This window comes from Sebastes umbrosus, chromosome 19 (genome assembly GCF_015220745.1).
Source record: "Sebastes umbrosus isolate fSebUmb1 chromosome 19, fSebUmb1.pri, whole genome shotgun sequence".
Classification (NCBI taxonomy): Eukaryota; Metazoa; Chordata; class Actinopteri; order Perciformes; family Sebastidae; genus Sebastes; species Sebastes umbrosus.
The window spans coordinates 265,645-395,000 of record NC_051287.1 but is presented as its reverse complement, the minus strand read 5'-3'; the positions used below and the strand labels follow the sequence as shown (position 1 = coordinate 395,000).

The following is a 129,356-nucleotide window of genomic DNA, read 5'->3' as shown; positions in this document are numbered from 1 at the left end:
GACGATGTCGCAGTTTAGTGGCGAGGAAGCGAAACGCTGACAACACACGCAATACACACACAATACACACACAATACACACACAATATACACACAATACAACACACAATCCATCAACTGCAGAGAGACACAGCTGCTGTTATCTTTAACCTCCTCTAACCCCAAACCCTCTAAACCGAAACTCTCTAACCTAAAACCCTCTTACCCCAAACCCGAAAACCCCAAACCCGAAAACCCCAAACCCGAAAACCCGAAAACCCGAAAACCCCAAACCCTTTAGAGGGTTAGAGGGTTTCAGGTTAGAGGGTCAGTCCAGATGTTGAAAACATGTGTAATCTTTCCTCCTCCCACAGTGTGACTATGTCAGTCAGAAGCCTGATGATGTTAGTTCTCCCATCTCTAACACCATTCAGCTGTAGTTACAGGGAGGACAGTAGTACAGAGTGTCACTATCCAGAGGATCACCTGCTGTTACTTTAATCAGTAAATATCTCATATAACCGTCAGCTCAGTCGCCAGGAAACATCTCTGTAAACCATCGATACGTTGAATGTCAGCGGTTAGCATTCGGTCACAGAAAGTGACGAAGTGACTGGATCATTCTGTATTTTGTATTTTTTTGACTGTCACCAGGAGACCACTATGGTGCCCCGTGTGAGGCCAAACAGTCAACACTGACTTATTATGATTTACTTATTTTAAGTGACTGGATCATTCTGTATTTTGTTGCAGATTACGTTTGTTTTGACGTATTGCAAATCCTGTTCATTTGTAATGATGGATGTGTGCGTACTGAGGAGGTCGGGGAGGATGGGTGGGTCTAAAAACAGCAGACTGTCACCAGGAGACCACTATGGTGCTCCGTGTGAGGCCAGACACTGACTTATTTTAATTTACATCTGCAGCTTTAAACCAGAGGTTCTTAAACGTTTTGGGGTCAGGCACCCTCAAAGGGGAGAACATTTTCCAAGGACTTCCTCATAATCATAACACAGATCAAACATAATTTCATACTATATTTTATATAGATTTCATTGGAACTGTTTGTATTCTAAAACATTCAACTTGAATACTTCAGACCTGTTAGATAGTGATACACAGAAACACATTTTAATCTGAATCATGTTAACATCACTTTGTTTTGTCCTGATATTCTGGGTGCTTTGTAATCAGATTACTTAGTTTTGCTAGCTTCATGACTGTCTGCTAGCACCTGAAGACACACGATGCATTTTGTCTCCCGTCGCTGTCGCTGTCGTCATATTTTCTCAGTTTAGCTAGTTTTGGTCTTAGCGCCACATAAACTAAGCTAAGCTAAGCAGGAACGGTTCGTTGCTTCCTGAGTGAAGCGACGGATTCAGTACAGATTGACGTGATGTCACCATCATATCAGAGTTTCTATTGGTCCAAAGCTAACAGTCATTGTTGTTTTAATCTAAACTACGATGTTTTTACTAAACTAAGAAGTTTTGTTACATTTTGTTTCGTTTACAACGTTAACCACGTGTTTAATAAAACTGTTCTAAACTGTGACTGTAATATGTAAGAAAATATGTTTTCCTCAAAACATTATTCAGACTGCAGACATGTTTTCACTAAAACTATAAATACTTAGTACTGAGATAAAGTACTTTAGATTGTAATGAAGTACTTCAGAGAATAAACACTCTTGTCTATAATTAGAGATAATAATATAAAGATAATAATATAAAGATAATTATATGAAGATAATAATATAAAGATAATAATTAGATATAATAATATAAAGATAATAATGTAAAGATAATAAAATAAATATTATAATATAAAGATAATAGTTGTTGATATAATAATATAAAGATAATAATATAAAGATAATAATATAAAGATGATAATATAAAGATGATAATATAAAGATAATAATATAAAGATAATAGTTGTTGATATAATAATATAAAGATAATAATATAAAGATAATAATATAAAGATAATGATGTAAAGATAATAATATAAAGATAATGATGTAAAGATAATAATTAGAGATAATAATGTAAAGATAATAATAAAGATGATAATATAAAGATAATAATATAAAGATAATAATATAAAGATAATAATATAAAGATAATGATGTAAAGATAATAATTAGAGATAATAATGTAAAGATAATAATAAAGATGATAATATAAAGATAATAATATAAAGATAATAATATAAAGATAATAATATAAAGATAATGATGTAAAGATAATAATATAAAGATAATAATGTAAAGATAATAATTAGAGATAATAATGTAAAGATAATAATAAAGATAATAATATAAAGATAATAATATAAAGATAATAATATAAAGATAATGATGTAAAGATAATAATTAGAGATAATAATATAAAGATGATAATATAAAGATAATAATTAGAGATAATAATGTAAAGATAATAATAAAGATGATAATATAAAGATAATAATATAAAGATAATAATATAAAGATAATGATGTAAAGATAATAATTAGAGATAATAATATAAAGATGATAATATAAAGATAATAATAAAGATAATATTGTTGATATAGAGTGAGACGATGAAGAGTTTTCCTGCAGGACTTCCCGTCGTTGAGACGGCGCTACCTGACGGCCCACAATCCCTCAGTGTGGATGTTTAAACCTCAACATGTATTGTTCAACGTGTACACGCTCAATTTATCATCAGTTGTGAGGAGAGAACGGATGAGTACACTTTCAATTTAGTTCCGCTGGTTTCTCCATTCATCACGTTGCTCTCCTCCTCATCCATCACTTCCTCCTCCTCACATCCACAAACACTCTCTACTTTAATGACATTAATCTCCACGCTGAGATAATTTCATATTAATGAACCAAGACGTTTATTTGATTATTCATTTGATGAAGTTGCATGAGGGGGGGGGGTGGCGTTGACAGGATCCGCCGAGCGTGAAAGAGAACATTTAGATGTTTCTTTATGTACGTTTCCCGACGACGGCGAGGCCTCCTGTCTTCATAGATAGATAGACAGATAGATAGATAGATAGATAGATAGATAGATAGATAGATGGATGGGTGGATGGATGGGTGGATGGATCAGCTCTCCACCTGAACAACTTCAGACTCTCTGACCTATCACAGCCGTTGGATTAAAGGATGTAAATGAGGTGCATGCTGGGTAAAGGCTCGCTCCTGGTCAGAGGTGGTGAACTGGTTGCTATGGTTACCACCATGTTGTTGTTGTTGTGACTGGTCTGAGGTCAGTTTCATTTTGTCCTGGTCGGACTGTGACGAGTTCAGCATCACGTATGTTCAACCCGTGACTGCAGCGTGACCATGGACAGACAACAATCAGCATTTATCATCATTTAGATCTTTTCATGTGATCCAGTTCTAATATGTATTATGATCTATTTTTGTTCTTTATTTCATTTTCTGTTCCAGTCGTACTGCTGCAATGTTTTAACAAAGTTTATTTCTGAAATGTGTTATATAACTCTGATCATCCACCGCACAAACATGTTGGACTGATAGATAAATACATATACAAATAAAATAAACAAATGAATACACACAAATATACAAATAAAATAAATAAATACAAACAAATATACAAATAAAATAAATAAATACAAACAAATATACTAATAAAATAATCAAATACACACAAATATACAGAAAAAAAAATACACATATACACATATACACATATACAAAAATAAATAAATAAATACACAAATATACAAATTAAATAATAAATAAATACACACAAATATTCTAATAAAATAAATAAATACACACAAATATACTAATAAAATAAATAAATACACACAAATATACAAACTAATTAAATAAATAAATATACACAAATATACTAATAAAATAAATAAATACACACAAATATACAAACTAATTAAATAAATAAATACACACAAATATACAAATAAAATAAATAAATACACACAAATATACAAAACAATTAATAGATTAATACACAAAAATATACAAAGAAATAATAGATAAATACATAAAAATACACATATAAAATAAATAAATAACTACACACAAATAAACAAATAAAATAATAGATAAATACACACAAATAAACAAATTAAATAAATAAATACACACAATTATAAAAACATTTAATAGATAAATACACACACATATACAAATAAAAATAAATAAATACACACAAATATACAAATACAACATAAGATCATCAGCAAATAACATAATATCTAGCGCAAACAAGATAATGTCTTAAGTGAACAACATAATATCATCTGCAAACAAGAGAATATTATCGGTAAACAAGAGAATATCTACCGTGAAAACCATAATATCTTGCGCATTATTTTTCATCTTGTACTCACAAAATAATCATTTCAGGAAACAAGATAAACACCAGACAGTCATTTGTTCCCTAAAAAAGCAAGTAAGTGGCCCTTGAGCTTCATTGTTATGATTAATTATAAGTTGTGTGTCTCATATGTCACCTGTTGGATGGTTAACAGTCTTTAGTCAAACACTAAACTTTAACCAGAGCTGATGCTCAGGAAGAGATGTATTATACATTATTATACATTTAGACCTTTATTAATGTTACTGCTGCAGCTGCTTCATTTCAGTTTGAGTTTTTAGCTCTAATATTTCACCACTGACAAAAGGAGGTTAAATAACGCTCCAAACTTACTCTAAATGTTGGAGAGGAAAAACTGTCATGTCCATTGTCAAAGGGGTCCCTTGACCTCTGACCTCCAGATCAGTGAATGTGTGAGGGGTTTTTGTCCGAAAAAAAGTCTGAAAAATGTCACAAACTTTTTTGAAGAAAGTCTGAAAAAAAAAAAAAAGGTCCGAAAAGGTCCCCAAAATGTTCGAAAAAAAACAGTCGGAAAAATGTCCAAAAAAAAGTCTGTAATAAATGAACGAAAAATGTCAGAAAATGTCCAAAAGAAAGGCAGAAGAAAAGTCTGATACTGGTATCATAGTAAACTGTAGAACCTGATGAATCCATCGGTACCAACCAGGTCAGACTAGCTGGTCATGAAGGAGGTTAAATAACGCTCCAAACTGACACTAAATGTTGGAGAGGACAAACTGTCATGTCCATGTTCAAAGGGGTCCCTTGACCTCTGACCTCCAGATCAGTGAATGTAAATGGGTTCTATGGGTACCCACGAGTCTCCCCTTTACAGACATGCCCACTTTATGATCATCACATGCAGTTTGGGGCAAGTCATAGTCAAGTCAGCACACTGACACACTGACAGCTGTTGTTGCCTGTTGGGCTGCAGTTTGCCATGTTATGATTGGAGCATATTGTTTTATGCTAAATGCAGTACATTTAGAACAGATCAAACATGTGTGATTAATCCCGATTAGATATATAAGATTGATTGACAGCCCAGTTTAATATATAAAATGAACAGTATTTTGTAAACCTTGTAAAAGTACCTCTAGAAGCTTGTAGTTGTAGTAAAAGTACCTCTAGAAGCTTGTAGTTGTGGTAAAAGTACCTCTAGAAGCTTGTAGTTGTGGTAAAAGTACGTCTAGAAGCTTGTAGTTGTGGTAAAAGTACCTCTAGAAGCTTGTAGTTGTGGTAAAAGTACGTCTAGAAGCTTGTAGTTGTGGTAAAAGTACCTTGAGGAGCTTGTAGTTGTAGTAAAAGTACCTCTAGAAGCTTGTAGTTGTGGTAAAAGTACCTCTAGAAGCTTGTAGTTGTGGTAAAAGTACGTCTAGAAGCTTGTAGTTGTGGTAAAAGTACCTCTAGAAGCTTGTAGTTGTAGTAAAAGTACCTCTAGAAGCTTGTAGTTGTGGTAAAAGTACCTCTAGAAGCTTGTAGTTGTGGTAAAAGTACGTCTAGAAGCTTGTAGTTGTGGTAAAAGTACCTCTAGAAGCTTGTAGTTGTGGTAAAAGTACCTCTAGAAGCTTGTAGTTGTGGTAAAAGTACCTTGAGGAGCTTGTAGTTGTGGTACATTCCCTGAGTAGATCTGGGTCTGATGTATAGATCGGAGGAGTCCCTCTGGTATTGATCTCCTCTCTGAGCTGTATCGGACCTCCTCAGCATCACATACATTACAGCAGCAGCACACAATAGATGGCAGAACAATGTATTTAAAGGCATTATGCTCCAACTAATGGCGAGTCTGAGAGAGCTGCGCGGTCATTTAGCCCCGCGAGGCGAGCGGTCAGTTCCCAGCACGGCGGGATCTCAGATGATGTTCTCTGGATTCACTTAGTGAATGTATTCATATCTACTCCGTGTACCTGCATCGTGTTTGTATAGATCAGGAGAAGTAAAATAGATAATACATCAGCATACGGGGAGGTACGGGGCAGCGGGATGGAGTCCACCGGCGGGGTCACCGCGATGCCTTTTATGATGTCCCTCTGAAATCTATCTGAATCACATTAAACGTGATATAAAGATGTGCAGACACATACATCACAGTGAATGGAGGCGGTGCAGCGGCGCTCGCCAACAATCCCACCTCAACAATCGGGTTAGAGCGGCGGCTTTAGATCCTATTAATAATTCACAATCTTGTTAGAGGAGAACAAACATTTTGTGTTCAAGCAATCTGAGTTGTGTGATTGTTGTGAGAGGCGGGGGAGAGCTGGGAGAGAGTGTGTGGAACAATAACTCCAACGCTATTTCACACTCGCTGCTTTCTTTATTAAAGCGCCGTCACAGTAAACACGTCTCGCCTCCACTCGGCTGCAATCCTTCTCCTCTTCCTCACCGGCTGCCTCCGTCACACCAACCACCACGCTTTACTGTCATTATGATTATTAATACATCATAATCACTTTTCATTATTCACTCATCTGACCACTGGTTCCTCCAGTAAGGAACGAGAACACGCTGCTGCTTTCACTACTCATCTGAATTACAAATATAATAATACAAATGATATCCTTTAAGAAAAACTAAACTCTGTATTACATATATATATATATATATATATATATATATTATAAAAACTAAACTCTGTATTACACATATATATATATATACATATATATTATAAAAACTAAACTCTGTCTTACATATATATATATATATATATATATATATATTATAAAAACTAAACTAAAACTAGCAGCAGGATGACATGTTCTTCTGTCTCTCGCCATCTTTCCTGTTTTCTATATGAATAATGTTTTAATGATTATTCTTTATTTCATGGGTTGTTTGTGGATTTATACATTATTATTATTATTATTATTACATACTTATATATAAAACCATCACCATGGTGACGTGGTTCTGTCGTAGTGGAGGAGGAATCTTTAATAAACACATTTTACTGTCAGTTCTTCTGACGTTATTTAGTCTGACGGTTGAGTTCCTGTTGTGCAGATGATGTAACACACATGTAGTGTGTGTGTGTGTGTGTGTGTGCGTGTGTGTGTGTGTGTGTGTGTGATTATTTACATTTTTTTACCATTATATTAATATGTTTAATGTTAATTGTCTCTGTGTGGTAGAACCTCCTTTAAAAACGATCTGCTGCATCTCGAGGGGTTAATGAATCATCCTGCGGCCCCCGGAGGGGTCCCGACCCACAGGTTGGGAACCACTACTTTACATCTGATCAAATAAACCTTATTATTATTTATAGACAAATATCTTTTCTATTCTTATTACATTTTTTTATTTATTTCACCCCTCTTTTCCATTTCTTTTCTTTTTAACATTAACTTTTCTATTTAAATTAGTTTTAAATTATTTTTCACTTTATTGATTTTATTTATTTATTTTACTCTTTATTCTATTTTCACTTTTTTTTTGGCATTTTGAGTCTGTTCCACTTCCTGTCAACCCTTTCTATATTATTATTAAATATGATTATGAATATGAATGTGATGTTAGTTAAACAGCAGCAGTTCAGTGGACACTAGAACATTTAATGTAACACCTGATGAGATCAATAATAGTGATTGTCTCCAGTTATTACCTCCATCATAATTATTTATATTTATTACATCATTGTTCTTCATGATTTTCCTCTTATTTACTTTCATACAACCGATTAATATCTTATTATTACATACGAACATAACCTCCCTATATAAACCCTTTGTCTTAATGTCTTCTGTCATATCGCATCAACTCAAATATAATAATGTAATAATATAATATATAATATCAGAGTGTATGTAGATTTTATTTCTTTATTTGCAGAAACAGCAGAAGAAGAGAACAAAAGCCGGTTGTTCAGGAGAGATGATCTCACCTCAAGAAAGAAATAGAAACAAACAATAAAATACATTTATACAATCAATAACAGGTTTTCAGCTCCCAGATAGAAACATGTGATCTCACTAATGATAATACTAATACTAATAATAATAATAATAGAGAGAGCTGGTCTCAGCATCACTGTGTTGAAGTGATGAACTGTTGTCATGTAGCGCCTCCTGCTGGTGGAAACACTGTCCTACACTCAGACACAGAGAGCTGACCTGAGATCTGAGATCTGAGATCTGAGACCTGAGACCTGAGACCTGAGACCTGAGATCTGAGATCTGAGACCTGAGATCTGAGATCTGAGATCTGAGACCTGAGACCTGAGACCTGAGACCTGAGACCTGAGATCTGAGATCTGAGACCTGAGATCTGAGATCTGAGACCTGAGACCTGAGACCTGAGATCTGAGATCTGAGACCTGAGACCTGAGACCTGAGACCTGAGACCTGAGGCTCCAGCTCTTCTGCTCATTATAAATGATGTTCTGTTCTTTCTAACCCTTCAGCTGAAGGTGGACTTCATGTTTTGATCTTCACAGTATTTAATCAAATTTAAAAAATCAACTGGATTAAAAGATTTCTGAAGAATCCAGATAGTATATGGAATATTTCTACCAATCCCTTCTTCAGTAGATTGGATGTTCTTAATGTTCTATAACTGTAAAACTCACTAACTTCAGTCAACAACTCTTATTATGTTGGGCTCTTCTTTTGAAACACAATCATCTCCTCACATATAACTAGGTTATATTTAACCTGGTTATAATAATAACCAAGCTATAATAACCAGGTTTATAATAACCATGTTATAATTATAACCAGGTTATATTTAACCAGGTTATAATAAGCAGGTTATAATTAGGGCTGATTAGACTTGAATGCTTCAAAGCTTCCCCCGTTGCCATGTGATGTCATGAGAATGTGATGTCATGAGAATGTGATGTCATGTGATGTCATGAGAATGTGATGTCACGAGAATGTGATGTCATGAGAATGTGATTACATCACAATGTGATGTCAGGAGAATGTGATGTCACGAGAATGTGATGTCATGTGATGTCATGAGAATGTGATGTCATGAGAATGTGATGTCATGAGAATTTTGATGTCACGAGAATGTGATGTCATGAGAATGTGATGTCACGAGAATGTGATGTCATGAGAATGTGATGTCATGAGAATGTGATGTCACGAGAATGTGATGACATGAGAATGTGATGTCATGAGAATGTGATGTCATGAGAATGTGATGTCACGAGAATGTGATGTCATGAGAATGTGATGTCATGAGAATGTGATGTCATGAGAATGTGATTACATCACAATGTGATGTCATGAGAATGTGACGTCACGAGAATGTGATGTCACGAGAATGTGATGTCACGAGAATGTGATGTCATGAGAATGTGATGTCATGTGATGTCATGAGAATGTGATGTCATGTGATGTCATGAGAATGTGATGTCACGAGAATGTCACGAGAATGTGATGTCACGAGAATGTGATGTCATGAGAATGTCATATTCTTGAATTGGCTTTGATGTCTGTAATGTTGGCTGTGATCTTGAGTTTGCCTTTAATCGGCCAGTTTTTCTATAGAACTCAAATATTAGAAAACTCATTGCTGACCGTATATTGTTGGCAAACTGGTGGTGTTAGGGTTAATTTAACATTTGGGTTAAAGAGTTTAACGTTAACACCAGACTAGGCGACCACATTGGTGACTACGAGATGGATCAAGCATCATCGTTACCAAGCTCTTTGGAGTGGTTGACCAAAGAACTCGTACAGACTGTGAGAGCCTTCCAGGAAGAGACCACCAAGCTGCTGACAGAGAAGGTCCAGAGCTGGGAGAGAAAAGTTCAACAACTGTTGGTTGAGGGTAGCGATGAGGGCACTGCAATCCGTGGTATCGGCCAGGAGCAGCGCGATGAAGGCGCTGCAATCCGTGGTCTCAGCCAGGAGCAGCGCGATGAGGGCGCTGCAATCCGTGGTATCGGCCAGGAGCAGCGCGATGAAGGCGCTGCAATCCGTGGTCTCAGCCAGGAGCAGCGCGATGAGGGCGCTGCAATCCGTGGTATTGGCCAGGAGCAGCGCGATGAAGGCGCTGCAATCCGTGGTCTCAACCAGGAGCAGCGCGATGAGGGCGCTGCAATCCGTGGTATTGGCCAGGAGCAGCGCGATGAAGGCGCTGCAATCCGTGGTCTCAACCAGGAGCAGCGTGATGAGGGCGCTGCAATCCGTGGTCTCAACCAGGAGCAGCGCGATGAGGGCGCTGCAATCCTTGGTCTCAGCCAGGAGCAGCGCAATACAGACGCTGAAATCCTTTGTCTCTACCGGGAGCAGCGTGTTAAGGACGCTGTAATCCACGGTCTCCGTCAGCAGAAGCACGATAAGAACCGTGTAATCCATGGTCTCCATCAGGAGCAGCGCGATAAGGACCGTGTAATCCATGGTTTCCGTCAGGAGCAGCGCGATAAAGACCGTGTAATCCACAGTCTCCGCCACGAGCAGCGCGATAAGGACCGTGTAATCCACGGTTTCCATCAGGAGCAGCGCGATAAGGACCGTGTAATCCATGGTCTCCGCCTGGAGCAGCGCGATAAGGACCGTGTAATCCATGGTCTCCGCCATGAACAGCGCAATACGGACGCTGTAATCCACGGTCTCCATCAGGAGCAGCGTGATAAGGACGCTGCAATCCACAGTCTCCATCTGGAGCACCGCGATAAAGACCGTGTAATCCACGGTCTCCATCAGGAGCAGCACGATAAGGGCCTTGTAATCCTTGGTCTCCGCCTGGAGCAGCGCGATAAGGACGCTGTAATCCATGGTCTCCATCTGGAGAAGAAGAGTCTCAATGAAAAGCTCACAGAGACCAGAACCGAGCTGTTGAGCACGGTAGACAAACTCCGACAGAGTGAAGACGCCTGGCGGGTCAAATACAAGGCTCTAGGGGACAATTTCACAGAGAACCTGACTAGAAGACATAAGATCTGGGCGACCAAAGTCAATCAGTTGGAGGGTGTCAACAAAGACCTGGCAGACAGAGAACAGAGCCTGAAGACCACAGTCCAACAGTTGGAGGTTGAGAAGAAGCTCCTGGAGGACATCTGCCTGAAAATGAAGAAGAAGATGAGAGGAGTCTTTTCTCGCAGGAGGACCGAAGATCAAGGGACAACATTGCAGAAGATGAAGAGCAAAATGTTGAAGGAGACGAAAAAGGAAGATACGGAGCAGGACGCTGTGGTGATACAGGAAGAGACGGAGCAGGACGCTGTGGTGATGCAGGAAGAGACGGACGCTGTGGTGATGCAGGAAGAGACAGACGCTGTGGTGATGCAGGAAGAGACGGACGCTGTGGTGATGCAGGAAGAGACGGAGCAGGACGCTGTGGTGAAACAGGAAGAGACGGAGCAGGACGCTGTGGTGAAACAGGAAGAGACGGAGCAGGACGCTGTGGTGAAACAGAAAGAGACGGAGCAGGACGCTGTGGTGATACAGGAAGAGACGGAGCAGGACGCTGTGGTGATACAGGAAGAGACGGAGCAGGACGCTGTGGTGAAACAGGAAGAGACGGAGCAGGACGCTGTGGTGATACAGGAAGAGACGGAGCAGGACGCTGTGGTGATACAGGAAGAGACGGAGCAGGACGCTGTGGTGATACAGGAAGAGACGGAGCAGGACGCTGTGGTGAAACAGGAAGAGACGGAGCAGGACGCTGTGGTGATACAGGAAGAGACGGAGCAGGACGCTGTGGTGATACAGGAAGAGACGGAGCAGGACGCTGTGGTGATACAGGAAGAGACGGAGCAGGACGCTGTGGTGAAACAGGAAGAGACGGAGCAGGACGCTGTGGTGAAACAGGAAGAGACGGAGCAGGACGCTGTGGTGATACAGGAAGAGACGGAGCAGGACGCTGTGGTGATACAGGAAGAGACGGAGCAGGACGCTGTGGTGATACAGGAAGAGACGGAGCAGGACGCTGTGGTGAAACAGGAAGAGACGGAGCAGGACGCTGTGGTGATACAGGAAGAGACGGAGCAGGACGCTGTGGTGATACAGGAAGAGACGGAGCAGGACGCTGTGGTGATACAGGAAGAGACGGAGCAGGACGCTGTGGGGGGGTATGTCGTTTACTTTAAGTGATTAGTGATTAGCACTGCAGCCTCACAGAGACACCTCCACCTGTCTGGCTGTGAGGAGTTTGTATATTCTCCCTGCGTCTGCGTGGGTTTTCTTCTGGTGCTCAGGTTTCTCCCACAATTCCAAGTTATGCATGAGTCTAATTGGACACTCTAAATTACCCGCAAATATTTTTAAATATATTTGGGAATAATTTAGAGCATTAAAAAAAGCTTACATTGATTATATGTCAGTAAGCGTTTTCTCCTGGTGCTCAGGTTTCTCCCACAAATGGCTCACGGCCAAAAACCAAGATGGTGAGGTGTTAACTCTTTGTCTTAATGTCTTCTGTCATATCGCATCAACTAAAAAATATATAATAAGCAACAGTGAGGTGAATATCAGAGTGTATGTAGATTTTATTTCTTTATTTGCAGAATAAAAGGAGTCGGCAGAAACACCAGAAGAAGAGAACAGAAGCCGGTTGTTCAGGAGAGATGATCTCACCTCAAGAAAGAAACATCAGAAGCAAATAGAAACAAACAATAAAATACATTTTTACAATAACATTTGTTTTCAGCTCCCAGATAGAAACATGTGACCTCACTAATGATAATAATAATAATAATAATAATAGAGAGAGCTGGTCTCATCATCACTGTGTTGAAGTGATGAACTGTTGTCATGTAGCGCCTCCTGCTGGTGGAAACACTCTCCTACACTCAGACACAGAGAGCTGACCTGAGATCTGAGATCTGAGATCTGAGATCTGAGATCTGAGATCTGAGACCTGAGATCTGAGATCTGAGGCTCCAACTCTTCTGCTTATTATAAGACTGAAGAGAACAACCAGCTTCCTGGATACAGAACAACCAGCGTCCTGGATACAGAACAACCAGCATCCTGTACCCGTGATGTTGGCGGTTCAGTCACTCTGCTCCTTGACGCCGTTCTGACCAGCGATGATGCTGCTGTACTTCTTCTGCTGCTCCTCTTTAAAGGACTCCTTGACCTTCCCTCTCTTCAGTCCTCCGTCCCTGAAACACACCAACAACTCTACATTTCTATTTCTTTATATTTCTAAACATATAATATATATATGTCAATATTTGCGTTAACTTTGACAGCGTTGATAGAAACGTAGCGACCAGGAGCCGGATCGTTAACACGCGTCCAAGACCAAGCTACCAAAACGTCCGACACAGCGCCGAGACAAAATGTAAATAGAGCCGCAAAACGCCAAGAGAGGAAGGGGGGGGGGGCAACCAGTGCTCCAAGGATGTAGTACTAGTTAGTAGTATTTAGTAGTATTTAGTAGTATTTAGTACTCACCAGTCCAGATCCAGCAGTCCTCCCTGATGAGCGATGGCAGATTTCACTCTGTTGGCAAACTGAGCTGCATCCTCACCGTCCTGCACATTATACGCAGAGTACACACATTATACACAGAGTACACACATTATACACAGAGTATACACATTATACACAGAGTATACACATTATACACAGAGTACACACATTATACACAGAGTACACACATTATACACAGAGTACACACATTATACACAGAGTACACACATATATATATATATATTAGAGTGTGGTGTCAGGTGATAGAAGGTATGCAGGTTATTCAGTCTGCAGAGAAACTCTTAAACCACAACATGATTATTATATATATATATATAAATATATCATTGTAATACTGTGTCTTGTTGTTGTGTTTCGTTGTGTTGCTGTGTCTCGTTGTTGTGTTGCCGTGTCTCGTTGTTGTTTCGCTGTGTCTCGTTGTTGTGTTGCTGTGTCTCGTTGTGTTGCTGTGTCTCGTTGTTGTTTCGCTGTGTCTCGTTGTTGTGTTGCCGTGTCTCGTTGTTGTTTCGCTGTGTCTCGTTGTTGTGTTGCTGTGTCTCGTTGTGTTGCTGTGTCTCGTTGTTGTGTTGCTGTGTCTCGTTTTTGTGTTGATGTTTCTTGTTGTGTTGCTGTGTCTTGATGTTGTGTCTCTTTGTGTTGCTGTTTCTTGTTGTGTTGTTGTGTCTTGTGTTGCTGTGTCTTGTTGTTGTGTCTCGTTGTTGTGTTACTGTGTCTCGTTGTGTGTATTAATACTAGTGTGTACTAATACTAGTGTGTATTAATACTAATGTGTACTAATACTAGTGTGTACTAATACTAGTGTGTACTAATACTAGCGTGTACTAATACAAGCGTGTACTAATACAAGCTTGTACTAATACAAGCGTGTACTAATACAAGCTTGTACTAATACTAGCGTGTACTAATACTAGCGTGTACTAATACTAGCGTGTATTAATACTAGCATGTACTAATACTAGTGTGTATTAATACTAGTGTGTATTAATACTAGTGTGTATTAATACCAGTGTGTATTAATACTAGTGTGTACTAATACTAGTGTGTATTAATACTAGTGTGATGTGTGTTGACAGGTGAGGCGGTGCTTCAGGTGAGGAGGAGGAGGCGTACCTGGATGGTCATGGGAGGGAGGTACCACACGTTGACCACGATGGCCCAGCTGGTCATCATCCTCAGCAGGTAACTCACCATGTTGTATTTACCGCTGTTCCAGAAGGCGTCGCCGAAGCGAGCATCGTACTGACGCACGCCAAGAGAGAGAGAGAGAGAGAGATGATGTCACCTCTCACCTGTCTTTAGATCACCAGTGAAGAACATTCTTACAACAATAAATACAAACAACATAAACAAACCAGAGTTTACACCAAGAAGTTCCTGGAACTACTTTCAGTCCCTGAAACTAACTACTTTTAGTCCCTGGAACTACTTTTAGGTCCTGGAGCTACTTTCAGTACTTTGAACTACTTTTAGTCCCTGAAACTAACTACTTTTAGTCCCTGGAACTACTGTCAGTACTTGGAACTACTTTTAGTCCCTGGAACTACTTTTAGTCGCTGGAACTACTTCTAGTCCCTGGAACTAACTACTTTTAGTCCCTGGAACTACTTTCAGTCCCTGGAACTAACTACTTTTAGTCCCTGGAACTAACTACTTTTAGTCCCTGGAACCACTTTCAGTCCCTGGAACTAACTACTTTTAGTCCCTGGAACTACTTTCAGTCCCTGGAACTAACTACTTTTAGTTCCTGGAACTAACTTATTTTAGTCCCTGGAACTACTTTCAGTCCCTGGAACTACTTTCAGTCCCTGGAACTAACTACTTTTAGTCCCTGGAACTACTTTCAGTCCTTGGAACTAACTACTTTTAGTCCCTTGAACTAACTACTTTTAGTCCCTGGAACTACTTTTAGGTCCTGGAACTACTTTCAGTACTTTTAACTACTTTTAGTCCCTGGAACTACTTTCAGTCCCTGGAACTAACTACTTTTAGTCCCTGGAACTACTTTTAGGTCCTGGAGCTACTTTCAGTACTTGGAACTACTTTTAGTCCTTGGAACTGCTTTTAGTCCCTGGAACTAACTAATTTTAGTTCCTGGAACTAACTTCTTTTAGTCCCTGGAACTACTTTCAGTCCCTGGAACTACTTTCAGTCCTTGGAACTAACTACTTTTAGTCCCTTGAACTAACTACTTTTAGTCCCTGGAACTACTTTTAGGTCATGGAACTACTTTCAGTACTTTTAACTACTTTTAGTCCCTGGAACTACTTTTAGTCCCTGGAACTACTTTCAGTCCCTGGAACTAACTACTTTTAGTCCCTGGAACTACTTTTAGGTCCTGGAGCTACCTTCAGTACTTTGAACTACTTTTAGTCCCTGGAACTACTTTCAGTACTTGGAACTACTTTTAGTCCTTGGAACTACTTTTAGTCCCTGGAACTAACTACTTTTAGTCCCTGGAACTACTTTCAGTCCCTGGAACTAACTACTTTTAGTCCCTGGAACTACTTTTAGGTCCTGGAACAACTTTTTCTCACAAGGTTCCTAGTTCCTAGTCTGCGTTGGAAACGGGGCTTCAGTATGGTGGTCGTGTCAAGAAGGTAACCCACAAATTGCAAAATCTGATCTGTGAACTCTTGCTGGTTCCCTTCTAGACACGACCCAGTCTGGTTCATTAGTCCTTCAAAGCTCCTTTAAAGGATCTATCATAGTATTAGTAGTAGTAGTAGTAGCAGTAGTAGTAGTAGTAGTATTAGTAGTAGCAGTAGTATTAGTAGTAGTAACAGAGCATTAAATACTTGACAGATCTGCCTTGAAGGTAGGTTTTGAACAGATTAATGTTGATGAACTGTTTGAACGGATGGAGTAATGATAATAATGAGTTCTTGTACCTTTATTGTGACGGGGTAGATGGTCCCTCCGATCTCAAAGCTTCCCTTCTTAAACATCATGACTGACGTGTTGTTGACGCAGGTTCCTGTTAAGACCACAAACACAAGTTATAAAACCACAAAACCACCGTCATCATCATCATCTTCATCATCATCTTCATCTTCATCACGAGGTCGGACTCTGACCTTCAGGGAATATGAGGATGGGGAGTTTGGTCCTGGCGGCGACGTGAGCTCTCAGCCTGCAGACGGAGGAGCAGATGTTAATCTCTGACCATCACTACTTCCTGTATTCAGAGGAAGAAGGTGTCATTGTGAGGTCGTCTGGTTCTGGTTCTGGATCTGGTTCTGGATCCTCCACCGAGACCTCCAGTCTCATTCATCACATCTCCCAGCTAGTTCCCTCAGTTCAAGATCTCCTGTAGTTCCTCTGGAATACGGTCAGAAAGCTTCAGTCCGACCCGCTCGGAGCCGTTCGGAGCCGTTCGGAGCCGTTCGGAGCCGTTCGGAGCCGCCCACTTGGACCTTCATTTCTGCTCTTCAGAGACCTCTGGGGGACGTCACGGAGACTACGTCCATATTTTATACAGTCGATGGTCTGGTCTGGTCTGGTCTGGTCTGGTCTGGTCTGGTCTGGTCTGGTCTGGTCTGGACTGGACTGGTCTGGACTGGTCTGGTCTGGTCTGGACTGGTCTGGTCTGGACTGGTCTGGACTGGTCTTGTCTGGTCTGGTCTGGTCTGGACTGGTCTGGTCTGGTCTGGTCTGGACTGTTATGGTCTGGTCTGGTCTGGTCTGGACTGCTCTGGTCTGGTCTGGTCTGGTCTGGTCTGGTCTAACGGTCTCACCTGTTGGTCACAGCGTTGCGGTCTTTCATCTCTGACCTCTCGAACCAGACGTGAGGACAGGACCTCACCATGGACCTCTGCATGACCCCCATCAGACCGCCGTGGATCTGACCCACCTAAAGGACGGGACAGTGAGGACAGGACAGTGACATCACTGCGTGGAAGAACGTGTGACGTAAGAGACACGATGACACTCACCATGGCGTAGCAGCCGTCGTTGGCCAGAATCACCACATCGATGGGCGTGGTGTGGTTGGCGACGCAGATTCCTCCTTTCTGAGGTCGGTTCTCTCTGCAGAGACGAGACGAGTCATGATGTTTATTAGAGACGTGATAACGCTGATGAATCAGAGCTGAAGCTGACCAGAGGTCTGGACTATGGAGCAGGATGTGGTGTTAGCGAGGTAACTTCAGGGTTAACCCTTCAGGGTTCTCCGTCCTACGAAGCTGGATCACTTCTTACCTGGTAGATCACCATGGTTACCATGGTAACTGATCTGGAACATAACCTGCTCCGGAGCAGGTTATGTTCCAGATCAGAGATCAACTCGTATAAAAGCACCTCCTACTGACCAATCAGAGCCAGGGTATCTTCATCATACTCGGGGTATCTTCATCATCATACCCAGGGTGTCTCCATCATACCCAGGGTGTCTCCATCATACCCAGGGTATCTTCATCATACCCGGGGTGTCTCCATCATACCCGGGGTATCTTCATCATACCCGGGGTATCTTCATCATACTCGGGGTATCTTCATCATACCCGGGGTATGATGGAGACACCCTGGGTATGATGAACTGGCCTCAGTTGTGGTGATGTTTATTAGAAAGGTGTTAACGGTGATGAATCCGAGCTGAAGCTGACCTGTTGTGGTAGAGGACGGTAGCCGACAGTCCTCTGGCACAGATCCTGTAGCAGGTCAGATGGACCAGCTCACTCAGCCAGTTCTTCACACTGAAACACAAACGGGAAATATTATTATTACTATTATTATACTGAGCCAAAACCCTGAATTTATATATAATTATTATTATTATTACACATATTATACTGTGTTGCTGTGTCCCATTGTTTCATTGATGTGTTTTGTTGATGTGTTGCTGTGTCTCGTTCTTATGTCTCGTTGTTCTGTTGTGTCTCGTTGTTCTGTTGTGTCTCGTTGTTCTGTTGTGTCTCGTTGTTTCGTTGTTGTGTTGCTGTGTCTCCTTGTCTCGTTGTTGTGTCTTGTTGCTGTGTTGCTGTGTCTCCTTGTTTCGTTGTTGTGTCTCGTTGTTGTGTTGCTGTGTCTCGTTTCGTTGTGGTATTGCTGTGTCTCGTTGTTGTGTTGCTGTGTCTCATTTCGTTGTGGTATTGCTGTGTCTCGTTGCTGTGTCTCGTTGTTGTGTTGCTGTGTCTCGTTGTGTTACTGTCTCTTGCTGTTGTATTGCTGTGTCTCGTTGTTGTGTTGCTGTGTCTCGTTGTGGTGTTGCTGTGTCTCGTTGTGTTACTGTCTCTCGCTGTTGTATTGCTGTATCTCGTTGTTCCGTTGTTGTGTCTTGTTGTTGTGTTGCTGTGTCTCGTTGTGGTGTTGCTGTGTCTCGTTGTGTTACTGTCTCTCGCTGTTGTATTGCTGTATCTCGTTGTTCCGTTGTTGTGTCTTGTTGTTGTGTTGCTGTGTCTCGTTGTGGTGTTGCTGTGTCTCGTTGTGTTACTGTCTCTCGCTGTTGTATTGCTGTATCTCATTGTTTCGTTGTTGTGTCTTGTTGTTGTGTTGCTGTGTCTCGTTGTGGTATTGCTGTGTCTCGTTGTTGTGTTGCTGTGTCTCGTTGTGGTGTTGCTGTGTCTCGTTGTGTTACTGTCTCTCGCTGTTGTATTGCTGTGTCTCGTTGTGGTGTTGCTGTGTCTCGTTGTTGTATTGCTGTGTCTCGTTGTTGTATTGCTGTGTAGTTGTGTTGCTGTGTAGCTGTGTAGCTGTGTTGCTGTGTAGCTGAGTTGCTGAGTTGCTGTGTTGCTCAGTTGCTGTGTTGCTGTACCTGCTCTCAGGCATAAATCCAACCAGACTGGTTCCGATCACCAGCCAGGAGAGTCCGATGATGGCCAGAGTGATTCTGCCGGAGAACCAGAGAGACGACGTGTTGAGGGATTATTTATTATAGTTTATTATAGTTTATTATAGTTTATTATAATTTATTATAGTTTATTATAGTTTATTATAATTTATTATAATTTATTATAGTTTATTATAATTTATTATAGTTTATTATAATTTATTATAGTTTATTATAGTTTATTATAGTTTATTATAATTTATTATAGTTTATTATAATTTATTATAGTTTATTATAGTTTATTATAGTTTATTATAATTTATTATAGTTTATTATAGTTTATTATAGTTTATTATAGTTTATTATAGTTTATTATAATTTATTATAGTTTATTATAGTTTATTATAATTTATTATAGTTTATTATAATTTATTATAGTTTATTATAGTTTATTATAGTTTATTATAATTTATTATAGTTTATTATAATTTGTTATAGTTTATTATAATTTATTATAGTTTATTATAATTTATTATAGTTTATTATAGTTTATTATAGTTTATTATAATTTATTATAGTTTATTATAGTTTATTAGTTTATTATAATTTATTATAGTTTATTATAGTTTATTATAATTTATTATAGTTTATTATAATTTATTATAGTTTATTATAGTTTATTATAGTTTATTACAGATCATTTTATAACCTGATGGTCCGTAAAGAGACACTCTGGACGGACGTCTCTAAGAACAGCACGGCTCACTGAGAGGCTGCTCTGTGTTGGACTGACCTGAGAGGGAAGAGGACGCCGTAGCGTACGAAGACGCCGACCCCCCCAGAAGACGGTGAGGCGGAGGCTGATGTAACGGAAGTTCTGGTTGGTTCTGGTGAGGAGGTTCCAGGAGGCCAGCTCCTCGGAGGAGAAGCGCTGGGTCACCTGGTCGTCCACGATGCTCTCCAGACCCTTCTTGTAGAAATAGAAGACGTCGCTCAGAGAAAACTCGCCCTCCGCCAGCGAGCCACAACTCCTCATCTCCTCCTCCATGGAGCCGCCCGCTCGCTCAATGATCCCTGGGACGCCATCACAGCACCGGAGGTCACCACCGGATCAGAACACATTATTACTTATTACTATTAGCCCATATTACTGCATATTAGCCACAGCTAACTGTTCTATTCATTATCTCCATTTAATCACTATAATACGGAAGCTCTGAGAGGACAGAGAGAAACCCACAAAAACCTCCCGTCACGTCCTCCAGCACAACGTGTTGTGTAACGTGTATTAATGATGTGATGGTACACGGTGTTGTGTAACGTGTATTAATGATGTGACGGTACACTGTGTTGTGTAACGTGTATTAATGATGTGACGGTACACTGTGTTGTGTAACGTGTATTAATGATGTGATGTACACTGTGTTGTGTAACGTGTATTAATGATGTGACGGTACACGGTGTTGTGTAACGTGTATTAATGATGTGACGGTACACTGTGTTGTGTAACGAGGTCGTATTAATGATGTGATGGTACACTGTGTTGTGTAACGTGTATTAATGATGTGATGGTACACGGTGTTGTGTAACGTGTATTAATGATGTGATGGTACACTGTGTTGTGTAACGTGTATTAATGATGTGATGGTACACGGTGTTGTGTAACGTGTATTAATGATGTGATGGTACACGGTGTTGTGTAACGTGTATTAATGATGTGATGGTACACTGTGTTGTGTAACGTGTATTAATGATGTGATGGTACACGGTGTTGTGTAACGTGTATTAATGATGTGACGGTACACTGTGTTGTGTAACGTGTATTAATGATGTGATGGTACACTGTGTTTGTGTAACGTGTATTAATGATGTGATGGTACACTGTGTTGTGTAACGTGTATTAATGATGTGATGGTACACCGGTGTGTGTAACGTGTATTAATGATGTGACGGTACACTGTGTTGTGTAACGTGTATTAATGAATGTGATGGTACACTGTGTTGTGTAACGTGTATTAATGATTGTGACGGTACACGGTGTTGTGTAACGTGTATTAATGATGTGACTGGTACACTGTGTTGTGTAACGAGGTCGTATTAATGATGTGATGGTACACTGTGTTGTGTAAACGTGTATTAATGATGTGATGGTACACGGTGTTTGTGTAACGTGTATTAATGATGTGATGGTACACGGTGTGTGTAACGTGTATTAATGATTGTGATGGTACACGGTGTTGTGTAACGTGTATTAATGATGTGATGGTACACTGTGTTGTTGTACCGTGTATTAATTGATGTGATGGTACACGGTGTGTGTAACGTGTATTAATGATGTGACGGTACACTGTGTTGTGTAACGTGTATTAATGATGTGATGGTACACTGTGTTGTGTAACGTGTATTAATGATGTGATGGTACACGGTGGTTGTGTAACGTGTATTAATGATGTGACGGTACACTGTGTTGTGTAACGTGTATTAATGATGTTACGGTACACTGTGTTGTGTAACGTGTATTAATGATGTGATGGTACACGGTGTTGTGTAACGTGTATTAATGATGTGGACGGTACACTGTGTTGTGTAACGTGTATTAATGATGTGACGGTACACTGTGTTGTGTAACGTGTATTAATGATGTGACGGTACACTGTGTTGTGTAACGTGTATTAATGATGTGATGGTACACTGTGTTGTGTAACGTGTATTAATGATGTGATGGTACACGGTGTTGTGTAACGTGTATTAATGATGTGACGGTACACTGTGTTGTGTAACGAGGTCGTATTAATGATGTGATGGTACACTGTGTTGTGTAACGTGTATTAATGATGTGATGGTACACTGTGTTGTGTAACGTGTATTAATGATGTGACGGTACACTGTGTTGTGTAACGCAGTCGTATTAATGATGTGATGGTACACTGTGTTGTGTAACGTGTATTAATGATGTGACGGTACACAGTGTTGTGTAACGTGTATTAATGATGTGATTGTACACTGTGTTGTGTAACGTGTATTAATGATGTGATGGTACACGGTGTTGTGTAACGTGTATTAATGATGTGACGGTACACTGTGTTGTGTAACGTGTATTAATGATGTGATGGTACACTGTGTTGTGTAACGTGTATTAATGATGTGACGGTACACTGTGTTGTGTAACGTGTATTAATGATGTGATGGTACACTGTGTTGTGTAACGTGTATTAATGATGTGATGTACACGGTGTTGTGTAACGTGTATTAATGATGTGATGGTACACGGTATTGTGTAACGTGTATTAATGATGTGACGGTACACTGTGTTGTGTAACGTGTATTAATGATGTGATGGTACACTGTGTTGTGTAACGTGTATTAATGATGTGACGGTACACTGTGTTGTGTAACGTGTATTAATGATGTGATGGTACACTGTGTTGTGTAACGTGTATTAATGATGTGACGGTACACTGTGTGGTGTAACGGGTATTAATGATGTAATGGTACACTGTGTTGTGTAACGTGTATTAATGATGTGATTGTACACGGTGTTGTGTAACGTGTATTAATGATGTGACGGTACACTGTGTTGTGTAACGAGGTCGTATTAATAATGTGATGGTACACTGTGTTGTGTAACGTGTATTAATGATGTGACGGTACACTGTGTTGTGTAACGCAGTCGTATTAATGATGTGATGGTACACTGTGTTGTGTAACGTGTATTAACGATGTGATGGTACACTGTGTTGTGTAACGTGTATTAATGATGTGATGGTACACGGTGTTGTGTAACGTGTATTAATGATGTGACGGTACACTGTGTTGTGTAACGTGTATTAATGATGTGACGGTACACTGTGTTGTGTAACGTGTATTAATGATGTGATGGTACACTGTGTTGTGTAACTGTGTATTAATGATGTGACGGTACACTGTGTTGTGTAACGTGTATTAATGATGTGACGGTACACTGTGTTGTGTAACGTGTATTAATGATGTGACGGTACACTGTGTTGTGTAACGTGTATTAATGATGTGATGGTACACTGTGTTGTGTAACGTGTATTAATGATGTGATGGTACACGGTGTTGTGTAACGTGTATTAATGATTGTGACGGTACACTGTGTTGTGTAACGTGTATTAATGATGTGACGGTACACTGTGTTGTGTAACGTGTATTAATGATGTGATGGTACACTGTGTTGTGTAACGTGTATTAATGATGTGATGGTACACGGTGTTGTGTAACGTGTATTAATGATGTGACGGTACACTGTGTTGTGTAACGTGTATTAATGATGTGATGGTACACTGTGTTGTGTAACGTGTATTAATGATGTGATGGTACACTGTGTTGTGTAACGTGTATTAATGATGTGATGGTACACGGTGTTGTGTAACGTGTATTAATGATGTGACGGTACACTGTGTTGTGTAACGTGTATTAATGATGTGACGGTACACTGTGTTGTGTAAGTGTATTAATGATGTGATGGTACACGGTGTTGTGTAACGTGTATTAATGATGTGACGGTACACTGTGTTGTGTAACGTGTATTAATGATGTGACGGTACACTGTGTTGTGTAACGTGTATTAATGATGTGACGGTACACTGTGTTGTGTAACGTGTATTAATGATGTGATGGTACACTGTGTTGTGTAACGTGTATTAATGATGTGATGGTACACGGTGTTGTGTAACGTGTATTAATGATGTGACGGTACACTGTGTTGTGTAACGAGGTCGTATTAATGATGTGATGGTACACTGTGTTGTGTAACGTGTATTAATGATGTGATGGTACACTGTGTTGTGTAACGTGTATTAATGATGTGACGGTACACTGTGTTGTGTAACGCAGTCGTATTAATGATGTGATGGTACACTGTGTTGTGTAACGTGTATTAATGATGTGACGGTTACACAGTGTGTGTAACGTGTATTAAGATGTGATTGTACACTGTGTTGTGTAACGTGTATTAATGATGTGATGGTACACGGTGTTGTGTAACGTGTATTAATGATGTGACGGTACACTGTGTTGTGTAAGTGTATTAATGATGTGATGGTACACTGTGTTGTGTAACGTGTATTAATGATGTGACGGTACACTGTGTTGTGTAACGTGTATTAATGATGTGATGGTACACTGTGTTGTGTAACGTGTATTAATGATGTGATGTACACGGTGTTGTGTAACGTGTATTAATGATGTGATGGTACACGGTATTGTGTAACGTGTATTAATGATGTGACGGTACACTGTGTTGTGTAACGTGTATTAATGATGTGATGGTACCACTGTGTTGTGTAACGTGTATTAATGATGTGACGGTACACTGTTGTTGTGTAACGTGTATTAATGATGTGATGGTACACTGTGTTGTTTAACGGTCGTATTAATGATGTGACGGTACACTGTGTTGTGTAACGTGTATTAATGATGGTAATGGTACACTGTGTTTGTGTAACGTGTATTAATGATGTGATTGTACACGGTGTTGTGTAACGTGTATAATGATGTGACGGTACCACTGTGTTGTTGTAACGAGGTCGTATTAATAATGTGATGGTACACTGTGTTGTGTAACGTGTATTAATGATGGTGACGGTACACTGTGTTGTGTAACGCAGTCGTATTAATGATGTGATGGTACACTGTGTTGTGTAACGTGTATTAACGATGTGATGGTACACTGTGTTGTGTAACGTGTATTAATGATGTGACGGTACACTGTGTTGTGTAACGCAGTCGTATTAATGATGTGACGGTACACTGTGTTGTGTAACGTGTATTAATGATGTGATGGTACACGGTGTTGTGTAACGTGTATTAATGATGTGATTGTACACTGTGTTGTGTAACGTGTATTAATGATGTGATCGGTACACTGTGTTGTGTAACGTGTATTAATGATGTGACGGTACACTGTGTTGTGTAACGTGTATTAATGATGTGATGGTACACTGTGTTGTGTAACGTGTATTAATGATGTGACTGGTACACGGTGTTGTGTAACGTGTATTAATGATGTGACGGTACACTGTGTTGTGTAACGTGTATTAATGATGTGATGGTACACTGTGTTGTGTAACGTGTATTAATGATGTGACGGTACACGGTGTTGTGTAACGTGTATTAATGATGTGACGGTACACTGTGTTGTGTAACGAGGTCGTATTAATGATGTGATGGTACACTGTGTTGTGTAACGTGTATTAATGATGTGATGGTACACGGTGTTGTGTAACGTGTATTAATGATGTGATGGTACACGGTGTTGTGTAACGTGTATTAATGATGTGATGGTACACGGTGTTGTGTAACGTGTATTAATGATGTGATGGTACACTGTGTTGTGTAACGTGTATTAATGATGTGATGGTACACGGTGTTGTGTAACGTGTATTAATGATGTGACGGTACACTGTGTTGTGTAACGTGTATTAATGATGTGATGGTACACTGTGTTGTGTAACGTGTATTAATGATGTGATGGTACACGGTGTTGTGTAACGTGTATTAATGATGTGACGGTACACTGTGTTGTGTAACGTGTATTAATGATGTGACGGTACACTGTGTTGTGTAACGTGTATTAATGATGTGATGGTACACGGTGTTGTGTAACGTGTATTAATGATGTGACGGTACACTGTGTTGTGTAACGTGTATTAATGATGTGACGGTACACTGTGTTGTGTAACGTGTATTAATGATGTGACGGTACACTGTGTTGTGTAACGTGTATTAATGATGTGATGGTACACTGTGTTGTGTAACGTGTATTAATGATGTGATGGTACACGGTGTTGTGTAACGTGTATTAATGATGTGACGGTACACTGTGTTGTGTAACGAGGTCGTATTAATGATGTGATGGTACACTGTGTTGTGTAACGTGTATTAATGATGTGATGGTACACTGTGTTGTGTAACGTGTATTAATGATGTGACGGTACACTGTGTTGTGTAACGCAGTCGTATTAATGATGTGATGGTACACTGTGTTGTGTAACGTGTATTAATGATGTGACGGTACACAGTGTTGTGTAACGTGTATTAATGATGTGATTGTACACTGTGTTGTGTAACGTGTATTAATGATGTGATGGTACACGGTGTTGTGTAACGTGTATTAATGATGTGACGGTACACTGTGTTGTGTAACGTGTATTAATGATGTGATGGTACACTGTGTTGTGTAACGTGTATTAATGATGTGACGGTACACTGTGTTGTGTAACGTGTATTAATGATGTGATGGTACACTGTGTTGTGTAACGTGTATTAATGATGTGATGTACACGGTGTGTGTAACGTGTATAATGATGTGATGGTACACGGTATTGTGTAACGTGTATTAATGATGTGACGGTACACTGTGTTGTGTAACGTGTATTAATGATGTGATGGTACACTGTGTTGTGTAACGTGTATTAATGATGTGACGGTACACTGTGTTGTGTAACGTGTATTAATGATGTGATGGTACACTGTGTTGTGTAACGTGTATTAATGATGTGACGGTACACTGTGTGGTGTAACGGGTATTAATGATGTAATGGTACACTGTGTTGTGTAACGTGTATTAATGATGTGATTGTACACGGTGTTGTGTAACGTGTATTAATGATGTGACGGTACACTGTGTTGTGTAACGAGGTCGTATTAATAATGTGATGGTACACTGTGTTGTGTAACGTGTATTAATGATGTGACGGTACACTGTGTTGTGTAACGCAGTCGTATTAATGATGTGATGGTACACTGTGTTGTGTAACGTGTATTAACGATGTGATGGTACACTGTGTTGTGTAACGTGTATTAATGATGTGACGGTACACTGTGTTGTGTAACGCAGTCGTATTAATGATGTGATGGTACACTGTGTTGTGTAACGTGTATTAATGATGTGACGGTACACGGTGTTGTGTAACGTGTATTAATGATGTGATTGTACACTGTGTTGTGTAACGTGTATTAATGATGTGATGGTACACTGTGTTGTGTAACGTGTATTAATGATGTGACGGTACACTGTGTTGTGTAACGTGTATTAATGATGTGATGGTACACTGTGTTGTGTAACGTGTATTAATGATGTGACGGTACACTGTGTTGTGTAACGTGTATTAATGATGTGATGGTACACTGTGTTGTGTAACGTGTATTAATGATGTGATGTACACGGTGTTGTGTAACGTGTATTAATGATGTGATGGTACACGGTATTGTGTAACGTGTATTAATGATGTGACGGTACACTGTGTTGTGTAACGTGTATTAATGATGTGATGGTACACTGTGTTGTGTAACGTGTATTAATGATGTGACGGTACACTGTGTTGTGTAACGTGTATTAATGATGTGATGGTACACTGTGTTGTGTAACGTGTATTAATGATGTGACGGTACACTGTGTTGTGTAACGCAGTCGTATTAATGATGTGATGGTACACTGTGTTGTGTAACGTGTATTAATGATGTGACGGTACACGGTGTTGTGTAACGTGTATTAATGATGTGATTGTACACTGTGTTGTGTAACGTGTATTAATGATGTGATGGTACACTGTGTTGTGTAACGTGTATTAATGATGTGATGGTACACGGTGTTGTGTAACGTGTATTAATGATGTGATGGTACACTGTGTTGTGTAACGTGTATTAATGATGTGATGGTACACTGTGTTGTGTAACGTGTATTAATGATGTGATGGTACACTGTGTTGTGTAACGTGTATTAATGATGTGATGGTACACTGTGTTGTGTAACGTGTATTAATGATGTGACGGTACACTGTTGTGTAACGCAGTCGTATTAATGATGTGATGGTACACTGTGTTGTGTAACGTGTATTAATGATGTGATGGTACACGGTGTTGTGTAACGTGTATTAATGATGTGACGGTACACTGTGTTGTGTAACGTGTATTAATGATGTGACGGTACACTGTGTTGTGTAACGTGTATTAATGATGTGATGGTACACTGTGTTGTGTAACGTGTATTAATGATGTGATGTACACGGTGTTGTCTAACGTGTATTAATGATGTGACGGTACACTGTGTTGTGTAACGTGTATTAATGATGTGATGGTACACTGTGTTGTGTAACGTGTATTAATGATGTGATGTACACGGTGTTGTGTAACGTGTATTAATGATGTGATGGTACACGGTGTTGTGTAACGTGTATTAATGATGTGACGGTACACTGTGTTGTGTAACGTGTATTAATGATGTGACGGTACACTGTGTTGTGTAACGTGTATTAATGATGTGATGGTACACTGTGTTGTGTAACGTGTATTAATGATGTGATGTACACGGTGTTGTGTAACGTGTATTAATGATGTGATGGTACACGGTGTTGTGTAACGTGTATTAATGATGTGACGGTACACTGTGTTGTGTAACGTGTATTAATGATGTGATGGTACACGGTGTTGTGTAACGTGTATCAATGATGTGATTGTACACTGTGTTGTGTAACGTGTATTAATGATGTGATGGTACACGGTGTTGTGTAACGTGTATTAATGATGTGACGGTACACTGTGTTGTGTAACGTGTATTAATGATGTGATGGTACACGGTGTTGTGTAACGTGTATTAATGATGTGATGTACACGGTGTTGTGTAACGTGTATTAATGATGTGATGGTACACTGTGTTGTGTAACGTGTATTAATGATGTGGTGTACACGGTGTTGTGTAACGTGTATTAATGATGTGATGGTACACTGTGTTGTGTAACGTGTATTAATGATGTGATGTACACGGTGTTGTGTAACGTGTATTAATGATGTGATGTACACGGTGTTGTGTAACGTGTATTAATGATGTGATGGTACACGGTGTTGTGTAACGTGTATTAATGATGTGATGGTACACTGTGTTGTGTAACGTGTATTAATGATGTGATGGTACACTGTGTTGTGTAACGTGTATTAATGATGTGATGGTACACTGTGTTGTGTAACGTGTATTAATGATGTGAAAGGTTGTTGTTTCTATGATGGGAACTCTTTCACAGCAGTGAGATTACAGCGAGCTGCAGCAGAGGAACAGAGATCATTATGTTAAAGCAGGAACAGTCTGAGCGTCACGAGGAAGCTGACCTTTCACTAATCTTTAACCCTTCATGGGCAGCTGCTTCGTGGGACTGGGACAGACGTTTCTCTCTTGCCTCTCAGAGCTTCCGTATTATTGTGATTACATGGAGATAATGAATATAACAGTTAGCTGTAGCTGAACATTAAACTCAACAGGAAGTGGTATCACAGTGGCGTGAAGAATCATCTTTATATGCATTAAAGGGTCACTGATCTGACACTGAATCAAACTCATAAATAATATTATAAACTATGAAAGTTGTGGAGATCATGACGGTGAGGAGATGTGTTGTTAACGTGATCAACTCGTCCACACGGACAGATTATAGTGTGTTTATGTGTTCACTGAGTGAGTGTGTATTTAGTGTGTATTGGGTGTGTATTGTGTGTGTAATGAGTGTGTATTGTGTGTGTAATAAGTGTGTATTGTGTGTATTGTGTGTATTGAGTGTGTATTGTGTGTGTATTAAGTGTGTATTGTGTGTGTATTGAGTGTGTATTGAGTGTGTATTGTGTGTGTATTGTGTGTGTAATGAGTGTGTATTGAGTGTGTATTGTGTGTGTATTGTGTGTGTATTAAGTGTGTATTGAGTGTGTATTGAGTGTGTAATGAGTGTATACAGGGTGTGTATTGTGTGTGTAATGAGTGTGTATTGTGTGTGTAATGTGTGTGTGATGAGTGTGTATTGTGTGTGTATTAAGTGTGTATTGAGTGTGTATTGTGTGTGTATTAAGTGTATATTGTGTGTGTATTGTGTGTGTACAGGGTGTGTACTGTGTGTGTATTGTGTGTGTACAGGGTGTGTATTGTGTGTGTAATGAGTGTGTATTGAGTGTGTATTGTGTGTGTATTGTGTGTGTATTAAGTGTGTATTGAGTGTGTATTGAGTGTGTATTGTGTGTGTAATGAGTGTATACAGGGTGTGTATTGTGTGTGTAATGAGTGTGTATTGTGTGTAATGTGTGTGTGATGAGTGTGTATTGTGTGTGTATTAAGTGTGTATTGAGTGTGTATTGTGTGTGTATTAAGTGTATATTGTGTGTGTATTGTGTGTGTACAGGGTGTGTACTGTGTGTGTATTGTGTGTGTACAGGGTGTGTATTGTGTGTGTAATGCGTGTATTGTGTGTGTATTAAGTGTGTATTGTGTGTGTATTGTGTGTGTAATGAGTGTGTACAGGGTGTGTATTGTGTGTGTAATGTGTGTATTGTGTGTGTAATGAGTGTGTACAGGGTGTGTATTGTGTGTGTAATGTGTGTATTGTGTGTGTAATGTGTGTGTATTGTGTGTGTAATGTGTGTGTGATGAGTGTGTATTGTGTGTGTATTAAGTGTGTATTGAGTGTGTATTGTGTGTGTATTAAGTGTGTATTGTGTGTGTAATGTGTGTATTGTGTGTGTGTACAGGGTGTGTATTGTGTGTGTAATGTGTGTATTGTGTGTGTAATGTGTGTGTATTGTGTGTGTGATGAGTGTGTATTGTGTGTGTATTAAGTGTGTATTGAGTGTGTATTGTGTGTGTATTAAGTGTGTATTGTGTGTGTAAAGTGTGTATTGTGTGTGTAATGTGTGTATTGTGTGTGTATTGTGTGTGTAATGAGTGTCAGCCTGCAGCTCATTGAAGGGTTAATCATGTGGTGATCAGCTGACCTGCAGCTCTCAGTCAACAACAGGAAACTCAGTTTGAGCAGACTTGATTATTAATCCCGTTGATTGTTCATTAGTTAGTTTTAGGTGTGAGCAGCCTGCTGGAGGATGTTAGTGAGGAGAGAGGAGCCTCACCGCTGGGTTAGGGTTAGAGAGAGGAGCTGGGTTAGGGTTAGAGAGAGGAGCTGGGTTAGGGTTAGGGTTAGAGAGGGTTGGGGTTAGGGGGTTAGGGTTAGGGTTAGAGAGGGTTAGGGTTAGAGAGGGTTAGGGGGTTAGGGTTAGGGTTAGAGAGGGTTAGGGGGTTAGGGGGTTAGGGTTAGGGTTAGAGAGGGTTGGGGTTAGGGGGTTAGGGGGTTAGGGTTAGGGTTAGAGAGGGTTAGGGGGTTAGGGGGTTAGGGTTAGGGTTAGAGAGGGTTAGGGGGTTAGGGGGTTAGGGTTAGGGTTAGAGAGGGTTGGGGTTAGGGGGTTAGGGGGTTAGGGTTAGGGTTAGAGAGGGTTAGGGGGTTAGGGGGTTAGGGTTAGGGTTAGAGAGGGTTAGGGGGTTAGGGGGTTAGGGTTAGGGTTAGAGAGGGTTGGGGGGTTAGGGGGTTAGGGTTAGGGTTAGAGAGGGTTAGGGGGTTAGGGGGTTAGGGGGTTAGGGTTAGAGAGGGTTAGGGAGTTAGGGGGTTAGGGGGTTAGGGTTAGGGTTAGGGTTAGAGAGGGTTGGGGGGTTAGGGGGTTAGGGTTAGGGTTAGAGAGGGTTAGGGAGTTAGGGTTAGGGTTAGAGAGAGGAGCCTCACCGCTGGGCAGAGGAACAGGAACACTGGGCTGCTGCTGCCGTCCTCTCTGGATCCGGATCGTGGCCCACTACAGAGACACACTGACTATCAGATGACCTCTGACACCGTTTCATAACTGAACAAACATGTGACGTAATGAGTGAAGAGGCCGACCGGCAGGCCGGCAGACAGACCGCTCTGCTGAGGACAAACTGTGCTCACCTCCAGGATCTGGACCAGGATCTGGATGTAGACCCCGGTGACCCCCAGAGAGAGACCGAACATGGCGGGCAGCATGATGAGGAACAGCACCACAAACATCCACACCTGGAACACGGCCACGGCGGCGCTCCACAGGTCCTCCATCAGCGAGCGCCACCACGTCACGGCATCGTCTGCAAACAGACACAGAACCAGACTCAGAGGAGGTTACAGACACATGAACAGACAGGTCCAGACTGAACCATGAACTATGGGATGTGCTTCATCATTCATGTTCTCCTCAGGATCAACTTCCTCTACAGCGTCATCAGCTCAACATGTGACCAGAGACCTGCAGAACCTCAGACGTCCCTCAGCCTCATCCTGACGCTGTGGTTCATCCTTTCAGTCATTTTTCAATCAAAACAATAATTATTATCTGCTTACCGTTTCTCTAATGTCTCACATGTTCTGCTTATACTGAATATTTATCATTTTTTTCAAACACAACGAGACATTTGAAGACGTTATCTTGAGCTCTGGGACAATTTCCTCTATTTTCTGACATTTTATACATGAAACAAATAATGAAGAAAATAACTCAGATTAATCAATAATGAAAATAATCATTATTTACAGCCATTATTGAGTGAAAAATCTATTTGTGCAATTTAAATAATGTACATTTCTTAACATTCTGTGGAATTAATTAGGCTGTATTATAATAATAATAACAATAATAATATATACACAAAATATTTATATATTATAATGTTATTAATATATATAACAATATTAATTATATTATATATAAACATATAAATTAAATTAATATATATATATAATTAATATTAATATATTATATATAAATTAATATATATAAAAATATTATATAATATAATTGTTGTATTTCAGAATCTGTATACTTCTGTCCTGGTCCTGTAGTATTACTGTAGTAGTGCTGTAGTAGTACTGTAATAGTACTGTAGTAGTGCTGTAGTAGTACTGTAATAGTACTGTAGTAAATCTACTTGTTGTGTTCTCTGAGGGCTGCAGGGAGAGAACCAGCTGAACCGTTAGTCCACAGAGATTATCTAAACTCTAAAGTAACAAACAAACCACACAAACAACAATACTACTACACATATAAACACATATATATACATACTGTTTATATATATATAAATATATATATATATTAGTGTTTTAATAAATACCTGAGAGTTGGTGTCCGCGGTGTTAAAATGTTCTGGAATCTTTGTCCTGAAGCCTCAAAAACACTCTGCAGCCAGCAGCCTCCTTCAAAATAAAAGCACCGTTCTGATGAACGTGATGGGCCTTCAAAATAAAAGCACCGTTCTGATAAACGTGATGGGCCTTCAAAATAAAAGCACTGTTCTTATGAACGTGATGGGCCTTCAAAATAAAAGCACCATTCTGATGAACGTGATAGGCCTTCAAAATAAAAGCACCATTCTGATGAACGTGATAGGCCTTCAAAATAAAAGCACCGTTCTGATGACCGTGATGGGCCTTCAAAATAAAAGCACCATTCTAATGAACGTGATAGGCCTTCAAAATAAAGGCACCATTCTGATGACCGTGATGGGCCTTCAAAATAAAAGCACCATTCTAATGAACGTGATAGGCCTTCAAAATAAAGGCACCATTCTGATGACCGTGATGGGCCTTCAAAATAAAAGCACCATTCTAATGAACGTGATAGGCCTTCAAAATAAAAGCACCGCTCTGATGAACGTGATGGGCCTTCAAAATAAAAGCACCGCTCTGATGAACGTGATGGGCCTTCAAAATAAAAGCACCATTCTGATGAACGTGATGGGTCGTTCAGATTCATTCAAGAGGTTAGTCAGTCTGTCGATAGTAAATGAATGATGTGTTAGGTTACTTTATCTTTTTTATTTTATTTTCTTATCTTATTTACTCATTTTACTAAATGTATCTTACTTAATTGTTATTCTATTAGGCACTGGTGCTAGAAATAGTACTTTCTTATTTTATACACTTGAACTTGTTGTAATTTTGATCAATCTCTGGCACAAGAATTTCTTTCGGGATTAATAAAGTTCTATCTTATTTTATCTTATAAAGCAAATAAAACAGGTAGAGTAGATGTAATAAATAAATATAAACAGAAGTATTACACTAGAGGAATCAAATAGGTCAAATAGATGTAATGTAAACAAAGGTAGTAGCACTTGAGTTGTATATTGCATGAAGGATATATGGCACAGATAAATGTATTTCACTTTCAGTGTATTAATATTGCACAGTATTGTGAGCTTCAGCCTCCTGATGACGGGCTGCGTCAGAGAAGCGCATGTTTTCTCTGCGTGGTGCTGCGCAGCAGTGAGTCTCCTGAATGATATGGCTCCATAGTGAAGCAGCATGGCGGAGCAGCCTCCTCTCTGGTCGGTGCAGACCGTTCAGCTCTCTGGGATCGTTCTCTCTTCTCTGATGTTCCAGCATGTTAACACAGACTCAGACGTGGTGAGAAACACTTTAATACATCATTAAGATACACACGTTTGACTGGTTAGTTGAACCTCCATGAGGAGGAGAGCTGCACCAGTTCACCAACAACATTAACACACTTTACAGTTCATTAGTTCTGGTTTAATAGTTTAATAGTTTAATAGTTTAGTAGTGAAGGTTTCAGCCTGTAGTTTAGAACAATAGAGGAGTGAAGCTAAAACTCCCACCAGGCTATTTCTGTAACTTCTTTTAAACCAGTCCTGTCCCACCAGACTCTGTTCAGAATCCGTCGTATTTAACGTGACACAGACTATAGATCAGTAAACATAACTCCTGAAATAAAACTAGATGTGTTTTTAAAGTCCAGCGGGTCTGCTGGTGAATTCGGCTCATGAATGAGTCCAACCAGCGATTCCTAAATGAGTCAGAAGTGAAGATAAAGACCTGCAGCCCGGTTCCCTCCACCGCTGAGCTGCTGGAGTCTGATGCTATAATCAGTCTATGAGATGAATGGACCTCTGCTTCTACAGACACAGTTATTCACACATCACACTGACTCAACATCATTTATTACTGGACTACAACTGTTTACCCAGCACTATTAGTAAACTGTCTCACACTATAAAACTATATAATCATAATTACTGTATATCCAACATGTAATACCAGTGCTGATTCATCTCTGTGTCTCTGAACAGGAAGGTCTGATCCTCGGAGAGACTCGATCTGACGAGCAGATCACCATCAGTGACTCTCAGGCTGATCACATCCACATCGAGGAGATATACAGTGAGTTGAAGTCGGTCTCAGGCTGGTCACAGTGAGTTGAAGTCGGTCTCAGGTTGGTCACAGTGAGTTGAAGTCGGTCTCAGGCTGGTCACAGTGAGATGAAGTCGGTCTCAGGCTGGTCACAGTGAGTTGAAGTCGGTCTCAGGCTGGTCACAGTGAGTTGAAGTCGGTCTCAGGCTGGTCACAGTGAGTTAAAGTTAGACTCAGGCTGGTCACAGTGAGTTGAAGTCGGTCTCAGGCTGGTCACAGTGAGTTGAAGTCGGTCTCAGGCTGGTCACAGTGAGTTGAAGTCGGTCTCAGGCTGGTCACAGTGAGTTGAAGTCGGTCTCAGGTTGGTCACAGTGAGTTGAAGTCGGTCTCAGGCTGGTCACAGTGAGATGAAGTCGGTCTCAGGCTGGTCACAGTGAGTTGAAGTCGGTCTCAGGCTGGTCACAGTGAGTTGAAGTCGGTCTCAGGCTGGTCACAGTGAGTTGAAGTCGGTCTCAGGCTGGTCACAGTGAGATGAAGTCGGTCTCAGGCTGGTCACAGTGAGTTGAAGTCGGTCTCAGGCTGGTCACAGTGAGATGAAGTCGGTCTCAGGCTGGTCACAGTGAGTTGAAGTCGGTCTCAGGCTGGTCACAGTGAGTTGAAGTCGGTCTCAGGCTGGTCACAGTGAGTTGAAGTCGGTCTCAGGCTGGTCACAGTGAGATGAAGTCGGTCTCAGGCTGGTCACAGTGAGTTGAAGTCGGTCTCAGGCTGGTCACAGTGAGATGAAGTCGGTCTCAGGCTGGTCACAGTGAGATGAAGTCGGTCTCAGGCTGGTCACAGTGAGTTAAAGTCAGTCTCAGGCTGGTCACAGTGAGATGAAGCCGGTCTCAGGCTGGTCACAGTGAGTTAAAGTCGGTCTCAGGCTGGTCACAGTGAGTTAAAGTCGGTCTCAGGCTGGCCGGTCTCAGGCTGGTCACAGTGAGTTGAAGTTAGTCTCAGGCTGGTCACAGTGAGTTAAAGTCGGTCTCAGGCTGGCCGGTCTCAGGCTGGTCAGTCTCAGGCTGGTCACAGTGAGTTAAAGTCAGTCTCAGGTTGGTCACAGTGAGTTAAAGTCGGTCTCAGGCTGGTCGGTCTCAGGCTGGTCACAGTGAGTTGAAGTCAGTCTCAGGTTGGTCACAGTGAGTTAAAGTCAGTCTCAGGCTGGTCACAGTGAGTTAAAGTCGGTCTCAGGCTGGCCGGTCTCAGGCTGGCCACAGTGAGTTAAAGTCGGTCTCAGGCTGGTCACAGTGAGTTTAAAGTCGGTCTCAGGTTGGTCACAGTGAGTTAAAGTTAGACTCAGGCTGGTCACAGTGAGTTGAAGTCGGTCTCAGGCTGGTCACAGTGAGATGAAGTCGGTCTCAGGCTGGTCACAGTGAGTTGAAGTCGGTCTCAGGCTGGTCACAGTGAGATGAAGTCGGTCTCAGGCTGGTCACAGTGAGATGAAGTCGGTCTCAGGCTGGTCACAGTGAGTTGAAGTCGGTCTCAGGCTGGTCACAGTGAGATGAAGTCGGTCTCAGGCTGGTCACAGTGAGTTGAAGTCGGTCTCAGGCTGGTCACAGTGAGATGAAGTCGGTCTCAGGCTGGTCACAGTGAGATGAAGCCGGTCTCAGGCTGGTCACAGTGAGTTAAAGTCGGTCTCAGGCTGGTCACAGTGAGTTAAAGTCGGTCTCAGGCTGGCCGGTCTCAGGCTGGTCACAGTGAGTTAAAGTCGGTCTCAGGCTGGCCGGTCTCAGGCTGGTCACAGTGAGTTGAAGTTAGTCTCAGGCTGGTCACAGTGAGTTAAAGTCGGTCTCAGGCTGGCCGGTCTCAGGCTGGCCGGTCTCAGGCTGGTCAGTCTCAGGCTGGTCACAGTGAGTTAAAGTCAGTCTCAGGTTGGTCACAGTGAGTTAAAGTCGGTCTCAGGCTGGTCACAGTGAGTTAAAGTCGGTCTCAGGCTGGTCGGTCTCAGGCTGGTCACAGTGAGTTAAAGTCGGTCTCAGGCTGGCCGGTCTCAGGCTGGCCACAGTGAGTTAAAGTCGGTCTCAGGCTGGTCACAGTGAGTTAAAGTCGGTCTCAGGTTGGTCACAGTGAGTTAAAGTCGGTCTCAGGCTGGTCACAGTGAGTTAAAGTCGGTCTCAGGCTGGTCACAGTGAGTTGAAGTCGGTCTCAGGTTGGTCACAGTGAGTTGAAGTCGGTCTCAGGCTGGTCACAGTGAGATGAAGTCGGTCTCAGGCTGGTCACAGTGAGTTGAAGTCAGTCTCAGGCTGGTCACAGTGAGTTGAAGTCGGTCTCAGGCTGGTCACAGTGAGTTGAAGTCGGTCTCAGGCTGGTCACAGTGAGTTGAAGTCGGTCTCAGGCTGGTCACAGTGAGATGAAGTCGGTCCTCAGGCTGGTCACAGTGAGTTGAAGTCGGTCTCAGGCTGGTCACAGTGAGATGAAGTCGGTCTCAGGCTGGTCACAGTGAGTTGAAGTCGGTCTCAGGCTGGTCACAGTGAGATGAAGTCGGTCTCAGGCTGGTCACAGTGAGTTAAAGTCAGTCTCAGGCTGGTCACAGTGAGATGAAGCCGGTCTCAGGCTGGTCACAGTGAGTTAAAGTCGGTCTCAGGCTGGTCACAGTGAGTTAAAGTCGGTCTCAGGCTGGCCGGTCTCAGGCTGGTCACAGTGAGTTGAAGTTAGTCTCAGGCTGGTCACAGTGAGTTAAAGTCGGTCTCAGGCTGGCCGGTCTCAGGCTGGCCGGTCTCAGGCTGGTCAGTCTCAGGCTGGTCACAGTGAGTTAAAGTCAGTCTCAGGTTGGTCACAGTGAGTTAAAGTCGGTCTCAGGCTGGTCGGTCTCAGGCTGGTCACAGTGAGTTGAAGTCAGTCTCAGGTTGGTCACAGTGAGTTAAAGTCAGTCTCAGGCTGGTCACAGTGAGTTAAAGTCGGTCTCAGGCTGGCCGGTCTCAGGCTGGCCACAGTGAGTTAAAGTCGGTCTCAGGCTGGTCACAGTGAGTTAAAGTCGGTCTCAGGTTGGTCACAGTGAGTTAAAGTTAGACTCAGGCTGGTCACAGTGAGTTGAAGTCGGTCTCAGGCTGGTCACAGTGAGATGAAGTCGGTCTCAGGCTGGTCACAGTGAGTTGAAGTCGGTCTCAGGCTGGTCACAGTGAGATGAAGTCGGTCTCAGGCTGGTCACAGTGAGTTGAAGTCGGTCTCAGGCTGGTCACAGTGAGTTGAAGTCGGTCTCAGGCTGGTCACAGTGAGTTGAAGTCGGTCTCAGGCTGGTCACAGTGAGATGAAGTCGGTCTCAGGCTGGTCACAGTGAGTTGAAGTCGGTCTCAGGCTGGTCACAGTGAGATGAAGTCGGTCTCAGGCTGGTCACAGTGAGTTGAAGTCGGTCTCAGGCTGGTCACAGTGAGATGAAGTCGGTCTCAGGCTGGTCACAGTGAGTTAAAGTCAGTCTCAGGCTGGTCACAGTGAGATGAAGCCGGTCTCAGGCTGGTCACAGTGAGTTAAAGTCGGTCTCAGGCTGGTCACAGTGAGTTAAAGTCGGTCTCAGGCTGGCCGGTCTCAGGCTGGTCACAGTGAGTTAAAGTCGGTCTCAGGCTGGCCGGTCTCAGGCTGGTCACAGTGAGTTGAAGTTAGTCTCAGGCTGGTCACAGTGAGTTAAAGTCGGTCTCAGGCTGGCCGGTCTCAGGCTGGCCGGTCTCAGGCTGGTCAGTCTCAGGCTGGTCACAGTGAGTTAAAGTCAGTCTCAGGTTGGTCACAGTGAGTTAAAGTCGGTCTCAGGCTGGTCACAGTGAGTTAAAGTCGGTCTCAGGCTGGTCGGTCTCAGGCTGGTCACAGTGAGTTGAAGTCAGTCTCAGGTTGGTCACAGTGAGTTAAAGTCAGTCTCAGGCTGGTCACAGTGAGTTAAAGTCGGTCTCAGGCTGGCCGGTCTCAGGCTGGCCACAGTGAGTTAAAGTCGGTCTCAGGCTGGTCACAGTGAGTTAAAGTCGGTCTCAGGTTGGTCACAGTGAGTTAAAGTTAGACTCAGGCTGGTCACAGTGAGTTAAAGTCGGTCTCAGGTTGGTCACAGTGTATCTCAGGCTGGTCACAGTGAGTTGAAGTCGGTCTCAGGCTGGTCACAGTGAGTTGAAGTCAGTCTCAGGTTGGTCACAGTGAGTTGAAGTCAGTCTCAGGCTGGTCACAGTGAGTTGAAGTCAGTCTCAGGCTGGTCACAGTGAGTTGAAGTCAGTCTCAGGCTGGTCACAGTGAGTTGAAGTCAGTCTCAGGTTGGTCACAGTGAGTTGAAGTCGGTCTCAGGCTGGCCAGTCTCAGGCTGGTCACAGTGAGTTAAAGTCAGTCTCAGGCTGGTCACAGTGAGTTAAAGTCGGTCTCAGGCTGGTCACAGTGAGTTGAAGTCAGTCTCAGGTTGGTCACAGTGAGTTGAAGTCGGTCTCAGGCTGGTCACAGTGAGTTGAAGTTAGTCTCAGGCTGGTCACAGTGAGTTAAAGTCGGTCTCAGGCTGGCCGGTCTCAGGCTGGTCAGTCTCAGGCTGGTCACAGTGAGTTAAAGTCAGTCTCAGGTTGGTCACAGTGAGTTAAAGTCGGTCTCAGGCTGGTCACAGTGAGTTAAAGTCGGTCTCAGGCTGGTCGGTCTCAGGCTGGTCACAGTGAGTTGAAGTCAGTCTCAGGTTGGTCACAGTGAGTTAAAGTCAGTCTCAGGCTGGTCACAGTGAGTTAAAGTCGGTCTCAGGCTGGCCGGTCTCAGGCTGGCCACAGTGAGTTAAAGTCGGTCTCAGGCTGGTCACAGTGAGTTAAAGTCGGTCTCAGGTTGGTCACAGTGAGTTAAAGTTAGACTCAGGCTGGTCACAGTGAGTTGAAGTCGGTCTCAGGTTGGTCACAGTGTATCTCAGGCTGGTCACAGTGAGTTGAAGTCGGTCTCAGGCTGGTCACAGTGAGGTAAAGTCGGTCTCAGGCTGGTCACAGTGAGTTGAAGTCGGTCTCAGGCTGTTCACGGTGAGTTGAAGTCGGTCTCAGGCTGGTCACAGTGAGTTAAAGTCGGTCTCAGGTTGGTCACAGTGAGTTAAAGTTAGACTCAGGCTGGTCACAGTGAGTTGAAGTCGGTCTCAGGTTGGTCACAGTGTATCTCAGGCTGGTCACGGTGAGTTAAAGTCGGTCTCAGGCTGGTCACGGTGAGTTAAAGTCGGTCTCAGGCTGGTCACGGTGAGTTAAAGTTAGACTCAGGCTGGTCACGGTGAGTTGAAGTCGGTCTCAGGCTGGTCACAGTGAGTTAAAGTTAGACTCAGGCTGGTCACAGTGAGTTGAAGTCGGTCTCAGGCTGGTCACAGTGAGATGAAGTCGGTCTCAGGCTGGTCACAGTGAGTTGAAGTCGGTCTCAGGCTGGTCACAGTGAGTTGAAGTCGGTCTCAGGCTGGTCACAGTGAGATGAAGTCGGTCTCAGGCTGGTCACGGTGAGTTGAAGTCGGTCTCAGGCTGGTCACGGTGAGTTGAAGTCGGTCTCAGGCTGGTCACAGTGAGATGAAGTCGGTCTCAGGCTGGTCACGGTGAGTTGAAGTCGGTCTCAGGCTGGTCACGGTGAGATGAAGTCGGTCTCAGGCTGGTCACGGTGAGATGAAGTCGGTCTCAGGCTGGTCTCATCCTATAAATCATCTGTATGTCTTTAACAGATATCCAGAATCACATCAACTGCCAGAAACTGAACAGGTGAGTCCTGGAGAGGAGGTTTAATGTCTTTAATATCTGATCTCAGACCAGATGCATTAACTTAGTTTAAGACTAGTCTCATCCTGACCTCTGACCCTTGACCTCTGACCTCTGACCTCTGACCTCTGTGTCTGCAGCTTCTACAGCAGCGTGGGGGACGTGGACGTGGACGCTGTGAAGACGCTCCTTGCCGACAACAAACTGGTAAAACCTCCGACTGAAGATCTGAACGGAGGATCTGACCTGGTTAATGACGGAGCCCGTTCTGGTTCTGGTTCTGTGTTACAGGAGAAGGTGATCGGCTGGTACCGGCAGCGCAGGAACTCAGAACAGCAGATGACCTTCAGAGAAAAGGTCGTCCACGAGAAGCTGAAGACGTCTCTGTCCAACCCTCACATGATCTTTGTGCTGCTGACGCCCAGCACGCTAACTCCTCCAGGATCCACTCACCGGATGGAGTACGCCGCCTTCATCTCACGCAGCAGGTAGAAACTACACCCAACTACTAACTACGTCTCACGGGTCTTTACTCATCTACAGCTGAACAACGTTTAAAGTATTCGTGTTGTTGAAGGCAGTTCCTGAACGTTCCTGTTCTGGTCACTAACCTGGGTCTACTGGAGCAGCAGGCGTACTGGAAGGCCTCGGCTCCGTGCTCTGCAGCCGGTTACAACCTCACCATGAAGAAGCACAGGTAGATACCACCTTCACTCAGGTTATAACCTCACCATGAAGAAACACAGGTAGATACCACCTTCACTCAGGTTATAACCTCACCATGAAGAAACACAGGTAGATACCACCTTCACTCAGGTTATAACCTCACCATGAAGAAACACAGGTAGATACCACCTTCACTCAGGTTATAACCTCACCATGAAGAAACACAGGTAGATACCACCTTCACTCAGGTTATAACCTCACCATGAAGAAACACAGGTAGATACCACCTTCACTCAGGTTATAACCTCACCATGAAGAAACACAGGTAGATACCACCTTCACTCAGGTTATAACCTCACCATGAAGAAGCACAGGTAGATACCACCTGATCTCAGGTTATAACCTCACCATGAAGAAACACAGGTAGATACCACCTTCACTCAGGTTATAACCTCACCATGAAGAAGCACAGGTAGATACCACCTTCACTCAGGTTATAACCTCACCATGAAGAAACACAGGTAGATACCACCTTCACTCAGGTTATAACCTCACCATGAAGAAACACAGGTAGATACCACCTTCACTCAGGTTATAACCTCACCATGAAGAAACACAGGTAGATACCACCTGATCTCAGTGAAGAACACCTTTATGATCAGGGATGCACCGATGCCACTATATTCAGACTGAGTACAAGTACTTCCATGTGGGTACTCTCCGATACAAGTACCGATACGAGTACCGATACGAGTACTTCTCTGAGCCTAAAGAGCCTCGTTAACAGCCAGCTGGAGGGTGTGAGCGACACACGGCAGGCTGGGGAGTCCCGCATACGAGGCGGTGCGCCGCCACCGGCTCTAGGTCGGCTTGGAAAGGCTTGGGGGGGCGGGGGGGGGGGGGGGGGGGAGGTTGCTTGCGGCTGCAGCTTTATAGCATTTTGCAGCATCATCACTTCATATAACTCATTTCTTCTTCTGTGGTTCCAGCTCTAAATTCTTCTCGTCCAACGGGCTGCTGAGGGAAGTGAACGACGTGAACACCATGAACGACTGCCTGCAGACGCAGCTGCAGGTGAGCAGCAGCGAGGTCAACCAGAGCCCGTTTAACTTCCTGTTTCACTTCCTGTGTGATGGACAGACGGCGTGGAGTGTGTTTAACTTCCTGTGGAGTGTGTTCTAACTTCCTGTTTCACTTCCTGTGTGATGGACAGACGGCGTGCGGCGAGGTGGAGGAGAGTGAACGTCTGGTGGAAACGCTGCAGGCTGATGTTTCAGCTCTCAGGAGGAGACTCAGAGAGGAGAAGAAGAGTGGAACTGGAAAAGGTCTGATTATTAAGAGGTTAAATCAGTGGTTCTCTGAATGGAGTCTGGTGGCGTTGAAGAGAGAGAGAGATAATGTCTTCAGAGGGATGTTCTGACTGCTGTTCTGTGTTCTGTGTTCTGTGTTCTGTGTTCTGACTGCTGTTCTGTGTTCTGTGTTCTGTGTTCTACAGACGATGATCCGGCTGAGCAGAAGAAGAAGCAGCGTCTGCTCCACGAGGCCGTCAGAGTTCTGTTCAGCTCTCCTCTGTTCCACACGTTAACCCTCGACGGGTTTCCTGTCCCCGACGTCTCCACGGCAACTACAACAACACGGACGCAGTCATCGGACACGACCGGCGCTCAGGAAACACTGCTGCATCCCGTCAGGATGGACTGTCGGAAGAGGCCGAGGGAGAGGAAACGCAGGAAGAGCCCGTCCTGATGTGACCCCGCCACAATAAGAGGACTCTTCATAGTAAGTTCTCTGGTTGTAATAAAGGAGCGACAGCAGCTCTGATGATCAACACGATGGACAGATATTAAAGATGATAAAGATGTTTCTGTTAAAACTGGTTTCAGTCGTTAATTTAATAATAGAAATGTAGTTTTATTGTGGAGACGCGCTGAGGAAACATTAGAGAAACATCTGGCTGATCTATTTGACTTCAGGACGTCTCTGAATACAGACATGCTGAACATCAAACACTCTACTGGATTCATTTAGAGATTTATAGAAGTGATGATTCATGTTGTTCCCTTCATGGTCTAGAGGTCAACAAGTTCACAACAATCACTATATTCAATCAACAATACTTCAAAACCTGGACACATGAAACCCAGACTATGAGACTACAGAGACACAACTTTTCTTTTATTAATATCAACTTTACAAACAGTCACACAGCTTTAATAAACACTAATCCAGATGTTTGATACCACAGATGTTGGGATCCTTCATGAACTCTGGATGTTTGTGGGTCACCGACATGAAACCTGGAGAGACGGTGAGAGTTAATCACATCTGACTGTCGTTAATATAGAATCAGTTCTCTAACGAGCAGAGCAGAGACAGGCTTTATTAGTTTATTATTATTTATTAGAGCTAAATCTATATCTCTACCTACAACACTCCAGAACCCTCAAAGAACTATCCAATATCCCTTTTTCATATTCCATATACTATATATGCTACATACTATTAAACCAGACGACGTACCCATGGAGTGAGCTTTCTTTATGGCTTTAGAGACTTCCTTTTGTTTCCTTCCACACAAACCTGGAAAACAAATCAGACATGAGTCCGGCTGTGAACTGACCAGCTCTCGGTTCTGATCCGGTTCTGATCCGGTTTGGTGTCCGGCTGCTCACCTGTGATGTGTCGACCGTAGATCCTGCCTGAGTGAGGGGAGATGAACTGAGACAGCAGCTGGAGAGAAGAAGACGGTAGATTAATAAATAGACTCTGATGTTTCAGCTCGTATCAACGGTTCTAACATCCAATTAGAAACTAACTAAACCGGTTCACTTTAACATCTTCACGTCGTCTGGGAAGCCTTGATTCATTCCTCTTTCACTGAATCCACTCAGACTGATCCTCCACCAGGTGTGTCCTGTCACTCACCTGAGTGTTCTTGAAGTCCACGGTGACGCTGCAGAGCAGACATCCTTTCTGAGGCTGTTTGAACGGGTTCTCCATCTGAACCAGCTGCAACAGCAACATGACAGTTATTATATTAAATCACATTAACAGGTTATTACTGATGATATAATATGATTCTCGTCTCATGGAGCAACGGAGGGATCAATATTTCAGGGTGATCGGTATGAGGAAGGTATTTCTGTTTATAAACCTTTTATTCTTTTAAAGACGCTGATCTGAAAACAGATTTGACTACGATTGAAATTCTAAATTGACAAAAACTGTTTTGGATTATTTACGCATTTAAAATTTGTTCCAATTGTTTTTTATTTTAATTTCCTGACATTTTATTTGTTGTACAATTTATTTTACTTTTATATTATTTTTATACTGTGTAATATATTTACTGAACATGTTTCTGTTTCTACTGTGTTGAACTTTCTAAATAAAGTATAGAAGAAAAAAATTAATGGATTCTGTATATTATTATATTATATATATATATTATATATATAATATATATAATATTATATATATTATATATATATATATATATATATTATTCTAGCATTCATTTTGATAATGTTTTATAACGTAATATGGATAATTTAAACTATTTCTGACATAATTAATATGATCATTCTTATGGAAAAATTTCATTCATTTTGGCAAGTGGAGAAATTATTTCAAATTAAATTATTTTTTCTCACTATTTAAAAAATAAAAATAATAATATTTATATTTATATATATATTGTTTTGATTTATGCAGCTTATTTTTTAAGACATGCTCCTCTTAATTTTTTTTCATTCATATTTATTCTCAGTGATTAAGAAATTACTGTTTATTTATATATGTATATATATATATATATATATATATATATATATAGTTTTATATAAATCCATTATTCTAGCATTAATTTTGATAACGTTTTACTATTATTATTATTATTATTAATAGTAGTAGTTATTATATAGAATGCATTCTCTGAGATCTTTAATGTGTTTAATAACATAATTAATACAATATAATATAAAATATATATAATATATTATAATATAATAATTATGTGTGTTTAGATATAGAATATAGATATAGAATATAGATAAAGAGTGTGAATAAACCCACCAGCTCGTCTCTCTGCTGGACTGCAGGTATATAGATATATAGATATAGAGTATAGGTATAGATATAGATATAGAGTATAGGTATAGATATAGAGTATAGATATAGAGTATATAGACCCACCAGCTCGTCTCTCTGCTGGACTGCAGGTATATAGGTATATAGATATAGAGTATAGATATAGAGTATAGGTATAGATATAGATATAGAGTATGAGTAGAGAGTATAGGTATATAGATATAGAGTATAGGTATAGATATAGATATAGATATAGAGTATAGGTATAGAGTATGAGTAGAGAGTATAGGTATATAGATATAGATATAGATATAGAGTATATAGACCCACCAGCTCGTCTCTCTGCTGGACTGCAGGACCGGATGTTGTGAGACTTCTTAAACCTTCCGGAGAGAAACATTAGCATCATCGTTAGCATCATGGTGTGTAGCTTCCCTCTGAGTGAACGTGCTGATTACATCCAGTGTGTTTAACACAGTGAAGTGAAACACGCAGAGTAAAGTCTTACTTGTGTTTCCATGTTGAGATAAAAGAGCTTTAATCCTCTGAAACCTGAGAACAGCTAACATCGTGACCTACACACCACCGGAAGCTGTCACACACCACCGGAAGCTGTCACCTGTCCGCCAGCAACTCCGGCGCCTCACTGAGATCAGTAACTATTAGTTCCTTCATTATCTTATTCACACCTGAAAAGCTGCTGTATGTGTAAATATAGAATTAATATCTTAGGTGTGATTTTGTTTTGTGTTCGTAGATTTTGTGTTTCTGATATTAATGCAAATAAATTAATGTTGTTGTTGTTTTCGGAAGAGATTAAATGTTACTCTCTTCAAAGATATATCAAGACAAGAGAGAAATCCCCCCGGAGTGAAGTGAAGCGGTCGCGTTGGTACTATTAACCAGAGTCCCTGTGAATCTCCGTCACTTTTAAACCAAAGTAACATGTTCAGCACTTTTATACCACATAACAACGGAGAAATGGCAGAGAGTTAAATACATATGTTATCTGTTAGTCATCGGCTTTACTTTTGGTAACTTATCATCACAGTAAAGTGTGTGATTATTAACAAGAGTCCCTGTGAATTCCCGCCATTTTTGACCCACAGTAACGTGATAAACTCATTAAACTGCGGTTTAAGGAAACTAAACTAAAGCTAGATTGGCAGAAAATGAAGCCGATTGAATAAATGTGTTATCTGATAATCATCGGCTTTATTTGTTATTTTTTATTTATCATCACATAGTACCGTCTGTGACTATTCACCAGAGTCCCTTTACATTTCCACCGTTTTTAACTCTCAGTAACATGTTAAACACTTTTGTACCACATTACAACGGAGAGACGGGCACTGATTAAATAAGTGTGTTATCTGCTATTCATCGGCTTTATTTCAGTAACTTATCGGACGTTTACTGGAGCTAAACTAGTACAAGTAATACGGAAACATCTCGGTTAGCTCTGCTAGCTAGCTAACCGGTAAACCGAAGACGGAAGTGCTGGTGTGATTTCTCTCTCGCTCTGCCTCTGATGTGGACAGATTTAAAATGAGCTGCTGGAGCTCAGATTAACATGAGATTAACATGAGATTAACATGAGATTATATATAGATATTAACAGACTAACTGAGCCCAGCCTGTTACATTACTGTGGCGACAGACTTTAAGAAGGTTGTACAGCAGTTTGAGATGAATCAGTCTGTTTTTAGAGACTCATCTCACAGGGAGCAAATCAAAGAGTCCAACTGCCAGCAGGGAGCTAGGCTAGCTGATGCTACTGCAGCACAGCCTGCTGTCAGGTGTGTGTAACAGGTGTGTCTCAGCTCCTGTCAGGTAGTAGTCTGTTTACCTGCTGTCTCTCTCTGTGAGACATCATGCAGGCTAACAGCAGCATCACCAGACTGTGATGAAAGCTGCTGAGAGGACAGACATCCACATCAAGAGACTTTCCTCCAGGAAGAGATCCAGAGACAGTCTGAAGACTCACCTGGAGACTCACCTGGAGACTCACCTGGAGACTCACCTGGAGACTCACCTGACACCTGGCAGGAGGAGAGGAAGAGGATGCTCCACAGACTGGAGGCTCAGCAGCATCATGGCTCAGACTCAACCTGTTCAGGTATCTATCAATATACCTGTCTATCACTGTCATCTTGTTCTACAGGTATTGATCCAGAGATGATCAGAATCTGCAACTAACAGGACAACAAAGCTGGACACATACACGAATACATACACAGGACTGCTATGTAGACAAGGAATGGAAAAGATAGCTGTGTATATATACTGTAAATATTATATATAAATATTATATATAAATATATATATATATATATTTATATATAATATACAAATTTATAGTATAAATATTGATATATAATATATATCAATATTTATATATATATATATATATATATATATATATATATATATATACGTATATATCATTTATCCTTTCCAAGCCGACCTAGAGCCGGTGGCGGCGCACTGCCTCGTATGCGGGACTCCCCAGCCTGCCGTGTGTCGCTCACACCCTCCAGCTGGCTGCTAACGAGGGTCTTTAGACACAGAGAAGTACTCGTATCAGTACTCGGTATCGGTACTCGGTATCGGAGAGTATCCAGATGTAAGTACTTGTACTCGGTCTGAATAACAGTGGTATCGGTGCGTCCCTACTCTCTGGTCTGTCTGGACACCAGACTGCTCCTGATGCTGAAGGAAAGCTGCATCAACACCTCTGTGATTTCTGGAAGTATCTCTACTGTTGATATGATGTATTGATTATCGGTGTAATGATCTCAGCCCTTCATTGATTAGAGGACGTCAGACTAACGGTACTGTGTTGTGTTGCAGTACTGCAGTGACAGCGAGGACTTGTTTGGGGACTATGACTCCATCCTGGAGGACAGCTCTCTGCTGGCCAAGCTGGACGATGCAGAACAAACTGAGAGGCAGCGAGACGTCCAGCAAGACGTCCAGCGAGACGTCCAGCGAGACGTCCAGCGAGACGTCCAGCGAGACGTCCAGCGAGACGTCCGGCGTCCAGCCGTGGATCAGCCCGACTTCACCACCTTGCGGCCCAAACAGTCGTGTGAAGACGTTCTCACAGACTCCATCTTGGACGGCCTCGGGGACGAACCCTTGGAGGACGTACCGTCCAGCCAGCGTCGGTTTCAGGAGGACGTCCACGAGAACGTGAAGAGGAGCAGACTGCAGGGCGGAGAGAAAGCCTCCACGCCTCTCAGAGACATGGAGGATAAGAGCACGACGGCGGCGAGGAGGACGAAGAGGAGGAGCAGCGTGGCGGAGCAGCTGAAGAGGACGATGCTCTGTAACGCAGCAGCTCCGTCCTCCGTGTCCCGCTCCGTGGTGCTGAAGGAGGCGGTGGTCTCTGAGGAGATCAGCGTGGCCATGCGGGCCATGGAGACGGTGTCCGCCGAGACGCCGGACCTCGGGCCGTTCTTCGGTCTCCCCTCCAGAGTCAAAGAGCTGATGTTCAGACTGAGAGGAATCAACTCGTTATACGGTGATGAGCGTTTAGTGTCTGTACCTGTAGGATTGAGGCATTAGAACTATGAAGTGTCTTTATATGATAGGTCTGTCTTGTCTCTAATCAAAGGAACAGTCCTTTAAAGCAGCTCCACATGGACAACCTGTGATTGTTTGTGCTTCTGGTTCTGGTTCTGGTTCCAGACTGGCAGCAGACGTGTCTGAACCTGGACTGTGTCCAGCAGAGGAGGAACCTGATCTACTCTCTTCCCACCAGCGGAGGGAAGACTCTGGTAGCAGAGATCCTCGTCCTCAGAGAGCTGCTGTGCCGGAGGAAAGACTGTCTCTTCATCTTACCGTACATATCGCTGGTGCAGGAGAAGGTACTACCACAGAGTACTAGTACTAGTAGTACTAGTAGTACTACTAGTAGTATTAGTACTGCTAATACTACTAGTACTACTAGTACTAGTACTAGTAGTACTAATACTACTAGTACTAGTAGTATTAGTACTGCTAGATTGTAGAGGTTTTCTATGAGGAGATAGAACGGTGTCATCTACATCACGTCAGAGATGATGTTCTCTCTGTTTGTAGTGAATATCAGAGGACCCAGAGTAGAGCCCTGTGGGACACCTGAAGCAGCTCTCTGTGGTTCTTCTTCTTCTTCTTCACCTCTGTGTGGTTGTTCTGCAGGTCCGGGGGTTGGCGAGCCTCGGGCTGGAGCTGGACTTCCTGGTGGAGGAGTACGCCGGCAGTAAAGGCCGGTTTCCTCCCGTCAAGAGAAGAAACAACAGATCGGTGTACGTGGCTACGATAGAGAAAGCCCACGGCCTGGTGAACTCTCTCATAGAGACGGATCGCATGGACGACCTCGGCCTGGTGGTGGTGGACGAGGTACGACTCACTGGGATTAAAGGTGGTTAGACAGTAAAGGAGGAGGTGGTGGAGGAGGTGGAGGAGGAGGAGGTGAAGGAGGTGGAGGAGGAGGAGGTGGAGGAGGTGAAGGAGGTGGAGGAGGTGGAGGTGAAGGAGGAGGTGAAGGTGGAGGTGAAGGAGGAGGTGAAGGTGGAGGTGAAGGAGGAGGTGGAGGTGGAGGTGGAGGAGGAGGTGGAGGTTTAACGTCTCTTGTGTCTTCCAGCTTCACATGTTGGGTGACGGCAGCAGAGGAGCTGTGATTGAAATGACGCTGTCTAAAGTTCTCTACACGACCAGTAGGTGACCTCCTTCTCTGTATCCTCAGTAGTTGAACCTTTAATGATCCTTCTCTGTGTCCTCAGTAGTTGAACCTTTAATGATCCTTCTCTGTATCCTCAGTAGTTGAACCTTTAATGATCCTTCTCTGTATCCTCAGTAGTTGAACCTTTAATGATCCTTCTCTGTATCCTCAGTAGTTGAACCTTTAATGATCCTTCTCTGTATCCTCAGTAGTTGAACCTTTAATGATCCTTCTCTGTATCCTCGGTAGTTGAACCTTTAATGATCCTTCTCTGTGTCCTCAGTAGTTGAACCTTTAATGATCCTTCTCTGTATCCTCAGTAGTTGAACCTTTAATGATCCTTCTCTTTGTCCTCAGTAGTTGAACCTTTAATGATCCTTCTCTTTGTCCTCAGTAGTTGAACCTTTAATGATCCTTCTCTGTATCCTCAGTAGTTGAACCTTTAATGATCCTTCTCTTTGTCCTCAGTAGTTGAACCTTTAATGATCCTTCTCTGTATCCTCAGTAGTTGAACCTTTAATGATCCTTCTCTTTGTCCTCAGTAGTTGAACCTTTAATGATCCTTCTCTGTGTCCTCAGTAGTTGAACCTTTAATGATCCTTCTCTGTGTCCTCAGTAGTTGAACCTTTAATGATCCTTCTCTGTATCCTCGGTAGTTGAACCTTTAATGATCCTTCTCTGTGTCCTCAGTAGTTGAACCTTTAATGATCCTTCTCTGTGTCCTCAGTAGTTGAACCTTTAATGATCCTTCTCTGTATCCTCAGTAGTTGAACCTTTAATGATCCTTCTCTTTGTCCTCAGTAGTTGAACCTTTAATGATCCTTCTCTGTATCCTCAGTAGTTGAACCTTTAATGATCCTTCTCTGTGTCCTCAGTAGTTGAACCTTTAATGATCCTTCTCTGTGTCCTCAGTAGTTGAACCTTTAATGATCCTTCTCTGTGTCCTCAGTAGTTGAACCTTTAATGATACTTCTCTGTATCCTCAGTAGTTGAACCTTTAATGATCCTTCTCTGTGTCCTCAGTAGTTGAACCTTTAATGATACTTCTCTGTATCCTCAGTAGTTGAACCTTTAATGATCCTTCTCTTAGTCCTCAGTAGTTGAACCTTTAATGATCCTTCTCTGTGTCCTCAGTAGTTGAACCTTTAATGATCCTTTTCTTAGTCCTCAGTAGTTGAACCTTTAATGATCCTTCTCTTAGTCCTCAGTAGTTGAACCTTTAATGATCCTTCTCTGTGTCCTCAGTAGTTGAACCTTTAATGATCCTTCTCTTAGTCCTCAGTAGTTGAACCTTTAATGATCCTTCTCTGTATCCTCAGTAGTTGAACCTTTAATGATCCTTCTCTTAGTCCTCAGTAGTTGAACCTTTAATGATCCTTCTCTGTGTCCTCAGTAGTTGAACCTTTAATGATCCTTCTCTTAGTCCTCAGTAGTTGAACCTTTAATGATACTTCTCTGTATCCTCAGTAGTTGAACCTTTAATGATCCTTCTCTGTGTCCTCAGTAGTTGAACCTTTAATGATCCTTCTCTGTATCCTCAGTAGTTGAACCTTTTAATGATCCTTCTCTTAGTCCTCAGTAGTTGAACCTTTAATGATCCTTCTCTGTGTCCTCAGTAGTTGAACCTTTAATGATCCTTCTCTTAGTCCTCAGTAGTTGAACCTTTAATGATCCTTCTCTTAGTCCTCAGTAGTTGAACCTTTAATGATCCTTCTCTTAGTCCTCAGTAGTTGAACCTTTAATGATCCTTCTCTTAGTCCTCAGTAGTTGAACCTTTAATGATCCTTCTCTTAGTCCTCAGTAGTTGAACCTTTAATGATCCTTCTCTTAGTCCTCAGTAGTTGAACCTTTAATGATCCTTCTCTTAGTCCTCAGTAGTTGAACCTTTAATGATCCTTCTCTTAGTCCTCAGTAGTTGAACCTTTAATGATACTTCTCTGTATCCTCAGTAGTTGAACCTTTAATGATCCTTCTCTTAGTCCTCAGTAGTTGAACCTTTAATGATCCTTCTCTGTGTCCTCAGTAGTTGAACCTTTAATGATCCTTCTCTGTGTCCTCAGTAGTTGAACCTTTAATGATCCTTCTCTTAGTCCTCAGTAGTTGAACCTTTAATGATCCTTGTCTCCAGAGACCACTCAGATAATCGGGATGAGTGCCACTCTGGGTAACATCTCCGACCTGCAGACGTTTCTGAAGGCTGAGAACTACACTGATGACTTCAGACCTGTGAGTCTTTAGAAACTGTTGAATCATCTGAATGTTAGAGTGTAAGAACAAAGTGTCAGAGCTCCGGACCTTCAGCTGCAGAACATCACCCAGAGAGTCATACCGACTATGAGTACAGCTGTTCTGTGGTGTGTTCAGGTGCAGCTGAAGGAGTACGTGAAACTGAAGGACTCGATCTATGAAGTGGACCCAAAGGAAGAGGAATGCTTCAGATTCTCTCGTCTTCTCAACTTTAAGGTAAATATGATATTACTAATAATACTAATAATAAATACTATAATATCTATAATGAATCCTCTCAGAGAGTGAGGAGAGGAGCGGGAGGTCGGCGTGGAGCATGAAGGCATCATCATCATCTTATTCCAGTGTTTCCACATGGTTTTGATGCGTTTTAGAAACAGCTGTTTATCTGTTTGTTTGTTTTGATCAGATTAGTGTTAATAACCATCCTGATGAAACACAGTTAGAATCATGTTCCTCATCTACTGAACCTTCTGTTACATCATCAGAGATAATCAGAGTCCCAAAACACACAAAGGGGTGATGATATTGTGTGATTGTTTATGTAAATTAGAAACATCACTCTGCAGAAAAGTCTTTTATTTTGAAGCCTGATCTGTTGCCATGGCGATGTGGAGTTGATTATAAGTCATGAATGTGTAACAGCGGTTTGTGTCGTCCTGTTTGTGACGGTCTGTGTGACCCGTCTCCGTCCCTCAGTACTCCAGCTCCATGCAGAAGATGGACCCGGATCACATCATCGCTCTGGTGACTGAAGTCATCCCGTCTCACTCCTGTCTGGTCTTCTGTCCCACCAAGAAGAACTGTGAGAACGTGGCGGCGATGATCTGCAGATATCTGACAGAGTGAGTGGTCCGACCGCCGCCGGGGACGTCTCTGACGTCTGACGTCTCCTCTCATCGACCGACCATCTGTCTTGTCTCCAACAGGGACTTCCTGCGTCTGCGGGAGGCGGAGAAGGCCGTCCTCCTCAGGGAGCTGAAGGACAGCGGGAACGGCTCCATGTGTCCGGTGCTCCGGAGGACGGTGCCGTACGGGTTGGCCTATCACCACAGCGGGCTGACCTCCGAGGAGAGGAAGCTGGTGGAGGAGGCCTACTCCAACGGCGTCCTCTGTCTCCTCACCTGCACCTCCACCCTGGCTGCAGGGATCAACCTCCCGGCCCGCAGGTCAGACGGGTCTCTGATAGTCTCACCAACTGGTCTCATCCCGTCCTGTGTTGACCTATAGGGTGTCCTCCTCTCTTCAGAGTCATCCTGCGCTCGCCGTACGTGGGCGTGGACTTCCTGAAGAGGAGTCAGTACAAGCAGATGGTGGGACGCGCCGGGCGAGCCGGGATCGACGCCGTGGGGGAGAGCGTCCTCATCCTGCAGGACAAGGACAGAAACATGGTGACTGGACTCACAGCCAGGCAGCAGAGACTCACCTGTACTGACCTCTGTTGACCCCTGTTGACCCCTGTTGACCCGTGTTGACCTCTGTTGACCTCTGTTGACCCCTGTTGACCTGTACTGACCCATCTTGTGTGTTTATTCTCAGGCTAAAACTCTGGTTTGTGCTCCGATGGAAACCTGTTACAGCAACCTGTTGCATGATGGGAAGGGCCTCCTGAGTCTCCTCCTGTCTCTCATTGGATTAAATGTAAACTCCTCTCTATATTTATTATTAATTATGTTTATATCCTACCCGGAGACAGCCCAGTGAGAGTGTGTTGTTGTTGTTGCAGCACAGTGAGAGTGTGTTGTTGTTGTTGCAGCACAGTGAGAGTGTGTTGTTGTTGTTGCAGCACAGTGAGAGTGTGTTGTTGTTGTTGCAGCACAGTGAGAGTGTGTTGTTGTTGTTGCAGCACAGTGAGAGTGTGTTGTTGTTGTTGCAGCACAGTGAGAGTGTGTTGCTGTTGCAGCCCAGTGAGAGTGTGTTGTTGTTGTTGCAGCACAGTGAGAGTGTGTTGTTGTTGCAGCACAGTGAGAGTGTGTTGTTGTTGCAGCACAGTGAGAGTGTGTTGTTGTTGCAGCACAGTGAGAGTGTGTTGCTGTTGCAGCCCAGTGAGAGTGTGTTGTTGTTGTTGCAGCACAGTGAGAGTGTGTTGTTGTTGCAGCACAGTGAGAGTGTGTTGTTGTTGTTGCAGCACAGTGAGAGTGTGTTGCTGTTGCAGCACAGTGAGTGTGTTGTTGCTGCTGTTGCAGCACAGTGAGAGTGTGTTGTTGTTGCAGCACAGTGAGAGTGTGTTGTTGCAGCAGCACAGTGAGAGTGTGTTGCTGTTGCAGCCCAGTGAGAGTGTGTTGTTGTTGTTGTTGCAGCACAGTGAGAGTGTGTTGTTGTTGCAGCACAGTGAGAGTGTGTTGTTGTTGTTGTTGCAGCACAGTGAGAGTGTGTTGCTGTTGCAGCACAGTGAGTGTGTTGTTGCTGCTGTTGCAGCACAGTGAGAGTGTGTTGTTGTTGCAGCACAGTGAGTGTGTTGTTGCTGCTGTTGCAGCACAGTGAGAGTGTGTTGTTGTTGCAGCACAGTGAGAGTGTGTTGTTGTTGCAGCACAGTGAGAGTGTGTTGTTGTTGTTGCAGCACAGTGAGAGTGTGTTGCTGTTGCAGCACAGTGAGAGTGTGTTGTTGTTGCAGCACAGTGAGAGTGTGTTGTTGCTGCTGTTGCAGCACAGTGAGAGTGTGTTGCTGTTGCAGCACAGTGAGGGTGTGTTGTTGTTGCAGCACAGTGAGAGTGTGTTGTTGTTGTTGCAGCACAGTGAGAGTGTGTTGTTGTTGCAGCACAGTGAGAGTGTGTTGTTGTTGTTGCAGCACAGTGAGAGTGTGTTGCTGTTGCAGCACAGTGAGGGTGTGTTGTTGTTGCAGCACAGTGAGAGTGTGTTGTTGTTGCAGCACAGTGAGAGTGTGTTGTTGTTGCAGCACAGTGAGAGTGTGTTGTTGTTGCTGCAGATCACCATGTCGGTGGACCAGCTGAAGGACTTCCTGTGTGGGACGCTGCTGTTCGTCCAGCAGAGGACGCTGTGTGTGGACAGGACTCTGATGGAGGAGGTGCAGCAGTGTGTGGACCTCCTGGAGGACAAACGTCTCATCACTGTGACGGGTCAAAGTCTGCAGGTCACCCAGCTGGGACGAGCTACCTATAAAGGTGAGTCTCTCTCTGAGCGTCTCCAACAGGAAGTCCTCTTCAGACTGAAACATCTCAACATCTGCTGGATGGAGATGAGACGTTCTTCATGGTTCAGGAGGAGCTGTGGGAACTCTTTATTTATTTTACTATCTGACTTTCCTGCACAAATAAATGCAAAAATAAAAATAATGCAAAAATGCCATTAAAATAGTAGAAAATAATATTAAAAATAATATTAAAAATAATTGTATTAATTCATTTAATTGATAAAATGTTTAATTTCCACTTTTATTTATTTATGTATTTATCTTTGCATTTATTTAAATTGTATTTTTTTATTTTTTTTTTTATTTATCTGAGCCGTCATGTGTTGTAGAAGTATAATTGCCGCTGTGCCTCCCTTCAGGCTCCGTGTGTATTATTGTATTATATATTATATATTGTGTTTGTCCCTCAGGCTCGGTGGACGTGAGCTACAGTGACGTCCTGTATAAAGACCTGTCTAAAGGTCTGGAGGGTCTGCTGCTCAACAGCTGTCTCCACCTGGTCTACCTGGTGACCCCCTACGACCTGGTCTCCCAGTGTAAGCCTGACTGGATGCTGTTCTTCAGACAGGTACGCCGTCCTCGCTGGACGTCCTCACGTTCTCACGTCTCTCTGTCTGTCTCAGGTGTCTCTCTGATCTAAAGCAGCTGGTGTCCTCGTCCCGTTTCAGTTCACTCTGCTGTCGGCTGCTGAGCAGAAGATGTCTGCAGCCGTCGGCGTGCCGGAGAGCTTCGTCGCTAGAAAAGCTGCCGGACAGACGGTGAGGAAGGTAAGAGACCACAGAGACCACAGAGACCTCAGGTTAACCTTTGACCTCCAGAGACCACAGAGACCTCAGGTTAACCTTTGACCTCCAAAGACCACAGAGACCTCAGGTTAACCTTTTACCTCCAGGACAGACGGTGAGGAAGGTAAGAGACCACAGAGACCACAGAGACCTCAGGTTAACCTTTGACCTCCAGAGACCACAGAGACCTCAGGTTAACCTTTTACCTCCAGGACAGACGGTGAGGAAGGTAAGAGACCACAGAGACCACAGAGACCTCAGGTTAACCTTTGACCTCCAGAGACCACAGAGACCTCAGGTTAACCTTTGACCTCCAAAGACCACAGAGACCTCAGGTTAACCTTTTACCTCCAGGACAGACGGTGAGGAAGGTAAGAGACCACAGAGACAGGGGTTACCCAGATGCTGTAAACTCCTCCCCGTTCACAGCCAGACTGAGAAACTCTGGGTTGGTTTACTGAGTTGATAAGCAGCTTCATAGGACCGCTTAGAGATCTCTGTTGTTAGAGTTAGTGAAGCCAGATAACCAGAAGATACCCTGGAGATGATGAAGATACCCTGGAGATGATGACCCTCACAGTGTGAACGTTGTTTCAGAGTGTGATCATGGAGGTGGTGTTGTTGGTGTTTCAGAGTGTGATCATGGAGGTGGTGTTGTTGTTTCAGAGTGTGATCATGGAGGTGGTGTTGTTGGTGTTTCAGAGTGTGATCATGGAGGTGGTGTTGTTGGTGTTTCAGAGCGTGAACATGGAGGTGGTGTTGTTGGTGTTTCAGAGTGTGATCATGGAGGTGGTGTTGGTGGTGTTTCAGAGTGTGAACATGGAGGTGGTGTTGGTGGTGTTTCAGAGTGTGAACATGGAGGTGGTGTTGTTGTTTCAGAGTGTGATCATGGAGGTGGTGTTGGTGGTGTTTCAGAGTGTGATCATGGAGGTGGTGTTGGTGGTGTTTCAGAGTGTGATCATGGAGGTGGTGTTGTTGGTGTTTCAGAGTGTGATCATGGAGGTGGTGTTGGTGGTGTTTCAGAGTGTGAACATGGAGGTGGTGTTGTTTCAGAGTGTGATCATGGAGGTGGTGTTGTTGTTTCAGAGTGTGATCATGGAGGTGGTGTTGGTGGTGTTTCAGAGTGTGATCATGGAGGTGGTGTTGTTGGTGTTTCAGAGTGTGATCATGGAGGTGGTGTTGGTGGTGTTTCAGAGTGTGAACATGGAGGTGGTGTTGGTGGTGTTTCAGAGTGTGATCATGGAGGTGGTGTTGTTGGTGTTTCAGAGTGTGATCATGGAGGTGGTGTTGTTGTTTCAGAGTGTGATCATGGAGGTGGTGTTGGTGGTGTTTCAGAGTGTGATCATGGAGGTGGTGTTATTGTTTCAGAGTGTGATCATGGAGGTGGTGTTGTTGGTGTTTCAGAGTGTGAACATGGAGGTGGTGTTGGTGGTGTTTCAGAGTGTGAACATGGAGGTGGTGTTGTTGGTGTTTCAGAGTGTGATCATGGAGGTGGTGTTGTTGGTGTTTCAGAGTGTGATCATGGAGGTGGTGTTTTTTGTTTTTCAGAGTGTGATCATGGAGGTGGTGTTGTTGTTTCAGAGTGTGATCATGGAGGTGGTGTTGGTGGTGTTTCAGAGTGTGATCATGGAGGTGGTGTTGTTGGTGTTTCAGAGTGTGATCATGGAGGTGGTGTTGTTGGTGTTTCAGAGTGTGATCATGGAGGTGGTGTTGTTGTTTCAGAGTGTGATCATGGAGGTGGTGTTGTTGGTGTTTCAGAGTGTGATCATGGAGGTGGTGTTGTTGGTGTTTCAGAGTGTGATCATGGAGGTGGTGTTGTTGGTGTTTCAGAGTGTGATCATGGAGGTGGTGTTGTTGTTTCAGAGTGTGATCATGGAGGTGGTGTTGGTGGTGTTTCAGAGTGTGATCATGGAGGTGGTGTTGTTGGTGTTTCAGAGTGTGATCATGGAGGTGGTGTTGGTGGTGTTTCAGAGTGTGAACATGGAGGTGGTGTTGGTGGTGTTTCAGAGTGTGATCATGGAGGTGGTGTTGTTGGTGTTTCAGAGTGTGATCATGGAGGTGGTGTTGTTGTTTCAGAGTGTGATCATGGAGGTGGTGTTTTTTGTGTTTCAGAGTGTGATCATGGAGGTGGTGTTGTTGTTTCAGAGTGTGATCATGGAGGTGGTGTTGTTGGTGTTTCAGAGTGTGAACATGGAGGTGGTGTTGGTGGTGTTTCAGAGTGTGAACATGGAGGTGGTGTTGTTGGTGTTTCAGAGTGTGATCATGGAGGTGGTGTTGTTGGTGTTTCAGAGTGTGATCATGGAGGTGGTGTTGTTGGTGTTTCAGAGTGTGATCATGGAGGTGGTGTTGTTGTTTCAGAGTGTGATCATGGAGGTGGTGTTGGTGGTGTTTCAGAGTGTGATCATGGAGGTGGTGTTGTTGGTGTTTCAGAGTGTGATCATGGAGGTGGTGTTGTTGGTGTTTCAGAGTGTGATCATGGAGGTGGTGTTGTTGTTTCAGAGTGTGATCATGGAGGTGGTGTTGTTGGTGTTTCAGAGTGTGATCATGGAGGTGGTGTTGTTGGTGTTTCAGAGTGTGATCATGGAGGTGGTGTTGTTGGTGTTTCAGAGTGTGATCATGGAGGTGGTGTTGGTGGTGTTTCAGAGTGTGATCATGGAGGTGGTGTTGGTGGTGCATGGAGGTGGTGTTGTTGTTTCAGAGTGTGATCATGGAGGTGGTGTTGTTGTTTCAGAGTGTGATCATGGAGGTGGTGTTGGTGGTGTTTCAGAGTGTGATCATGGAGGTGGTGTTGTTGGTGTTTCAGAGTGTGATCATGGAGGTGGTGTTGGTGGTGTTTCAGAGTGTGAACATGGAGGTGTGTTGGTGGTGTTCAGAGTTGTGATCATGGAGGTGGTGTTGTTGGTGTTTCAGAGTGTGATCATGGAGGTGGTGTTGTTGTTTCAGAGTGTGATCATGGAGGTGGTGTTTGTTGGTGTTTCAGAGTGTGATCATGAGGTGGTGTTGTTGGTGTTTCAGAGTGTGATCATGGAGGTGGTGTTGTTGGTGTTTCAGAGTGTGATCATGGAGGTGGTGTTGGTGGTGTTTCAGAGTGTGATCATGGAGGTGGTGTTATTGTTTTCAGAGTGTGATCCATGGAGGTGGTGTTGTTGGTGTTTCAGAGTGTGATCATGGAGGTGGTGTTGTTGGTGTTTCAGAGTGTGATCATGGAGGTGGTGTTGTTGGTGTTTCAGAGTGTGGAACATGGAGGTGGTGTTGGTGGTGTTTCAGAGTGTGAAACATGGAGGTGTGTTGTTGGTGTTTCAGAGTGTGATCATGGAGGTGGTGTTGTTTGGTGTTTCAGAGTGTAGATCATGGAGGTGGTGTTTGTTGGTGTTCAGATGTGATCATGGAGGTGGTGTTGTTGGTGTTTCAGAGTGTGATCATGGAGGTGGTGTTGGTGGTGTTTCAGAGTGTGATCATGGAGGTGGTGTTGTTGTTTCAGAGTGTGATCATGGAGGTGGTGTTGTTGTTTCAGAGTGTGATCATGGAGGTGGTGTTGGTGGTGTTTCAGAGTGTGATCATGGAGGTGATGTTATTGTTTCAGAGTGTGATCATGGAGGTGGTGTTGGTGGTGTTTCAGAGCGTGATCATGGAGGTGGTGTTGTTGGTGTTTCAGAGTGTGATCATGGAGGTGGTGTTGTTGGTGTTTCAGAGTGTGAACATGGAGGTGGTGTTGTTGTTTCAGAGTGTGATCATGGAGGTGGTGTTGGTGGTGTTTCAGAGTGTGATCATGGAGGTGGTGTTATTGTTTCAGAGTGTGATCATGGAGGTGGTGTTGTTGGTGTTTCAGAGCGTGATCATGGAGGTGGTGTTGGTGGTGTTTCAGAGTGTGAACATGGAGGTGGTGTTGTTGGTGTTTCAGAGTGTGATCATGGAGGTGGTGTTGTTGGTGTTTCAGAGTGTGAACATGGAGGTGGTGTTATTGGTGTTTCAGAGTGTGAACATGGAGGTGGTGTTTGTGGTGTTTCAGAGTGTGAACATGGAGGTGGTGTTGTTGTTTCAGAGTGTGATCATGGAGGTGGGGTTGTTGGTGTTTCAGAGTGTGATCATGGAGGTGGTGTTGTTGTTTCAGAGTGTGATCATGGAGGTGGTGTTGGTGGTGTTTCAGAGTGTGATCATGGAGGTGGTGTTATTGGTGTTTCAGAGTGTGATCATGAGGTGTGTTGGTTGGTGTTTCAGAGTGTGATCATGGAGGTGGTGTTGTTGGTGTTTCAGAGCGTGATCATGGAGGTGGTGTTGTTGGTGTTTCAGAGCGTGAACATGGAGGTGGTGTTGTTGGTGTTTCAGAGTGTGATCATGGAGGTGGTGTTGTTGGTGTTTCAGAGCGTGAACATGGAGGTGGTGTTGTTGGTGTTTCAGAGTGTGATCATGGAGGTGGTGTTGTTGGTGTTTCAGAGTGTGAACATGGAGGTGGTGTTGTTGGTGTTTCAGAGTGTGATCATGGAGGTGGTGTTGTTGGTGTTTCAGAGTGTGAACATGGAGGTGGTGTTGTTGGTGTTTCAGAGTGTGATCATGGAGGTGGTGTTATTGTTTCAGAGTGTGATCATGGAGGTGGTGTTGTTGGTGTTTCAGAGTGTGAACATGGAGGTGGTGGTGTTGTTGGTGTTTTCAGAGTGTGATCATGGAGGTGGTGTTGTTGGTGTTTCAGAGTGTGATCATGGAGGTGGTGTTGTTGGTGTTTCAGAGTGTGATCATGGAGGTGGTGTTGTTGGTGTTTCAGAGTGTGAACATGGAGGTGGTGTTGTTGGTGTTTCAGAGTGTGAACATGGAGGTGGTGTTGTTGGTGTTTCAGAGTGTGAACATGGAGGTGGTGTTGTTGGTGTTTCAGAGTGTGAACATGGAGGTGGTGTTGTTGGTGTTTCAGAGTGTGATCATGGAGGTGGTGTTGTTGGTGTTTCAGAGTGTGAACATGGAGGTGGTGTTGTTGGTGTTTCAGAGTGTGATCATGGAGGTGGTGTTGTTGGTGTTTCAGAGTGTGATCATGGAGGTGGTGTTGTTGGTGTTTCAGAGTGTGATCATGGAGGTGGTGTTGTTGGTGTTTCAGAGTGTGAATCATGAGGTGGTGTTGTTGGTGTTTCAGAGTGTGAACATGGAGGTGGTGTTGTTGGTGTTTCAGAGTGTGAACATGGAGGTGGTGTTGTTGGTGTTTCAGAGTGTGAACATGGAGGTGGTGTGTTGGTGTTTCAGAGTGTGAACATGGAGGTGGTTGTGGTTGTGTTTCAGAGTGTGAACATGGAGGTGGTGTTGTTGGTGTTTCAGAGTGTGATCATGGAGGTGGTGTTGTTGGTGTTTCAGAGTGTGAACATGGAGGTGGTGTTGTTGTTTCAGAGTGTGATCATGGAGGTGGTGTTGTTGGTGTTTCAGAGTGTGAACATGGAGGTGGTGTTGTTGGTGTTTCAGAGTGTGAACATGGAGGTGTTGTTGTTGGTGTTTCAGAGTGTGAACATGGAGGTGGTGTTGTTGGTGTTTCAGAGTGTGAACATGGAGGTGGTGTTGTTGGTGTTTCAGAGTGTGAACATGGAGGTGTTGTTGTTGGTGTTTCAGAGTGTGAACATGGAGGTGGTGTTGTTGGTGTTTCAGAGTGTGATCATGGAGGTGGTTGTGTGGTGTTTCAGAGTGTGAACATGGAGGTGGTGTTGTTGTTTCAGAGTGTGATCATGGAGGTGGTGTTGTTGGTGTTTCAGAGTGTGATCATGGAGGTGGTTGTTGGTGTTTCAGAGTGTGGAACATGGAGGTGGTGTTGTTGGTGTTTTCAGAGTGTGAACATGGAGGTGGTGTTGTTGGTGTTTCAGAGTGTGAACATTGGAGGTGGTGTTGTTGGTGTTTCAGAGTGTGAACATGGAGGTGGTTGTTGTTGGTGTTTCAGAGTGTGAACATGGAGGTGGTGTTGTTGGTGTTTCAGAGTGTGATCATGGAGGTGGTGTTGTTGGTGTTTCAGAGTGTGAACATGGAGGTGGTGTTGTTGGTGTTTCAGAGTGTGAACATGGAGGTGGTGTTGTTGGTGTTTCAGAGTGTGACATGGAGGTGGTGTTGTTGGTGTTTCAGAGTGTGAACATGGAGGTGGTGTTGTTGGTGTTTCAGAGTGTGACAATGGAGGTGGTGTTGTTGGTGTTTCAGATGTGTGAACATGGAGGTGGTGTTGTTGGTGTTTCAGAGTGTGAACATGGAGGTGGTGTTGTTGGTGTTTTCAGAGTGTGAACATGGAGGTGGTGTTGTTGGTGTTTCAGAGTGTGATCATGGAGGTGGTGTTGTTGGTGTTTCAGAGTGTGAACATGGAGGTGGTGTTGTTGGTGTTCAGAGTGTGATCATGGAGGTGGTGGTTGTTGGTGTTCAGAGTGTGAACATGGAGGTGGTGTTGTTGGTTGTTTCAGAGTGTGAACATGGAGGTGGTGTTTGTTGGTGTTTCAGAGTCGTGAACATGGAGGTGGTGTTGTTGGTGTTTCAGAGTGTGATCATGAGGTGGTGTTGTTGTGTTTCAGAGCTGTGACCATGGAGGTGGTGTTGTTGGTGTTTCAGAGCTGTGAACATGGAGGTGTGTTGTTGGTGTTTCAGAGCGTGAACATGGAGGTGGTGTTGGTGGTGTTTCAGAGTGTGATCATGGAGGTGGTGTTGTTGTTTCAGAGTGTGATCATGGAGGTGGTGTTGTTGTTTCAGAGTGTGATCATGGAGGTGGTGTTGGTGGTGGTGTTTCAGAGTGTGATCATGGAGGTGCTGTTATTGTTTCAGAGTGTGATCATGAGGTGGTGTTGGTGGTGTTTCAGAGCGTGATCATGGAGGTGTGTTGTGGTGTTTCAGAGTGTGATACATGGAGGTGTGTGTTGTTGGTGTTTCAGAGTGTGAACATGGAGGTGGTGTTGTTGTTTCAGAGTGTGATCATGGAGGTGGTGTTGGTGGTGTTTCAGAGTGTGATCATGGAGGTGGTGTTATTGTTTCAGAGTGTGATCATGGAGGTGGTGTTGTTGGTGTTTCAGAGCGTGATCATGGAGGTGGTGTTGTTGGTGTTTCAGAGTGTGATCATGGAGGTGGTGTTGTTGGTGTTTCAGAGTGTGATCATGGAGGTGGTGTTGTTGGTGTTTCAGAGTGTGAACATGGAGGTGGTGTTGTTGGTGTTTCAGAGTGTGATCATGGAGGTGGTGTTGTTGGTGTTTCAGAGTGTGAACATGGAGGTGGTGTTATTGGTGTTTCAGAGTGTGAACATGGAGGTGGTGTTGTTGGTGTTTCAGAGTGTGAACATGGAGGTGGTGTTGTTGTTTCAGAGTGTGATCATGGAGGTGGTGTTGTTGGTGTTTCAGAGTGTGATCATGGAGGTGGTGTTGTTGTTTCAGAGTGTGATCATGGAGGTGGTGTTGGTGGTGTTTCAGAGTGTGATCATGGAGGTGGTGTTATTGGTGTTTCAGAGTGTGATCATGGAGGTGGTGTTGGTGGTGTTTCAGAGCGTGATCATGGAGGTGGTGTTGTTGGTGTTTCAGAGCGTGATCATGGAGGTGGTGTTGTTGGTGTTTCAGAGCGTGAACATGGAGGTGGTGTTGTTGGTGTTTCAGAGCGTGATCATGGAGGTGGTGTTGTTGGTGTTTCAGAGCGTGAACATGGAGGTGGTGTTTGTTGGTGTTTCAGAGTGTGATCATGGAGGTGGTGTGTTGTGGTGTTTCAGAGTGTGAACATGGAGGTGGTGTTGTTGGTGTTTCAGAGTGTGATCATGGAGGTGGTGTTGTTGGTGTTTCAGAGTGTGAACATGGAGGTGGTGTTGTTGGTGTTTCAGAGTGTGATCATGGAGGTGGTGTTATTGTTTCAGAGTGTGATCATGGAGGTGGTGTTGTTGGTGTTTCAGAGTGTGAACATGGAGGTGGTGTTGTTGGTGTTTCAGAGTGTGATCATGGAGGTGGTGTTGTTGGTGTTTCAGAGTGTGATCATGGAGGTGGTGTTGTTGGTGTTTCAGAGTGTGATCATGGAGGTGGTGTTGTTGGTGTTTCAGAGTGTGAACATGGAGGTGGTGTTGTTGGTGTTTCAGAGTGTGAACATGAGGTGGTGTTGTTGGTGTTTCAGAGTGTGAACATGGAGGTGGTGTTGTTGGTGTTTCAGAGTGTGAACATGGAGGTGGTGTTGTTGGGTGTTTCAGCAGTGTGATCATGGAGGGTGTGTTGTTGTTGGTGTTTCAGAGTGTGAACATGGAGGTGGTGTTGTTGGTGTTTTCAGAGTGTGAACATGGAGGTGGTGTTGTTGGTGTTTCAGAGTGGTGATCATGGAGGTGGTGTTGTTGGTGTTTCAGAGTGTGATCATGGAGGTGGTGTTGTTGGTGTTTCAGAGTTGTGAACATGAGGTGGTGTTGTTGGTGTTTCAGAGTGTGAACATGGAGGTGGTGGTGTTGGTGTTTCAGAGTGTGATACATGGAGGTGGTGTTGTTGGTGTTTCAGAGTGTGATCATGAGGTGGTGTTGTTGGTGTTTCAGAGTGTGAACATGGAGGTGGTGTTATTGGTGTTTCAGAGTGTGATCATGGAGGTGGTGTTGTTGGTGTTTCAGAGTGTGATCATGGAGGTGGTGTTGTTGGTGTTTCAGAGTGTGAACATGGAGGTGTTGTTGTTGGTGTTTCAGAGTGTGAACATGGAGGTGGTGTTGTTGGTGTTTCAGAGTGTGATCATGGAGGTGGTGTTGTTGGTGTTTCAGAGTGTGAACATGGAGGTGGTGTTGTTGTTTCAGAGTGTGAACATGGAGGTGGTGTTGTTGGTGTTTCAGAGTGTGAACATGGAGGTGGTGTTGTTGGTGTTTCAGAGTGTGAACATGGAGGGTGTTGTTGTTGGTGTTTCAGAGTGTGAACATGGGATGGTGGTGTTGTTGGTGTTTCAGAGTGTGAACATGGAGGTGGTGTTGTGGTGTTTCAGAGTGTGAACATGGAGGTGTTGTTGTTGGTGTTTCAGAGTGTGAACATGGAGGTGGTGTTGTTGGTGTTTCAGAGTGTGATCATGGAGGTGGTGTTGTTGGTGTTTCAGAGTGTGAACATGGAGGTGGTGTTGTTGTTTCAGAGTGTGATCATGGAGGTGGTGTTGTTGGTGTTTCAGAGTGTGATCATGGAGGTGGTGTTGTTGGTGTTTCAGAGTGTGAACATGGAGGTGGTGTTGTTGGTGTTTCAGAGTGTGAACATGGAGGTGGTGTTGTTGTTGTTTCAGAGTGTGAACATGGAGGTGGTGTTGTTGGTGTTTCAGGAGTGTGAACATGGAGGTGTTGTTGTTGGTGTTTCAGAGTGTGAACATGGAGGTGGTGTTGTTGGTGTTTCAGAGTGTGATCATGGAGGTGGTGTTGTTGGTGTTTCAGAGTGTGAACATGGAGGTGGTGTTGTTGGTGTTTCAGAGTGTGAACATGGAGGTGGTGTTGTTGGTGTTTCAGAGTGTGAACATGGAGGTGGTGTTGTTGGTGTTTCAGAGTGTGAACATGGAGGTGGTGTTGTTGGTGTTTCAGAGTGTGAACATGGAGGTGGTGTTGTTGGTGTTTCAGAGTGTGAACATGGAGGTGGTGTTTGTTGGTGTTTCAGAGTGTGAACATGGAGGTGGTGTTGTTGTGGTGTTTCAGAGTGTGAACATGGAGGTGGTGTTGTTGGTGTTTCAGAGTGTGATCATGGAGGTGGTGTTGTTGGTGTTTCAGAGTGTGATCATGGAGGTGGTGTTGTTGGTGTTTCAGAGTGTGATCATGGAGGTGGTGTTGTTGGTGTTTCAGAGTGTGAACATGGAGGTGGTGTTGTTGGTGTTTCAGAGTGTGAACATGGAGGTGGTGTTGTTGGTGTTTCAGAGCGTGAACATGGAGGTGGTGTTGTTGGTGTTTCAGAGTGTGATCATGGAGGTGGTGTTGTTGGTGTTTCAGAGTGTGAACATGGAGGTGGTGTTGTTGGTGTTTCAGAGCGTGAACATGGAGGTGGTGAGGAGGATGTACCTGTCTCTGGTGCTCTTCTCCCTGCTGAAGGAGACCAACCTGTGGAGCGTCGCTGAGCGTTTCCAGCTGAGTCGAGGCTTCATCCAGAGTCTGCTCAGCTCCTCTTCAGCCTTCTGCTGCTGCGTGCTGCACTTCACCCAGGTACCTTACCTCCGTCTCTATATATCTATCAATCTACAGTATCTCTCTAGCAGTGAGACTGACCTCAGGTCTGACTGTCTTCTGTCCGTCTGATCAGGAGCTGGAGGAGTTCTGGCCGTTCAGAGCTCTGCTGACGGAGCTGACCCGGAGGCTGAGCTACTGTGTGACGACTGAACTCATCCCTCTGATGGAGGTGGCTGGAGTCATGGAGGTCAGTGTGGAGCTCATACAGATGTATCCAGATGTAGACAGATGTAGACGTACAGATGAGAGCCTATATTTAACAGGAAAATCAGAACTGGCCACAAACTGTCAGAGTGACGCTTTATGTCCCATTCACACCGAGAGCAAAGGGAAGTGTTCATGTGGAGTGATTACACAGAGAGTGAAAGCAAAGAGGTGAATATGGAGTTAAAATAACTCAACTGAGTGATAAACTGGTGTGTCTCTGTGTGGTGAAAGCCTCTCAGCGTTGAGATCCTCCTCCTGTCCTCACTGACGTCCTGACGTGGTTGAATGCATTTATTTATTTGATTTATTTTCTGCATTTTTGCAAAAATGCAGAAAAAAGATTTTTGTTTTCATTTGTTTTTTTATTTATTTACCTTTGTATTAATTCCCATATTTATTTACTATTCTGTTTAATTTATTTCTACTTTTATTTATGTATTTATTTTTATGAATTTTAATGTATTTATTAATTATTTATTTATTTTATAATTAATTTATTTTTGCATTTATTTATTTATTTTTGCAAAAATGCAGATAATAATAATACAAAATAAATGAAATGGAAATTAAACAGAAGAGTAAATAAATAAGGGAATTAATACAAAGGTAAATAATAAAACAAATAATAATATTTTAATATTATTATTATTTGTTTTGACAGCTTCAGTCCTCCGTAGTGAACAACCCCACTTCAACTCTCCTTCACCATCAGCTGACCTCCTACAGACAGAAACAGTCTGACCCTCAGACACTTACTGTACATATACACAACTCCTAATACGCACTGTTGTGTTTGTGTGTTTATGTCCAGTCCAGAGCCAAACAGCTGTATAACGCTGGCTATAAAACGCTGACTCACCTGGCCAACGCTGACCCGGCGGTTCTCTCCACCACCATCGAAAACCTCTACAAGAACCGAGCCAATCAGATCGTGGCCTCGGCTAAAGTGAGTGTTGTCCTCACTGTTTCTAGGGTACCCTCCTAATGACCTATCAGATGATGTCTCTGTGTGTTCCAGATGTTGTCCTCACTGTTTCTATTTTTTTTTTTTTTTTTTTCAAAGTTATTTTTTTGGAGGCATTTTCCATTTTTATTGACAGGACAGTGGATAGAGTCTTGAAAGGGGGGAGAGAGAGAGTGTATGCGGAAAGGGCCACAGGCCGGATTCGAACCCGGGCCGCCGCGGTCAGGACCAAGCCTTAATACATGGACGCCCGCTCTACCAACTGAGCTAACCCAGGCGCCCACACTGTTTCTAGGGTACCCTCCTAATGACCTATCAGATGATGTCTGTGTGTGTTCCAGATGTTGTCCTCACAGTTTCTAGGGTACCATCATGATGACCTATCAGATGATGTCTGTGTGTTCCAAATGTTGTCCTCACAGTTTTTAGGGTACCATCCTAATGACCTATCAGATGATGTGTGTGTGTGTTCCAGATGTTGACATCACAGTTTCTAGGATACCATCATGATGACCTATCAGATGATGCCTGTGTGTTCCAGATGTTGTCCTCACAGTTTCTAGGGTACCATCCTAATGACCTATCAGATGATGTGTGTGTGTGTGTTCCAGATGTTGACATCACAGTTTCTAGGATACCATCATGATGACCTATCAGATGATGCCTGTGTGTTCCAGATGTTGTCCTCACAGTTTCTAGGGTACCATCCTAATGACCTATCAGATGATGTGTGTGTGTGTTCCAGATGTTGACATCACAGTTTCTAGGATACCATCATGATGACCTATCAGATGATGCCTGTGTGTTCCAGATGTTGTCCTCACAGTTTCTAGAGTACCATCCTAATGACCTATCAGATGATGTGTGTGTGTGTTCCAGATGTTGACATCACAGTTTCTAGGATACCATCATGATGACCTATCAGATGATGTGTGTGTTCCAGATGTTGACATCACAGTTTTTAGGGTACCATCCTAATGACCTATCAGATGATGTGTGTGTGTGTGTTCCAGATGTTGACATCACAGTTTCTAGGATACCATCATGATGACCTATCAGATGATGTGTGTGTGTTCCAGATGTTGTCCTCACAGTTTCTACGATACCATCATGATGACCTATCAGATGCTGTCTGTGTGTGTTCCAGATGTTGTCCTCACAGTTTCTAGGGTACCATCATAATGACCTATCAGATGCTGTCTGTGTGTGTTCCAGATGTTGCTGAATGAACGAGCTGCAGCTCTCCAGGAGGAAGTAGACGAGCTGCTGATGAAGCCTTCAGATCTTCCCTCCTGACTTGCTGATCTCAGAGGAGTTCTATTCTCTGTTTGTTTTTATTGAAATACACTTATTAAAATAAATAATGTCCCAGACTGTAGATCGAGTCTTTATTTAAGAAGACATCTGAACCGTCCTCCAGCAGCGGGGGGTGTCCGTCCATCGTGTTCCATCCGGCTGTAATCTGGAGTCCTGCTTCAACATCTGTTCTCCACCAGATGGAGACATTGTCTCCTTGTTGTCTCTGGGGGGTTAATACCTGCTGTCCTCCTGGTGTCCACTGGGGACATGGACATCACATCAGGGTTCATCACCCTGTTGGGTTTAATCCAGCTGTCCATCGTCTCTACAGATAGTCTTTATATATTTATATAGCCGTCATAGGAAGGGGACATTTTGTCCTCTACGGTAACGAGGGACATGTTGTCCTCTACGGTAACGAGGGACATTTTATTAAAATCTGATAATAAATCTGTACATTAATATTATATAACAGTTGTATGTTTTACTGCACTACATGTCTCTAATGTCTGTAGTTAGATAGTATCAGTTAAACTGCAGAGTAATACTTCATCAGATAAACTGAACGGAGGAGAACAAGTTGCAACTAGAATGTAGAGCAGTAAAAGTACAATAGTACCTCTGAGATGTAGAGGAGTAGTAGAAACATGGAAATACTCAAAGTACAAGTACCTCTAAACTCTTTAAGAACTTGAGTTACCAGCTCTAAAGATGCAGTGATGGAAAGTAACTAAGTACATTTACTCTGTAAAGTACTGAAGTAGTTCCATGTTCTACTTCATCTCAGAGGTACTGATGATCTTTTTACTGCATTAATTTAATAACTTTAGTTACTTTAGTTACTTTAGTTACTTTAGTTTTTTTACAGAATCATATTTAAAGATGAAACCAGATCAGTTTATCAGATATAATACCTGTTACTGATTAAACTATAAAAGAACACAAAGGAGTTGAATTACCTCCAGCTTCACTATTAAACTCATATTATAATATATATATATATATGTATATATATATAAGTATTACAGCAGTACTTTAAATCTGTAAGTACATTTAGTTTCTGATACTTTTGTACTTTTACTACAGTGATATTAAAAGGTTTGTTTTTTCTCATGATGTAGTATTTGTATATAATATAATATATTATATTATATTATATTATATGATATATGAGTTATTAGAGGAGAAGTGAGGGAGGTGAAGGGAAATCTAAGTTTGACTTCTACCTTCTTCTTTTTCAGACTCTATTACTCTGCTTCTGTTTCTTATTACTTTGTTTCTGTTTTTATTTATTTTATGTTCCAAATAAAGTCTTTCATTCATTTATTGATTAGTATCCTGTAGTATTACATCCTTTACTACAGTGAAAGTTGAAGTTCTTTTACTTGTGTTGTAGTATTAGTATCCTGTGTTGTAGTATTAGTATACTCATGTTGTAGTATTAGTATACTCATGTTGTAGTATTAGTATACTCATGTTGTAGTATTGGTATACTCATGTTGTAGTATTGGTATACTCATGTTGTAGTATTGGTATACTCATGTTGTAGTATTAGTATACTCATGTTGTAGTATTAGTATACTCATGTTGTAGTATTGGTATACTCATGTTGTAGTATTAGTATACTCATGTTGTAGTATTAGTATACTCATGTTGTAGTATTAGTATACTCATGTTGTAGTATTAGTATACTCATGTTGTAGTATTAGTATACTCATGTTGTAGTATTAGTATACTCATGTTGTAGTATTGGTATACTCATGTTGTAGTATTAGTATACTCATGTTGTAGTATTAGTATACTCATGTTGTAGTATTAGTATACTCATGTTGTAGTATTAGTATACTCATGTTGTAGTATTAGTATACTCATGTTGTAGTATTAGTATACTCATGTTGTAGTATTAGTATACTCATGTTGTAGTATTAGTATACTCATGTTGTAGTATTAGTATACTCATGTTGTAGTATTGGTATACTCATGTTGTAGTATTAGTATACTCATGTTGTAGTATTAGTATACTCATGTTGTAGTATTAGTATACTCATGTTGTAGTATTGGTATACTCATGTTGTAGTATTAGTATACTCATGTTGTAGTATTGGTATACTCATGTTGTAGTATTAGTATACTCATGTTGTAGTATTAGTATACTCATGTTGTAGTATTGGTATACTCATGTTGTAGTATTAGTATACTCATGTTGTAGTATTGGTATACTCATGTTGTAGTATTAGTATACTCATGTTGTAGTATTAGTATACTCATGTTGTAGTATTAGTATACTCATGTTGTAGTATTGGTATACTCATGTTGTAGTATTAGTATACTCATGTTGTAGTATTAGTATACTCATGTTGTAGTATTAGTATACTCATGTTGTAGTATTGGTATACTCATGTTGTAGTATTGGTATACTCATGTTGTAGTATTAGTATACTCATGTTGTAGTATTGGTATACTCATGTTGTAGTATTGGTATACTCATGTTGTAGTATTAGTATACTCATGTTGTAGTATTGGTATACTCATGTTGTAGTATTAGTATACTCATGTTGTAGTATTGGTATACTCATGTTGTCGTATTGGTATACTCATGTTGTAGTATTAGTATACTCATGTTGTAGTATTGGTATACTCATGTTGTAGTATTAGTATACTCATGTTGTAGTATTAGTATACTACATGTTGTAGTATTGGTATACTCATGTTGTAGTATTAGTATACTCATGTTGTAGTATTGGTATACTCATGTTGTAGTATTAGTATACTCATGTTGTAGTATTGGTATACTCATGTTGTAGTATTGGTATACTCATGTTGTAGTATTAGTATACTCATGTTGTAGTATTAGTATACTCATGTTGTAGTATTGGTATACTCATGTTGTAGTATTGGTATACTCATGTTGTAGTATTAGTATACTCATGTTGTAGTATTAGTATACTCATGTTGTAGTATTGGTATACTCATGTTGTAGTATTAGTATACTCATGTTGTAGTATTAGTATACTCATGTTGTAGTATTGGTATACTCATGTTGTAGTATTGGTATACTCATGTTGTAGTATTAGTATACTCATGTTGTAGTATTAGTATACTCATGTTGTAGTATTGGTATACTCATGTTGTAGTATTGGTATACTCATGTTGTAGTATTAGTATACTCATGTTGTAGTATTAGTATACTCATGTTGTAGTATTGTATAGTTTTACTTTCTGTTTGTGAGGAACCGGAAGTGGTCCCTCCTCTCTGCAGGTCTGTGCAGGTGTGATCAGGTCCCGGTAGTGATCCGGCTCCGGTGTGAAAGAGACCAGAGACAGAGATCAGGGTCCCGGGTTATCCGGGTGAGCTGGCTGTAAACAGGAAGTGTTGGAGACAGGGATTCATCGTGATGGATTCTGTCTGGTTGCTGGTTCTGGTTCTGGCTCCGCTCTGCGACCAGACTGCTGCTGGATCAGGACTCCTCAGAGACCCGGATCCGGACCAGAAGGTAGACCTTAAGGTGGACCTGGACCTGGTCTCGGTCCTCCACCGGGTGGATCAGCGGTTCCTGTCCGTCACCATCGATGCGAGTCTGGCTGAAGAGGAGAAGTTCATGTCTCTGATCCGGTCTGTCCTGGTCTGTCTCACTGAAACATCTGTCTCACTGAAACATCTGTCTCACTGAAACAGATGTTTCATTGAATGAAACAGATGTTGTAATGTGTTCCTGGTTCAGTAATCTGCTCTGTAATTTCCTTTTAAGCCGCTTAAAGTAGTTTATTTCTATGAATATGAGCTCAGATTGATTAATGTTGTTCTGAAGCTTTTAACGGATTAAATCAACATTTAACAAGAAAACACAATGAAACCTCCAGAGATCCGATCCACCACGAGCCTCTAGTGAGGACTCAGAGTAATCTGAGTACTCTGAGTAATCTGAGTACTCTGAGTAGGGGAGACCGGGGCCAGCTGTTACTCTGAGTAGCATCTCTCTGTTAGGGGAGGTATGGAGGACTAAAGCTGCCCAAAATAAATAAATAATGCCATTAAATTAATTAAATAATATTAAACATAAATGTAGGCATTAATTAACTGATCAAATGTGACATAAATTGATATTTATTTCTGTTTTAATTTGCTTCTGTATTTATTTATCTAGAAATAAATAAATTAAATACTTAAATATGTACAATTTAATAATGAATACATAAATGTAATGCTCCTCTGAGTAGGGGAGACCGGGGCCGGTAGCATCTCTCTGTCAGGGTAGTCAGAGAATATATGGAGGACTAAACCTGCCAAAAATAAATAAATATGCCATTAAATTAATTAAATAATATTAAACATAAATGTAGGCATTACTTAACTGATCAAATGTGACTGTTCTGTTTTAATTTGTTTCTGTATTTATTTATCTAGAAAGAAATAAATTAAATACATAAATAAATATGTACAATTTAATAATGAATACATAAATGTAAAAATAACTCTAAAATAAACAAAATGCAAAAATAAATAAATGTGAAAGTGAATTAAATCAATAAGTGATACAAACATAAATAAATAAATAAATAAATAAACATTTAAAAAAATCTGTGAAAAAAAAAAAACTTAAACCACATTCTTTTCCATATTATTTTGTAGTCCGCTTCATTCTCTCAAAATGAGTTCAACAACATATTATTAGTTTTGTAAATCATCACCAGATTAAAATGATTGTCAGGAACAACATCATTCTTCTAATATCTGGTATTCTTCTGAAACGTTCAGCCGGTCAGAGAATCAGAGAATCAGAGACTCTGCTTCTAAACTCATCATTTACTGAAAGTCAGTATTAATATTAATAATAAACCAGTTCATTCAGGTTTCCTCACATCACCACTGAAGCTGTTGTTGTGTCTCCTCCAGCTCTCCGAAGGTCCGGACGCTGGCTAGAGCTTTGACTCCGGCGTTCCTGAGGTTTGGAGGGACGAGACAAGACTTCATGGAGTTCACCCCTCAGAGGTTCCATCAGGACTCTGGTTCCACCGCAGGTAACTCAGACATGGTCCAGACTCCAGGAGGACATGATGATGATGAGGATGATGATGAGGATGATGATGATGATGATGATGATGATGATGATGAGGGTACTTTGACTTCCTGTTCTCCCAGGACATACTTTCTTTGTAGTAGGTCCTAAAACCAGAGACCGTTTATAAGAAGTAGACGTCACTCACTGGTTGGTAGACTGACGTTTTGAAGCCTCCAGTTCGGCATTTTGTCATCATGTTCCTGCATTGATCTTGTAATGAAATATAGAATCTAAATAATGCCAGTCTCGTGTCGTTGTTAGAGCCGACCTGTGATCAGATGGAGCTGCCCTCCTGGCTGGAGGACCGGCTGAAGAAGGACTGGACCCGACAACGAGTGGTCCTGATGAGAGAAGATCTGCAGAGGAAGTACAGAAGAGTCAAGTTCACAGGTACCAGTTTGACTTTCTGTTGTTGGCAGGAATGTGCTTCCATACTTTACATGATCTGTAATTATCAGAGTAATCCATTACTTCCACATTTATCCAAAAAGTATTGTACTTTACTTTGTACCTTAGTTTGTTTCAGACGTTTATAATCTGATCAAACTAAACCTGTATCAGGTGTTCCACAGGGCTCCGTGCTCGGACCACTGTGGTTTCATTTTGACTGACTTCTACTGCAATAAGGTTTAGAAAGCAGGACTTTTACCTGTAGTGGAGTATTTCACAGTGTGGTAGTAGTACTTTTACCTGTAGTGGAGTATTTCACAGTGTGGTAGTAGTACTTTTACCTGTAGTGGAGTATTTCACAGTGTGGTAGTAGTACTTTTACCTGTAGTGGAGTATTTCACAGTGTGGTAGTAGTACTTTTACCTGTAGTGGAGTATTTCACAGTGTGGTAGTAGTACTTTTACCTGTAGTGGAGTATTTCACAGTGTGGTAGTAGTACTTTTACCTGTAGTGGAGTATTTCACAGTGTGGTAGTAGTACTTTTACCTGTAGTGGAGTATTTCACAGTGTGGTAGTAGTACTTTTACCTGTAGTGAAGTATTTCACAGTGTGGTAGTAGTACTTTTACCTGTAGTGGAGTATTCCACAGTGTGGTAGTAGTACTTTTAGCTGTAGTGGAGTATTTCACAGTGTGGTAGTAGTACTTTTACCTGTAGTGGAGTATTTCACAGTGTGGTAGTAGTACTTTTACCTGTAGTGGAGTATTTCACAGTGTGGTAGTAGTACTTTTAGCTGTAGTGAAGTATTTCACAGTGTGGTAGTAGTACTTTTACCTGTAGTGGAGTATTTCACAGTGTGGTAGTAGTACTTTTAGCTGTAGTGAAGTATTTCAGTGTGGTAGTAGTACTTTAACTGCAGTAAAGGATCTGAATACTTGCTCCTGTCACAGAGTACACTGTGGACCTGCTGCACTCCTTCACCAACTGCTCCGGGATGGATCTGATCTTTGGGCTGAACGCTCTGCTCAGAACAGCTGACAACAGCTGGAACAGCAGCAACGCCGCCTCGCTGCTGAGCTACTGTGAGTCCAGACGCTACCGGATGTCCTGGGAGCTCGGCAACGGTACGTTAACACTTCTTTCTTCTACTTCTACTTCATCATAGGAGTGAAGGTCCAGTCGTATTAAACTCTGCAGTTTCTTATCGGAGGTTTGATAGGTCTGGGAGACGGTTTGTTCTGCACACAGGAAGTGACCTCACGCTGCTTCCTGTGTCTGGGAGACGGTTTGTTGTGTGAACTCTGGTTTCCTGTGTCAGCAGACAGGAAGTGTGACCTCAGAAAGCGTTTTATTTTGAAGGGTGACTCACAGTGAGACTGAATGTGTCTTCAGAACCAAACAGCTATGAGAAGAAGGCCGGGATCCGAGTGGACGGACGTCAGCTGGGACGGGACTTCACTCGTCTCAGAGACATGATGTCACAGTCCAAGTTTTACCACGATGCCGCGCTGTACGGGCCGGACGTCGGTCAGCCTCGAGACCGCCGGACGGACATACTGGAGGGGTGAGAGGTCTCTCTGTCTCTGTCTCTGTCTCCGTCTCCGTCTCCGTCTCCGTCTCCGTCTCTGTCTCCGTCTATATACATATATACAATAAAGTGTATATGTTAATAATACTAGTGTTTGATTGACAGGTTCCTGCAGACTGGATCTGAGGCTGTAGACGCTCTCACCTGGCACCAGTGAGTTCACCTTTACTTTAATATTCTACACACTAACTGCTATACTGCTGGCTTTATACTACACACTGTGTACTTTACTACACACACTGTGTACTGTACTACTCATAAAGTACACACTATGTAGTAACAGACTTCAGACAGACCCTCTGCAGATTCACCAACTGGTTCACTGATAAGGATAGGAGACATCCACCCCCTATTTGTTTATTTATTTATTTATTTATTTATTTATTTATTTATTTATTTATTTATTTATTTATTTATTTATTTATTTATTTATTTATTTATTTATTTTTTGTTTTTGTTTTTTGTTAATATTTTTAATATTATAATTTATTTTATTTAATTATTACTTTTCTTCTGTTGTTAAGACACATAAATCAGTAATTTGACTCAGAAATGGTCCAGAGTCCAACATCTGCATCCACATCAACATCTGCATCCACAGCAGCAGTCTGTTATAGTAACAGACCGTAGAATGTCGTGATGGACCAATCAGAATCAAGGATTCAACGAAGACGTGTAATATAAAACATATAAGCACAGAATCAATACGTTAAAACTAAATGATATAGATCTAGTCAGTGTTTAAATATAAATGAAAGAATGATATAAATAAGAATTAAACATATACAGTATTAATGAGTAGTATTATGTGTGTTTGTGTTGATTAATTGTGTTTGTATTGATTAGTTATTGATTAATGTGTCTGAATAATGAAACCTGTTTCTAGTTACTATGTGAACGGCAGAGACACGTCGCTGGAGGACTTCATCGATCCTGAAGTTCTGGACACGCTGGCCTTAAAGACCACAGAAGTCCTCAAGGTAACAACGATGAGATATATATATATACCGTATATATACTGTGTATATACTATGTATATACACAGTATATATATATATATATATACTATGTATAGTAGGGATGCTCATTTTGAGAAATGTTCTTAACCGATAACCAACCCTCGTTAACTGATTATTAACCGTTAACTGACAAGATTTGTGCCTCGCATCCCAGATGTTAAAGTGTTAACGTGAGTCCAGATGTTAAAGTGAGTCCAGATGTTAAAGTGATAACATGAGTCCAGATGTTAAAGCGTTAACGTGGATCCAGATGTTAAAGTGTTAACGTGAGTCCAGATGTTAAAGTGTTAACGTGGATCCAGATGTTAAAGTGATAACATGAGTCCAGATGTTAAAGTGTTAACGTGGATCCAGATGTTAAAGTGTTAACGTGGGTCCAGATGTTAAAGTGAGTCCAGATGTTAAAGTGTTAGCGTGGATCCAGATGTTAAAGTGATAACATGAGTCCAGATGTTAAAGTGTTAACGTGGATTCCAGATGTTAAAGTGATAACATGAGTCCAGATGTTAAAGTGTTAACGTGGGTCCAGATCTTAAAGTGAGTCCAGATGTTAAAGTGTTAACGTGGGTCCAGATGTTAAAGTGAGTCCAGATGTTAAAGTGAGTCCAGATGTTAAAGTGTTAAAGTGAGTCCAGATGTTAAAGTGTTAACGTGGATCCAGATGTTAAAGTGATAACATGAGTCCAGATGTTAAAGTGTTAACGTGGATCCAGATGTTAAAGTGTTAACGTGGGTCCAGATGTTAAAGTGAGTCCAGATGTTAAAGTGTTAACGTGGGTCCAGATGTTAAAGTGAGTCCAGATGTTAAAGTGAGTCCAGATGTTAAAGTGTTAAAGTGAGTCCAGATGTTAAAATGTTAACGTGGATCCAGATGTTGACGCTGGTCTGTGTTTCCGGTTCTGGTCCAGAAAGTGAAGCTGGTGTCTCCTGAGAAGCCCGTCTGGCTCGGAGAGACGAGTTCAGCGTTTGGAGGAGGAGCGGTCGGACTGTCGGACACGTTCGTCGCTGGATTCATGTGAGTTTATACAAGTCGAGACCAACCGGGTCACCAACAAGTCCAAATCAAGTCTAGACCGAGTCCAAATCAAGTCCAGACCACTTGAGTCCGAGTGGATTGAGATGGAGTCAGGAGTCTGGATGAGGCCCAGAGACCAGAACCACTCAGACGGTCGTCCATTCAGTCCATTTATCAGTTAGTCAGAAAATTAATCAGCAACGGTTTTGATAATTAATCATTTAAGTCCCTTTTTAGAATAAAACACCCTGGTTCTGGTTCTGGTTCTGGTTCTGGTTCTGGTTCTGGTTCTGGTTCTGTAAATATGATAAAATAACACAGAACTTTATTTATCCAGATGGAAATGATTTAGCAGCACAGAGCAGGAAGAGAATCGTCATGACTACAGGATGTCCATGAAATGTGAATATTGTCTGTTTTCTGTAGTCTCCAATGGTCCTAAATTAAATACATGATGTCATATGATATAATATAATATAATATAATATTACATAATATAATATAATATAATATAATATGATATGATAATATAAAGGTTAAAGTGAGGATAGAGAGTGTTGTAGAGCTTCCAGAGAGGAGGCCTGAGATGAGAACAGGAGCTGTATTGTGTCTAACAGGAGGGTCGTCGTCTCTCAGGAGTTCTACATGTTACTTTATTGAGTTAAAGGATTACCCAGCAGCCCCGGCGGTCTCATGACCAACCTTAGAGCCGTCCTGCTGCTCGCTCACAGTGACGCTCACACGTCAACACAAACTCAACATCAGACAGTTCAGAGCTTTACAGTCATCATATTTAATAGACGTCAACGTACTGATCCATATTGATGCCATGTTCTCTGTGTTATTAACGTGTGTGACTGTTCTCTGTGTTATTAACATGTGTGTGACTGTTCTCTGTGTTATTAACATGTGTGTGACTGTTCTCTGTGTTATTAACATGTGTGACTGTTCTCTGTGTTATTAACATGTGTGTGACTGTTCTCTGTGTTATTAACATGTGTGACTGTTCTCTGTGTTAATAACATGTGTGACTGTTCTCTGTGTTATTAACATGTGTGTGACTGTTCTCTGTGTTATTAACATGTGTGACTGTTCTCTGTGTTATTAACGTGTGTGACTGTTCTCTGTGTAAATAACATGTGTGTGACTGTTCTCTGTGTTATTAACGTGTGTGTGACTGTTCTCTGTGTTATTAACATGTGTGACTGTTCTCTGTGTTATTAACATGTGTGTGACTGTTCTCTGTGTTATTAACATGTGTGACTGTTCTCTGTGTTATTAACGTGTGTGACTGTTCTCTGTGTAAATAACATGTGTGTGACTGTTCTCTGTGTTATTAACGTGTGTGTGACTGTTCTCTGTGTTATTAACATGTGTGACTGTTCTCTGTGTTATTAACGTGTGTGTGACTGTTCTCTGTGTTATTAACATGTGTGACTGTTCTCTGTGTTATTAACGTGTGTGACTGTTCTCTGTGTTATTAACGTGTGTGTGACTGTTCTCTGTGTTATTAACATGTGTGTGACTGTTCTCTGTGTTATTAACGTGTGTGTGACTGTTCTCTGTGTTATTAACGTGTGTGTGACTGTTCTCTGTGTTATTAACATGTGTGACTGTTCTCTGTGTTATTAACGTGTGTGACTGTTCTCTGTGTTATTAACATGTGTGACTGTTCTCTGTGTTATTAAGATGTGTGACTGTTCTCTGTGTTATTAACGTGTGTGTGTGACTGTTCTCTGTGTTAATAACATGTGTGACTGTTCTCTGTGTTATTAACATGTGTGTGACTGTTCTCTGTGTTATTAACGTGTGTGTGTGACTGTTCTCTGTGTTATTAACGTGTGTGTGACTGTTCTCTGTGTTATTAACATGTGTGACTGTTCTCTGTGTTATTAACGTGTGTGTGACTGTTCTCTGTGTTATTAACATGTGTGACTGTTCTCTGTGTTATTAACGTGTGTGACTGTTCTCTGTGTTATTAACGTGTGTGTGACTGTTCTCTGTGTTATTAACATGTGTGTGACTGTTCTCTGTGTTATTAACGTGTGTGTGACTGTTCTCTGTGTTATTAACGTGTGTGTGACTGTTCTCTGTGTTATTAACATGTGTGACTGTTCTCTGTGTTATTAACGTGTGTGACTGTTCTCTGTGTTATTAACATGTGTGACTGTTCTCTGTGTTATTAAGATGTGTGACTGTTCTCTGTGTTATTAACGTGTGTGTGTGACTGTTCTCTGTGTTAATAACATGTGTGACTGTTCTCTGTGTTATTAACATGTGTGTGACTGTTCTCTGTGTTATTAACGTGTGTGTGTGACTGTTCTCTGTGTTATTAACGTGTGTGTGACTGTTCTCTGTGTTATTAACGTGTGTGTGACTGTTCTCTGTGTTATTAACATGTGTGTGACTGTTCTCTGTGTTATTAACATGTGTGTGACTGTTCTCTGTGTTATTAACATGTGTGACTGTTCTCTGTGTTATTAACATGTGTGTGACTGTTCTCTGTGTTATTAACATGTGTGACTGTTCTCTGTGTTATTAACGTGTGTGTGACTGTTCTCTGTGTTATTAACGTGTGTGTGACTGTTCTCTGTGTTATTAACATGTGTGTGACTGTTCTCTGTGTTATTAACATGTGTGACTGTTCTCTGTGTTATTAACGTGTGTGTGACTGTTCTTTGTGTTAATAACGTGTGTGTGACTGTTCTCTGTGTTATTAACATGTGTGACTGTTCTCTGTGTTATTAACATGTGTGTGACTGTTCTCTGTGTTATTAACGTGTGTGACTGTTCTCTGTGTTATTAACATGTGTGTGACTGTTCTCTGTGTTATTAACATGTGTGACTGTTCTCTGTGTTATTAACGTGTGTGTGACTGTTCTCTGTGTTATTAACGGTGTGTGACTGTTCTCTGTGTTATTAACATGTGTGTGACTGTTCTCTGTGTTATTAACATGTGTGACTGTTCTCTGTGTTATTAACATTGTGTGACTGTTCTCTGTGTTAATTAACATGTGTGTGACTGTTCTCTGTGTTATTAACATGTGTGACTGTTCTCTGTGTTATTAACGTGTGTGTGGACTGTTCTCTGTGTTATTAACATGTGTGTGACTGTTTCTCTGTGTTATTAACAGTGTGTGGACTGTTCTCTGTGTTATTAACATGTGTGTCTGTTCTCTGTGTTATTAACGTGTGTGTGACTGTTCTCTGTGTTAATAACGTGTGTGTGACTGTTCTCTGTGTTATTAACATGTGTGTGACTGTTCTCTGTGTTATTAACGTGTGTGACTGTTCTCTGTGTTATTAACGTGTGTGTGACTGTTCTCTGTGTTATTAACATGTGTGTGACTGTTCTCTGTGTTATTAACATGTGTGACTGTTCTCTGTGTTATTAACATGTGTGTGACTGTTCTCTGTGTTATTAACATTGTGTGACTGTTCTCTGTGTTATTAACATGTGTGTGACTGTTCTCTGTGTTATTAAATGTGTGACTGTTCTCTGTGTTATTAACGTATGTGTGGACTGTTCTCTGTGTTATAACATGTGTGTGACTGTTCTCTGTGTTATTAACATGTGTGACTGTTCTCTGTGTTATAACATGTGTGGACTGTTCTCTGTGTTATTAACATGTGTGTGACTGTTCTCTGTGTTATTAACATGTTGTGACTGTTCTCTAGTGTTATTAACGTGTGTGACTGTTCTCTGTGTTATTAACGTGTGTGTGACTGTTCTCTGTGTTATTAACATGTGTGACTGTTCTCTGTGTTATTAACGTGTGTGTGACTGTTCTCTGTGTTATTAACATGTGTGTGACTGTTCTCTGTGTGTATTAAATGTGTGTGACACTGGTCTCTGTGTTATTAACATGTGTGGACTGTTCTCTGTGTTATTAACAGTGTGTGTGACTGTTCTCTGTGTTATTAACAGTGTGTGTGACTGTTCTCTGTGTTATTAACAGAGGTGTGTGACTGTTCTCTGTGTTATTAACAGTGGTGTGACTGTTCCTCTGTGTTATTAACGTGTGTGTGACTGTTCTCTGTGTTATTAACATGTGTGTGACTGTTCTCTGTGTTATTAACAGTGTGTGTGACTGTTCTCTGTGTTAGTTAACATGTGTGTGACTGTCTCTGTGTTATTAACGTGTGTGACTGTTCTCTGTGTTATTAACAGTGTGGTGACTGTTCTCTGTGTTTATTAACAGTGTGTGACTGTTCTCTGTGTTATTAACATGTTGTGACTGTTCTCTGTGTTATTAACATGTGTGACTGTTCTCTGTGTTATTAACATGTGTGTGACTGTTCTCTGTGTTATTAACGTGTGTGACTGTTCTCTGTGTTATTAACATGTGTGACTGTTCTCTGTGTTATTAACATGTGTGTGACTGTTCTCTGTGTTATTAACGTGTGTGTGTGACTGTTCTCTGTGTTATTAACTGTGTGTGACTGTTCTCTGTGTTATTAACATGTGTGTGACTGTTCTCTGTGTTATTAACAGTGTGTGACTGTTCTCTGTGTTATTAACAGTGTGTGACTGTTCTCTGTGTTATTAACATGTGTGTGACTGTTCTCTGTGTTATTAACGTGTGTGACTGTTCTCTGTGTTATTAAGTGTGTGTGACTGTTCTCTGTGTTATTACAGTGTGTGACTGTTCTCTGTGTTATTAACATGTGTGTGACTGTTCTCTGTGTTATTAACGTGTGTGTGACTGTTCTCTGTGTTATTAACATGTGTGTGACTGTTCTCTGTGTTATTAACGTGTGTGTGACTGTTCTCTGTGTTATTAACATGTGTGACTGTTCTCTGTGTTATTAACGTGTGTGTGTGACTGTTCTCTGTGTTATTAACATGTGTGACTGTTCTCTGTGTTATTAACGTGTGTGTGACTGTTCTCTGTGTTATTAACATGTGTGACTGTTCTCTGTGTTATTAACGTGTGTGTGACTGTTCTCTGTGTTATTAACATGTGTGTGACTGTTCTCTGTGTTATTAACATGTGTGACTGTTCTCTGTGTTATTAACGTGTGTGTGACTGTTCTCTGTGTTATTAACATGTGTGTGACTGTTCTCTGTGTTATTAACGTGTGTGACTGTTCTCTGTGTTATTAACGTGTGTGACTGTTCTCTGTGTTATTAACGTGTGTGTGACTGTTCTCTGTGTTATTAACATGTGTGACTGTTCTCTGTGTTATTAACGTGTGTGACTGTTCTCTGTGTTATTAACATGTGTGACTGTTCTCTGTGTTATTAACATGTGTGTGACTGTTCTCTGTGTTATTAACATGTGTGTGACTGTTCTCTGTGTTAATAACATGTGTGACTGTTCTCTGTGTTATTAACATGTGTGTGACTGTTCTCTGTGTTAATAACATGTGTGACTGTTCTCTGTGTTATTAACATGTGTGTGACTGTTCTCTGTGTTATTAACGTGTGTGTGACTGTTCTCTGTGTTATTAACATGTGTGACTGTTCTCTGTGTTATTAACGTGTGTGACTGTTCTCTGTGTAATTAACGTGTGTGACTGTTCTCTGTGTTATTAACGTGTGTGTGACTGTTCTCTGTGTTATTAACGTGTGTGTGACTGTTCTCTGTGTTATTAACATGTGTGACTGTTCTCTGTGTTAATAACATGTGTGTGACTGTTCTCTGTGTTATTAACATGTGTGTGACTGTTCTCTGTGTTATTAACGTGTGTGTGACTGTTCTCTGTGTTAATAACATGTGTGTGACTGTTCTCTGTGTTATTAACATGTGTGTGACTGTTCTCTGTGTTATTAACATGTGTGTGACTGTTCTCTGTGTTATTAACATGTGTGACTGTTCTCTGTGTTATTAACATGTGTGACTGTTCTCTGTGTTATTAACATGTGTGTGACTGTTCTCTGTGTTATTAACATGTGTGACTGTTCTCTGTGTTATTAACGTGTGTGTGACTGTTCTCTGTGTTATTAACATGTGTGACTGTTCTCTGTGTTATTAACATGTGTGACTGTTCTCTGTGTTATTAACGTGTGTGTGACTGTTCTCTGTGTTAATAACGTGTGTGTGACTGTTCTCTGTGTTAATAACGTGTGTGTGACTGTTCTCTGTGTTATTAACATGTGTGACTGTTCTCTGTGTTATTAACATGTGTGACTGTTCTCTGTGTTATTAACATGTGTGTGACTGTTCTCTGTGTTATTAACATGTGTGACTGTTCTCTGTGTTATTAACGTGTGTGTGACTGTTCTCTGTGTTATTAACATGTGTGTGACTGTTCTCTGTGTTATTAACGTGTGTGTGACTGTTCTCTGTGTTATTAACATGTGTGTGACTGTTCTCTGTGTTATTAACGTGTGTGACTGTTCTCTGTGTTATTAACGTGTGTGACTGTTCTCTGTGTTATTAACGTGTGTGACTGTTCTCTGTGTTATTAACATGTGTGACTGTTCTCTGTGTTATTAACGTGTGTGTGACTGTTCTCTGTGTTATTAACATGTGTGACTGTTCTCTGTGTTATTAACATGTGTGACTGTTCTCTGTGCTATTAACATGTGTGACTGTTCTCTGTGTTATTAACATGTGTGACTGTTCTCTGTGTTATTAACATGTGTGACTGTTCTCTGTGTTATTAACGTGTGTGTGACTGTTCTCTGTGTTATTAACATGTGTGACTGTTCTCTGTGTTATTAACGTGTGTGTGACTGTTCTCTGTGTTATTAACGTGTGTGTGTGTGACTGTTCTCTGTGTTATTAACATGTGTGACTGTTCTCTGTGTTATTAACGTGTGTGACTGTTCTCTGTGTTATTAACGTGTGTGTGACTGTTCTCTGTGTTATTAACGTGTGTGTGACTGTTCTCTGTGTTATTAATATGTGTGACTGTTCTCTGTGTTATTAACATGTGTGTGACTGTTCTCTGTGTTATTAACGTGTGTGTGACTGTTCTCTGTGTTATTAACATGTGTGACTGTTCTCTGTGTTATTAACGTGTGTGTGACTGTTCTCTGTGTTATTAACGTGTGTGTGACTGTTCTCTGTGTTATTAACGTGTGTGACTGTTCTCTGTGTTATTAACGTGTGTGTGACTGTTCTCTGTGTTATTAACGTGTGTGACTGTTCTCTGTGTTATTAACGTGTGTGACTGTTCTCTGTGTTATTAACGTGTGTGTGACTGTTCTCTGTGTTATTAACGTGTGTGACTGTTCTCTGTGTTATTAACGTGTGTGACTGTTCTCTGTGTGCAGGTGGTTGGATAAGCTGGGTCTAGCAGCCAGGCTGGGTCTGGATGTTGTGATGCGTCAGGTGTTCATCGGTTCTGGTAGTTATCACCTGGTGGACGACAACCTGGATCCTCTTCCTGTGAGACCTCTCTCCTCATTTATCACTCTCTTTATGTTTGCATTGAGTCTGTAGCATCACTTCTCTCATCATCTATAACTATAACTAACTCTATAACATCACTTTGACTCCAGATGTGTTTTAATCTGATAACATCTAGTTCTGTGTTGAGTTCAGGTTCATCAGTTCAGAGGAGTTCTGCTGACTCAACTACAGCTTTAGTTCCTAGTTTCTTTACAGATTCAGATTTATGAAATATAAACGTGATGATTTAATTAAATAACCTGAGTTATTGTAGATTAAACTGCTCAACAGTTTATAAAGGAGTTAAATAGAAATACTGCTCACATGTTAATATGTCATCATTAAAACACTCTTCTTCATAAAGAGTCCTTTTACTCTCAGTATCATTCAGCTGTGTTGACCTTTGACCTCCAGCTGTGTTGACCTTTGACCTCCAGCTGTGTGTTCTTCCAGGACTACTGGTTGTCTGTCCTCTACAAGAGACTCGTCGGTCCGGAGGTTTTAAAAGTCGGATTTTCCAGCTTCGCTCGAAGTAAAAGAGTTCGTCTGTATCTGCACTGTTCCACCAGAGAGAGGTAGCTCTTCATCATCACTGCTCTTCATCATCACTCTCTCACTTCATCACTGCTCTTCATCACTGCTCTTCATCATCACTCTCTCACTTCATCATCACTGCTCTTCATCAGTCTCTCTTTGTTCAGTTCCAGCAGCGGAGCGGTGACGTTGATTTCTCTGAACCTGAGTAAGAAGCCGGTCTGGATTGTGGTTCCTGCCTCCGTCTCCTCCAGCACAGTGGAGGCCTTTGTCCTCCAGTCGGACCAGCCGGGGGAGGACGGCCTCTACTCCAGGTGACACTTATTATTCTGTCCTCGAGTCATGTGAAGAGTCACGCTTTAATCTGCTGCTCTTAATGTGAAAGAGTCTCCATCACAGTCAGAGGACCCGCACTGAAAACCACAAATCTCCTCCTCGTCCTCGTCCTCGTCCTCCTCGTCCTCGTTCTCGTCTTCGTCCTCGTCCTCCTGAAGCTAAATAAACTCTTTAACAAGACTCAGTCTAACCCAGTTTATCAGTCTGGACCGGATCTGGTCAGGATGTGAATTTGTGTCTAAATTGTTCCACCAATAGTCAGAGGTCAGAGGTCATGTCTTTCATGTTTAGTGAACCGTTTTATATCTTCATGTTTGATTGAGAGAGAAGTGACATGCGGAAAGGACCACAGGCCGGATTCGAACCCGGGTCCACCGCTGCTAGGACTGAGCCTTGGCATTTACATGGGCGCTCGCTCTACCGACTGAGCTAACCAGCCGCCCGAAAACAAGCATTTTAAAAGTTGTCTGCTTGTCGTCATGGTAACAGACCTGACAAAGCTGGTAACATTAGAGATGCGAGGTTCTCACAGGACACGTGATGATCTGATAGACCATGATGCATTGCTGTAGAAATATAAAGATATAAAGAAAGATGTTGGTTCCTGGTCGTACTAAGTTCCGCTGTTGTTCAGACGTTGGTTCCTGGTGGTCGTACTGAGTTCCGCTGTTGTTCAGACGTTGGTTCCTGGTGGTCGTACTGAGTTCCTCTGTTGTTCAGGCGTTGGTTCCTGGTGGTCGTACTGAGTTCCTCTGTTGTTCAGGCGTTGGTTCCTGGTGGTCGTACTGAGTTCCTCTCCTCTCTGTTGTTCAGGCGTTGGTTCCTGGTGGTCGTACTGAGTTCCTCTCCTCTGTTGTTCAGGCGTTGGTTCCTGGTGGTCGTACTGAGTTCCTCCTCTCTCTGTGTGTGTTTGTACTGCAGGAGTGTGAAGCTGAACGGAGACGTGTTGAAGATGGTTGATGATCAAACTCTCCCCGACCTTAAAGCAGCTCCTCTTCCTCCATCTGAACGCCTGCAGCTTCCTGCCTTCTCTCTGGCCTTCTTCGTCTTCACCGACGCCGCCGCCGCCGCCTGCATCTGACCACACATCACCTGATACCTGCAGCCAGGTGAGGCTCTGAGAGCTGCAGCCAGGTGAGCTGTTCATCACTGGACTAAATCTCAGGTGACTCTCTGAACGGACTGTTGGTGATGGAGAGTCTGTTTATATACAATATTGTCTGTTGGGTTTCTTGGTTCCTGGTCTAATCTTCCTACAATAACTACTGACAGAACTAAAGCTACCTGCTAACTCTCTGTGTTCTAATAATCAACAAGTCAATAAACCAAGTGTTTCTGTTAAGTTTCTTTTATTGATTTGACCCTGAAGAAACATAAGCGTTGGTCTGTGATGAGGATCAGTTTCAGGACTCCTCCTGCTCCTCGCCGTGCGTGATGATGTAACACAGAGACTTATAATCCAGGTTTCCTCCAGCGTCGATGGTAGACGACTGGAACATCTGCTTCACCTGCAACCCACAGATTATCACCATGACATCACCAATAACCAATAACCAGGGAGATGACCACTTCCTGTTAGTGGGGGGAACCAGAGAGATGATCACTTCCTGTTAGTGGAGGGAACCAGAGAGATGATCACTTCCTGTTAGTGGAGGGAACCAGAGAGATGATCACTTCCTGTTAGTGGAGGGAACCAGGGAGATGATCACTTCCTGTTAGTGGGGGGAACCAGGGAGATGATCACTTCCTGTTAGTGGAGGGAACCAGGGAGATGATCACTTGATTGTTTTTACCTCCTCAGGTGTGAACTTGTCAGCTTGTGTCATCAGTAGTGTCTTTAGTCTGAGGGAGAACCAGCAGAAGTGTTTAATTCATGTTAATGTGTATAAATGTGATGAACGTGTAGAACCAGTCGTCTGATGACTCACTGGTCTGAGGCGACGGAGCCTCTGGCGTCGGGGTCGAACAGCTTGAAGGCGTTCAGGATGGTTTCTTCAGGGTCCGTTCCTGAACATCATCAACCAGACACACGGTGCAACCTTTATACTCTATACTAGTCTAGTTAGACGGTAGAACCTTTATACTCTATACTAGTCTAGTTAGACGGTAGAACCTTTTGTCATCTAAATATAAATATATAAATAAATAAATAAATAAATAAATAAATAAATATATAAGTAAATAAATAAATAAATAAGTCATTAAATGCAGCAAAAATTATATTAAAAATAAATATAGCTATTAATTAATTGATAAAATTACAACATTTAGGAAGGAGACGCTAAAAGAGCTCAGAGAGCGTCGCTCTGCTGCTGGACACGCTTCCGCCATTTTGGACTGAAAGCGACGACCAGACGCCGGTAAGACGTCTGCCTACAAAGAGACCTGAGGTAGAACTACATTATTTTATATTCTATTGACAGGTTCTACTGAAGTGACCTGTGATGAACGGAAGCGACTGTTGTCAATAAAACACTGTAGTTTCGTCTCGTTGCTCCTTGATGCCCCGCCTCCCTCTGTAGATATGAAGGACTCATGCTAAGCTAACGGAAACACAACGATTCTTATGATCAGCTGATTAAAGAAAACATCGTTATTAATATAATAATAATAATAAACGATCCCCCGACACTGTTTCTTTAAGGTTCTCACCGTGCAGCTTCTCTCCGAACAGCGTGAGGAACATGGTGAAGTTGATGGGACCGGTAGCCTCTCTCAGCATCTCCTCCAGTTCTTTATCCTTCACGTCCAGTTTACCTGAAACACAAGTCACGACTGCGTCACGGCCACGTCACGACCACGTCACAGCCACGTCACAACCACGTCACCACCACGTCACAGCCACGTCACAGCCACGTCACAACCACGTCACAGCCACGTCACAGCCACGTCACCGCCACGTCACGGCCACGTCACGGCCACGTCACGGCCACGTCACAGCCACGTCACAGCCACGTCACCGCCACGTCACCGCCACGTCACAACCACGTCACAGCCACGTCACAGCCACGTCACCGCCACGTCACCGCCACGTCACAGCCACGTCACAGCCACGTCCCCGCCACGTCACCGCCACGTGACCCGTCTGAGCCAATCAGAGGCTACGAGTAGAGAACGCTACTCACCCAGAGACGCGTACGTGTCCTTCAGATCCTCTTTATCAATGAACCCGTCACGGTTCTGGTCGATCAGCGTGAACGCCTGAAACACATGAAGATGAAACATGAAGCTACCAGATGAAACACGTGAAGCTACCAGATGAAACACGTGAAGCTACCAGATGAAACACATGAAGCTACCAGATGAAACACGTGAAGCTACCAGATGAAACACGTGAAGATGAAACACGTGAAGCTACCAGATGAAACACGTGAAGATGAAACGTGAAGCTACCAGATGAAACACGTGAAGATGAAACACGTGAAGCTACCAGATGAAACACGTGAAGATGAAACACGTGAAGCTACCAGATGAAACACGTGAAGCTACCAGATGAAACACATGAAGCTACCAGATGAAACACGTGAAGCTACCAGATGAAACACGTGAAGATGAAACACGTGAAGCTACCAGATGAAACACGTGAAGATGAAACACGTGAAGCTACCAGATGAAACACGTGAAGCTACCAGATGAAACACATGAAGCTACCAGATGAAACACGTGAAGCTACCAGATGAAACACGTGAAGATGAAACACGTGAAGCTACCAGATGAAACACGTGAAGATGAAACACGTGAAGCTACCAGATGAAACACGTGAAGATGAAACACGTGAAGCTACCAGATGAAACACGTGAAGATGAAACATGTGAAGCTACCAGATGAAACACGTGAAGCTACCAGATGAAACACATGAAGCTACCAGATGAAACACGTGAAGCTACCAGATGAAACACGTGAAGATGAAACACGTGAAGCTACCAGATGAAACACGTGAAGATGAAACACGTGAAGCTACCAGATGAAACACGTGAAGATGAAACACGTGAAGCTACCAGATGAAACACGTGAAGATGAAACACGTGAAGCTACCAGATGAAACACGTGAAGCTACCAGATGAAACACATGAAGCTACCAGATGAAACACGTGAAGCTACCAGATGAAACACGTGAAGATGAAACACGTGAAGATGAAACACGTGAAGCTACCAGATGAAACACGTGAAGATGAAACACCTGAAGCTACCAGATGAAACACGTGAAGATGAAACACGTGAAGCTACCAGATGAAACACATGAAGCTACCAGATGACACACGTGAAGCTACCAGATGAAACACGTGAAGATGAAACACGTGAAGCTACCAGATGAAACACGTGAAGATGAAACACGTGAAGCTACCAGATGAAACACGTGTAGCTACCAGATGAAACACGTAAAGCTACCAGATGAAACACTTGAAGCTATCAGATGAAACACTTGAAGCTACCAGATGAAACACGTGTAGCTACCAGATGAAACACGTAAAGCTACCAGATGAAACACTTGAAGCTATCAGATGAAACACTTGAAGCTACCAGATGAAACACTTGAAGCTACCAGATGAACCAGATGAACCTCTAGATGAACCTCTAGATGAACCTCTAGATGAACCTCTAGATCAGGGGTGCCCAATACGTCGATCGCGATCTACCGGTCGATCGCAAAGGTAGTGTGGGTAGATCACATAGCATTAAAAAAAAAAAAAGAAATTAAAATATAGACGTCAGCTTATCAGAGCAGATTGAGAACTGTCTGTCAGAGTTTGACAGACGCTTTCAAGACTTTGTTTTACTGGAGCCAGTCGCTACATTCACGTGCTACCCTTTTCGGGAAGATGCTGAGGCTGATTCACTCGCATCAAAAATTGCAACACTGTTTCACCTGAACTCATCTGGAGTGGAGGATGAGATTTTGACACTACAAGCTGACATTCAGCTTCAGTCCAGGGCTCATGGACAGTTCTGGAACTTACTCACAGAGGAAAAGTACCTCAACATGAGGAAATGTGCTACCTCCTTGACTGCATTATTCGGCTCCACTTATTTATGCGAGTCAGCCTTTTCCCACATGAAGATTATTAAGTCCAAATACCGTTCCACCTTGACTGATGATCATTTGGAAGTGTGCTTGAGGCTGGCTATCAGCAGCTACTGTCCGGACTATGCATCCCTGGCTGATTCCATTCAGTGCAAGTCATCAGAGTAAGGTAATGACAAAAAATGTACAGAGTTATATTGTACAATATGGGTTCATGCAGTTATGCAAGGTACACCAACATATATTGTACATATAAAGAATACTCAATATATTTATAAATAAATATATGTTTTGCATTTTTATAGTAGGTAGATCATTTTGACTTGGTCATTTTATAAGTAGCTCGCATGCTGAAAAAGTGTGTGCACCCCTGCTCTAGATGAACTGATGAATGAATGAATGAATGAATGAATAATTCTCTGACCTCTTTGAACTCTTGGATCTGAGTCTGTTCGAACATGGAGAAAACATTAGACGAAGCTCTCTGAGCTCGTTTAGCTCCTCCTTCCTTCTTCTTCGTCTTTCTGCTCGCCTAAAAACAGAAATACAAACGTTAAGTTATTATTATTATTATTATTATTATAAACTCAAAGACAGAGAAGAGTTATTGTATATTTATTATATATAAAATACAAATAATATTAAAAATAAATGTAGCCACTAATTAATTGATAAAATGTGACATAAATTGATATTTCTGTTTTAATTTGCTTCTTTATTTATTTATCTTTGTTTTAATTCCCTTCTTTTAAATTTAGTTATCTATATTAAAGATGAATGATATAGGAAAATATATACTCTATTATATTATTTTGATGATATATATGATCATATTGCCCCGCCCTCAGTGTTCCTACTAGACTGCCTCGTCTGAGTTCTGTTCCTATTCTTACATTAATTTTATGTCTCTTTTATTTACACATTTATTTTATCTTTGTCAGATTGTATTTAATTCATTCATTCATTTTAATTAGAAATATTTTCCTTATTTTTGTTACAATCTCCAAATGCAACCCATCTCTCTTTTATATCATCTGTTTTATATCTGTGAATATACATAAATATAATTTAATAATGATTTCATATTAATGAGCTCTGAAACAACAATAATATAAAATAATATATAATTAATAATATGTATAATCTTCTTCTTTCAATATAAATCTGAGAATTAACTACAGCTGATAGTCCCCGTTCAGACGTTTCAAACTATTAATATAATAATAAAATAATAAAATAATATAACAATAATAAAATAATATAATAATAATAAAATAATAAAATAATATAATAATAATAGAAATATATAATAATAAAATAATATAATAATATAACAATAATAAAATAATAGAATAATAGAATAATAGAATAATAATAAAATAATAAAATAATAATATAATAAAATAATAAAACAATAGAAGATGTGAGGACGTACCATGTCTGCTGCTCCTCTCTGATGCTGCTGTCTGCTGGTCTCAGATCAGACCCGTTAAATACAGCAGCTGTCTGAGGCGGGATGATGAAGATGATGATGATGATGATGATACCTCAGACAGCTGATGATGATGAAGATGATGAAGATGATGATGCCTCAGACAGCTGATGATGATGGTCTGGATGAAGGACGGGGTCTTCAGGGACCAGCCGGATCCAAGCGGGACCCCCGGTCCTGCTAAGTTCCCCTTACATGGACAGGAGGTCTGGTAGAACCGTGGTTCTCCTGAGACCCGACAACACACCACCTCCTTTTACAGGCTTTCTATTTACAGCGTCACGATGTTCATGATGTCGCTTCTGTCCGGATGAATGTTTCTGTGATCCACATTTCAACAGATCATCAAAGTTTACTGAGAAAATACACCCAACATTCACCTTTAATACTTCATGTACAATCAGAAACAGAAAGTTTATGCCACAAAAACAAACGAACCAACCTGCTGTAGTTCAGTTCAACAACCTGAACCTTTATGGATTATACATGTACAGATGCAGCTCACAGAATTAGAATATCGTGAAAAAGTTCAATATTCTTCGTCAGTTATTGAAGAAAGTAAAAATTACACATAAACTAAAATGTTTCGAGCATTTTTTCATTTTAATTTGGATAATTACAGCCGACTCAAAATATTACAATATTTCATAAGATCAGTCAAAAAAAAGGTCCAATAAAGAAAGGTCCAACTTCTGAAAAGTATGTGTGTTTATTCACTCAATATACTGGGAATACTAAGAATAATAAGAATACTAGGAATACTAGGAATACGAGGAATAAGAGGAATGTCTTAGATCTTTTTTTTGGGACATTTTCTCAGACTTTTTTTTCAGAAATTTTTTCACACATTTTTTTCAGACTTTTTTTTCGGACATTTTTCAGATCTTTTTTTCGGACATTTTTTCAGACATTTTTTTTCTTACGTTTTTCAGATCTTTTTTTTCAGAAATTTTCTTCAGACATTTTTCAGATCTTTTTTTTCCAGACTTTTTTTGTCCGACAATTTTCAGAACTTTTTTTTCAGACTTTTTTTGTCCGACAATTTTCAAACCTTTTTTTCCAGACATTTTTCAGATCTTTTTTTCCGACTTTTTTTTCCGACTTTTTTTTCCGACATTTTTTCAGATCTTTTTTTTCAGACATTTTTCAGATCTTTTTTTTCAAACTTTTTTTCTGACATTTTTTCAGATCTTCTTTTTCAGACTTTTTTTTCAAACTTTTTTTTGGAACATTTTTTCAGACTTTTTTTTCCGACATTTTTCCGATCTTTTTTTTCAGACTTTTTTTTTGACATTTTTTCAGATCTTTATTCTCAGACTTTTTTTTCAGACATTTTTTTCCGACATTTTTCAGATCTTTTTTTTCAGACTTTTTTTTCAAACTTTTTTTTGGAAATTGTTTTTAGATCTTTTTTTTTCAGACATTTTTCAGATTTTTTTTTTTCACACTGTTTTTGGGACATCTTTTTTTAGAAATTTTTCAGATTGTTTTTTTCAGACTTTTTTTTCAGACATTTTTCAGATCTTTTTTTCAGACTTTTTTTTCAGACATTTTTCAGATCTTTTTTTCAGACTTTTTTTTCAGACATTTTTCAGATCTTTTTTTCAGACTTTTTTTTGGAATTTTTTTCAGATCTTTTTTTTCAGACTTTTTTTTCAGACATTTTTCAGACTTTTTATTCGGACATTTATTCAGATCTTTTTTTTCAGACTGTTTTTGGGACATTTTTTTTTTAGAAATTTTTCAGATCTTTTTTTTCAGACTTTTTTTTGGACATTTTTTCAGATCTTTATTCTCAGACTTTTTTTTCAGACATTTTTCAGATCTTTTTTTTTCAGATCTTTTTTTTCAGACATTTTTCAGATCTTTATTTTCAAACTTTTTTTCTGACATTTTTTCAGATCTTCTTTTTCAGACTTTTTTTGTCCGACATTTTTCCGATCTTTTTTTTCAGACTTTTTTTTCGAACATTTTTCAGATCTTTTTTTTCAGACTTTTTTTGTCTGATATTTATCAGATATTGTTTTCGGACATTTTTTGTCCGACATTTTTCAGATATTTTTCAGATCTTTTATTTCAGGCTTTTTTTGTCTGACAATTTTCAGATCTTTTTTTTCAGACATTTTTCAGATCTTTTATTTCAGGCTTTTATTTCAGAAATTTTTCAGATCTTTTTTTTCAGACTTTTTTTGTCCGACAATTTTCAGATCTTTTTTTGTCCGACATTTTTCAGATCTTTTTTTTCAGACTTTTTTTGTCCGACATTTTTTAGATCTTTTTTTTCAGACATTTTTCAGATTTTTTTTTTTCACACTGTTTTTGGGACATCTTTTTTTAGAAATTTTTCAGATCTTTTTTTCAGACTTTTTTTTCAGACATTTTTCAGATCTTTTTTTCAGACTTTTTTTTGGAATTTTTTTCAGATCGTTATTTTCAGACTGTTTTTTCGGATATTTTTTCAGACTTTTTTTTCGGACATTTATTTAGATCTTTTTTTTCAGACTTTTTTTTTCAGACATTTTTCAGACTTTTTATTCGGACATTTATTCAGATCTTTTTTTTCAGACTGGTTTTGGGACATTTTTTTTTAGAAATTTTTCAGATCTTTATTTTCAGACTTTTTTTTTGGACATTTTTTCAGATCTTTTTTTTTAGAAATTTTTCAGATCTTTTTTTTCGGACATTTTTTTAGATCTTTTTTTTTAGAAATTTTTCAGATCTTTTTTTTCGGACATTTTTTTGGATCCTTTTTTTCAGACTGTTTTTGGACATTTTTTTTTAGAAATTTTTCAGATCTTTTTTTTCAGACTTTTTTTTCAGACATTTTACAGATCTTTTATTTCAGACTTTTTTCAGACATTTTTCAGATCTTTTTTTTCAAACTTTTTTTCTGACATTTTTTCAGATCTTCTTTTTCAGACTTTTTTTCAAACTTTTTTTTGGAACATTTTTTCAGACATTTTTCCGATCTTTTTTTTCAGACTTTTTTTTTGACATTTTTCAGATCTTTTTTTTCAGACTTTTTTTTGGACATTTTTTCAGACATTTTTTTTCGGACATTTTTTTTCAGACATTTATTCAGATCTTTTTTTTCAGACTTTTTTTTCAGACATTTTTCAGATCGTTATTTTCAGACTGTTTTTTCGGACATTTTTTCAGACATTTTTTTAGATCTTTTTTTTAATAAATTTTTCAGATCTTTTTTTTCAGACATTTTTCAGATCTTTTATTTCAGACATTTTTCAGATCTTTTTTTTCAGACACTTTTCAGATTCCTTCCCGGATGACTGTGGTTACGTTTACTGAACTAGACCGAGAGTTTACGAAGCAATTTACTCAAACTTGAAATTAAATAATCTAATATTGTGAGAAACCTTTTTCTTTCTAGTTTGAGCTGTAGGTTTTAATTATCAGAATTAAAATGAAAAAAAAATGCTTGAAACATTTTAGTTTACTTGTAATGAGTCTAAAATATATTACATTTGCACTTTCTTAAATAACTGACGAAGAATATTGAACTTTTTGACGATATTCCAATGTTTTGAGCTGCACCTGTATATGTATATATTTATATTTTTAATATCTTTTAATCATGACTTTTTATAGTGCTTCCTGTATTGTAATGTATTATATGTAATGTATTGTTGTTTTCTTATCTGGACCTTGAGTCTGCTATAGAGTTGCAAATGAATTTTGAATTGAATTAATTGTTCAGAGATTTGAACTTATTGTTTTGAAAAAACAATTCTCATTCAACACTTGAGCCAAAACGAATGAAAGAAACTGATAATGTCCTGATAAATGTCCTGATAATGTCCTGATAATGTCCCGATAATGTCCCGATAATGTCCCGATAATGTCCTGATAATGTCCCGATAATGTCCCGATAATGTCCTGATAATGTCCCGATAATGTCCTGATAATGTCCCGATAATGTCCCGATAATGTCCTGATAATGTCCCGATAATGTCCCGATAATGTCCCGATAATGTCCTGATAATGTCCCGATAATGTCCCGATAATGTCCCGATAATGTCCTGATAATGTCCCGATAATGTCCCGATAATGTCCTGATAATGTCCCGATAATGTCACGATAATGTCCCGATAATGTCCCGATAATGTCCTGATAATGTCCCGATAATGTCCCGATAATGTCCCGATAATGTCCTGATAATGTCCTGTTCCAGGTCTCTGTAGTTGATTTGAAGCAGTGTGATCAGCGTCCACATGGTGGAGCTGTAGTCTTTCTGTTCAGCTCCTCTCGTTGTGTCCATGTGGCAGATAGAAACACATAGAGTTTATTATTAATAATAATAATTCTGATAATAATAATGATAATAATAATGGTTTATCTACACATCAGAGCCTCGGTAACCAGCAGCTTTTATTATCTGCAGCAGGATCTTTAGACACAGAGGTTATATTTCATATTTCATCTGTAAAATGATGCCAAACTCCATAGAAAAATCTAATAGTTTGAATATATCTTAATATATGTGCAAAAAATAAACTAACAGCCGACATGTTGTGAGGTATTATGAATCAGCTGAGTGCCTTAACAACAGCACTTTATATCAGTAAATATATAACTTTTATCACTGGGTCGAGCCCCCCCGCTCCCTTTTGATTTAATGGTAAGGATCAGTAGAACTGCAATTTAACTTTATTTATTTATTTATTTATATATATAGCACCTTTCATACTGACATGCTACCCTAACCCTGCTTCACATAGAAAGAAAACCAACAACAATAAATAAAAACACTAAAAGTTACAACATTAAAAAATTAAAAATCAATTAAAAAAAACTCCAAAAATTACAACAATAAAATATTAAACATCAATTCATAAAAACACTTAATATTACAACAATAAATGTTAAAAATCAATAGATAAAAATCAATAAATAAACACTAAGGATAAGAAATAAAACTTTAAACTTACAGTTTAAAAATAAAAATCGGTCTTTAATCTCCTTTTAAAAGGAAATTAACAGTCACACACAGTTATATTTAAAAATATGAAGTAATTTATAAATGTACTAATCTTTAAGTAAAATATGAATTAATAAATAAATGTAGTAATCTTGAAGTAAAGCTCTTTTCTCCTACAGTACACAAACGGGGATCGTGGGCGGCTCAGCGGACCGTGAACGCGTCGCATTGATATCACGTTAATACTACATTACCCACAACCCCCCGCGCCGAGCCATGTTGTAGGAAATCCGCTTGCGGCGGATTATTGTAATCCGACAGACACACAGAGACACCTCGGATCACCACAGAGACACCAGAGAGACAGAGAGACAGAGACAGAGCAGCGGAGCCTCTCAGCAGCAGCAGCAGCGGCCTGGAACTGAAGCAGCTCGGCAGTGAGAGAAATGATCCGACGCGCTGCTCGCTGCTCCTGAAGGCATCACCAGAGGAGCTCGCGCCGCTTCCTGAACCAGCAGCCTCCTCCTCCTGAAGCAGCCCGCCAGCAGCGCTCTGACGGCGGCCAGGCAGCAGCTCTCTGCACCGCGGAGCCTCAGCAGACTGGAGCATAGTTAGTTAGTTAAAGAGCTCTCCTCCCTTCTCCCCTCCCTCCCAGTCCGCTCGGCTCGGCTCGGCTCGGCTCGGCTCGGCTCGGCTCGGTTCCTCCTAACCCCGCGGAGAAGCTGCTGAACTCAACTCAGCTCAGCTAGCTCTACCAGGCTAGCTGCTAGCATCACTGCAGCTAGCTCTGCTAGCTCTGCTAGTTCGGTGGAAGGAAGGAATCGATCAGGTTCGGTACGGATCGATCGGGTTCGGGTTCTAGATTGATCGGGTGTGTTCGGACCGGACCAGGCGGGAGAATGTCGGTTAAAGAGCAGAACAAGATGTCCACCACGGAGAGACCCATCAAAGGTTGGTGACTTTATTACTGACAGACCCGCTCCGACCCGCTCCGACCCGCTCCGCTGCAGGAAGTTACCGCTAGCGGGGCTAGCGGGGCTAGCGGGGCTAGCGGGGCTAGCGGGGCTAGCGGGGCTAGCGGGGCTAGCGGGGCTAACTGAAGTTACTGCTACAGAGGCTAACGGGGCTAGCGAGGCTAACGAGGCTAACGAGGCTAACTGAAGTTACCGCTACAGGGGCTAAAGGGGCTAACGAGGCTAGAGAGGCTAGCTGAAGTTACAGCTAGTTCCAGTACAGCAGGCTGTCAGAGAGCTAGCTGAGGCTAACTGAGAGCAGGCTGCTTCATTACCCGGGTTATTCAGGTTTACTCGGGTTGTATAGGTGGATGGTGGTGCTAACTCCACCCTAACCCCGGTAGGGAGGGATGTATCCCGGGTTATTCAGGTTAATCAATCCGGTCAGCAGCTGATCAGTTAGCCTGTTAGCATGTTAGCTCCAGCTGTCAGCTGTGTGACATCAGTCCGGCTGCTGCTACACCGAGACCCTCAGCACGACGCCCCGCTCACACAGCTCCTGATCCGGACTCAGCACCAGCCGGGGCCCGGTGCTGGCCCGGTGCTGGCCCGGGCTGGTGCTGGTGTTTAGGGTGGTGGTGCTGGTGGTTTAATGAGGGAGATAAAACGTCGTGTGAGGAATTGTTTTATGGTTGTGGGTGTAAATGCTGCAGTGTTGGAGGCGTGTGTTTGTGTGTGTGTGTGTGTGTGTGTGTGTGTGTGTGTGCGTGTGCGTGTGCGTGTTGGCCTGGATAGAAGAGCAGCTCCAACAGCTGTTAATAGAAAACGACTTTAAGACAAGAAACACTTTATTAGACCAACAGACACGATGAGATCAAACCTCCTATCACCATCTACTGCAGAGCATTACACCACAACTACACTATATACAGTATATATATATTAACTACACTATATAACTACACTATTATATACAACTACATTATACATATATAACTACACTATTATATAAAACTACATTATATATATATAACTACACTATATATATATATATATATATATATATAAGTACACTATATACATATAACTACACTATCTATATATATATATATAATATATATATATATATATATATATATATAACTACACAAAAAGATTATAAAAACATAAATAGAGATACAGAATATTCATAGTGAATGAACACAGCGTGTACCGTCCGTCAATAAATCGATGTAATATGTACAGTCTATCGAATGGTATATGGGATGTAGATTAAAGTAAGTTTAAAGTGTATTTGTGATTGTTGTTAACTTCTTTACCACTAGTCCAGAGGTCAGCTACCTGCGTCTCTTCAGCTCCTCCAGAGGCTCTCTGTGGATTATTTAAAAAATCAGTGGAAATGAATAACTGTTTTTTGTTTACATTTTCATTTTTATTGATCATTGTTGTAGGTCTATGATAAGACGGTACGACGGAGTATTAAGGCCACATCGAGGAAAAATAATACATCTGAGATTTAGAGAATAAAGTCATAATATTATAAATTAGTAATTATACGTGTTATTTTCTTTTTTTCTCGTAATATTGTGACTTTATTGTGTAAATCTCAGATGTGTTTTCCCTCAATGTGGTCCTAATACTCCGTAGTACATTGTCTCTTTGGCCCTCACTGCATTAGACTGATATACTATATACTTAGACTATAAACTGTGTTACCTTCATCACAATGATCACATGTTTTGTGGCTCCAGACAGATTTTGTTTTTTGCCTAAAATGTCTCTATAGATAGTAAAGGTTGCTGACCCCTGGTCTAAGAGAACGACGCCATCTGCGATCGATTTATCTCGTGGTGGCAGGACAGCGGTGGCGTGCAGCGTTCCAACTCCAGCTCCGCTCTGACTAGCTCGGTTTGAGGGCGTTCTAAGCTAACCGCTGGGCAGGTATTATGCAGATGTGTAACTTGGTGACATCACCACGTTACGGAGGAAAAGGCGGGACTTGAAGCGTTTCAAGCAGTTCAGGAGTTTCTGTTGAGGAGACTGTAGACTATATAATAAAAACTATATAACACTAAAGGAAAGAGAGAAAGCATCGTAGGTCCTCTTTAACCACAGAACAAACCCACAGACATGTCGACCTGTTGAAAGAATTCAGAGAGGTCCGGTCAGTGAATGTGACAATAAGTTATTATCTAAAGTTGCGTGTTGTGTCTGTTGAGGTACAGGTGTCCTCCAGGTGAAGGGCTACGTCTGATTGGCTCAGAGGGTTAGCCAGGCTTAGCAGTGTAAAGCTGCAGGAGAGCGTCGCATAATTAAAGATGCCTTCTTTAGGCTGCTGCTCAGTCAGGAAGTCAACACACAGTAGGGACTATGTTAGCTATAGATCCTGCTGATGTTGGACCTGATCTATGATGGACCCGGTCCTGAACAGACCCTAAACCAGAGAGAACACCAACACCAGCAGCAGCAGCATGATGATCCATCTAATGCAATTCAATACAAGACACCAGCACTGACTACAACCTCACTGTTAAAGGGCCGGTCCATCTGGGTTATGATCAGGGATGCACCGATACCACTTTATATCAGACCGAGTACAAGTACTTACATTTGGGTACTCTCCGATACCGAGTACCGATACGAGTACTTCTCTGAGCCTACAGACCCTCGTTAGCAGCCAGCTGGAGGGTGTGAGCGACTCACGGCAGGCTGGGGAGTCCCACATACGAGGCGGTGCGCCGCCACCGGCTCTAGGTCGGCTTGGAAAGGCTCGGAGGGAAGGTGGCTCTTGGCCGCAGCTTTACAGCGCTCCCCACCCGGACCTCGCCGCACCGTGGACAAAGGGCTCGCTGCTCGACCGGGGCGGACTGTCCTCAGTACGCACGAGTCAGAGAGTGCAAGCAAAACCCCGTGGTGCAATGAAAGTGAGGGTCAACGCGCTCCGGCTGAGGTGGGATCCCGGCCCAGCGGGGTCGGGCGCACCACCGGCCTGTCTCGCCCGCACCGTCGAGGAGGTGGAGCGTGAGGACCCGAAAGATGGTGACGAGAGGTTAACGTCACGCTGCTGTAAAGTGGTCTCGGTGCCGTTTTGCGAGTACATGAGCACAGTATCGGACCTGATACCTGATACTGGTATCGGTATCGGTGCATCCCTAGTTCTGTACTGTTTAATCAAATGTTACCGTCCACTCAGCTGTTAGCAGGAAGCAGTGACGTAGGTTAGCACAGTGAGCTAATCAATAAGGTTCTGAATAATATGAATGCCAGCACTAGCTGAGTCAATGTTAGCTGTGCTAAGGTTGGAAATAACTGAAAGAAGTGGGGTTGTATTTATACTCTCCTGTTCTGAGAGGTTCAATTACTGTTTTTGTGAATGGAGTCTGGTGGCTTTGATGAGAGCGATATAACAGCTAGAGTTCCCGGTCAGAAAGGGCTGTCTGACGGCGAGGTCAAGACATGAAAATATTCTAAATATAGCATACACTTTAACTGATAATTTTTTTATTTTTTTATGTCTAAAATCTGTTTTGCTGTCGATCTCTTCAAAGCCACCAGACTCCATTCACAAAACCAGTAATTTAACCTCTCAGAACACAGAAGTATATATACAACCCCACTTCTCTGTTATTTCCAAACGTAGCACGACTAACGTAGCACGGCTAACGTAGCACGGCTAACGTAGCACGGCTAACGTCCATCGGTTAGTTAGTTTGTGTTATGGTGAGACTTTTGATGCTGAAACGTTTGACCCAGATGTGAATGTTTGAATATATAAAGAACTCCACTGGGAGGAAACGGGATGATAGAAACACCAGAAAATAATGGACCCGCCCTCAAATTATTGATATGAATGAAAGTTATTCAAATAAATATTTGCAATAGGAGTTAAGGGTGGGGGAGAAAACAGCGGTAACTTGTCCCACTCTGAAGGGACTATTTCTTCTCTATATTTCCCTGTTAGCCACACCTCTCGTTGTGTTAATATTGACCTGCCTGGTCCTGCTGATGTTTGCTTGTTAGAAATGTTCTAAAAGTTGTAGGAGACTTTATGTGACTTCCTCACTGCTATAAATTAACCCTTCCCTGGACATGGTGGACATGGTGGACATGTTGTCCCTGTTAGAAGCTGAGTTTCTTCAGCTGATTCCTCTGTTAGCTGTCTCAGTTATTACCACAAGGTTTGTTTTCCTCCAGCCAGCCGTTGATTATTTGAATACCACTTCCTACAGACGCCTCATTTCACAACCTCAGTTTCCCTCTCTCTTCTCTGATCACCGGGTAGATCATCTTGTCCGATCACGTCGCCGTGGAGTCTGGCTGGTTTCAGATGAACCAGTTCAGGAGCTCTGACATGATTGGCTGAATGTATGCGACCTGGTTTGGTTTCAGAGCTGCTCACTAAACTAAACTAGACCACTGGGCCGGGAGTGTATGTGTGTGTGTGTGTGTGTGTGTGTGTGTGTGATAGCTGCTCGTGAGATTACACTGATCCCATTTGAGTTTTATATCAGAAAAAAGAACAGTTAGCGCATTGGTTCACTTCATTTGATAGTATAAATAGATGCAAAGTTCCTCAGTTAGCAGCTGCTGTATGTAACACACCACATACTGTATTCAGGCAGGTACAGGAACACACAACCCAGGCCTGTAAGGGGGTAAATGCCTACTGGCAGTGGGACTTTACCAACCAATACTGACATTTAAATGACCATTATTTACTAATTATATAAAACTCCAGGCAATAATATGAATGCCAGCACTAGCTGAGTTAACGTTAGCTTTGCTAAGGTTGGAAATAACTGAAAGAAGTGGGGTTGTATGTATGCTCTCCTGTTCTGAGAGGTTCAATTACTGGTTTTGTGAATGGAGTCTGGTGGCTTTGGAGAGAGCGATATAACGGCTTCAGTTCCCCGTCTTAAAGGACTGTCTGACGGCGAGTAGGGGTGTCACGATTCTCCAAATCCACGATTCAATTTGACTTTCGAGTTTAAGGTCACGATTGGATTGGATTGGATTTAAACATGCCATTGTTAAACTATGGAGTCTTGATTCCACCAGACTCCATTCATAAAAGCAGTAATTTAACCTCTCAGAACAGAGGAGCTGGTCTACCGCTGCATCCATCCGTTAGTTAGTTTGTGTTATTGTGTGACTTTGGTGTTTTAAAGGTTTGGTTCAGATTCACCGTCTCGTGTTCTGAGAGGTTAAATTACTGTGTTTCTTTACTCTAATCTAATGCGTTTCTTTACTCATATAAGAGTGAAAGTTGTGTGTGGATGTGACAGATTATTTGGTCACCCCCGTTAATTCTGTTCAGACACTGAGAGGCCAAACTAATTTAATTTGCACAGATTGAATTAGCTCCGATGCTAATCATGATTAGCAGAGATCAGTGAGGGAAACATTCAGGTAGCAACTACTAATGTGACAAACATCATATCAGCTGTCACTAATTCATTCATGTTAATTATGTGATGAACTTGATGACCGAACATAATAAAACATGTCTGTAACTCCACCAAAGATCATCTGTGAGGGAAGAGGCCTCACTCGGTTACACCTCTGGGTCTCATCACAGCAGCTTGAGGTCATCCAGTTAAACCTTCGTTCATATCAGATCAATCATTTCAGTTTATAAACTTCATATTTCTGAATCAGGACCTTCAGTATTTAGGACAAGTAGCTTTGAAAAATCTATTTATTTTTATTAGAGCTGTCAAAGTTAACGTGTTAATAACATAAATTAATTTTAATGCCACCAATTTCTTTAATGCATTAACTCAACTCGTGATTTTTAGGTTGTAGCGGCTCAGTTTTAAAGATGATCCTGGTATCATAGTAAACTATTACTGCTACTGCTACTGCTACTACTACTACTACTACTACTACTACTGCTACTGCTACTACTACTACTACTACTACTGCTGCTGTTACTACTGCTGCTGTTACTACTGCTGCTGTTACTACTACTGCTACTACTACTACTACTGCTACTACTACTACTACTACTACTGCTACTACTACTACTACTACTACTGCTGCTGTTACTACTGCTGCTGTTACTACTACTGCTACTACTACTACTACTGCTACTACTACTACTACTACTACTGCTACTACTACTACTGCCACTACTACTGCCACTACTACTACTACTACTACTACTACTGCTGCTGTTACTACTACTGCTACTACTACTGCTACTACTGGTATCATAGTAAACTACTACTATTACTGCCACTACTACTACTACTGCTGCTGTTACTACTACTGCTACTGCTACTACTGCTACTGCTACTACTGCTACTGCTACTGCTACTGCTACTACTACTACTGCTACTGCTACTGCTACTGCTACTACTACTACTGGTATCATAGTAAACTACTACTGCTACTGCTACTACTACTACTACTGCTACTACTGCTGCTGTTACTACTACTACTGCTGCTGTTACTACTACTGCTACTACTACTGCTACTACTGGTATCATAGTAAACTACTACTATTACTGCCACTACTACTACTACTGCTGCTGTTACTACTACTGCTACTGCTACTACTGCTACTGCTACTACTACTACTACTGCTACTACTACTGCTACTACTGGTATCATAGTAAACTACTACTGCTACTGCTACTACTACTACTACTACTGGTATCATAGTAAACTACAACTACTACTGCTACTACTGCTACTTCTGCTACAACTACTACTACCACTACTACTACTGGTATCATAGTAAACTACTACAACTACTACTGCTACTGCTACTGCTACTGCTACTACTACTACTACTACTACTGCTACAAGTACTACTGCTACTACTACTACTTCTGCTACAACTACTACTGCTACAACTACTACTACTATTACTGCTACTTCTACTACAACTACTACTGCTACTACTACTACGGCTACTTCTGCTACAACTACTACTGCTACTGCTACTACTACTACTTCTACTACTACTACTGCTACTACTACTACTACTACTACTACTGCTACTACTGCTACTTCTGCTACAACTACTACTGCTACAACTACTACTGCTACTGCTACAACTACTACTGCTACTGCTACAACTACTACTGCTACAACTACTACTGCTACAACTACTACTGCTACTACTACTACTACTGCTGCTACTACTACTGCTACTACTGCTACTTCTGCTACAACTACTACTACCACTTCTGCTACAACTACTACTGCTACAGCTACTACTACTACTGCTACAACTACTACTACTACTACTACTGCTGCTACTACTACTACTACTACTACTACTGGTATCATAGTAAACTGTAGAACCTGATGAATCCATTGGTACCAACCAGGTCAGACTAGCTGGTCATGAAGGAGGTTAAATAACGCTCCAAACTAACAAACAAACTATTGTAATCAGTTGACAGCCCTGATATTTGGATGAAGTAGTTGGTGAAAAAGCCGGCGTGTCAGATTTAGTGTTTACATCTGTCAGTCAGACACAGTAGATTTAAATAGTGGAATCAGATCTCCTTCAGCTTGTTAACACACTGTAAATGATATAAGTCATAATTAAGATATTGAAAATGGCGTGTCTTCAGTCTCCGTACAGAAACAATGAGCTGGATTGTGTGATGAGGCGCTGGCTGGTGTTTTCCAGGTAACAGGAGGAGGTTTGGTATTTCCTCCGGGCGCTGCTTTCTGCTGTCAAACTCTCCTCCTTTGTCTTCAGGTCGAGTCTCAACATGTTGTCATCATCGCAGAATTTAAAACAACCACATAAAGTCTCCGGTAGATCTCTGGATGAGTACCACGACTACTGCTGACTGTCCCAGTGGAGGTCCAGCCTGTATAATACACCACATTTAACTTCAATTTTTTCCCAGAGACCAAGACAACGTCCTCAAATGTCTCAAAGATATTCAGTTTACTGTCATAGAGGAGGAAAGAAACCAGGAAATATTCACATTTAACAAGCTGCAGCTTGTTTTTGTCTGGACCGCAGAGGGCCAGCCCTACAAATGCAAAAGTCTGTCACTGACTGACTGACTGACTAACTGACTGACTGACTGAGTGATGAAGTTACAGGATTGGTCGGCCGACTGTTGGAGTCTCCTCATTGGTCGTTGCTCTTTCTAGATGACAAAGCGGAGAACAGTTCTGTGTTTAGGTTTTCTGGGGAGCGTGTCAGTGGTTCCATGTATCATTACATCGTGCTGTTGTTGTGCATGTGCTGTTGTTTATGTTGGTTTAAGTTACGTTATGTTGTGCTTCGTATTGTGTTACCGTACATAAACACCAAAGCGCCAAGCCAGTTTTCGCCTCGCTTTCCTCCAGAAGTAACCTCTGTTGCTGCTTTGTTCATGTTGGTGAAGTCCCAGATATGTCAGAAAACCAAACGCCGTCGTGTCAGGGTTCATAACGTCACCCGGTGGCGAGCTGTATTCACATACTGTATCTGTATCTTTTTACAAATCGACATTATAATGTCGTTATTACGGCTTCACTTTGATCCGTTTATTGATATTAAATCACAGCCCAGTCTGTTTATTTTGGGTTCATATGGCAGTAGCGACGCGTGGCTGCTAGATACAGATACAGGATGTGAATACAACTCGCTGCCGGGTGATGTTATGAATGTCTCCATGTGTCCTCCTCTATCTGACCGTCTGTCTCCATGTGTCCTCCTCTATCTGACCGTCTGCCTCCATGTGTCCTCCTGTAGCGGTGCCATATCCTCCCGGTACGCGCCTGACGGTCAAAGACCTGTACGTGGACGGGAGGCCAAGCGTGGAGGTGCTGAAGGCCCACCTGGTGAAGGAGGGCCGGCTGGAGGAGGAGACGGCTCTACGGATCATCAACGACGGAGCTGCCATCCTGCGCCAGGAGAAGTGCATGCTGGAAGTGGAAGCCCCCATCACAGGTAACCCTTTACCGTCACAGATAACCTTTTACCTTCAGAGGTAACCCTTTACCGTCACGGGTAACCCTTTACAGGTAACCCTTTACCGTCAGGGATGACCCTTTACCATCAGGGGTAACCCTTTACAGGTAACCCTTTACCATCAGGGGTAACCCTTTACCGTCACAGGTAACCCTTTACCATCACAGGAAACCCTTTACCGTCACAGTTAACCCTTTACCATCACAGGTAACCCTTTACCGTCAGGGGTAACCCTTTACCGTCACAGGTAACCCTTTACCGTCAGGGGTAACCCTTTACCGTCACAGGAAACCTTTTACCATCACAGGAAACCCTTTACCGTCACAGGAAACCCTTTACCGTCACGGGTAACCCTTTACCGTCACTGGGTCACGGGTAACCCTTTACCGTCACGGGTAACCCTTTACCGTCACAGGGTCACTGGTAACCCTTTACCGTCACAGGTAACCCTTTACCGCCACAGGGTAACCCTTTACCGTCACAGGGTCACTGGTAACCCTTTACCGTCACGGGTAACCCTTTACCGTCACTGGTAACCCTTTACCGTCACAGGTAACCCTTTACCGTCGCAGGGTCACGGGTAACCCTTTACCGTCACGGGTAACCCTTTACCGTCACAGGGTCACTGGTAACCCTTTACCGTCACGGGTAACCCTTTACCGTCACAGGGTCACGGGTAACCCTTTACCGTTACAGGGTCACGGGTAACCCTTTACCGTTACAGGGTCACTGGTAACCCTTTACTGTCACAGGGTCACGGGTAACCCTTTACCGTCACGGGTAACCCTTTACCGTTACAGGGTCACTGGTAACCCTTTACCGTCGCGGGTAACCCTTTACCGTCACAGGGTCACTGGTAACCCTTTACCGTCGCGGGTAACCCTTTACCGTCACAGGGTCACGGGTAACCCTTTACCGTCGCGGGTAACCCTTTACCGTCACAGGGTCACGGGTAACCCTTTACTGTCGCGGGTAACCCTGTACCGTCGCGGGTAACCCTTTACCGTCGCGGGTAACCCTTTACCGTCGCGGGTAACCCTTTACCGTCGCGGGTAACCCTTTACTGTCACAGGGTCACGGGTAACGGGTAACCCTTTACCGTCGCGGGTAACCCTTTACCGTCACGGGTAACGACAAGATTTGTGCCTCTCGTACAGCGGTGCTCCGGCTGCAGCAGCACAACAGATATTCGTTGACGGGATCCGGGAGCGTTAACTTAGCAGCCACGATGCTGCGTTCACTGTCTCCAGTTCACCGTCCGGGAGCGTTAACTTAGCAGCCACGGTGCTGCGTTCACTGTCTCCAGTTCACCGTCCGGGAGCGTTAACTTAGCAGCCACGATGCTGCGTTCACTGTCTCCAGTTCAGCGTCCGGGAGCGTTAACTTAGCAGCCACAATGCTGCGTTCACTGTCTCCAGTTCAGCGTCCGGGAGCGTTAACTTAGCAGCTACGATGCTGCGTTCACTGTCTCCAGTTCACCGTCCGGGAGCGTTAACTTAGCAGCTACGATGCTGCGTTCACTGTCTCCAGTTCAGCGTCCGGGAGCGTTAACTTAGCAGCTACGATGCTGCGTGTAGTGTCGCGGACATGCAGCCAGTTTCCCAGTAAAAGTCTCCACCGCACATTTAGTTTAGTTTAGCAGGTTGTCAGCTGTGTGTCTGCCCGGAGTGACTTTAGCGAGTGTCCAACAAACAGTGTGTGTGTTTGTGCTACGTTAGCAGCTCTAGCGTTGCCGGAAGCTTCGTGCTCGCCGCCGCCACACGTCGTCTGTATAACTTTAGCGAGTTCCCGACAGACTGTGTGTGTGTGTTGGCGGTGAGTGTGAGGTTGTTGGTGGCGTTCTAGTTGTGATCGTAGCTGTGCAGTGTGTTTACAGTTTATTTGTCGGTGAATAAATGCTATGAAACTACAACTCCTCCGCTCCCGCGAGGCGACTTCCTGTATCCTGCAACTCCGGCTCCGCCTCTTAAGGTGGGCTGTTAAGGTGGACCAGCTTTTCTCCTTAAAGAGATGAATAGCTCCTCTGAGCCGCTCAGCTTTTTAATGAATTATTAATATTTCTTTTAACCGTTTTAACCGATAGCGTTAATGGTTAAAAAGCTTAATGTGGGTTAACGGTTAAAGGGTTAATTATGGACATCCCTAGTTGACTGATAGTGCACCTGTTGAGTGTGTAGTACATCCAGTAGTGTGTGATTTCACAGTTAATCTATGTGGTATGTGTTGTGTGTCCAGTGTGCGGAGATGTCCACGGACAGTTCTTTGACCTGATGAAGCTGTTCGAGGTGGGCGGATCCCCCAGCACCACCCGCTACCTGTTCCTGGGGGACTACGTGGACCGAGGCTACTTCAGCATCGAGGTAGGAGACCGACGGGCTGACCCACCCACCGACGTCTCTCTCTCTCTCTCTCTGTCTCTCTCTCTGTCTCTCTCTCCCTCTCTCTCTCTCTGTCTCTCTCTCTCTCCCTCTCCCTCTCTCTCTCTCTGTCTCTCTTTCTCTCCCTCTCTCTCTCTCTGTCTTTCTCTCTCTCCCTCCCTCTCCTCACACATGTTTGAGTTCCAGCTGACATTTGGAGCGGCGGCCTGTTGCTCAGCTCGGGCTTAGCAGAGCGTCTTTAAATAGTTGTAGGAAATGAAAGGCACACTGTCTGCCTCCTCGCCCTCCTGACTGCCACACCCACCCACACACCCACACACACACCCACCCACACACACACACACACCCACACCCACACCCACACCCACACACACACACACACACACACACACACTAGTGTACATGCACACACAGGCCTCTCTTGCCGGGCAGCTCGGTCTGTGTCCCGTTTCTAAAACACTTCTCAGGAAGGGCTGAGTGTGTTCTGTGGAAGGAGGTGTCTCGTGGCGCTGTGGATGGCGTGACATTTTTATTGGCTGCTGTCACGCTTCCTTGTTAGGATTAGTGGATATCCTGGAACACCGTCTACACACAGAGAGACGTTTCATTATTACCCAGTTTCACAGACGTAGGCAGATTCACCTGATATCTCCTCATTCAGTACCAACACCAGAACACATGAAGGCTGCTGATCTGACACGTTATGGGATGGTTGTTAACTTGTTTAACACTAGACCAGGGCTCAGCAACATTTACTATCCAAAGAGACATTTAGGCAAAGAACAAAAAAAAGAATCCATCTGGAGCCACAAAACATGTGATCATTGTGATGAAGGTTACACAGTTTATAGTCTAAGTCAGGGGTGCACACACTTTTTCAGCATGCGAGCTACTTATAAAATGACCAAGTCAAAATGATCTACCTACTATAAAAATGCAAAACATATATTTATTTATAAATATATTGAGTATTCTTTATATGTACAATATATGTTGGTGTACCTTGCATAACTGCATGAACCCATATTGTACAATATAACTCTGTACATTTTTTGTCATTACCTTACTCTGATGACTTGCACTGAATGGAATCAGCCAGGGATGCATAGTCCGGACAGTAGCTGCTGATAGCCAGCCTCAAGCACACTTCCAAATGATCATCAGTCAAGGTGGAACGGTATTTGGACTTAATAATCTTCATGTGGGAAAAGGCTGACTCGCATAAATAAGTGGAGCCGAATAATGCAGTCAAGGAGGTAGCACATTTCCTCATGTTGAGGTACTTTTCCTCTGTGAGTAAGTTCCAGAACTGTCCATGAGCCCTGGACTGAAGCTGAATGTCAGCTTGTAGTGTCAAAATCTCATCCTCCACTCCAGATGAGTTCAGGTGAAACAGTGTTGCAATTTTTGATGCGAGTGAATCAGCCTCAGCATCTTCCCGAAAAGGGTAGCACATGAATGTAGCGACTGGCTCCAGTAAAACAAAGTCTTGAAAGCGTCTGTCAAACTCTGACAGACAGTTCTCAATCTGCTCTGATAAGCTGACGTCTATATTTTAATTTTTTTTTTTTTTTTTAATGCCATGCGATCTACCCACACTACCTTTGCGATCGACCGGTAGATCGCGATCGACGTATTGGGCACCCCTGGTCTAAGTATATAGTATAGAAGTCTAATGCAGTGAGGGCCAAAGAGACAATGTACTACGGAGTATTAGGACCACATTGAGGGAAAACACATCTGAGATTTACACAATAAAGTCACAATATTACGAGAATAAATTCATAACTTTACGTGAAGAAAAGTCGTAATATTCCGAGAGGCTGGAGAGCCGCTGGAGAGGGTTAGGGTTAGAGGGTAGAGGAGCCAAAGACGCAGGTTGCTGACCCCTGGACTAGTGTTAAAGAAGTTAACAACAATCACAATATTGAGTCGAAATACTTAAATATGGCATTACAAATCGAATCGGCACCCAAGTCTGGTGATAGTATTGATCAGGAGATATCAGTCGGATCGTCCAGCTCTATTAGTTAGTATCTTCCCGACAGGCTAACCTGACGTGGTTGGTGCTGACGTGGTTGGTACTGATGGGTTCTTCAGGTTTTCATCACTTCAACTTGTGGGAGACAGATTAGAGTCCCTGTTGTTATTAAGAGGTTAATCATTTATATAATAAAAGTGCGATTGTTGGCGTTTCCCTCCTCCAGCATCCTCTTGTTGTTCTCCTGCTGCTTCCTGTGTGATCAGCCTGTTAGTTGGATGAACAGCTGGTGAGATCTGGCTCCTCGTCGACGCCTTCACACAATAACCAAATGAAATGAAACCAGGTGGTTGGAGATGGATGAGTGGCAGCTGAGAGGAGGAGTGGGTTGGTTTGGAAGAGACGGCTTTCAGTCGTGTTGCAGCTCCTTTTAATGACAAAAAGAAGCACACATTTAGGAGTTGATTATCTCTCTGGAATACCTGCTGCAACGTTTATAACACTGACAACAACTCCTCACCTCCTGCTATCTCTCTGAGTTCATATTAATATATTAATACTGCAGATGTCCACTGAAGACACAACTTGTTAACTGATGAATGTTAACTTTCTTTATTCTGTAGTTGTTTCTGTCATAAATCCTCATGACTGGCAGATGTTTGAATTAATAACATTACATCTTAAAGGGACTATTAGTAAGAATCATAATGTCTTGTTAACAGCTTCACCTGTGTCCGTTAAGTCAACTAAAGTCAGCGTCCTGTTGCTGGCGCTTGTGCTCGCTCTACATAGACATGAAGGAGCATCACTCAACACAGTGAGGAGACACACGTCAGCTAAAAGCACAATATCACTCTATATTTCAGCTGCTTGGCAGTAATGTTAGCTGACCAGACCAAGGTCTCTCCATGAATCAATGCTGATCCTAGTGTTGGCTTTTCCCGCCTCAGCCTCCCGACCGCGGCCGGAGGGAACGGGGGAGACGCCGGAGTTTTGGTGGGAGACGATAACGTTTCTCTCTGCGGAGCCCCGTCACTTCACAAGACACGGGAAACCTCTGTTGGTCTGGAGGAGCTGCAGCAGTTATTTCTGCACAAACGTCCACTGAACATTCACTAGATATTCTCAGAGCTAAACTAACTCTTCTGCAGTGTGGAGTGAGCAGCATGCACGTGAGAGGTGGAGAGAGAGAGAGAGAAGGAGCGTGGTGTGTGAGTGAAGGCAGGCAGAGGAGCAGAGGAGCAGAGACTTCGGTCCTGGAGACCAAAGCTACGGTCTCCCCCGCGTCCTCCGACCGCGGCCAACACTGTTTAACAGCTTCACCAGATACAACCAAGAGGTTTTGGTGCTTCACTGGAGTTTGTGTTGGAGTCTGAGTCTGAACAGCGGAGACACACGAGAGACCATGAGACACACGAGAGACCATGAGACACTGACCAGCAATGATTTATACCTGAACAAGTTACTAACAGGAACTTTAAAGGGATATTTCACCACAAAATGTAAAACCCATATTGTTCCTTCTACCTGTCATAGAGACAGTCGGCCTCTTCTTCACCCTTTTATTCATTTGTTTAGGACATGTTCTAACCGTGGAACTCTTTCTGTTGAGTGTTTTATGCTTTTTGTGTTGATTTTTACCAGATTTGTTGTATTTTGCAGCTCTGATATTATTGGTTATTGATCAGCTGTGTGTCTCCTGCAGTGTGTCCTGTACCTGTGGGCTCTGAAGATCAACCACCCCAACACCCTCTTCCTCCTCAGAGGCAACCACGAGTGCCGGCATCTCACAGAGTACTTCACCTTCAAACAGGAGTGTAAGTCGTCCAGCGCTCGCCGCCGCCTCCAGCAGACGGGTTACCTCCCGGCGTCACGGCGTCCTGTACTGGAGTGGTGCTGCTGGTCCGTGACTCTGTGACATCACGCTGTGACATCACTCTGTGTCTGTGTGTCCTGCAGGTAAAATCAAGTACTCTGAGCGTGTCTACGATGCCTGTATGGACGCGTTTGACTGCCTGCCTCTGGCTGCTCTCCTCAACCAGCAGTTCCTGTGTGTGCACGGCGGTCTGAGCCCCGAGGTCACCTGTCTGGATGACATACGCAGGGTAAGCACACCACCGGGGAATACACACTATTCCTACCAATGTACACCACCACTCACCAGGCAGAAAAAATAAAACCCATAACAGCGAGAGCATTCAGTCTTCATGCAGCAGAAAGCTCAGACTTCTGTCTTCAGCGTCATCACGTTGTACGCTCGTGATGTCATTACGTTACATCCGGAATGTAACTAAAGTATTAAAATACCTTTGCATAAAAATGAGCATATCTGAAGAACTGAAGAATGTCCAGAGTTCTAATAACTTCTGATTTATTGATCCTACAGTGTCTGTAACACGCCGTCATATAGAACTGGCTATGTTTAATGGAGTTTAAACTTTAACTCTGTGTCTCTGTGTCTCTGTGTGAAGCTGGACCGGTTTAAAGAACCTCCGGCGTTCGGACCGATGTGTGACCTGCTGTGGTCGGACCCGGGCGAGGACTACGGCTCAGAGAAGACCCAGGAACACTTCAGCCACAACAGTGTGAGAGGCTGCTCGTATTTCTACAGGTACGACTCGCTCCGCTGCTTTTAATGTTTCCACATCTGTATAAAAAGAGAGAAAAAGCAGCTTGGTCCGTTAATCTGAGCTGATTAAAGCTTTTACAAACAATGGCTTATCTCTGGATAAGTGAGCGCCGTTAAATCCGCTGTCACACAGATACTGAAAATAAATATTAGCATTCTCTGTTCTGTCTTAATATTTGTACTGAATGTGGCGTGTTGACACCAAACGGAGGTCACCCGGAGGTCACGGTGAGGGGAGAGCTGCTGCTGCTGCTGGAAAGCCTCTTTATCCTGCTGCTAGGACCTTTAATGACTCAAATCCCCGTCAGTGATCACAGCCTCATGACATCATTAGCTTGTTTCTTCAGAGGCTCATTCACTCACTGGAGGCCCCGTTCACACCTGGAGGCCCCGTTCACACCTGGTTCCACAGATGTTCTAGAAGTTCAACATGTTGGTCTCCTGTTATAGAGAGTTCAACTACACCACTTCAGCCCCGAAGCAGAGCTTTCAGCTAAATGCATCTTGGTTTTTAGCCGTCTCCATCTTGGTTTTTGGTCGTCTCCATCTTGGTTTTTGGTCGTCTCCATCTTGGTTTTTGGTTGTCTCGATTCTTGGTTTTTGGTCGTCTCCATCTTGGTTTTTGGTCGTCTCCATCTTGGTTTTTAGTCGTCTCCATCTTGGTTTCTGGCCGTCTCCATCTTGGTTTCTGGCCATCTCCATCTTGGTTTTTGGTCGTCTCCATCTTGGTTTCTGGTCGTCTCCATCTTGGTTTTTAGCCGTCTCCATCTTGGTTTCTGGCCGTCTCCATCTTGGTTTCTGGCCGTCTCCATCTTGGTTTTTAGCCGTCTCCATCTTGGTTTCTGGCCGTCTCCATCTTGGTTTCTGGTCGTCTCCATCTTGGTTTTTAGCCGTCTCCATCTTGGTTTCTGGTCGTCTCCATCTTGGTTTCTGACCGTCTCCATCTTGGTTTCTGGTCGTCTCCATCTTGGTTTCTGGTCGTCTCCATCTTGGTTTTTAGCTGTCTCCATCTTGGTTTCTGGTCGTCTCCATCTTGGTTTCTGGTTGTCACCATCTTGGTTTTTGTCCGTCTCCATCTTGGTTTTTGGTTGTCTCCATCTTGGTTTTTGTCCGTCTCCATCTTGGTTTTTGGTTGTCTCCATCTTGGTTTTTGGCCGTCACCATCTTGGTTTTTGGTTGTCACCATCTTGGTTTTTAGCCGTCACCATCTTGGTTTTTGGTTGTCTCCATCTTGGTTTTTGTCCGTCATCATCTTGGTTTTTGGTTGTCTCCATCTTGGTTTTTGGCCGTCACCATCTTGGTTTTTGGTTGTCACCATCTTGGTTTTTGGCCGTCACCATCTTGGTTTTTGGTTGTCTCCATCTTGGTTTTTGTCCGTCATCATCTTGGTTTTTGTCCGTCATCATCTTGGTTTTTGTCCGTCTCCATCTTGGTTTTTAGTTGTCACCATCTTGGTTTTTAGCCGTCATCATCTTGGTTTTTGTCCGTCTCCATCTTGGTTTTTAGTTGTCACCATCTTGGTTTTTAGCCGTCATCATCTTGGTTTTTGTCCGTCATCATCTTGGTTTTTGTCCGTCATCATCTTGGTTTTTGGCCGTCTCCAAAATGAAGTGTTTGAAGACTTAATGTCAGACCCGTTTAAGGAAAAGCACAGAACAGGAGAAACACCTGCACACTGACAGAAGATGTAGAAAGAATGAAAACAGTGAATGTGTGAATGTTTTTCACGTCCTCATCTGTACAGATCTTTCGGTTGTGATAGTCAGTTCTCTGAAGATCACATATAAACTCCCACTCCTCCTGCGTAACAGCCTCGACCTTAATTGATCTCTAATTTTAGCGCTTTCAGCATCTCTCGTTATACTTGCAGCCTTCTTAACTGTCATAGCAACCAAGGTGACTGAGAGACAGCCGAGCTGGAGGAGGAGGAGGAGGAGGAGGAGGCTGAGCCGCCGCCATCAGAAAACATTTGGAACAAACATGAAACAATCATCCAGTTAATGTTTGCCAAAAACATCATCATCTCCTGTTCATCAATAATAACCCACTCTTCTTCTTCTGTTGTTTCAGTTACCCAGCAGTATGTGACTTCCTGATGAACAATAACCTGTTGTCTGTAATACGAGCACATGAAGCTCAGGATGCAGGGTGAGTGATTCTCTACAGATATATTCATATTAGAGCTGTCAAAGTTAACACCATGAATTTCTTTAGTGGCGTTAACACAACATGGGATTTTCAGTTTTAAAACTAGAGTGAAGATCCAGGTATCATAGTAAACTACTACTACTACTACTGCTACTACTATTCCTACTACTACTACTATTCTTACTACTACTACTACTATTCCTACTACTACTACTATTCCTACTACTACTACTGCTACTACTACTACTATTCCTACTACTACTATTCCTACTACTACTACTACTACTATTCCTACTACTACTACTATTCCTACTACTACTACTGCTACTACTACTACTATTCCTACTACTACTACTACTACTACTACTATTATTCCTACTACTACTACTACTACTACTGCTACTACTACTACTGCTACTATTCCTACTACTGCTACTACTACTACTATTCATACTACTACTACTACTATTCCTACTACTACTACTACTATTCCTACTACTACTATTCCTACTACTACTACTACTACTACTACTACTACTACTATTCTTACTACTACTACTACTACTACTGCTACTATTCCTACTACTACTACTACTACTATTCCTACTACTACTATTCCTACTACTACTACTACTATTCTTACTACTACTACTAATACTCTTACTACTACTACTATTCCTACTACTACTACTACTATTCTTACTACTACTACTACTATTCTTACTACTACTACTACTATTCCTACTACTACTACTACTATTCCTACTACTACTATTCCTACTACTACTACTACTACTATTCTTACTACTACTACTACTACTCTTACTACTACTACTATTCCTACTACTATTACTATTCTTACTACTACTACTACTATTCTTACTACTACTACTACTATTCCTACTACTACTACTACTATTCCTACTACTACTACTATTCTTACTACTACTACTACTATTCCTACTACTACTACTATTCTTACTACTACTACTACTATTCCTACTACTACTACAACTATTCCTACTACTACTACTATTCTTACTACTACTATTCTTACTACTACTACTACTACTGCTACTATTCCTACTACTACTATTCCTACTACTACTATTCTTACTACTACTACTACTACTGCTACTATTCCTACTATTCCTACTACTACTATTCCTACTACTACTACTACTACTACTACTACTATTCTTACTACTACTACTACTATTCCTACTACTACTACTACTACTATTACTACTACTACTACTACTATTCTTACTACTACTACTACTACTATTCTTACTACTACTACTACTATTCCTACTACTACTACTACTATTCTTACTACTACTACTACTATTCCTACTACTACTACTACTATTCCTACTACTACTACTATTCTTACTACTACTACTACTATTCTTACTACTACTACTACTACTACTGCTACTATTCCTACTACTACTATTCCTACTACTACTACTATTCTTACTACTACTACTACTACTGCTACTATTCCTACTACTACTACTACTATTCCTACTACTACTATTCCTACTACTACTACTACTATTCCTACTACTACTACTACTACTATTCTTACTACTACTACTACTACTACTACTACTGCTACTATTCCTACTACTACTACTATTACTATTCCTACTACTACTATTCCTACTACTACTACTGCTACTATTCCTACTACTACTACTGCTACTGCTACTATTCCTACTACTACTACTACTCCTACTACTACTACTGCTACTATTCCTACTACTACTACTATTTATATTTTATCTTATATTGTATCTTAACTTATATTGTATCTTAACTTATATTGTATCTTATCTTGTATCTTTACCGTATCTTGTCCTTACATCCTGTGTGAGACGTCCACGTGTGTCTTTGTGTCCGTCAGGTATCGAATGTACAGGAAAAGTCAGACGACAGGCTTCCCTTCTTTAATCACCATCTTCTCTGCTCCCAACTACCTGGATGTGTACAATAACAAAGGTAGGAGTAACCATGGCAACCGGCTGGAAACCTTGGCGTCCTGGCAACAGGAGACAGGAAGTGCATCAGGCAGCAGAAGATGTTAATGTGTGTGTGTGTTTGGTGTTTTGTCCTCAGCGGCGGTGCTGAAATATGAGAATAATGTGATGAACATCCGTCAGTTTAACTGCTCCCCCCACCCCTACTGGCTGCCCAACTTCATGGACGTCTTCACCTGGTCGCTGCCCTTCGTCGGGGAGAAAGGTGAGACTCCTCTCAGGCGTGTCACCTGCAGGGTAACAGCTGGAGCTGGACCATACGCTACCTACTGATTCAGTACTGTCTCCAGAATCTGAGTTATTCTGATCTTCAGTGAAGTCAGTCAGGAAGAGAGTCGGACAATATCGGATAGGCGTTTCAGAGACGGAGAGAACGGGTTGCTAATAGTTCAGCCTTCTGCTAACAGCAGCTAACAACACAGCAAGAGGACATTTAGATGTGAAGCTTTATCACACTACTGGCGTTAGCCTCCAGTCTTTCCTCTGGTTAGCCTCCAGCTAACCCTGGGACCTCATCATGACCTCATCATGACCTCATCAGTAACCGGCTCTATTGGAGCCCTGCTGGTTCTGATTAAAACACGCAGCAGCTCCGATAAATAACTAAATGAAATCAGTTCATCATCCCGTTCCTTTGTGTAGAAACAGTTCAGTATCAGCTGTGTGCTCCAGCTCCGTCAGCCCAGCGGTTTAGTTTCCTCCTGCAGCCTTAAAGACACCAGAGGAGCTCCAGAGAAAGTCTAAATCTATCTGATGACACAGATGTGAGTTATGCATCATGTGACATAGCTGCAGTATCAGAGGAGGGACGTCATGAGGAGTTCTCAGCTCCTACATGATCAGGTTCTCTGTTTCCTGCTGCAGGTCTGAGGCTCCTATAGTTACTGAACTACGACATGTACATTAATAAACATAGATGTAGAGTTAGTCTGTTTGATCTCTAGTCCCTGCAAACAGAGCAGAACTCCGTATATTCACACCAGAGCAGCGGTGAAGCGCGGCCTGCGACCAGCTGCCGTGCAACGTCTATGAAAAGTTGCGGCGGCCGCTCCGGAGCTCAGCGAGCTGTGGACGTTTGATCTGCACCAATCAGTAAACACATCCTGTGACTCCTGTGACATGTTGACCTGTGTTACAGAGAATGTCTTCCCACATGAAACGCACCAACACGCCTCCCACCCGCACAAAAAGTTAATTATTGCGGCGAGCAGCACTTCACCGCTGCCCGGTGTGAGTCTGGAGTACGTCTGTTAAATTACAAAATAAAAAGTAAAAATTAATGAATAGCAGTAAAAATGAATAATTCAAATAAATAATGAATCAGCAGTAACTTTACACACGAGACAGACAATTATTTGGTAACTGTTTTATAAATCAATTTAATCGTTTCAGTCATTTTTTAAAAGCAAATATACCAAATCTTCTCTGGTTCCATTTCAGATTCTCAAATGTGAATATTTTCTGTTTTTCTTCATCATTTGTGACAATAAATGTAATATCTTTATGTTTTAGACAGTTGGTTGGAGGAGAGGAGCCCAGTGATGAAACAGATCAAGAGAGCAATGATGAGTTGCAGCTCTTCTCTGAACTCTGTGTGTCTGTCTGGTAACAGGACTGATGTTGTGTTTTCAGTCACTGAGATGCTGGTGAACGTGTTGAACATCTGCTCTGACGACGAGCTGATGTCAGAAGGAGACGACACATGTGAGGGTAAGAGGAAGTAACACATCATCATCACCACCACGCCTCACATGGTTCTATAGCTTCATGAAGTGTTACTCACCAGGTTGAGTTCAGTTCCAGTTCTCGTTGTAGAGACGACCTGCAGAGACGGTTAGTCTGTCTTGGTGTTCCTGGTCATGTGGTTGTTCAGGTGTGAGTTATGAAAGCAGACTTCAGGGTTCCTTTTCACCACGCTCAGCTTTGTTCTGAAGAAGTAGCTCACAACTCTCAAAAGACCGGATTGTCCTTGAACACACCATCAAGGAGAGTTTAAAAATGGTGGCAGCTTAAAGCTGCGTCGCCGCGTTATGATGAAGTCATAAACACTATATCTAGTTTAACATCGTCTCCTCAAACAGCTGCTCTCCAGAGTCCTCATCAAACTAACACGACGACATTTGTTGGGACTATTTTCAGCAGCGGATTAATCCACATTTGGTGCTCTCGTACCGGGGTTCTCAACCTGGGGGTCGGGACCCCTCAAGGGGTCACAAGAGAAAAAGGTTGTGAACCAATCAGAGATCGTATATAAGAAGTGGACGTAGTCACCGTGATGTCACCGTTTGGTTTGTGGCGTTTTGAAGCCTCCAGTTGGTTTGTTGTTCGTCTCCGTCCTGGTGAAGTGAAAACACAGCTAGTGATGAGACCATAAACTCTGTTAACAATGTTTACTGAGGTCAGACATGGAGAGAGAAGTAGAAGCTCAGGAAGAGGAACTGAAACCCTGAAGGAAGTTGAAGTGTGATGTGAGCTCACTCTGCTGGGTTCTGATCCAGGAACACTCAGTAACCCGCCCCCCCCCCCCCTTCCCCCCCCCACATCGGCATTAAATCAAGAGCACACATCGTTCCATCAGGCTCCATGTAGTCCAGATGTTCTCTCTAAGGTTCTAAGACCAAATGAAACACTCTGAGCTGAACAGAGTTTCAGTTATCAGCTTCAGTTATCAGCTTCAGTTATCAGCTTCAGGTATCAGCTTCAGTTATCAGCTTCAGGTATCAGCTTCAGTTATCAGCTTCAGTTATCAGCTTCAGGTATCAGCTTCAGTTATCAGCTTCAGGTATCAGCTTCAGTTATCAGCTTCAGGTATCAGCTTCAGGTATCAGCTTCAGTTATCAGCTTCAGGTATCAGCTTCAGGTATCAGCTTCAGTTATCAGCTTCAGGTATCAGCTTCAGTTATCAGCTTCAGTTATCAGCTTCAGGTATCAGCTTCAGTTATCAGCTTCAGTTATCAGCTTCAGGTATCAGCTTCAGGTATCAGCTTCAGTTATCAGCTTCAGGTATCAGCTTCAGGTATCAGCTTCAGGTATCAGCTTCAGGTATCAGCTTCAGGTATCAGCTTCAGTTATCAGCTTCAGTTATCAGCTTCAGGTATCAGCTTCAGTTATCAGCTTCAGGTATCAGCTTCAGTTATCAGCTTCAGTTATCAGCTTCAGGTATCAGCTTCAGTTATCAGCTTCAGGTATCAGCTTCAGTTATCAGCTTCAGGTATCAGCTTCAGTTATCAGCTTCAGGTATCAGCTTCAGGTATCAGCTTCAGTTATCAGCTTCAGGTATCAGCGGAGCTCGGTGGACTAAAGTAAAGTTCATAAACACATTAGTGCTTCTCTTTGTTTTTGTCCTTCAGGTGGAACTCCGGCCGTCAGAAAGGAGGTGATCAGAAATAAGATCCGTGCGATTGGGAAGATGGCTCGAGTCTTCTCTGTGCTCAGGTTTGTTTCTACCTCTCTGGTTGTGTTGATGAAAGACTGAAGGAGGTGATGGTGAGGAGGTAATGAGGTTTGAACCGTCACACCGCTGCAGTCTGCCGCTCTGCCTCGTCTTGCTCCACTTTAGTGGAAGGCTAATGACTCCTTCCTTCATTTACATGTGTCCTCTTTTACTCCTCTGGAAGTGTGTCAGAGGAACGAGTCCTGTTCTGATGAACGCTCCTCTTCACAACCTATTTTAGGAGCTTTATCTGAAGTTAGTTATTATTAGTGAATTCATTAATAATCTCTGATCAGCCGCTCATCGTAAAATACCACAGTTTAGAAATACTCTGTTGCAGGTAAAATTACCAATACCACAGTTTAGAAGTAAAAGTTCTGCATTCAGAATCATTGAATTATCATAAAAAATCTCAAAGTAAAAGTCCTCATTCTGCAGAATAATCTATATAATATTATAATATATATTATAATATTATAATACTATAATATAATATAATAGTATTATAATATATAGTATAATATTATAATATATTATAGTATTATAATATTATATTATATATTATAATACTATAATGTATTATAGTATTATAATATATAGTGTAATATTATAATATATAATATAATATTATAGTATTATAATTATTGATGCATTAATGTGTTCATCACTTTAATGGCTTATATACTGCTGCTAGTTTAATCTATAATAATACATGATCATTTATTAGTGAATGATATTTAGTTTTAATAATCTGAATGTGTAAAGTAACTAAAGCGTTCAGATAAATGTAGAGCAGTAAAAAGAACAATATGACCTCTGAGATGTAGAGGAGGAGAAGCAGGAAGTAACAGGAAATAGAAATACTCCAGTAAAGTTGAGTGACAGCCTCCTCATTAGCATAATGACCTCATTAGCATAATAACCTCATTTGCATAATGAGGCAGAAATGTGTTAATAAATGTAAAAAGAAAAGAATACAGATATAAATAAGAGGTGAAATGCAAAGAGAAAATCATCCATAAATACATAAATAAATGCATAAATACATTCATTTAAAATAAATATGAAATAAATAAAAAAGAAATGTAAAAAGAAATATATATATTTTAAAATCAACAAAAATAAATGCATAAATAAATATATAAATAAAAAGGAAAATAAACAGAAGATAAAATAAATAAAAAGGATAAATAAATAAGAAGCAAATTAAAACAGAAATATCAATTTGTCACATTTGATCAATTAATTAATGCCTACATTTATTTAAATATACGTTTTGCTACATTTAATGACATTTATTTATTTATTTATCAAGTCATTCATTTATTTTTGTATTTATTTGTAACTTGTGTCCGGGTCCGTCCTCCATACCTGAGCAGACTGTCCTATAAATCAGAGTATACTGTATGTTATATAATGTTATATAAGATCCTCTAGATCGTATACTTGATTATATAAAATCATCAACTCATAATAAAACCAGATTAATATCATTAGACGAGGAGAGATGGTTAAATACTTGATGGTTTATTAATATAAAAATGTCCCGATCGGCTTCATCAACGTCTAAAATAAAGTTCACTTTCAATCCTGTTGATGTTAAAGCCATTGATCATTGATTGATTGATCGTTGATTGATCGTTGATTGATCGTTGATTGATTGATTGATTGATTGATTGATTGATTGTTGTGTTGACAGGGAGGAGAACGAGAGTGTGTTACAGCTGAAGGGCTTGACCCCGACAGGAACGCTGCCGGTGGGCGTTCTGTCCGGAGGACGGCGAACTCTGCAGAGCGGTGAGTGAGCGTCCCATCAGAACGCTAACATGGAGTCCATCTAACACTAACTAACCCGGTTCACACCGAGGGCTCCACCGAGGGCTCCACCGAGGGCTCCACCGAGGGCTCCACCGAGGGCTCCACCGGGTCCGACCAGAGCTGAGTGTGTCTGAAAGGGTTAACCGGCGTTGAGCGACCCGGCATCGCCACCAGGGTCGATGTCCGTGTGAACGTTGGTAGCATGCTAGCTGTGTAACATAGAGTGCATATTGTGGTTCATGTTAACTCAATAGATGTAACATGAATTACATGAATTACATGAATTACATTCATCAATCACTTCTTCATCTGCTAATCACACAGGAAGTTAGCATAACATGCTAAGCTAGGCTAACCAGGTCCTGACTCCAGCTCTGTTCATCATCTCATCTCATCTTATCTCATCTCATCTCATCTCATCTCATCTCATCTCATCTCATCTCATCTCATCTCATCTCATCTCATCTCATCTCATCTCATCTCATCTCATCTCATCTCATCTCATCTCATCTCATCTCATCTCATCTCATCTTATCTCATCTTATCTCATCTTATCTCATCTTATCTCATCTTATCTCATCTCATCTCATCTCATCTCATCTCATCTCATCTCGACTCTTTGTTTCACAATCTCTCCTGATTTTCTCTTTTTAGGGCGGCGTGGTGTAAAAACACTCCAACAAACCCTCAGCAGCATTATTACTATTATTGTTCTGATTATTATGATTAGTATTGTTGTATATAGTTGTGCCTCTGACCCCGCAGTGGAGGGATGGATGGATGGATGGAGGTATAGAGGGATAGAGGGAGGGATGTAGGGATGTTGTGATGACTGCCTCCATGTTAACAGACTGACTGATTGCAGTGATCATGTGACTGACTGAAGGGATGGATGGAGGGATAGAGGGATGGATGAAGGGGAGTAGGGATGTTGTGATGACTGCCTCCATGTTAACAGACTGACTGATTGCAGTGATCATGTGACTGACTGGATGATCTCTAACGTTCCTCTCTCTCCATGTGTTTTGGGGCATGGCTCTCCTCTCACGCTTACACAGCCACCGTAGAGGCAGAAGAGGCCCGAGGTATGCTACCCTCTATATATCTATCTATCTATCTATCTATCTGTTTATCTATTTATTTATGTATCTGTCTGTCTATCTGTCTATTTGTGTATTTGTGTGTCTATGTGTCTGTCATGTCTTTATCTATCTGATGAGATGATTCTTGATGCTTTAAAATGTCTAAAGTCTTTTTATTACTGATTTCACCAGTTTAATCCTGTTTGTTGTTCTAATGAAGGGAAATGTGGTTATTAGCGTTATTTGGGTTTAGCCAGGAAGTTAATGTTGTGTATGCAAGAAGTCAAGTCAGTTTGATTTGTATAGCCCAAAATCACAAATTACAAACTAGAGAGAGAGAGAGAGAGAGGCACACCACAGTGCTTGTGGCACATAAACAACAGAGAGTCAGTGGCTTAAAATTAATATTATTCTTTAATATTATTATTTTAAATTCTACGTTGAGACTGAGACCGACCCGCCAGCCGAATAATAAAATAAATAACTGGCTAACTCACTGAAAGTTAGCGCAAAAAGATGGGTTTAGAGTTTAGATTTAAAGACCTCCAGAGAATCAGACTGTCTGATGTCTATAGGGGGGTTATTCCAGAGGAAGAGACAGACAGGAGGTTTACAGTTTAGATTCCACAGAATCAGACTGTCTGATGTCTATAGGGAGGTTATTCCAGAAGAAGGAACAGACAGGAGGTTTACAGTTTAGATTCCACAGAATCAGACTGTCTGATGTCTATAGGGAGGTTATTCCAGAGGAAGAGACAGACAGGAGGTTTAGATTTAAAGACCTCCAGAGAATCAGACTGTCTGATGTCTATAGGGAGGTTATTCCAGAGGAAGAGACAGACAGGAGGTTTAGATTTAAAGACCTCCAGAGAATCAGACTGTCTGATGTCTATAGGGAGGTTATTCCAGAGGAAGAGACAGACAGGAGGTTTAGATTTAAAGACCTCCAGAGAATCAGACTGTCTGATGTCTATAGGGAGGTTATTCCAGAGGAAGAGACAGACAGGAGGTTTAGATTTAAAGACCTCCAGAGAATCAGACTGTCTGATGTCTATAGGGAGGTTATTCCAGAAGAAGGAACAGACAGGAGGTTTACAGTTTAGATTCCACAGAATCAGACTGCAGCTGCTAATTATTGACTGTTGTAAATAATTATCAGCTGCAGCTTCATATTCATAACAATAATAATACTATTAACAGTGAAATGTCCCTTTAATAACAACCTGTTTCTTTGTCTTCATGCTGTCCTTGTCCTGTTTATGAAGTAAGTTTATTCAGCTGGTCCAACCAGTGCTCCCAGTATCATGTACCAGTAATAACGACTACGTTCACATGCACACTAATATCACACTGATATGATAACTGTGTTTCTATAAACACATTATGTTCATTTTGAAGTATGTCGTTAGTAAAGCTGGATGAAACGCCAACATGTTCTGAAGTCTTAATGTTAATGCTGTAACGAGCTCAGTGAGTATTTAGTGCACGTGAACGTGGTCTCTGTGAATCTGATTGTGTGTATTGGGGGTGTTGGGGTGTGGGTGTGTGGTTGTTTGTGGGTGTTTTGTGTCTCTGATCTCACACTGGTTCTTACTCCTCGCAGCCATTCAAGGCTTCAACCCGCAGCACAAGATCCAGAGCTTTGAGGAGGCTCGAGGTCTGGACCGCATCAACGAGAGGATGCCCCCCCGCCGCGACAGCAAGCAGCAGGAGGCGTCCCCCTCCCTCAACAACCTGCCGGCCAGCCCCGGACCTCCGGACAAGAACGGCACCAACGCACAGGCCTAAACCCCCCCCCTCCCGCTACTTCCTCTTATCTCCCCTTCTTCTTCCTCCCTCCTTCCTCCTCTCCTTCCTCCTCTCCTTGCTTCCTTCCCTTCCCCTCTTCTCTCCTTTAAGAGCAGGAGAAGAGGCGGTTCAGTCCGAGCGACTCTCACCACGCTTAATTTATTTTATCATCTATTAAATATCATCCTAGTTTAAGACTGAACGGGATCAGACGTTGACTCGCTGGAGGCAATCATCACCGGCGCCGTCCCGCCGCCGCGGATCCGCTCTACGATCCCTCGTTGTTTTTACGGGACGACGCCTTTCTTTCTAACGGCGTTTTATTTTGGCGAGGGAGGAAGTGCCGCTGCGTTTGCGCCCACCAACGATAGAATCAGATCGCTAACATCCTTTCTTATGCCAACGATAGTGTGACTGAGCTCTGAGCAGCGAGTATTGACATTTATATTATATATGTATATTTTAATTGTTCCCTCTTTTCAATGTGATGTTTTCTTTTGTTTTTTACAACACATAGATTAGGATTAATAATCCAGGGCGGGGGGGGCTTTATTACAACCCGGGTCTGTAACTCAAGGTCCTCTTACTGTCTTTCTCTGGGGGAGGACGATGCTGAGTCGTCTCAGCAGAACCCGTCAGTAACAGGACGGGTTGAAAGCTCCAGACTCAGTCAGTAAAGAGACCAGAACTTCACATCTAATCATGTTAAACAACCTGATTCCATCAGTCCTGAAGACGTTGAGCTCCACAGAGAGACGCTGAGACCAGAGCTGAGGATTTAGAACAAACCTGCAGGTTAGACCAACGGACTGAAAGAGAAAGAAACAGTTTCACAACAACGACCTGCTAGCTGCACATCATCCCTTACGCTGTTATGTTTCCGTTAGCTCGGCTCACGATGCGTTCACTGTCCTTCACTCAAACATTTCAGTTTGACCTCCAGACATCAGCGGGTCCCGACTTTAATACGAACCAAACTCTGCTGTCTCAGGACACATTTTAGAGAACTGAAGTGGTGAAAGACGTCAAGCTGCCTTCAGATGGAACCGCTGTTTACAACCTGGGAAGACATCTTGGTTTTTGGTCGTCTCCATCTTGGTTTCGGTCCGTCTCCATCTTGGTTTCAGTCCGTCTCCATCTTGATTTCAGTTCGTCTCCATCTTGGTTTCAGTCCGTCTCCATCTTGGTTTCAGTTCGTCTACATCTTGGTTTCAGTCCGTCTCCATCTTGATTTCAGTTCGTCTCCATCTTGGTTTCAGTCCGTCTCCATCTTGGTTTCAGTTCGTCTCCATCTTGGTTTCAGTCCGTCTCCATCTTGGTTTCAGTCCGTCTCCATCTTGATTTCAGTTCGTCTCCATCTTGGTTTCAGTCCGTCTCCATCTTGGTTTCAGTTCGTCTCCATCTTGGTTTCAGTCCGTCTCCATCTTGGTTTCAGTTCGTCTCCATCTTGGTTTCAGTTCGTCTCCATCTTGGTTTCAGTCCGTCTCCATCTTGGTTTCAGTTCGTCTCCATCTTGGTTTCAGTTCGTCTCCATCTTGGTTTCAGTCCGTCTCCATCTTGGTTTCAGTTCGTCTCCATCTTGGTTTCAGTCCGTCTCCATCTTGGTTTCAGTTCGTCTCCATCTTGGTTTCAGTCCGTCTCCATCTTGGTTTCAGGCCGTCTCCATCTTGGTTGCAGTCCGTCTCCATCTTGGTTTCTGACCGTCTCCATCTTGGTTTCAGGCCGTCTCCATCTTGGTTTCTGGTTGTCTCCATCTTGGTTTCTGGCCTTCGGTTCTGGACTCTTCTTGTGAACACGGTAAACACGACCACATCTGAAGGCAGCATCGTCTCCTGCGTTATTTCTCGGGCTAGCCGTTAGGAACCGTTGGAGTCCGACCAGAAGGCTTCTTCTTCTTCCTGTGTAGACGCTCTCGTTAGGTTGTTAAACCAAAATGCATGAATTAAACTGAAAGGTTTACCGACTGGAAGCCGTTGGATGAATCTCCTGCAGGTTTAGATACCGTGGATAAATAAAGAGAA

General features: G+C 42.0%; 7 protein-coding genes and 1 long non-coding RNA gene across 13 annotated transcripts; 4 read left to right on the top strand and 4 right to left on the bottom strand.

Moving 5' to 3' along the window:
• Positions 1–8,140: 8,140 nt before the first annotated feature.
• Positions 8,141–9,405, bottom strand: LOC119478522. Its single transcript, XR_005204461.1, has 2 exons — positions 8,689–9,405; positions 8,141–8,541 (listed from the first exon to the last, which is right to left on the bottom strand). It is a non-coding gene; the product is annotated as an uncharacterized LOC119478522 (long non-coding RNA).
• Positions 9,406–12,767: 3,362 nt separating this feature from the next.
• Positions 12,768–33,541, bottom strand: gpat3 (glycerol-3-phosphate acyltransferase 3). Its single transcript, XM_037753330.1, is given in 14 exon segments — positions 12,768–13,403; positions 13,699–13,778; positions 14,848–14,976; positions 16,626–16,711; positions 16,812–16,867; positions 17,472–17,587; positions 17,670–17,763; positions 18,339–18,428; positions 19,487–19,561; positions 20,295–20,338; positions 20,340–20,575; positions 32,047–32,113; positions 32,248–32,420; positions 33,444–33,541. Coding segments are annotated over 13 exon segments (1,329 nt in total). The 5' UTR covers positions 32,392–32,420; positions 33,444–33,541; the 3' UTR covers positions 12,768–13,291.
• Positions 33,542–34,549: 1,008 nt separating this feature from the next.
• Positions 34,550–44,316, top strand: abraxas1 (abraxas 1, BRCA1 A complex subunit). Of its 2 annotated transcripts, XM_037752993.1 has the most exons (9): positions 34,552–34,737; positions 35,421–35,511; positions 41,141–41,177; positions 41,315–41,381; positions 41,466–41,662; positions 41,752–41,871; positions 42,830–42,914; positions 43,054–43,165; positions 43,336–44,316. In XM_037752993.1, exons 1-9 carry the CDS (start codon positions 34,636–34,638, stop codon positions 43,584–43,586), a joined length of 1,062 nt encoding a protein of 353 aa, XP_037608921.1. In that variant the 5' UTR covers positions 34,552–34,635; the 3' UTR covers positions 43,587–44,316. The 2 variants fall into 2 exon arrangements, with proteins under 2 accessions (XP_037608922.1, XP_037608921.1); XM_037752994.1 differs by lacking the exon at positions 41,752–41,871 and having other exon boundaries at positions 34,550–34,737.
• mrps18c (mitochondrial ribosomal protein S18C) lies at positions 43,995–46,599 on the bottom strand. Of its 2 annotated transcripts, none has more exons than XM_037752996.1 (6): positions 46,438–46,599; positions 46,260–46,312; positions 44,766–44,849; positions 44,513–44,570; positions 44,361–44,420; positions 43,995–44,137 (listed from the first exon to the last, which is right to left on the bottom strand). In XM_037752996.1, the coding sequence occupies exons 1-6, from the start codon at positions 46,496–46,498 to the stop codon at positions 44,061–44,063; spliced, it is 393 nt and encodes a 130-aa protein (XP_037608924.1). In that variant the 5' UTR covers positions 46,499–46,599; the 3' UTR covers positions 43,995–44,060. The 2 variants fall into 2 exon arrangements, with proteins under 2 accessions (XP_037608924.1, XP_037608923.1); XM_037752995.1 differs by having other exon boundaries at positions 46,260–46,322; positions 46,427–46,539.
• A 589-nt stretch (positions 46,600–47,188) lies between these two features.
• helq (helicase, POLQ like) lies at positions 47,189–69,492 on the top strand. 2 transcript variants are annotated; one of them, XM_037752991.1, is made up of 18 exons: positions 47,189–48,048; positions 48,783–49,455; positions 49,623–49,801; positions 50,115–50,315; positions 50,560–50,632; positions 52,766–52,863; positions 53,002–53,100; positions 53,584–53,729; positions 53,814–54,053; positions 54,134–54,275; positions 54,424–54,525; positions 55,811–56,006; positions 56,446–56,603; positions 56,704–56,802; positions 66,710–66,919; positions 67,017–67,130; positions 67,962–68,096; positions 69,330–69,492. In XM_037752991.1, exons 1-18 carry the CDS (start codon positions 47,836–47,838, stop codon positions 69,408–69,410), a joined length of 3,159 nt encoding a protein of 1,052 aa, XP_037608919.1. In that variant the 5' UTR covers positions 47,189–47,835; the 3' UTR covers positions 69,411–69,492. The 2 variants fall into 2 exon arrangements, with proteins under 2 accessions (XP_037608919.1, XP_037608920.1); XM_037752992.1 differs by having other exon boundaries at positions 47,191–48,048; positions 66,746–66,919.
• A 3,160-nt stretch (positions 69,493–72,652) lies between these two features.
• hpse (heparanase) lies at positions 72,653–88,039 on the top strand. Its single transcript, XM_037753633.1, has 12 exons — positions 72,653–73,026; positions 74,308–74,432; positions 74,735–74,863; positions 75,813–75,986; positions 76,255–76,426; positions 76,556–76,603; positions 77,337–77,430; positions 78,378–78,484; positions 85,710–85,824; positions 86,281–86,402; positions 86,529–86,675; positions 87,619–88,039. The coding sequence occupies exons 1-12, from the start codon at positions 72,809–72,811 to the stop codon at positions 87,776–87,778; spliced, it is 1,611 nt and encodes a 536-aa protein (XP_037609561.1). The 5' UTR covers positions 72,653–72,808; the 3' UTR covers positions 87,779–88,039.
• On the bottom strand, positions 88,039–92,247 carry LOC119478714 (myosin light chain 5-like). Its single transcript, XM_037753634.1, has 6 exons — positions 92,145–92,247; positions 89,823–89,898; positions 89,350–89,454; positions 88,626–88,704; positions 88,491–88,539; positions 88,039–88,205 (listed from the first exon to the last, which is right to left on the bottom strand). Exons 1-6 carry the CDS (start codon positions 92,178–92,180, stop codon positions 88,101–88,103), a joined length of 450 nt encoding a protein of 149 aa, XP_037609562.1. The 5' UTR covers positions 92,181–92,247; the 3' UTR covers positions 88,039–88,100.
• A 6,219-nt stretch (positions 92,248–98,466) lies between these two features.
• ppp3ccb (protein phosphatase 3, catalytic subunit, gamma isozyme, b) lies at positions 98,467–128,258 on the top strand. Of its 3 annotated transcripts, none has more exons than XM_037752645.1 (14): positions 98,467–99,099; positions 107,815–108,012; positions 110,269–110,393; positions 114,098–114,209; positions 114,352–114,497; positions 114,864–115,003; positions 117,092–117,169; positions 119,082–119,176; positions 119,294–119,419; positions 120,847–120,924; positions 122,565–122,649; positions 124,347–124,444; positions 125,524–125,550; positions 127,151–128,258. In XM_037752645.1, the coding sequence occupies exons 1-14, from the start codon at positions 99,048–99,050 to the stop codon at positions 127,333–127,335; spliced, it is 1,545 nt and encodes a 514-aa protein (XP_037608573.1). In that variant the 5' UTR covers positions 98,467–99,047; the 3' UTR covers positions 127,336–128,258. The 3 variants fall into 3 exon arrangements, with proteins under 3 accessions (XP_037608573.1, XP_037608575.1, XP_037608574.1); XM_037752646.1 differs by having other exon boundaries at positions 98,468–99,099; positions 127,160–128,258; XM_037752647.1 differs by lacking the exon at positions 125,524–125,550.
• Positions 128,259–129,356: the final 1,098 nt, after the last annotated feature.

Bases quoted from the DNA above. Each gene is read 5' to 3' on its own strand.
- abraxas1 (XM_037752993.1), top strand. From the start codon at position 34,636: ATGGCGGAGCAGCCTCCTCTCTGGTCGGTGCAGACCGTTCAGCTCTCT. The intron at 35,512-41,140 runs GTGAGTTGAAGT...TGTCTTTAACAG, and splicing joins CCACATCGAGGAGATATACA to ATATCCAGAATCACATCAAC. The intron at 42,915-43,053 runs GTGAGCAGCAGC...TGTGATGGACAG, and splicing joins GCCTGCAGACGCAGCTGCAG to ACGGCGTGCGGCGAGGTGGA.
- mrps18c (XM_037752995.1), bottom strand. From the start codon at position 46,498: ATGTTAGCTGTTCTCAGGTTTCAGAGGATTAAAGCTCTTTTATCTCAA. The intron at 44,850-46,259 runs GTGGGTCTATAT...TTGCTGTTGCAG, and splicing joins TCCAGCAGAGAGACGAGCTG to CTGGTTCAGATGGAGAACCC. The intron at 44,571-44,765 runs GTGAGTGACAGG...TCTTCTCTCCAG, and splicing joins TGGACTTCAAGAACACTCAG to CTGCTGTCTCAGTTCATCTC.
- helq (XM_037752991.1), top strand. From the start codon at position 47,836: ATGAAAGCTGCTGAGAGGACAGACATCCACATCAAGAGACTTTCCTCC. The intron at 50,316-50,559 runs GTACGACTCACT...TGTGTCTTCCAG, and splicing joins GCCTGGTGGTGGTGGACGAG to CTTCACATGTTGGGTGACGG. The intron at 56,007-56,445 runs GTGAGTCTCTCT...TTTGTCCCTCAG, and splicing joins GGGACGAGCTACCTATAAAG to GCTCGGTGGACGTGAGCTAC.
- hpse (XM_037753633.1), top strand. From the start codon at position 72,809: ATGGATTCTGTCTGGTTGCTGGTTCTGGTTCTGGCTCCGCTCTGCGAC. The intron at 74,433-74,734 runs GTAACTCAGACA...TGTCGTTGTTAG, and splicing joins GGACTCTGGTTCCACCGCAG to AGCCGACCTGTGATCAGATG. The intron at 76,427-76,555 runs GTGAGAGGTCTC...TTTGATTGACAG, and splicing joins CGGACGGACATACTGGAGGG to GTTCCTGCAGACTGGATCTG.
- LOC119478714 (XM_037753634.1), bottom strand. From the start codon at position 92,180: ATGTTCGAACAGACTCAGATCCAAGAGTTCAAAGAG. The intron at 88,540-88,625 runs GTGAGTCATCAG...GTTCTCCCTCAG, and splicing joins GGCTCCGTCGCCTCAGACCA to ACTAAAGACACTACTGATGA. The intron at 88,206-88,490 runs GTAAAAACAATC...TGTGGGTTGCAG, and splicing joins ACAAGTTCACACCTGAGGAG to GTGAAGCAGATGTTCCAGTC.
- ppp3ccb (XM_037752645.1), top strand. From the start codon at position 99,048: ATGTCGGTTAAAGAGCAGAACAAGATGTCCACCACGGAGAGACCCATC. The intron at 108,013-110,268 runs GTAACCCTTTAC...TTGTGTGTCCAG, and splicing joins AGTGGAAGCCCCCATCACAG to TGTGCGGAGATGTCCACGGA. The intron at 115,004-117,091 runs GTACGACTCGCT...CTGTTGTTTCAG, and splicing joins GGCTGCTCGTATTTCTACAG to TTACCCAGCAGTATGTGACT.